Raw genomic sequence first — 121,897 nt, forward strand, 5'->3', positions numbered from 1 at the left:
CTGACTGTCATTTGCAATAGAAAAAGTAGCTCCTGCTTTTCCTTCTCCTTCCACAACACTTGGTCTGTTTAGCAAACAAAATTATGTACAAAACTTGCAACATTGCAGGGAAAGCCAAAACAGCACTTGTGCAGGCTGGCTGTCTCCCATCAGCTTCAGACGTGGAGGATTTTAACCACTGTGTCTCCTCAGTCTATGTGTGATTCAAGCTATTTATCATCTAGACCATTCACAAAACTCCCACTGCTACTTCCTTTTCAGCAGTAGAAAATTCTTCCAAAAACTGAATTCTAAAAATGAGACAGAGTTTTGGTGTTTCTCTCCCTTCATATGGCTTGTGGAATAGCACATCAATACTCATGTTTCTCAGATGGTATAAACTTAACACAACAGTGAGGAGACTTCGGCATTCTACCTTTACAATTCAGCTGCTGCTGAATAATTTCTACACAGAGATTTCAAACAGAATATTTATACCTCGAATCAATGTATATTTTCTTCTACTCATAAATACATGTTTTCTGATTTTGACATGATTACATACATACACTTGCAGAAATCTGTTGACTTACACAGAACTGCACCACACTCCAATCAAAAAAGAATCCTGTGAAAACAAACGGCTATTTAACAATCTTCAAATTGAACTGAGCACTAATTAAATGCAATAATAAATACTTTGTTATGTTCTGCCACTGTGCTCTGCTCAGAAAGATTTTTTCTTTAGTCTGCAGAGTAATGTAACTAAACATGGCTTTCATCTCCAGCTTCTTCCACTCCTCCAACTCCATCTAAGCCTTCTTTGTTTCACAGTGCCTTTGCAGGCACTGGTGAGTTACAAAGCTATTAATCACCATGAGAAAAATACCTTAGATCTCCCCCAGGTGAATGAAAACAGCATGCTCAATGGTTAAGTTTCTGTTTTCCATAGCAGCAAAAATTGGAAATCTGTTGCTTCACACACACAAGAAAGAATATTTCAGTGAGGTTCGTATGTCTGTACAGATTCATGCAGAATTCTTTTGCTTATCATTGGCCTGTCTGGCTGAGCCCCCACTAATCTCCACAGGGCCTGGAGCCAATGTGAAGAAGAGCAGATGCCGCACATTATAGCACAGTCATGCTCTGACCTGTCCAGCCCTTGCAAAGCACATGTTAAAGCAGCTGGTTTGTGGATAGGACAGGACATTCCTATTTCTATAAAGAATTGCTTTTCTCTATTTGCCTTAAAACTTGTAATCAGCAAACTGAGTATCTGAAAAAAACCCACAACAACTCAGACATATATTAAGGCAAAGTGATTGTCTGCTGAGTTCAGTCTATGTGTCAAGGAAAGGAGCTGCCCAGCACTATTGTGGGAAGCACTGGAGCTTTGTTTGATCATCTGGCTAATGCTCTGGATTTGCAAGTGAGCCTTGGAATTTAAACTCTACTTTTGATGAGTAACCCTCCTCCCTTAAATAAATATATAGTGGATAACCCACAGTGCTTGCAGTGGTTGTTGTTGGGATAAGGCAGAAAGAGCATTCCAGCTCCACGCTAGTCCTCGGCAAGGTTGCAAGCACTGGTGTTTCCTCCAGCTGCTTATCTCAAATGGCCCCGTCCCCACTCTGGTGTGCTGCTGGGATCCATCTTCACTTGGCCCTATTTGACTTAGTCCATGTCCAAAGATTTTTAATTTGACCAATATGTATATTTCAACAGGACTTAGGACATCAAGAAAACACAACCAGACTTCATCTTGAATCTCAAAAAGCAGGTGCTGAAACCCTCTTTGTTAGACTATAACCATAGTAGGTACTTCAGTGGATGAAGGCATTATTCTGATTACTAAATTACTGTATTAAATGAAAAAGAGTAAAAAGGGTTAAAATGGGAGAACACTGCTAAAATATTGTCAGGTTGTCAGAAACAATGTATTAAAGCTGCAACCTTTATGAGCTGCTGGAATCATGCAGCATATGCAGCACATTGGAGGGTGAATTGCAGGCTCTCCTTCCTGCTGATGAGCATATGAAGGAGGCTGGCCAGAGCAAGACTGCATCTTCTGTCCTTTGCATTGGTTTATGGTGCCTGTTGGTTACCTGGGGGAAAGCCTCTGATCCTATTTAATCCCCCAGCCTATGTAATCTCAATTTTTCCCCCTAGAAAATTGGGAAAATACTTTGTGGCCTAGACACTAAAATGTTTGAGTTAATTTTGCAAAGAATAATGGATTTTAGTCTTAAGGGGATTGTGCTCATATTAGAAATTCCCGATAGCTTTTATTCACTCCGTGTCATATGGATCATTGCAAACTTAATTATCTTGATAATCCTGAGCTGCACTGAATTTAATGAAACTGTTTTTAGCAAGTAGCAAGGTGCGATGAACAGCAATTAAAGCCCAGTCCAGAAGGCAGAGAATTCTTTTAGAAACTGATGCCTGATTTCCAATTTCTAGCTAGAAATATTTACAGATTTTTGGAATGGTTCACTAGGTACAGTGCAGTCATGAAATTAAAGTCTTAGGTGTGTAATTTAATTTGCCATGACGTCCAAGGGTGAGGCAACAACTCAAAGCAGTGGGATGTGGAGATGAATCCAGAAAAAACAGGATTTAGATGGCAGTGGAATATACATTCTCCAAAGGAAAAGCAAGACTGGCTCCTCCACTCCGTTGTCCCTGAGAATGAATGTCCAAGGGCAGACATAAATCCCAGAACTTGATTTCTAAGCTCTTAGTGATGCCACCACCTTTGGATATCAACTTTCTCCATGCTTTTGGGGGATTCCTTCCACTCTGCTGTTCTATCTCCTATTCTCTCTCACCCTATTTTCTTGCACTAGAAAAATAAAAATCCCTGGCTTCAGGTGAGAAGTTTTAGGTTGTTGCACCTTGAGTAATAACCATGTAGTTTCCATCACATCACAAAGTGGAGTGGGGAAGAGTAGACCATGCAAAAGCTTTCTTCTTACATGTAATTGTCACCTCTCTTTCTCTAGCATTTTTGCTAACCTGTTTCCCTAGAGACATCTGATGCACCACCTTTTTGTTTGGGGTTGAGACACTGCCCTGCACCCTGTACTACCCAACTTGCAAATGCCAGGCTGAAACAACTGCATCACTCACTGATCATGAGGTGCATTTAATTAGAAAGTAACATGACCCCTCATCCATTCAGCAGGCACCAACTGCAGCTGGTGAAATGTGGTTGGCATGCTGATTAGAGTCATGTGCTAAAAATCTTATCAGTCCTGCTGACTATTTTCAACACCTTTTGGGAGTGCTTCATTACCATGCACACAGCAAGAGCTTGTTTGGAATGCCTCATCTGGGATGCAGACATATGTCTTTCATTAAACATGATTTCAGTTGCCAAGAGTATAAGTGACCACTATTAACACACTGCACCTCCTGTTGAAAAGTCTTCTGTGTCATCCATCATCTCTCCTATTTAAAAAGAGAAAAGACTTTTCATCTCCAGTGGCTTAGGATATAAGTGCAGTAGGCACATCAGCTATTAACCAACTGATACTAGTTTTACATCCAAGAGATCCAAATTCAGTGGAGCATTTTCATCATCTCACTGATTTTGGACTATTCTCCAAAAGGCACAGAAATAAAAATACTTAATTATCGTCTAATACTCATTGCTTAAGCAGTCATTATACATTTATTTGCTTTCATTATTTTCTCATTTAATGAAGTTCCCGTTTCTTTTAGAATGTTTTCAAAAAACACTTACTACAAATCAGTAACTGTTTGACAGATGTTTACTCTTTTAAAAGTAATCATACAGCAAAGAGATGGGAAATATGTAATAGTACATATCTGCTGCTAGTCAAATCCAGGATCCATTACAAAATGCCACTGTAAACATCTTGATGGCAAAGAAACAGTTGTAAAACTAGTGTTCCTTTTTATAGCAATTAATTTCCATACCTTGACAAATTAAAAATAACTTTAATGTCTACTTAGAAATAGTATTATCCTCTTTTCTCTCCTTTCTAAATACCATGCATGGTAGTTCTGAACTACATCCTAAATGGTTTACACAAAAAAGCAGAGTGCATTTTCTGTTTATGGTGGTCCATTGTAAAATCCTGCAAGAATTATCTACTTCTGATTATCTCATCCATTTAATTCCTGCAACTTTCACTGATTTTCCTGTGCATGGACATGTTTTTATTTACCACTATGTGATAACACAATATATAGTCAATGGAAATACATTTTTTATTTCACTTGGTTTGGTCTTGCATTTTTAACAGCATTTACCCTGCCTTGAACATTCTTAATTTGTCTGTGCTAGTTACAATCCCCAGGCAGACCTGACATCATCCAAACAATCTTCTGGAATGTTTTGAATATCATTACTTTTTAGTGAATATTTTAGTTAAACTCTTCAAAATTTTGTATTCATGCAAAGGGCTGTGTTTTCTGACAAAACTATGTAGAGTCATGAAGTATCTGACTGCCTCAAAAAACTTCTCATTCCTTTTTGACATGACTGGGAAACATAGCAGAGGAGAGGCTGGTTTGGGTCTTTCACGCTTTTTTAAGCTAAAGGTGGATATTTTAATGTTGATAAGGTCTTTTGTGACCATGAGAATACTGTTTTGGTAAAATGTTCATTAACTTCTCCAGAAATGTTTTAAACATGGCTGAGTTGGTCTAAAAATAAAAAGCAATCTCTTTCTCACCTTTCCCTGCACCAAATTTGCATACTTTGCTGTGATCTGATAGCACTGGCTCTGAGAAAACCGGGTTTTTCGTGTTCTGCCGCTGCTGTTCTTGATAATGCCATTAGAGTCTTTTCAGTAATGCCAACACAACCAAACCTCTTTGTTTTTAACCAAGTAAAAAAGTAACCACTAGTGTACTTTGATGCTAGGTGAGACTTAGCAGTATTCTGCTTGACAAAGTTAAAAAAGAAAAAGACAAAACAAACCTTCCAGAAGCCTGGAAAACACACTTCAGAAAGAAGTAGCTAAGGTGAAACTGATTTCCACCTGAGGACTGGATATAAATACTCTAATTTGCCTTTTATCCTGTTTATTTCAAACTTCCAGAATTTGGTTAACTAAAACGAACTGTCTTGTTATGCACTTTAATTATTTAGTTTTCTGTATATTTTTGTAATGTCTTTTCTTTGGTTATAAAGTATACAAGTAAAAACATGTGCTGTACCTTTATATTAACCCATCATCTTCTCAGTCAATGTAATTTACCACAAGAGAGTGGGATAATATTAGCATCATCCTGCCATTTGTCAGCTGCTTGGAACAAATATTGTTTCTTCTCAGATTCATTACTGGCACAAGCAAGGATGCTCCGGTTTTCTTAGTAGAAAATAACAAATCAGAGTACAGAATAAACCACATTTTCTTCTGCTTGAAAATCAGAAACAGATTTATTATTTCACATAAAATGAAGAAAGACCTATTTTCCTGTTTCTGCGAGGTTTCTGACTACTGGGGAATTTTTTAATCTGTTTTGACAGGACAAATACTGCTAAACAGAGATTGCTTAATGAATCTAGGATGAGATACTCAAAGTAGCCCCACAAAGTATAAAATGACAACAAAATACCTGTCACAACTTCTATTCACCCATATGGCTATTGAATAAATTATTCAATCAATCTACTTTGACTCTTTGAAATTTTATGTATTTGTCCCACTTGTTAGCCATTGGAAGTTGAGATTTTATGTACTTGTCCCACTTGTTAGTCATGGGAAATAGCAAAACTGAGAATATTGTAGATCCGCTGTCTTCCCAGGTAACAAAAATATAATTAGCAACTCAGCTGCAAACAACTGCAAGGGCTTTACTGCCCAAATGTTACTGATAGAGTCACTGAAAGCCATGACAGATGCAAACATGGGATGGCAATCAGGATTTGTTCTGAAAAACTAATAATAGAAATGAGTAGTAAGAAGGAGGAAGAAAGCAACATCAGAAGCAGAATCCACTCAAGAATTCCAAATATTTAAACAATACTAATTCTTCATTTCCAAGACTTATTTTGAATTCATTAACAATATAGTTAAAATAATTAAATAAATTTTCTCTATAATAGGACAGTCACAGAAATACAATGCCCCATTAAGTAATTTTTTCTTTTACCTTTCATGGTGGAATATACTTTACGTAACTTACAGAAAAAGATCTTGTTAGTCCTTTGTTATTCACATGATTAAAATAGATGCCAAGGACATATGAAAAAGCAAACTATGTGATTGCTGAAATGAAAAAGTGTAACAGTGAATCTATACTGTTAAAATGCCATATTTTAGGAGAATAAAAACAACAGTAATTTCTTTTTAACAGTGTAACAAGTTTTGAATGCTGAAGCAACATTCCTATTGGCTAAATTACTCTATTTTGCCACTCCATGGAAGCAAAGGTGTCTTTTTTCATACACACTGCAGACTGGAGAGAACACAGTACATGATGAACAGCTAGCACAATTTCAAGTTTTCATCTCTTCATGGCATCTTCAGTGAGCTCAGCATAGCTGTTAATAAAAGAGCAAAGATGGTATTTTCTTGTATCTTGTATCTTGCTTTTAATTTTCATTTTACCTGATATTTTTAAGGTTTTAAATTTTTTCATTCCTGGAATCTACTTTCTTTAACAGTTCAGACTTGCTATGTGTAAGGTTTTCAATAATATAGCAAAAAATGTGAATTATTTGTTTCTTACTGTTTTTAAATAGGAATAAAAGCTTGTATGGATATTCTGCCTTTGATTTACAGGCTATCATTTTTTATAAGTCAGTGAAAATTAGTCAAATGACAGTTCAAACTAAGCCACAATAAGCTGCTATTTAATCGAGATAAATGGTTTGCCTTTTTTTTATTAAACACTTCCCAAGCAGATACACAGAAAAATGCTTTTCATATCACTGAAAAGCTAAAAAAAATACCTTTTCATATGAAGTCAAAGCTTCCAAGTCAGTGTTTCTTAGTTTGCTCTGTAAATGTTTCTCACTTTCTGTCCCATAAAAGTCTCCTATCCCACCTCCCTTAAAATTATTTAAGCGTGTGATTCCCAAGTTCCTAGAGACTCAATGACAGAATTTAAGCCTGCTATCTTAGCAGTTACATTGCACTAGAAACAGAGGCAGACCTCTTCAAGTGTGATTTGTGTGAGACACGTTAGAGTGGGCCAGTTTTCATGAAGCAGAGTATCCATGGTTTTAAAATCCTGACTATGAAGAATCTTACTTTGGGCATAAAAAAAAAAAAAAATAAGATACAAAAGCCCAAATTACTGGCAGAAGTAAATGTCAACAAGGGATATTTACAGGTCTTCATCAGAGTAGAAAGCACTACTGAAATGTAGTTTTAATTATTATGCATATTAATACATTTTAAAATGGTGAGTTTGCTGGTATTTATTTTATTTTGCTCTGAGTTATCCCCAAAGCTTCAGAGACCATAAGAGATCAACAACAGCACTAGCAACATATTTAATCTTTCATAAAGATGTATACTTCAATTTTCTCTCAGAAAAGGTAGGCAACATAGTGAAATAGATGAAAGTTCATCAGCAATTTTTCAGGTGACTAGTGCAATTAATAAACAACTTTGCTCCTTAAATAAAAAATCTGATTTCATTTAATCATGTTGATAGAAACATTAATTGCGCCTTACTGGAATGCTCTTTAAAAATCTTGACATTTTTACTAAAATTTCTTCTATTCTTTGAAGATGATGTAATGTAGCAACTTCCACCTTTATATGAATAATATCTTCCATGTTTTTAGTGAGGTTTATGTCTTCATATCCAGAATGTGGATTTGTCTTTTTTTTTAATGCTTGCTAATACCACTGATTTTGGAAGGGGCAGATTAGCATCTTCACACACAGGATGCAGGACCGCAAAAACTTAACAGGTCTTGGTGGCTGTTTGTTTTCTCCTCCCTCTTTTTCACATATTGTTCAAATAAGACTCAACATCTCCCCTAAGGTCAACCATATGATCACATTTCCCCAGTCAAATCCCACCTTAAGAGCTATTTCCATTACAAAAAGTGAATCAGCAAAATTTCTTTTATTTAAATACTTCTGAAATAGTCACTCACTTTTCAAGAAATTGTGGCCAAAGGATAAGTTTCTCATCATACTTGCTCTGGAAACTTTAGACAGAAAGAGAAGACAGGGCTGTTATTAGTTGTTCCTTGAAGTTTTTCAAACCCAGCTGTTACAGAAGGGTTTGAGTAAGAACACAAGCTACAGAACCAGAGCTGACCCTCGTAAGACTCCAGGGTGAGCTGATAAAGTGAATCTGCCTCAATCATGGGTGTCTCTAGGCACTGTTTTTGACAGCTCCACCATATGAACTTCTACACATGTATAAACAACTTTCACAAACACTGAAGGTGAAAAGACCACATTTGTTCTAACAGTTCAAAATGGCTCAGAGGGCTTTACAAGGTTCATTCATTCATCCATCCACACAAATGCTTCCTTACTGCCAACGCTAAGATGTTTCTCCAAAGACAGGCTGGAGATGATAATAGAAGATACTACTTTGGATCATCTTCAAAGAAGAATAAAAAATTATTGCCAAGAAATTAGATCTCCAGGGCACGTTCAGCTAAGGTGCACTGATTTTTTTTTTTTTCGTGTGAAAACCCACTGCAAAAAGATTCGTTCGTATCAGGGGCAGATGAAAATGCCCAGGAGCCTGCTGCGAGGGATGTCGGGTTCTGGCGCGGAGCATTCAGCCGAACCATCGTCAAGGTCACGGAGGTTCTGCTGAAGCCCGGGGCCACCGGCCGCCAGCGGGGCCCCGAGCGCCACCTCAGGCACAGCCGCCCGGCCGGCGGCGGCCCCGCGCTCCCGGAGAGGGCTCTGCTGCCGGCCCCGCGGCCCGGCCCGGGGCGCTGCGGCCCGGACCCGCCACGGCCGGGCCGTGACGCCGCTCCGTGCCCACACCCCCGCGGTACCGGGGCGGGATCGCCTACCGAGCGCCCGGGCCGAGCGAGCCGTGCCGTGCCGTGCCGTGCCGTGCCGTGCCGTGCCGCGCCGTCCGGCCGCGCCGCGCTCGGCGCCGGCCCCGAGGGCGCTCACGCCGCGCCGCGGGGAGGCGGCGGGGTCTCGGCGGGGCGGGGGGAGGCGGTGCCAGGCGGGCGGGGCCCGGGCTCGGCGAGGCTGTGGCAGTGGCGGTGGCGGTGGCCGTGGCCGGGACTGGGCGAGTTGGAGCGAGCGGCGGCGCCGGTACGGCTGCGGCGGCAGCATGGCTTCGTCGCAAGGGAAGAACGAGCTGCTCTTCGCCGACTGGATGGCAGCGCTGCCTGGCAGCCTCCACAGCACCCCGCTCACCAACCTGGCCATCCCCGGTGGGTGCTCCCGGCCGCCCGCCCTGCGCCGGGAGGGCGCAGCGCGCCGCGCGGTTCAGCGCTGCGCGCCGCGGGGGAGGCGGCGCGCCCCGGCCGCGCTGCCGCGGGCTGCGCGCCCGTCCCTGACCGCGCTGCCTTGCACTGCCCGTGGCAGTGGGTGGGAGCGAGCGGGCAGGTGCGAGCAGAGGCGGCGGCGGGACGCGTCTCCGGCGTCTCAGCGCTGCGAGCGGCTGTGGGGCGGCGGGCGCGGAGTGCGCGGCTGTACCTGGTGTCGGGGAGGGAAGGGAGCCTGTTCCCGTAACGCCGGACTGGCGTAACAGCCTGAGCAGTAAACCTCGCCTAGCATCTAAATGCCACATACTGCCCCTTTCCCCCTAAACTTGTGCGGCGAGGTCGGTCAGAGCGGGCACGGACGCAGGGTTGCGGCTGCGGGAGGGGTGGCAGGCTGCGGCAGTGTGCGGCTTCATGTCATGTCGCTGTCAGAAAACGCTCGATCTTAACACAGTTTTAAATAAGATGAGGGATGGCAGGTGATGATGTTCAGACTACGAACTCTTTTCTGTCCTGTCTCAGTATTTTCTTTTTTTCTTTTTTTTTTTTTTTTTTTTTTTTTTTTTTTTTGTAAGATATTAAGTATGGTTGTAGACTTAGGCAAAATACATGTTAGAAGGCAAACCTGTAATTGTTTCAGATCACCTCGGGTTTGAGGGAGCACCTCAAGATTTTGCAAGACCTCTTTACCAGCAGCCTTCCACTCTAAGGTGTCTAACTGGAATGAGATTTCAGAGATGGTGAAGCCCTAATGTCTTTTAAGCTTCTTATGAGAAATGTTCACTTCTTGCAAGTTTCTTGTAGTAGGTGCTTGTGTTACACCAGTTTTTATAATGCTAAAGATACTTTAGAACAATGTAATAGCAGCTGATATTTGCAAGAATGTTTTTTCCATAGTTTCATTTAGACACAGGTGTACTCTTCTAAAATTGTCTCTTAGTTTCTTATAGTTTACACAAGCTATACCTAGCATTTTACTTGCTACACTGTGTGTTGCTGTTGGTTGAATATATCCTGTATAAAACTTGTTTTTTTTTTTTTAAAACCAAGGCATAGGAACCCATCATCTGCAATTGTTCCATCAAATTCTGTTGGAGCTGTAAAAATCTTCCAGTGTAATAACTGTTTATTAATCCACAAACTGTGGAATGTTCTTGTGGAATATTGGCATGATGAGAAATTATTCTCTTTTGGATGTGTGGTGGTTTTCAGGTTAAATATATTGTTTTAGAGCCTTTTTCCTGGTTTGAGGAGATATTATGAAACTTAACTTTCTTCCAGATGCAAGAAATTGCCTTTGTTATGCATCACTATTAAGTGACTTCTTTTACCAAAGGGAGCATCACGAGGCTGTTACTGGTACATCTATCTCACCAAGATCTCGCTGTTACTTTCTTATAGTCTCTTTCTAAAAACTCTCCACAGTTTTTCAAAGTGGACATTTCTTAGAGCTTTGGCAGTAATAATCCAAGCTTTCAGACCTTGTTAACATGTTTAAATTAAAAACAAGCAAACAAACCAATTTACAGTGGGCTGTGCTGGTTAATCCCAATATAGCATTTAGCAGTGGGCAAGTTCTGCAGACTGTAAGTGCAAAGACTGAGCCCTTACATTGGCAGAACTATTTTGTTCATATAACATCAATGCACACAGACTTGCTTTTTGTGAAATTAGCAGAAAAACTTGTATGATCTGAGTGCCACAGTGTTAAGACTTTTGAAATTTGTCCTTCTGTTAGTGTGAATTGACACAGACCTCTTATCTGTCTGTCTTACTTTTAAAATGCCAGGTTTGGCAAATAGAGTCTTATGGGGAGGGTGGCAATATAGTTCATTGAATTTGTCAACTAGGGAGCATGGCACACAGACTATAGGTATCAGTGTGGTTTAAGCATTATCTTTATTATTATATTCGACATGCAATGTGGACATGCACAATATTAAGGAAAAGGGCTAACATGGGATTGGTTTCATCCTTTAAGAACAAATAACCTTTAATAAATATTAATAAAATTTATATGAAAGTTTTCTCCCATATGTCTACAGCTGAGCATTAATAATGTGTGCATGATAGCTGTTAGCATGTAACTAGTATTCAAGTAGAATATGCAAGGAATGTATGTAATCCAAACCTTCAGAGTGTCAACTTGTGAATTTTTCACTGTTTTTGAAGTTAGTGCTTAAGTACTAAAGTATTCATAGCATTTTATTTACATTGTCTTTTCCCTAGCAGGATTTAAATTTCCCTTGCACAAAGTGAATACTGATTTTTACCTTATTTCAGCTGGATGAAGTTCAGTTCTGGAGCCAGAGTCCAACAATACTACTGTTGAAGAAAACAAACTATTAGCTTGAAAATCTTAGAATGAATTTTCCATTACAAAGTGTGTTCTAGTGTATTAGGTGGGAAGTGTTTTAGAAATCATTAGTACATTTCTCATTGTCTAGAAGGAGTGCTTGGAACTGAGGTGATACACTCAGTTGTCTTTGCGCAGACATGCTTGGATCATTTTAGCTGTTGCAAAGAGAAGCACAAGCCCCATAACACTCTGTCATGATTGTATTTAAACTATATTGTTGAAGGAATTATCTGTTCATAATATGTTTAAAAATGTTGCTCACACCCTTTTATTTTTCAGTTGCTAAGCATATGCAGGTACAAATTTACACTATTTACCACGCCTTATACTTTTGTAAATAATAAATTTGTGCTGGATTTTTCTAGTATTTCATTAGGTTCTTCTCTTCATTTAATTCTCCACAGTTCAGGCTGGCTCTTTTTGTTTTCCTAACTGCAGGAACCCTCTAGATGAGACAGAATTCTCTAATATAGCATGTGCCAGCTTTGTCTGTCAGAAACTTTTCTATTTTAATTTCTGCCAAATATGATGATGAAGCATTTTCTATGAGGTTTTCATCTTTCTTTGAGCTGACTATGTCTATGTTCTCTTATGCTGCAAGTGGCAGATTTTCCTCAAGTGATAATGGTAGCAGATAACAGTATGCATGCCTTGGAAATAAAATGATCTGTTAGTTTCCAGAAAATGCCACACAGATTTAATCTTCTATTAGAATAATGAAAGGATATATTCTTAGGACTTTGAGTTAACGGTGTATGTCTTCTAGTGCTTGCAGACTGCCTCTTGTGTTAAAGGATCTGCCTGGCTAAACTCTCAACAGTTTGTCTAAGAAAAAGTTGGATGACTGTGGATTGTAGTCTTTGGGGGAAAGATATCTTTCAGTAGTCGATAAAATGTGGCTTTGTCAGTGCCTTTGCCTCTTTGACCAGGATAAGAAATAGGTTTTTGGAGGCACTGCATGTTTATGGGACTGAAATCTTCATGCTCCCAAGCTGAGGCTGAAAAGTGAGGTATGGAGAGCCTGTGTATTCTGCTGTGTCAATGCACCTTCCTTAATCTGAGTTGATCATATCACTTACATGCAGTGCAGTAAATAGACATCAGTAGGCAGCATTTCCTTATGAATTGTTCCACTTACTGATCAATAAACTTTCTCACTGACAGTGTTTAAATATGTCTAGTTTAATATCAGATTCTTTGTATGAATAATTTGTGCAGTCATTGTTGCCTTTTCACCTGGTGCTAATATTCCATGACTCTGAGAAGTCCATGAGAATAATTTATGATGGAAAAGAGTATTTTCTTCCATAAGTAACTCATCCCTCCACCAAAACTGGTACTAGCCCAAGATCTGCCATATGAGCAGTCTTGATGCATTCTAGGTCTATGTCTGTAAAGTGTGGGTAAAATCTTCTGAATTAATTTAAGACCCAGAATATCTCTTGAGTGCATAACTTTCCAGAGCTGTGACTCTTCAGGCTTTTGTTTCATAGGAGAGTTTCTGATTTCCTTGTGCACATGAAACCTCTGACCTCAGCATGTGGTCTTGTTGCACGAAGATGCAATGTGAACAATAGAATTCTTGTGAAAAGTAGTTTCCCAGGATCTCATTGGCTTCTGTGGTTTTTCAGATGGGATTTTTTTTTTTTTTGACATATACATTTTTTGTCCATCAACTGGAAAGCAATTGCTAGACACAGCAGAGCTAGCTTGGCTCACCTCAAATAAGAAGGAAGTTGTCAGGTGGAATTTTTTAATACTACCCATCTTTAGAAAAAGGCTCTGAGGCTTGAAATTTCTATTTCCCACAATCATAATACTTTGCAAAGAACTCATTGGGAGTTATTTAACAAAGAGGAGGATGTGTGGTAATGTCAAATGTCAGAGATGTATTAGGATATTGAAGATGGTATGGGGAGACTTGGGAGAAGAAAATGCAACTGGAATATTTTAGCCTTTTTTGTGAACGATAGCACTGGTACATTAACATAACAGCTCTGTTTCAAATATTTTAGCTTCCATTGTAACAGCTTGCAAATGTTCAAGTGATATTTTGTTTGTTGGACAGACATTCCCCACTCTCCGCCCTCTGGGGAAATTCTTTAATCTTAAAAAAAGGCTAGAAGTTCCTCCTTTTTGTTATATAGACACATAGCATTTTCAATGTTGAAATGGTATTAGGAAGTTCTTGAATTTTGATCTTGAATAGCCGAAGATTTGGATTTGGCTTAAGAGTGAAGGGTGATTGTCTCTGAGATGCAGGATATGTTTCACCCTTTTCTGTCTGCTCCTTGTCAGCAGAATACCTCTGCTTCACTTGCCTGGGTCCAATTCCGTACAAAATTAGCTTTGCCTAGAACTTTAAACTGGTGATGCAGGTAAACTTATAAATAAAACTGTAATGAAAGTTGCCCATTACCTTTTGACATATATATGTACCTAGAAGAGTTCTTTCTTTTCTGCTGTGCCTTGCACTCAATTTTCAGTGGTTTTCTTCCAGAAGCAAGTACCTTATGCTTTCTTTTTTTCTGATCAGAAAATAAGCAAATGTCCTTTTAACTTTTCTTTATAATAGCTCTTTTTTAATTTGATGACGTTCTTTTTACATCAATCACTTTTATCCACAAAACAGTTTCTCACTGGCCTTACATGTGCTAATGTGTCATTTCCAACCCGTTCAGAAATATTTCTGCGTGATACAATTTCCTGTGGTATTCACCATTAATTTCTCCTGCTGTGACATGTTTCTAGCACACACAAAATAAAGCTGTTTGTTTACTCAAACTGCTGTAAAAATCAAACAGTTCAAACTATTTGGTTACTTGCCCATCTGCTGTCCGAGGTAATTCGAAACTTCCTTTGCTTGGTTTCCCAACAGGGGCTGTTTATTAATCCAGCAATCTCTGTCCACTGTGTCTCCTGCAGCTCAGTTCCAGCAGAACTGCCTTCTCCAACCTGCCTTGCATCCTGCCACCGTGGCAGGTGTGGCAGAGGGAACAGCTTTGTTGCCATCTGGAATTATTTCTGTCTTTCCAACTCAATGAACTGCTGGGATTTTTAATCTCTTGTCTGAAAATTTCTTGACTGTTCTGTGTATCCAGACTGCCCTTACCTTCTGACAGTTTTTAACTTTGTGTTTGGTGTGTGTTTTATGTTTGATAATTTCCTATGGTTCTTACTATATTGCAACTTGAACTTTTATCTTTCATGCAAGATGGATCTTGCTTTGAAGATGCTCAGCTGTGACATGCACTTAACTGTGTAAGTAGTTTAAAATGCAGATCCTAGGTAGAAAAAGTTATGCAGACTGTAACTTTATGCCACCTAAGAGTGCTGTGCAATCTCTTCTACTGTTCTGTAAAGAAATAATAATTAAACTGCTCACAACTTTTAGAAATTAATTGTATATAATTTATAAACAGCATTCAGATTTAGTAGACAGATTTGTTTTTAACCATTCTACTCTTCAAAGAGCAGCCAGTTCCAGGTAGAATAACTTTCATGCCCATTTTATCCTTTCTTCAAAGTACATTCAAATTATAGGTGCTTAATTTGTAAATAGATCTCCTTGTGCAATCCCTACAGTATAGCCCTTGGGACACTGCAAGCAATATAATTGAGAAGAAATGTAGTTCAAAATCTGAAGGTTTGGATTTTAATCCAAATGTTTGCAAAGTTGAATGGTTTTTCATTTGATTTATAGTAGCAAGCCTCGGTTTAATCTTTTCCATTATTTTGAATAGCTATATAGTGTCAGCTAATAACCATACATAAAGGCTGAATTATATAATTTCATTTTAGAAAGTCTAGGTTTCTATTTTTTCTGTCTATTTTAACACCATTTCAGTTTTCATCATAATGTAATTGAAAAAAAATTGCTAAAACACTTTTCAGATGCTTTGCTTTCTTTTAAAATGGTGTCTCTCTTTATATGAAGTAAAGTTAGTCATTGGCTCATCCATCTCTTACCTGGTTAGTTCACATGCATCATGCTTAAATAATTAGTGTTTCAGCTATGAAAATAAAATGTTGCAGAATACTGAAAAAAGATGGAGGATGTAAAGAAGAAATGGATTTCCTTTGTTTTGTTTCCAAGCTTTGCTCCCTTCTGTCTATATCACTTAGGATGTTTCAGATGATTGAAGATACATGACATGTGCTGCTGCCACCAAGGCAAAAACCCATCCATGAAGTCTACTGCATTATGAATTTTGCTTGTAATTAAAAAAAAAAAAAAAAGGATAAAGGCCACTGAACTAATCTAGCCTTTAATAAATTCTGTAGCCATTTTTTTTTAACAGAATAAACTCCAGTGAGATGAATAGTATACTTCAACCTTTAGCTTGTTGTCATGCTGTCATCCATAGTAGTTTTGTTGTTTAATAGAATTTTTTAAAATCCTATTAGACGCTTGGCTTTTGTTTATACATTGGCAGCTATGCAGCTTTATTTTATAATTATGAAAGGTTGCTAAACTGGGATTTAAGTGAGAGTAAGAAAAATGTAGAAAAGATGATTTACATGTAGTGCTATGCAATCAAATTAATGCTTTAGAGCCTCAAAGGTTATTAGTTTGTTAGCTTTGCTAAATCTGCTGTTAGATCTTGGACCTTCAAAATACATGTTTCAAAAATACATGCTTCACACTAGTCTGGGTGTTCACACCAAAACCAAATGGCGTGTTTGTACCTCTCCTGAACCAGCACATGACTGCAACTGTCTTCTGGTGTTTTACTTAGATGTCTGCCACTAAAATGTGGAAGAGATATGGAAAAGTTTCACCCATTTTCATTAACTGTGAAGCTGCTTAATGATCTTAAGACAGCTATTAGAAATCTTAAGACACCTGCTAGAAATCTCTGCCATGTTTACTGATTTGTGATCTGGGTCTGGTAATCTGAAGGAGACCAATGATACTGAGGCTGTCTTTGCCCTTAGGAGGAGAGCTGGGTTAGGAAGTCTTCTCAGTGGGTTGTGGAAAATTTCACTGACACCTAGGCTGCACTTTGGAAGAAAAGGTGTTTGTTTTATACTGCAAAGCTCACAAAAAACTTTTGATGGAGTGCTGTTTTCCATCCATTGGGCATGCTACCCAAAAGTGCTTTGTCAATGGGGAAGTTTGAGCAGGTGCTCATTGCTCATTCTAGGTGCTAGTACAGGAATCCCAAGAGATTTGCTATTTTAGGATTAGTCTTCTTTCTTTTTGTTGAAACTCTCAAATTTTGCGTGACTGTTCTTATTGTGTAGATAATGTCCAGGAACACTGTATGAGAAGCCATGCAAGCTGATGTAGTGGTGTTGCTTGTATTTCATGTGTGAGGATGTGTATTCCCATCATGTGATCCAAAAATGGAAGACACTTGGATGGTTTCCCTCAGACTTAAAGTGTCTGCCTCTCCAAAGGGACTCATCTGTGTGTGGTGGGCAGATCAGGAGATTACTTTGAAGCTGTTGCAAGAGGCACCTGCCAGTTGCTTTTTCCATTGCTGGAAATCAATTAAGATTGTGTTGGCATTCTGCATAGCACCATGGTAGGACTAATTCATTCACTGGGATAAACAGGCTGGATGAAGCTGGTTTTGGACAGAAATTCCCTAGTTAACCTAAGCCATGAAAAGGGAGAGGATATTAATTGGAAGAGGCAAAGATCTAGCTTGGACACTTGAGTAGCAGATGCTGTCTTTGTCTGCATTAATCTGATTCCTCATTGCACTTTAAAAAAAATCACTTTTAGGGGGCTGCATCAGCTCTTTTTTTTTTGTGTGTGTTTTTTTTTGTTGTTTTTTTTTGGTTTTTTTTTTTTTTTGTGTTTTTTTGTTTTTTTTTTTTTTTGTATCGACAACCTATATGTTTAAATTCAGGACACTTAGACCATGTGAATCTAAACCTGGAATTGTCTGATTTGGGCCATGTTTGTGTGTTTGTTTGATTTGTTTTGTTTTTAATCCTTTAACTTTTCCTCCACCTTGTATAGTTATCTCACCATTTCCATGGTTGAAGTGAAACTTTGCCAGTGATATGGAAATACTCAGTTTTGATGAACTGTAATCTGCAAAGCATTGCTCAGTTGGAATTCTGCCTTCCTCTGTTTCTAGTGCAAAATTGACAGCCATTCTTCTTTCAAGTAGGAGATATCACCTCAAACCAGGTGCTGTCCAGGATGGAAATGGGGAACACATGTCTAGACACGCCTCAAGGCTTATCTAGGAGTGCAGGCTCTTACTGTGAGCGGGAGCTGGACTCATGCCGTTAGCCAAGTGTTATTTAGTGCATGTGCTGAGTGAGTGTTTTGAGAAACATTTTATAAGTTGACAATACATAAGGAGAAAACAGGCCAGCTTCAGTAATTTTTGGATGTAGCTGCATAATAGGGGAGAGAAGCCAAGGGACACTGTGAAGGACATGAACAGCACATGTACAAAGGAATGCTGTTGCTTCTGGTGTGCATGAGGCAGGATTTCCTTTAGAAATCACAGTGTGGAATATATGGAATATGGAGAAAACTGGGATTTCTAAGACCAGTTTTAATGAACTGGTTAGCAATGCTTTAGTCTCTCTTTGCTGAAAACAGTGATTGAACCAATAAAATCAATGCTGACTTCTTGGAGAGCTTAGGATGATGTGGTGGTGGTGGTGGTGCTGCAAAGAAATGGTTGGTTTTTGTGCCATTATGTATTTGGCCTTGTCACATCCTCTTGCCCTGCAGGGGTCAGAACAAGTCACTGTAAGGTTGGGTGATCTGGTCCATACTGGGATTTCAGTTCCTAGTTGCTTATTATATGCTTTGTATGCCACAGAATTCTTACTGTTTCCTTTGAGGCTTCATCCTTCATAAAATCAAGAGTAATCTCTGCTATTGAGAAGTGACTTTAGTTTTACAGGAGACCCCTATTTTGTGTCTGGATTGAAACAGGGTTAAACGGGGTGAAGGTGGAGGTCTAGGGCCAGGGAGAAGTGCTGTGCTGAAGGGAGATCAAAGGTACAGTAAGTTCAGTGCCTTGGCTTTGGTATCATCTCTGATCTATGTCATGGAAAAGGCTCAAGGACAAGGTGAGAATAAAGGGATGTTCCCCCCTACACTTTTACTCTTCTGGCCTGTGTACTTTTCAGAACTGTATTTTTACCTTTTTTCAGCATGGCTCTCCCAGATATGCTAAGAGAGATAAGGTTTCTTAATCTTCAAGCCATCTATTTTAGGCTGTGAATTGCCTTGAATTTTCCCATGGAGAAATAAGATGATGGTGTTTGATTGTAATTTTTAGGTTTTATTAATTGGTTTTGTATTTCAAAAAGTATTCAGAAGTGCTGATAAACAAATTAAATTCCTTGAAAGCAGCTTCTCCAAGTCAAGTGTGGGAAAATACCTTTTCATTTTGGAAATGCTATTGTCTACAAGAACATGCTGTTCTTGCAACACAGAAGCCAAGAAGCAAAATGAAATCCCTTTTACATCTCACTTTTCATCAGGTGTTACTTCAGCTTTGTCTTAAGGGTGGGATACAGGCCAGAAACAGAGTATGTGTAAAACCAATAGAGATATGGACAAGTATTCTAATTGGAAATGACACTTCAAAGTAAGTGGGGATAAGATAAACATGCCTGTTTTTCTGCCTTCTAGATTAAAACAGTGCTCACAAGTTATTATGTAAGACAAAATAATGTGTTTTAAAAATTCAGACAAACTTACAGGCAAACCAGGAAGGATCCTGGATGAGAGAAGAGAACTACTGTGTTTAAAGTGAACTTTTCTCATAAGTTCTACTTAGTTCATGGTTCATGTGCTCTTTTTTCCTTCGGATTAATTTCCAGCAGTTTATTGGATAACAGGATTCACTCACTGAGAGGTGAAATTTTAACATTAATCTAACTGACTCTGGTTTTTCACTGCCTTATACCATGTGTAAATGCAGATCTACATAAAATGTGTCTAAATCAGAGCAGTAACTGTATTTTTACTTTGTTCACTATGCAGGGTTGAACTGTGTGTGCCTCAGTTAGCCCTTGATGAATAAATTGCTCTGAACAGCTGAAGAAAGCAATGCTGACTACATGATGAATTTAAATATGGCCCTCTAAAATGCCCATTGTAATGCATTTGTCAGAAAGAAAAGTACCAGCTTGTGTTGCTTATAGTCTTTAAGTGGACCATTATTAAATAGCTAAATTAAAGAAAATATAATCTATCTTCAGAGTAAAAAATCACCATATTTACAGTTAAGCTTTGTCAAAAAATTCCATTGTCTTTGCTTATGATCTAAATATAAATCAGGGAACAACAAGAGAAAAGCACGTTTGGGGATTTTACCTATTCTATTGTAAAGTCAGCTGACACATACACTGTGACAACTAATGGTGCTAGATCAAACCCTTATGTACAGAAGAGGAGGAAATAGCATATAGTCTAATTGATTATTTTGAGACTGAAATACCACTAAGTAATATTTTGGGTTTTATCTGTATTGTAATGGTGTTTGAGGTAGCAGGCCTTTCACAGACTTACTCCTTTTTACTGTAGAAAACATGGTGTATTAACATTTATTTGTAATAATGTGCTTTAATATTTAGACCAAGGTATTTCAAAGACAAACTAGCTTATTTTCAAAGTCTCAACATCTCTTTTAAGATGTTGATGCAAGAGTAAGCAAAGTTTGAAATGTCTTTGTTTTTGCATCTCCCAATGCAGATGTAGTAATTTTTCCCCCTGGAATTACTATGGAATTGAGATTGGCATTGAACAAAAAATACTCTTCAAGAAAGTGCTTTAAAATTTGGGTTATTTGAGGCTGTATACAGTTGTTTCATAACAGCAATATTGCTATGTCTTCTGAAGCCCTGGAACACCAAGATTCATCATGCCTCTTTTGAACAACTTCTTCCAAAAGACCAGTCCTCTTCCTTTCGTCTCTGATCTAGTCTGGATTTTCATACTGCATTGCTGTGTGATGGCTTGAAAACAGATAGTTTAAATTATGCTGAGAAGAACAGAAGATTATCTGTCAAAAACACTGCATGGATTTCTGTATTGAATTGAAGATAAGGATTGATTGAGTTTTTAATACCTGGATAGAGCACTGAGAAAAGTAGTAGAGCTGGAGATCCTTGGGACATCACAGAGCAAGTGATCAGACATGGTGATGGTGACTTTGACATTAGTCCTGCCAAGCAGATAGACCTCTATACCAGCGTGTGAAAATACTGGTGGTGAGGCTAGGACACGGCTTCTCACTTCTGGCTTTTGCTGATGCTTGAGCCAAAGACATAGGCTTAAAGCTTGTCTGAAAGAAATGGTTGGAGTATGGAAAGTGTGTGCATGTTTTAGCCATCTCCACAGCCTCCATATTAAACACAAATTATAAAGGATTATTTTCTCTATTATGACAGGATGTTTTGTTGACAGGAAAACTAAATTACTTGATTAAAATAATGGATGCTGAGGCAGGATTAGAAAATGAACCTGTGTCTTATAGATCTTAATTTAGTGACTTGACCTTCAAGCCATGCATTTTCCCAAGCATAGAGGAGAAAGAGGTATACAAAGCTTCTCATGACAGCAGATGTGTCAGGTTTTTGTGTCTTGTACATGAGATTTGTGTGCTTTGCACTATGTCATACTAGCAAGGAAAGGAAACATTTTTCACAGAAAAGCAACACGTGCATAAAATGTGATGGCATACAGAGCACTGCATTACATCACCCATCTCTGAAGTGGTCTCTGAAAAGAAGGCCCAGTCAGAGGTGAAACCAGGCTGCAAGTTGTTTGGCACATCTTCATGGATTAGAGGGTGAGCTGCCGGAGATAAGGTTTCTGGCCTCACTTGAGAATCAAATAAAGGGTTACAGCAGCTCCAAATAAATGGGAGGTTTGCAAGTTCTGCAGAGCAATGGAGATTAGTTAGCAGCACATTCTGACTCTTACATTAGGGGTTGCATGTGCTGTCTAGGAGCACTGCCTCGACACTGCAGTGGACACTAGCAGCATCTGGCAGCACTTCTTCCCCTTTCAGTCTGGGAACCACAGGCAACTGGTTTTATCTGTGTCCTTTAGTCACCTGTGCAAAGAACCAAAGTGAGGGATTTTTCCTGATGCAAAGGTTGTTAAGCATGTTGCATATTGCTGTAATCTTGAATGTATTCTAGTGGGGAGAGAGGCAAGGTGTGAGCACTTGGAAGCCTCATAAACATTGCCTGAAAACATGAAGGCACCATGCTCCCAAAATGATGCAAGAGAGAGAATAAAGTGAAAAAAAAGAGACATAAATATTCTGAAGGCTGTAAGGATGCAGATGAGCCATTTAGGTTGCTACCCTAAATCTTTGCCTGGAGATTAAGGGGTGCCAGATTTAGCTACATCTCTTTGCAAAACATTGCTTCAGAAAGCATCTAAAGCATAGCCCAGGAGTCTTTTGTTGGCTGATTTTGCTTTGAAGACTTCAGCAAAAGTTAAGGAAAATGTGCGCTCAGAAATAAGGGACACAGGTATTAATTACACAGCTGTTGGGGAAAATAAGTGAACTTTACAGTAACAAGGCCAACATTTTATTGTCAAATAACAGGATATACCCAGGCATTTCACCAGCTGCTAAGTTTTTTGTGGGTTCTGAAAAGACTATTTTACTTCTGCTGTTCTTATGTGTGCTTCAAAAATATGCATTACTGCGATACCCCATCTAGTAAATTTTCGTACTCAGCACCCCTGTTTGGAGAGAACTGTGTATATATATTGCAGCTCAGGCCTTACTTTAAAAAAATGTGAATGTGAGAGAATTTGCTATGAAGTTTGAGTCAAGTGAGTGATAAACCATGCAGGTAAAAGGTTCTGCAAGCTCACAGCAGAAGGGGGCTGTGTTCTGACAATTTGGCGCTGTGATCAAGCAATGTTGCAGTATTGAAATACTTTATGAGTGCCAAGCTAGGATGCTTAAAGTCAAAGCTGTTGACAAAATTTTTTTATAGCTTTAATTTCAATCAGAATATCAAATTACTGAAGCCGTAAAAGGGTACTTGCTGTAGGCCTGTGCCTACTGTTACACACTTCCTGCTGCTTTTCTTGGAAGTGAATTCATGACGACTACAGAAAAATAAGCTTCAAGGCATTTCTTTGGGAATGAAGAGCTAGGCTGATTAATGACTTTGTCAAAGCAACAGGTTAAAACTTCTTTACAGTTGTCCTGTTGTGTGTGATACTGCCTAAAAAATCCAAAATAAATCTTGGTAAGTGTTTGCATCCAGACAATCTGAATGGCTTACTGGTGAAAGCAGCACTGAACTGGTAAAACTGCGTACCAGGGCGCTTCTTCATTGCTGCAATGTTTGGGTCCTGTTTAATTTCAATTTTTTTCACTATCTTGCATTTGCAACTTAAGACAGACACATGCTCAGAACTGTGATGGTTCATGAAGAGGAGGTGGGTCTGGTGTGGCTGCAAATAAGATGCAGTATTCACAGAATAAGCTCAGTTGGGAGGGACTAGCAAGGCCCTGCACAGGACCATCTCTAAGAATTACACGTTATGCATGTGGATAATGTCAGATTGTTCCCAGAAGCACTGGTCATCATCTGTTGCAGCTGATGCACCTGTCTGCTGTAGGCTGGCACCATATTTGTAAAGTTTACTCATGAGAGAACTCTCCACAAAACACTTCCAGAAACTTCTTAAGAGATGAAAAGTGTTCATCCATCCTTGTTAATTTTTCTTGAATTGAGATTACTTTCTGGCAGAAAGCATTTAGAAGAAATAGTTTAGAGAATTGCAATTAAGATGCATTTATATTTCTTCATCAGGGACAAGTTTGAAAGGGTATTGTAAATTTAGAGAGTTAATCCAATTTCTTCATCAGGGACAAGTTTGAAAGGGTATTGTAAATTTAGAGAGTTAATCCAGACTATGGGTGATTTACCACAGCTGTTGCTGTATAAACTTGATGCTGCGAATGCCTTGGTAAATGGTTTTCCCATCCATATGAGAAGCCTGGGCAGGCACTAGAAGACTGAATTTTTTTATGTGACATGATTTGTTCCCTGAGCTCTTCTCTGTAGGGGGCATCTTAAGCTCTGTCAGAATGCAGTACTCTTTTGTAGTGAAGTTTTGTGATGAGTAGCTCTGTCTGGTAAAGAGTCAACATCTGTGGCCTTGGAGCCTGTGTCTAGGTTGTTGTGTGTGTGGCAGAATCTGAACCAATTAAATTACAGCCTAATGATTATGCAGAAGTCACTACTTAACAAACAGAAAATTATGGATTCTTTTTCTCTTACCAGATGAACCAGCCTGCTGATAGAACTCTTTATACTATGAGAAGCCTCTTCTTAACTGGAGGATGACAACCTCCAGTTGGGCCTTTATTAGTCATTGGGGCAACTCAGTGACAAGTAAGTTTATATTTTAGTTATTTGCTGGAGTCAAATCACATTTTATCCTAGAAGAAAATGTAAAGCAGGGAAGACGCAGGGACATATATTAACAATTAAAAGTAATGCTATTTTTCAATATGCAGTGATACTTTGAGGTTAGCTGTCTCTGACCCATAGGACATACCTGACCACATACTGTATCAGGCAGTTCCCTAGTTGTTGTCTGTAGCTCACTTCTCATCAGATTTCAGCTAGGCTGGCTCAACTATTATTTTTGGGTACTGCCTACACTGTTGTTATTCTCTGGCAGCATTTCATCCTTAACCTCTGCAAGATCCAGACAGAAAATTTGATCTCTCCATGAGGTTTTCTGAGGTGCTAGTCATGTCTTGTTTTGTAGAATACTTCCATAAGGTGAAGATAAACAAAAGGTCTGGTGATGTGGAAAAATTACTAGTGTCTCCCTCTCAGAAGCTTTTCTTGTGATATGCACTGAAAAAGAATTCCTGTTACTTCAAATTTGCACAGTTTCTGAATATGTGTGTTAAAATGCTGGGGTACCTATTGGGGAGTCCACTTGATACCAAATTATCATCTTCTTTTTTAGGCAGTGATGCTGACTTTCTGAGCTATCCTTGTATCTGCAAATGAAAGAAAGAACCAAGCCAAAACCCCACAATCACCACAGTATTTGTTACGCTGCTCATTCAGCTTGAACAGCCCTTCCACCCTTAATGCAGTCCTCTTTTTACTCTCATGAAGGCATTATGCCTTTCAAATTGTGTTCTAAGTCCAGGTATGTGACAGTGTCATTCTGTATAAAAGTATATTTTTGCCTATGCTGTGCTCCATAATCACTGTTCTCTGGTTGCCTAGGAAGAGGGTGTTGCTGTTTAGTATGTCAAAGCTGAATTCCAAAGCCTCAAGAAGAGCAAATGATGAGCCTTATCCCAACTAAAGGGAAGAGAAGGAAGCTGGCGATACCAGGAGAAGATGCTGAGATCTTTGCCCTGCCTGTTTATTTCATTCTGTGTGTCCTTGGGTGTCAGTTGAAGATGATGTCCCATAAGTTATTCCATGAGTTGTCATTTTACAGCTTTTAATGACACACTTTATTCTGATACTAGAAATTATGAAATGCTGAAGAGACCATTTGCTACATTAAGACCATGAAGAAAGCTGGCATTAGAGACCCTGTGAGAGTCATATTTTTGATGGAGCTGTCTCTTCCTACAGGGTATGAAAATGTTTCTGAGTCTGGTTAATGAATATGAGCAATGATTTTTCAGAATGGCTTTCTGGTAGGATTATAACTATCACAGCATACTCTGGGGGTAGTCAAGAAGTGAAATATAAATGTCATTTTTCTCCATATATATTCAGCTTGAAATTAAACTGACTGTTTTTACTGATGAGACTGCTAGAATAACTGATAGAGAAGAGAAATCTGTTAAAAGTGAGATCAGAGTTCTTTCCAGAAAAAGCACTCCATCTTAGCATGAGGCTTCAGAGTTGCTGTGGAGTCTTTTGAATTGAATTATTCCATGGCTTGAACTGATTTCTTCCATGCAAGGTAACAGTCCAGCATCAATAACCATTCCTTATTGTGGCCTTAGAGGTAAAGCAACCTTGATCTGAAATACCTTTACTGTTGTTGTCCATTTTCCAGTAAATGTTGTACTGTGAGGAAAAGAACTTGGAAGCTAACAAGTGTTTTTCCTCATCTGCAGTTGATGAAAGAGAGCAAAAAAAAAGGAATACTCCATTTGGGATAGATTGTAGGCATTCTCTCATTCAAAAACTAAAAGTTTTACTTCAGTCATTGAAAATGTATTTTTTTTCAGTAATTGCAAGCTGTATCAAACCCAAAGTATTTATTTCAAACTGAAGTGTTATGCTTAAAGTGACATGTAAATAGCAGTACTGCCATCTCCCCATTGTCCTGCTCTCCAGAAGTGACTGTATGCAGAGTTCCAGGAAAAGGCAGGGACAGATCCGCTAGCTGTTTTGTATACTCTTGCAGTTATGCCAGCTACAAAAACTGACATAAACTTTGCTTTTCTTTTACTGAAACACTTCTAAGTATTTTGGTGCTGCTGAATGGAGGGATGCATTCTTTTTCAGGACCAGGAGAAACTTCCATCTATTCTATTCAGAAAGCCTCTCAGGTCAGCCTCTAAGGATTTTTATTCTGTGAGTTTTTCCATGCCTTGAGTGTTTTCTAACTTATGTCTGGGTCATTTTATGAATATTCTATTTATTGTAAAGGATTCATTTGCGGGGAGATGAATGCCCCTGTACAGAATGCTGTACTTTACTGAAACTACACATATTAAAGTTTCTAGTTGAAAGCTTCCCTTTCTGTGATGTCTGAAATGCAGATTTTATTTCTTTTTTCAGTTTTGTTTTTAACTGCTTATGTTACATTTTTCTGGTTTTTGTGAGTATGGGTTTAGATCAGAAACAGGAGTTGTGTGATGGAAACTCCTGGCAAAGAGCCAAGATGTGCTGGGAACACTCAAGAGTTAAAGTATCCAGCCTGTTTTAAAGCAACTTTTGTGGAGTTAGTTGTTGCAATCTATGTTTGTTGAACAGTCTAGTCTACTAAGATTTTGGTGTGAATCTACAGATATTGTCTGTTAATCCCTTGGGTTTTTCTCTTCTGTAAACCAGCCATGTAAATTTTTTATTTTCCTGTAAAATACTACCTTTAGGGACTCTTGAACAATAGAATGTGTAGGTGCAGATTAATAGTTGAACGCACATAAAAAATTAATGCTATTGCTTAGCAAATTAAATAATATAGGAAATATTTTATGAAAGGCCATGTCTTGTTAATTTAGGTCTAGCAAAAGTAAGCCTTTTTCTGTTACCTACGTGTCCTGGAAAGTATGGTAGTCTCACCACTTTGCAGAGATTTCTATTGGAAACCAAACCATTATCACTATTTTGTATTAAATACATAAAATTAAAAAAAAAAATCTTCAAGAGACAGAGGCTACTTCTAGCAAGGTTATGAAAGGATATTTCACTGCAATGCCAATTTTGCTGTCTGCTTCAGGAAGAGTATCACCTGGATGATTAAATAATTGCTTCACCTGTATATGCCCTGAAGCACTGAATAATTTTTTGGCTTTAAGGAGAAGAAATTGGGTTTTTAGGAGCCAGAAGCAGGCAGTGATATCTGAAAATATTCACTAAGACATTATAGAGGATATGTAGGCTGGGACAATATTGCTCTCCAGACTGAACAAAGAACAGTAGCTGTGGAACAGTTAATCAAGGATATTTAATCATGGCTTCAGCAATTTCTTAGAACTATTTTTTTTATCACTTTATTTCTTCCATTCATAGCTATTAGACTTAATTATTTGCTTTACATAACAGATAGTGTAATCACATTGACTTGTAGAATTTTTGTTTTCCTTACTCTCACTGTCTTTTCACCTTTCTTGTGATATTTTTCCTCTTCAATATTTTAAAAATCAAACTTTTATTTTGTAGCATTGCAATTAGGTACTTCTTCTTCTAATCCTTTTTTGGAAGAAAAAAGTAATGTTTGGTAAGGGTTTTTCTTTGGATTTTTACATTCCCTGAAGCAGAGTAAGATGTCAAATGCGGACTCTTTAGAATGAATTTATAAACATAGACCACAGTGGGGTAGATTGTGTGAGACAGAACAAGTTATGGCAATAAGGAAATACATGGTTTTTAGCAATATTTTGTGTTAAGTTTTTCTATCTAAAGTCTAATACTTTTGTCATCAAAAATTGCTTGGGTAGAGCTTTGTTCTCGAGATGTTTTATAGAAGCTTAAATTCTAAATGCTTATCCATATGCTCAAAGCAGGAAAAGTCAGAATGTGAATAGGGTGCAGTGTGGCTGTGACCCTGGTTCAGCAGCTTACAAACCTTTGGGAGCTAGTAAATTAAAATTACAAAAAGGTCCTTCTTGAATGCACTGACCAAGTGAACTTGCTTGAACCATTGCCTAACATACACAAAGCAATTAAGTGTGGGACAACAGTTAGTGAGATTTTACTCACCACTGCTCATAGGAAAATAAATTGATGAATCTGACTGATGAATAGCCTGCAAAGTTCAGACAGTACTATTAGTCCCAGCTGAATTCACTGTATCAAAGCAAACTGTGGACTAAGATACGTAATACGAGCAGAAAATTCTATGCATGGAGTGTGAATATCTGAGTTTTAAAATAATGAATAAAAACATACAAGCCATATGAAGACAGAGAACCTTTGGTAGATGATCAGCAGAAGAGTAAAATTAATGAAAACATTTTTAATTCCTTGTTTATGACTAGCACTGGTGTCAGAAGAAATAAATATCTGTATAAATTGCAAGCTTACACATGTTTAATATCAAGTGAAGATAAATAAAATGCAAATATTTTTCCATGATACTTGATGTATTTAAAAAGTGCTCATTGAGATTTTGGCTGACTTGCTCAGGTAAAATGGATATATGATTTTACTTTCATGGAACTGGTAAAAGTTCAAATTTGAATTTCTAAATTCATCTGGAATTCATGAAACCATGCTCTCAAGAAGTCAGAGGTAGGTCACTGCTGAGGTCCATGTACATGTTGTCCTAAGCTGACCCATCTGAACAATACATGGGGGCTCCCCTGTGGACAGAATTCTTTATGTTTTCAAGACCTTTTAAAAGTCACCCCATTCTGTGACAATGTTCAGGGTGCCTCCCTCTTCGTAATGCAGGGCAGCTACTGTCTGTCTGAATCTGGATGTCTTGCTGATTTCGACATGTGTTCTTGGAAAGGACAGTGAGTAGGATTAGAATGTAACAAATGATTGCAAGGATCATCCCGGCCTTTTGAAGGTGACTGTACATGTTGCAGGGGTACGCTTTAGGCTGACATTCAAAGGAGTCTTGCAAACTTTTAAATTTATATATACAAATGCATATGTATGTAGAAAGATTTTTTTAAATTGTGTGTGTGTGTTTGTGTATATGTATATATATTTACATATGTGTGTGTGTATATGTAATTTATTCATTTGTGGCTTTTTCCAGATGTTGAGTTACTTTTTCACCTATAGTGATCTGCTCTAATAATTATCCTCTGTGTACAGCTTTTTAGGGTAAAGAGGTTAAAACACAGTATGCCTTTTCTTCTCAGAGTTCATCACTACTTAATTGATATATTGGAGCTGGCAGGATTTGGTGTCCTTACCCCATCAGACACCAGCTGTGCCACTGATTTGAGAAGTGGCTATTAAAAGTACCAGAAAGATTAACCTTCTCTTCCTCAAATATTGTAACCAGCTGAACACAGAGCTTTGTAGATAACTTATCTCCTTGAATCTGAGTGAAAGGACTAGTATCAGTCATGCTTGGGCTTCAAGACAGCTCACTCACTTTTACTGCAAAGAGATGCTTCAGTCACTGGGGTTTCTTAATTATAGAAGTTAGCTCTTTGAAAAACATTATTAAAAAGGGACTCACAGGACCAACCTGCCCCTCTGTCCTTGGTGCAAACCTGAGTTTTCTCACTTGGGTGTTCTACTTGAGGGCTTGAAGATCAAAGATTTGCACTGGACTTGGGCACCGGCCTCGTGTGCTGAAAGGAATAGTTATGTGCTGTTTTAAATTTTGTTAAATTTGTGCAGCTGGTTAGAATTGTAGAATCACAGAATGATTTCATTTGGACGGGACATTGAAAGTTGATCTTGTCCAAACCCCTTGCAATAAGCAGGGGCATCTTCATAAGCAAACACTTGCCAGAGATGAGCATGGTCTTACTTCGAGTCAGATCCTCATTAGACATCCCTCCATGTAGGAGAGCTGAGTTCCTCTTCCTGTGCAGGATACAGGAGGCCAAACCAACATTAACATTAACATTAACAGGGATTTGAAATTTCTCTTCATTTTTGACTGCCACCAGTATTTTTCTTCCTCTGCACCTTTTTTTGTCTGTCCATCTCTTCTCCTTGTAGACTAAAATATCAGGAGCAGACATTGCCTGTGGCTTAGCAAAGTTAAGTTCTACACAGGGGTAATTTTACTAAAATTTTCAATTATTTATAAAAACCCCAACAAACGACAAAACAAATCAAAACCACAAAAACTCCACAACACAAACAAACAAACAGAAAAACCCCACTCCAAAATCAAACAGGATAATGAGCCACACTTGGTGTTGGACTGGCTGCTGGGCTTTTTTGGATTGTGTGAGAGAGAGTAGAGATCTCAGGAACTAAAATACTGTTCCTGGGCCAAATCCTGGTTGTTTCAAAATCTGCATTTTTGAAGACAAGAGAAAACCTTTTTCTCCCCAGCAAAGCAGATTTCCCCATTAACTTATAAAGAGTAAGGTTTCACATGATGTGAAGTAATCACTTGGTTAGTAGGTATAATAATTTGGATATGTCTTAATTATTGCATTGACTCCAATACACATTGGATGTATGGGTGTGTTTGCATATGTGCACATATATTCTTCTGTGTTTTTTTCCTTCAGATGACAACTCCTTGTTGAAAGTTTATAAGGGATGAAATTAAAATCCATTTTGCAAGCTGCACATGGAATATGGGACAAATCAAGTGATAGATGAACAAGTTAGAAAAGAAGGACCTATTTAAAAAAATCTACATCTTTGTAGGAAACCCTGAAAAGCTCAACAGTCCTTTTCCAGAGTGAACATTGCCACCATTTTCTGCAGTTCTCTATTCCTCTGTTTTCTGTGTGTGTGGCAGTGCTTACGCCAGGTAATGCAGAAGCAGTTGAGCAGCAAGAACCCATGTGAAATCTCTCAGAGAACATGTGTAAGTTGTGTCTGCTCAGGTACCTTATTCTTGTACTGTTTGCCACATAAAAACAGCATTTGTTGAGGCAAATTATTTACTATGTGTTTAATATCTTGACCTCTTTATCACTTGTAAATGCCAGAGAAGTTAATTTAAACTGCCAGATCACATGATGTCTGGACAACTCTCATTTAAAAGGTACATTATAGTTGTTTCCTTTCTCTCAGTTTATTTTTTTCCCCCAACACCTGTACATGACCTGTCTGATTTGGCTGGAGAAATCTGGTGGGGGGTAAAAAACTAGATATGGGAATTGTGTTTTGCTGTGGGGGGGCTTTAATTCCCCAGAAGTTCTTTATATGAGAGGTACAACCTACTCTCCTGCTGCAGGTGGGTACCAGGCACTTACAGCATCTGTATGCTTTGAATTTATATTTTTGCAAGATTACACTTCAGCTCAGTAACTCTGTCAGAGACACGTTCCCTGTGAATGACTTGGAGTTGATGCTTTGTCTCTTGTGATCACAAAACTGTAGGATTTCGGGCCACAGATCAAATGCCATTTCTCTGCCTCCAAGCCTCCTTAGTAGCTAAAATGACTCTGGGAAAGCACTGTATGGTCAGCAGAGCAGGGTGAGCTCCTTCAGGACTTCTGACCAACATCAGAGGGAACCTTCTATGAAATGCATAGATTTTATCTGTAGAGTAACTTGTGTATTCTGAAACAACATAACTTTTAGCAATTAAATGGGAGATAATTCTGTGCCCTTCTAATTTCTTCAGTTAAATGCTTGTCATCCTCTCCAGCTCTGCTGTGATTGTTTTGTAAGGACATGTGCTAAGGACATTCTCCACTGAATGGAACCTAATAAGGTATTGAAATATTGATGAGTAGAAGGTTAATTTTTAATTCCCCATCATCTGAACTGCTAGAAATTCAGTGTGGTTCTGTCCAAGAGACTTGCTGACATTATATGGTTTAATACATCTGCAAGGTAAATAAGCATGGAGCTACAGGATTTTATTTTGCCAAAGACCAAGGTGCTTTGTGCATTTGGAGAAAAACATAGAATCGTTTCAGCTGGAAAAGACCTCTATAATTATCAAGTCAACCATTAACCTAAAACTACCAGATTCACCACAAAGCCATATCCCTTAATGCCATGTCTGCCCATCTTTTAAATACCTCCAGTAGTGGTGACTCTGCTGCTTCCCTGGGTAGCCAGTTCCAATGCTTGCAATCTCTTAAGTGAAGGAATTCTTCCCAATACCCAATCTAATCCTGCCGTGACACAATTTAAGGCCATTTCTCCTTTTCATTTAATTTGTTACTTGGAGGAAGAGGTGGACCCCCATGTGGCTACACCCTCCTTTCAGGGAGTTGTAGAGTGCAATGTAGTCCCCCTGAGCCTCCTCTACTCCAAGCTAAACCACTCCACTACCTCAACCACTTCTAACAAGACCTATGCTTCACACCCTTCACTTTGTTGCCCTTCTCTGGACGTTCTCCAGGACATCAACGTCTTTCTTACCATGTACTGCTATTCATAGTCATGCCTATGTCCCAAATTCTGCTCTTGCATACCCTTTGATGGTCATCACGTAATGCTGCATCACGTAATGAGCTAAAGCAGCCATAAGGTCTTCAAAAGCTTATGCCAAAAATCATATGTTAATACATGATTATTGAACACACCTGAAGAATAATATAATGTAGGCACAGACACATCAATGGCTTCCAGTCTTGAATACTTGCATTTTTGGTAGTGTCTTGGAAGACCTGAGGCTGCTAGAGTGATGGTAGTGTCTTGGAAGACCTGAGGCTGCTAGAGTGATGGTTGTCTCACTTCGTCCTCATTTGTGTTTTGGCTGTTTTACGGTTTTGCCTGATTCAAATGCATTAATTTTTATTATGCTTGTATTTTGAAATAAATGAAAATGGTCACAAATCCTGATTTTTATTAGTGAGATATAACTTAAGATCATATAATGGAAAAGAAATGTTAATACCTGCTTTTCATGGTCAAATGTTGTCTCATTGAAATGCATGAAACACAGCTAACATATTGGAGACCCTTCATGCTCCAAGATAAAGTAACAGTACAAGAGAAAAGGACAAAGAATTTCAGAATTTTTCCTACTGCCCCAGGAAAATATATTATTCAGTGACCTCTCCTTTGCCTGACTGAGCCAAAACCCATCAGAGAGTGCTCAGGTTGCATTTCTGTTTGAGAGAGCTTGGATTGCATTTGCATGAACCACGGACTCTCGGTAGATTTGACCACAAGGAGAAGTTGCTCAGGGTAGGTCACCAAAATATCTGCTTCACCGGTGACTGTCTAAAAGATTGGTTCCATTTACACATTTGCCATTAAGACATTTATGTGAGGCCATCTCTGGCATTTTAAATTTAGCTTATAAACCTTCACTGCCAGAGACAGACTTGGACTGTTTTCTCTTGCCTCCTTAATTTTTTTTTTTTTTTTTTTTTTTTTTTCCCTGCAAACTGGGGAGATGATTCCTGGTATATGCACAGTAATAAAGCTTGTCAGACACAGACAGTCAGAATTCTTCTGAATTCACATTTAATTTATTCATAGCACAGCACGAAGCAGAGCTGATGGCAAGTTAATGTGCTGCACTTTAATGAGATAACTGTTTCCCTCCCAGGTTTTGAGGTTTATACTAGTTCTATTTGTCAACCTGGCCAAAGCCATACAGAATCACAGCTCTATACTAGAATATTTTATTTGCTTAACTGATGCTTTTGCCAGAGGAGAATATGGTGAAGTAATTAAATAGCACTGCTTTTATTTTAGATCAGGAATGGGTTTTCTTTTTTGAGTTTACAATATGTCCTTGTCAGAGTTCTGGCTCACAAATACTACCTAGATTAAAATATTCTGTTCAAAAATTTCCAGTTTTGGTGGAATTAAATTTACATCTATTTTTGAATTGGTGCCCTCTTCTCTTTTCGTTTAGAAGTATACATTTCTGGGGGGGGGAACTGCAGGATGGAAAGTGTATCTGTATTATCAAATGCAAATGCAGAAGCTTCAGTGTGACAGAGAGCTGCAAAGTCTCCCATTAAACAACAGATTATATGGCTCCACCCAGGTTTTGAAATGTAGTTCATGCCAGTTGGGTTCTTGCGTTAGAGCTTAGTCTTTTAGCAATGGCAGATCCTCCTTGTTGACTAATTATTTCATCTGTAATGAAAAGAAGATGAACCCTAGTCAAGAAAAATGAGGTTATGATGTATCATTAATGAAAGCATTTCTGTGGCACGGGGGGAACACGCAGGGGTTGGGAGGCACCTGGGTGCATCCCCTGCAGGTGCCTGTGGGATGCCAGTCCCTGGCAGGGTGGATGGAGGAGAGCACAGCGTGTGAACACAGTGTCCTGCAGCAGTGCCACAGTCTGCGTCCATCAGTGTCAGTGTCCTCTGACACGCTTGCATTAATTTATCTAAAGCCACTTAAAATGTCATTTAAGTATTGCTTGTGCTTGTGCTTCTCTTTGGTGGGCTTGTTGTCTAACAATGTATGTTGTTGGATTCAATGATTTTGAAAGTATTTTCCAACACAAATGATTCTGTGATTCTACATAGAAACATTGTTTCTGTACACAAAATAGTGCTTAGAAAAGGGGCTTTGAGACAGAGCTAGCATCTTCTGGGTGTATTAACCTTAATGTCTAAAACCTGTCAAAGTGAAGGTCAGATTGACCTTTCAATTCACCATTGTACCTTTGCATTATGTTTTCTGCAAAGATAAAGCCACCTTTTGCAGGAGGAAGGCAGTCAGATTAAGAAACTGTATAGTTATTTGTCCATTTTGTGCACCCTTTGTAGTACAAACCATTGTCTATTTGGCTACAGATGCATAAATAAATAATTAATGGGAAATAGATTTATGGAAAAAATGGCATTACAGGCTTCACTTGAAATACACCTGATGTTGGTTATAATTTCCTCTTGTTTCTTTGCTGGGAACAGAAGGGTGAGAGAATTGTGAGGGATAGGGAGGGACTGTATAGGAGGGGATATGCCACTGAGCATAATCAGTTTTGGGAAGAAGAAAAATCAAATTTTGTCCAGCCCTTTGCTGAGACAGTTCAGAAAAATAAATGCAAGGTCTGTATTTGGAAATACCAAACTGTGTTCAGCATTCGAGTCAGGTAATATAATCCATAGAAATCATAAGATGAGCCGACCTTCTGTGTGTTTCTTCAAGCAAATTGAGAAAATGTTAATTTCCACTGCTGTGCAGGTGGGAAAATGCACACAGATGAAATATCAGCACATTTGCCAATGTGTAATGCTTTTTATTTATAGATGCATTTCTTTTCTGCTGGGCTATGAGCTGCCAGTTGGGCTGTGTCTCCTCAGATGTCGATAGCATATCAAAACAAAAAGTCAGGCATCTTAGTAGGGAGGGCTGGTGGAGGTGACAGGGGGAGAAGGGCTCTACCTCCCAAAAAGTGCCATCACTGTACCCTGACAGTTCACACATCTTCTGTTGTTTCTTTCTCATCTGAAAAATGGAACCTTTGATATCAGATCAGTCTTAGTTCAGAGGTTATGCACTTGGCAGAAGGAAAATGTAAACTTCTAGCACAGACTGCTGGGTGTTGTTACCTGTATTGTTAAAATCTGGCAGTTGTGTTTATTGACCAGGCATTAAAGGGATTAGCTTAATGAAGAACTTACAGTTATCAAATTATTAAAGGTTTAAGAGGTTTGGGTTTTTATCAGTCTCCTTCTATTGAATAAATTTTTTAAAGACTGTTCTAGTTTAGGGAAAATTTGGGGAAAACCCTCTGGAAGGAGCCCCCAGAAAACAAACCCCCACAGCCCCTCGCCACCCACCTGGTTCAGGAAAAAATTTTCTCTGAGAGAAGTGGAAAAGAACCTGTTTATTTAACAAACAAAGCACTCCCCAGCACCAAAAAAATTAACAACACCAGATGACAACAAAACTCTTTCACCATGCTGAAGAGATGAACAAATCCAGAAAGTCTTTTCTGGGAGTGGTCTCCAGGATGCTGTGGGTTTCTCTCCTTCACTGGGGATGGCTGCTGCAGATCACAAAATGCAGGCTCTGGGTGTTCCTCGGTGTTTCCCAGATCCCAGTCCAGAGCAGGTTGGATGGTATTCAGGAAGAGGAAAGGAAAAGAAACAGTCCAGGGAAAGAATTGGACTGCTTAGCTAAACTAACTAGGAAGCAAAGGCAAAAGCAGAAGCAAGCCAAGCAAGCAAGCCAGCCAGCATGAGCCTCTTCTAGACAGCAGACCATGGGGGGAGGTGAGCCAGCTGATAACAAGGCAAAACAAACCTTTACTTTCAGAGTCAGTTCTGAAAGCACAGAACATAATATCAAACAAACAGAACACACGATTGGAGATACAGACACCATAACATCACCCTAGGACATTGACTTAAATTTACGTTTGTGTCCAAGGGTGTTGATTATGACATTGTTACTTCTTGATGCATTTGTAAGGCTTCCAGGTTAATTTGTTGCTGGCAGTGGTGGGTTTTCATCATAATGAGACTTTTTTCCCCTTGGTTTTTGTTTGTTTGTTTGTTTGTTTTTCTTGTTTTGTACCAAATTATTTTGGCAGTGTAATAGGCTTTGCTGTGTAGTGCTTGGTTTTGTTGCATGAATGGTTAAGTGTTTGGAGTACTTTTCTTGTTTCTGTTGTTTCCTGAGTTGAGTTTGCTGAGTGAAACCGATAATTTCTCAATGTTTGAAGTTCTCTACTTAGTTCTATATAGCAGTTGAAAATGAGAAATACTTAGATGTTTAGGAGTATAGGTCTTCTGGGTGTGGTGTGCAAATCTGAGAACTAAGTGGGAATGTGCCTTCATTTTTCTTCATTTTGGGCAATCTCCATTCAGATACCAAATTCAGTATCTTCCCATATTGCAGTAGTTTCCTTATGACTGTGATGGTCCCAGGCGTGTAGAAAAGGTTATAAATTTTGATGACCAGCAGCTATAATTGGAAAAAATTGTATAAACTTTTAGATATCAAAAGCTCTCTCAAGGCCTGAAATAGAAGCAGCAGACTTCAAGCTATATACAAATATACAACCTGACACTAATACTAGTGCCATCTAGGAATATACACAGTCTGAATAGCTCTGTCTGTGAAACCTGAAAGTGTTACAGACTGGATATTGAGTGTATTCCAGCCTGGGTTATGCTGACTATGTTCCAAAAAATGCTTTCCCTCAGTACACCAAGGACTGACTCTCTGGGCACTGTTCTTGTGTCATGGTGGGAGAAATACCAAGTTGGCTTGTGTAATTTTAGTTTGTCAAACAGAAAGGGTTATGGGCGTATGCTCTTTCTCTCAATAGGATTTCTATCTCTCCTGTAGCTTACAGAGAACACTTGGGAGTTGTGCTGGATATCTCTGGGCTGTGTGAAGCCATGTACTTTTGTCCCACCACCATTTAAGTACAGCAAACATGCAGAAGAAGGGTGTATTTCCTTACAGGTCTTTCTGTAGCACCTGTAGCAGCAACTCTGGTCTTGTAGGCTCTCCTTCCTTTTGTCCTTGTGCACACCTCCCTGCCCACAACACCAAACACAGGGTAGGGTGCTCACACCTGGTTTCAGAGCCCAGCTTTCCTCTGCCTATCTGGCAAATCCTGGTAGCTGTGGAGAATTGGTTCTTACCTGCATCCCTTTAGTAATGGCCTCTCCTTTTGAACCTGAGTCAGCATTTCCCACAAAACACCATCATCTTTTATGTTTTAGGCTTCAGTGTGTTACTGTGGTGGAGAAACACTGTTTCAGACTGGGAGTCTTACTCGAGTCTGTCAAGGTTTAACCCCAGGCAGCCTGTACCACGCAGCTGCTCACTCATTGCCTCACTATCAGAATCAGGGAGAGAACTGGAAAAGTAAAAGCTGGAAAACTCAGAGATAAGGACAGTTTGTCAGAGAAAGAAAAACCCACATGTACAAACAAAAATTCATCCACCACTTCCCATGGACAGTCAGGTGTCAGCCAACTCCAGGAATGCAGGGCTCTATCACATGGAATGTTTTCTTTGGAAGACAAATGCCATCACTCCAAATATCTTCCCCACTTTCTCCTTCTTTCCCCTTACCTTATATCCTAAGCATGGTGTCATATGGTCTGGAATATCCCTTTGGTCAGCTGGGGTCATCTGTCCTGCCTGTCCCACCTGTCTCCCCCCGGCTCCCATGTTGGGTCCTTGCTAGCATGGCACTACAAAAAACAAAAGCAGAAAAGCCCTTGTCTCTGCATGAGCCCTTTCCAGCAATAACAAAAGCATCCCTGTGTTATGTCTCTGTAGAAGTTTCTCCAGTTCCTTCCTAAAGCAAAGCAGACGTGCTTCTTGTTGAACACTTCTTCAAGCTGCCCTGTACAGGTGTAACTGCTATAATTGGACCTCAGTGAGATAGAAAAGAGGCAAGACTTTCTATTCATTACCTGCCACCGAGGGGTTTTCAGGGTTACAGTTTTAGACTTTAAATGTCCACATTTAGTGCAGATGGACTTTAAATTCTTTGAAAGTACAACTTTAGAGCCTCTCAGGACCTTAATTTTCCCATTAGTAGCAAAGTGATAATATTTCCTTCCCCTTAAAGACTAATTCGTTAGTAGCAGAGATGTGTTTGCTGGGATACATACATCTCACCTAATTTTAGCTGACTGAAGTGTGCTATTTTTTCCTCATTTGAAGAGAGAGAAAAAGAATCACCTTCACTAATGAAATATCCTAACTTACATTAGTCACAGATAGATATGTGAGCAAGGTAAATAGACACCAGAGGTCTTTCTCTTTCACCTCTGAAGGAACTTAGATAACCGTATCAGTTTAGGCAAGAAGCTTCATTTTTAAGTGGTTGCAACTTGATGAAATAGTTGGTGTGATAAGCATGGGCCAGCTAAGTGAATATGCTACTGTGTGATGAAATTAAATACCCAATAAATTGCTGCTTCTGCACACACAACTTCTTCAGCTGAGGGCAGTTTTAGTGCTATAATTTTGTAGTGATTTCTGAATTCCTAATTTTTAATGGTGAGGATTCAAGTCCATCCTAAAAGTCTCTAGATTTAAATGTTACTGTAGAATTCCAGGGGCAAAGTAATAAAAGCATATCTTTCCTTTGGCTTGGTTTCAAACAGGGTGACATAGTTTTTATCAAACTGCCTCTATTAATGCTTTAATTCAGCAGAGATTGCTAAGTAAGGTTCGTTTTCTAGCCAAAATGTCAATCAGAACTGTATGCTCCACAGAGTACTGTACAAATTAACATTTAAACATTGCTAGTGTAGTAATTATTTTGAGCATCTTTTTTTATGACACTCAGAAGAAAAGGGATGACTTTTTGGTGAGTTTCCAGACTCTAATTTTCTCCCTATATAAGTGTGCTCTGCTGATATGTCTTTCTCCTCTGGCTGTGCAGTGTTTCTCTGTTGCTGACACCCAGCTGGGAGCTCCCTGTCTTAGTTATTGAGCTGCCACAATAGAGGCAGGAAGGATCCAAACAGCCTTTGTGTATGTGGTTTGAATGTTCAGGGGATTTGATGAATAGACAAACATATGATCTGAATGCTAGGGAGATGATTTGATGGCAAACAAAAGGTCACATACCAGCAAAACTGTTAAATGGTGCCATGAGGGTGGGAACTGCTGTTCTGCTCACTGTTCCTTTTCCTCCTACACTGAGGGCCAGATTCTGCCTCCATTGCAGCTGCTCTTGCTGCACAGGATGGGGGAGCCTTTTGGGTGATGTGCCTGTCTACAGCCACTAAAAGGAGCATGCAGCAGGGGTGGATTTCAGCACAGATTGCCTCCTATCCCTCCTTATGGGCTGTTGATGTGTGGCATCATACACAAACCCATGTCTAGCACTTACATTCACACTTGGCTTGTCATCCTTGAATATACCATTAGCTGTCCAGAGAGCAATGCCCTTTTGTGCCTCTCTTCTACTTGGCTGGGGAAAATCAGTCAGTGCCATAAAATCTGGCTCTTTGTATGCAAATACTTGAACTATCTTGTTTCTGGAGTTCTTGAAAGGATGCTGACTTGTGAATGAAGGAAACAATTAGTGTTTAATGTAGATTTGTTCTTTGTCCCAGATGGGTATGGAAGATGAAATACAGAAAAAGGTGGAATGTATCTTCTGCTTTTCTGGGTAGTGAAGAGCAAGTTCCTGTGCTTCAAGTGCACTTCGGCAAATATAGAAGGCATTGTGTTGCCAGTCTCTTCTTAGACAATAGAGTTTGCAATTTGAAAGCCTTTCTTCTCAAGATTTTCTGCTGATTATTCCTTTGGCTTGCAATTACCTGCACCATGTTTGTTTTTTGTTATTAGTGCTTCAGGAAGATTATATTTCACCTAGCAGATCCAGCAAATGAATAAAACTCTGCACTTAAGAACTGAGCTCAAACAAAACTGCCTGGAATAATGCTTGGAAATCAACTGTGGATGTTGAAGAACTGTATGACATCTGATCTTCAGTAACACTAACAGCTTTATCACTATTAAAAAGGGTTGAAATCTTTAATTTCAATTTTAAAATTGTGTTTCCTCAGTAGGAATATTACTGCATGTTTAGTTAAACACCACCAGGCTTAAAACCATCTCATTTAGAAGAGCCTAGATGTCACTGACTCACAGCAATAGACAGAATCCCACAAGTCAGGGTCTTAAAGGTTTTTGGGAACAGAAAGATGGAATGATACACCCAAGAGTTTTTTTTTTTTAAAGAAGAGATGATTAGTCTCTATGTCCTCTTGAAATGTATTTGAGAAAAGTACTAGTCCCTGTAGCAAAGGAGTGTTTTTTTTTTCCTTTTTTCTTGATTGTTTCCAATGAACAGAAATTTTAATGCTTTTAGTTAGTATTTCGTACATGATTTTCAGAAAGCTGAAGTACTTAAGTGGAAGACAGGTATGTCATAATTCATGATGGGAAAAGAGATCTTTTTTTGCATTAGTGAATTCTGTAAGAATAAGGTGACTGCATGTTGTTAAAGATGCACAACTGCTTCATAAAAAATGTGTCAGAATTTTTCTAGACAGTGATTATAATTTGTGAATTAGAGCTAATTAAAGTATGGCAGTAACCTAATGTAAAACATGGCTGATTTTGGAGCTTCCTACAAATTTTAACTTTGATGAATATATTTAGATCTAAAAACACGCACTCTGATAAGAGGCATGTATATTTTGTTTATATGTCAGTGATATTGTTAGTAACAGGAGATTTGCAGATAGGTGCTTTCATAGGTGAGAAACAATTTGCCGTGCAATTACTTTTATACTTTCTTTTTAAAACACTAAACGTTTTAACCATACTCAAGGTTTACTAGCATGAGGACAACACAAAACTGAACTTCAGTGGAAAGGCCTTCTCTGTTGTATGTGGGATCTGTCTGATAGCTCATGATGCTTCCAGGTTGGAAGCAGTGGACAACGTCCTTGCAAAACCATCTGGAGCACTGTGTGCCTGTAAGGGCAGAGAACAGCTCTGCTGCTGCTGTGGTGGCTGGTTTTGGCTGGATGCACTGGCGGCAGTGCTGAGAGCTCCTGGCTGCCCGTGGTGTGCAGGTTTGCAGGCTGAAGGGTGGCAGGGCAGCTGCACTGCTGTGGGCATCGCAGATATTCTTATGGTCTGTGATTGGCATTAGTGAGAATGTTGTGAAGACATTGACTGTCTGTTTGCACCAAACACTGCCCCAGCTCAAAATCCAGCAATACCTGATTCTTAGTGGCACTTCTTATTAGGGCATTACTGTAATGGGGGAGAGTGTATTATTACCTCAGATTTGCAGAAATTACTATTGAGTGATTAAGAGATTTCCACAAAAGCTATGTCCTGAATTTGTCTTTCACACTTCCCTCTGGATCACAGCTGTGGGCTGGAGGAATGAAAGGTCCTGGGAACTTTGGCTTTACATGGCTCACATCTTCAGCGATGTCCCAGCAGGAGGGCAGTTCTATATTCAAGAGAGAGTGGAAAAGCTTTTTACAGTTACATGTGAAGGAAGATCTGGGTCTCTTGCCAGTTGTTCCTCTTTAATGTAATTGCAAGTCATTTGCTGTATTATTATTTTAACCCAGTAGAGCTGATCCTAAAATAAATAAACAGAACTTATTTTTCATAATATATCAGTTGCTCATAATTTTTCAAATTGCTGAATTACTGTATATGTCTGGAGGAAAGCATGGAGATAGAACTAGAGGAAAGGTAGAGAGATTTAAAAAAAGCCACTGATCATGGTGCAACTTCAACAGTCTCCTTGAAAAACAGCACTAGCAGCATTGTGGAACAGCTGCCACTGTGTTTGGCTATGAGGTGTAACTGTTGAACAGAGATGCTGTCTGCCAGTGTCACTTTATTGAGGAATTACTTAATGATTTAAGGAAAAGAGTCTCCTTCCATTCATGCCACTCATACTGTCATGCAACAGGATCAGAAATTAGCAAGTCCTTGCACGTACCTTGAAAATATTCAGGATGACATAGAGCTAAAAAGTGGAGAGAAAAAGGATGTTAATGCAGTTTGATCTGTCATATTCCTGAACAGGTAATAAAGGCAATCTCTATCCAGAAGAAAAATTCAAAGAAAGCATAGAAGAATCTGTGCTGGCATCATCACCACACTGCAAATGCCATCTTTACTAATACCCTCAGCTTTACCAGTATCACCAGCTGTGGAATTACTGCAGATAACGATATTTTGACTCCTAAGCTGTGTGTCACACTGAAGTCAAAACACTCTCAGTCTAGGTGGACTGCAGTCATTGCCATTATGTTCAGAGAAGACATAGTTTCTTTTTTGAGCATATGCAAGACTTAAAAAATTCCATTTTCAGTCTTGAAATGTCCTTACAATGCATTTACTAATTTTAAGTTTTACAGAATTAAAGCTAGCTTTTGAACCCTTGAAAACACCTGAAATTAGACAATGGCAATACTATGCAATTACATGTTAGGAAAATACTATGAAATGATGGTATTTTACTTAGTGTTCATATGAAACAGCTAAACTAATAACTGCTTTTGGAGACACAAGAATATCCAGTGCAAATTAGTTGTATCCTGAGTTTGGAAAAAGGACAGACCATCTGTCTATTTTTTCAGTTAATCAATAGTACCACCTGTGCTTTTTCATTGACTTCTTAATGCTAAAGTCTAATACTAACAGCCAAATCTGCAGCAGTCTAAATTGCTCTAATGGGTCATTAGAGCTATACTGATAAATGCCAACTGGGGATCTGGTGTGGACTGTAGGCTAGAAACTTAGTAAACGAAATAACATCAATACTGTTTTATATCTGATTTCGTTAATTTCTTGTAGCCCTCTCTATTGTGTAGTGGCTTATTTGATTGCTATGTTGAATTGAGCAGGGATAATGTTAGCAGCAAATAATGCAAGAAGAACTGATTGAAGTTGGATTGCTAGGCGTTACAAGGTGTTTGACAGGAGTCTGTTGATTGATCATGCAGACCTTTAAATTGCCTCTTTAGAGATGTTAGAAGACATGTAGAAGGAAGGTATTGACAGTTCAAGTTCTCTCTATTCTGTGTGTCTTTACTTGTCTTAATTCTGTTTGCAAAATGAAATTAAAAGGGATTGTATGTTACTGATGGTGAGGATATAGACCAGGTGATGAGGCAGATAGATACATTTTTTAAATTCTAAATAAGACTCTTTCAAGACTGGCATTTGTAATTCTTTCATGTATCACAGTATGGTGGTTTATTTTGATTGTTTTTTATTTCATCTACAGGCTGAAGTATTATGCAGGTGTGTCCCGTTTCCTGTCTGTTGATTGAGATTGATACCTCTGGTGTTTTCCCATGTTTTCTCTTCTTTTTGGTATATTTTCATGGCTAAAAAAACAGCTCACCTTTGCTTATATTTGCATTTAGCAATGATCAAATAAATAGTTTTATTGAAAGGTGTTCTTGGGGTTCTTCTTTTCCAAATGGGTGCATGTCTCTGCTGTTTCCCTTTATAAAGCCTCTTGGCCCATTATCTTCCAGTTTTGGTGCCACCTCACAGCAGGAGGCTGTTCCTCTGGCATTGATCCTGTGTTTTACAGGTGTTGTAGTTGCTTTTTGTCATTCAGTGCCTAACAAGTCACATTTTTATCTTCCGCACATGCATCTAGAAAGGATAGCCTACAGTGACTAAACATGACTGGAGAACTTCTGTGAGAATGTGAGCAGCAAAGCACGGTGCAAGACAGGACTGGAAGGTGTGAGGGCAGCAGTGTCAGAGGAGGACGTGCTCTGACCCCTGCCAAGGGCTCTGGGTGCCAGCGAGCTCAGAATGTGCCATTGCCTGATGGCATGTGAGGCCTTGCAGCTGATGAATTAGGAGAACCACGACTTGAACGCTCAAGTAAAAAAAAAATCTTTGGCTGAGGATGTGTTTCTTGTTATACTGTTAGATGTAACAGACAAATACTGATTATGTGGAGGAGACAGAGGGGCCTCCTAGAAAGGTTTTTTTCTGTGTAGTTCTTTCTGAGGCGGTCATGTTGTAAAGCAGTGGTGTACATAACAAAGCAGAAGCTGTGCTGTTATTTGAAGACCTCTGGGCTTGAGAAGGCCAATGATGCCACGGTGTGGTAACTTGGCAGAGGCGTTATATTTATGGCCAGCTGAATGATCCCATCTGCTTCCTTGTGATGATACTGCTCCACTTGCCCATTTCTTTGCCCAGTCTCTTGAGTTACTGCAAAATAAACTGACTGTGTGGGAACCCCTTGGCTGCAGGGGTGCTCCATTTGAGCATGTGTAGATGGTGAATTCCTAAAGTTTGGGCTTTAATTGCTTAAGGATGTTTTTCTAGAGTTTGGCAGGAAAAAATGCTTTGGCAGAAGGGACATAGTGTTTTTAAATTGTATCTCAGGGTCCTAGAGAAATTGCTTCAGTACTTTCCTCTAGGACACATGAAGTCGAACATTACAATGTCTTTACTTATAGTTGAGGAGACCTTGCATGAGAGACTTCTTGCAGAGCACCTGGCCTCAGAGGATGAGTCTTGCATTCAACAGATTGGCTTAGGGAGTTACTTTGTTTATGATCTGCCAAGCAGTGCACAAAATAGAACAATATCTACTGCGAGCATTTGAGGCAACCAATTATAAGGAAGTGTGCCTAGCAAGAGAAGTGGCCAAAATAGAAAACTCCTGACAAGCTTCCATCTTAGCTCTTCTTCCTTTGCAGTATTTTATATCCTTTTGTTACCTGTCAGACATGGTGTGGTCAGTCAGCTAGGTCTTTATGCACAAGATTTTAACACAATATTTTAAGAGTGTTTTTTTTGTGAAAGCCTTTGCAAAATGACTCAGAAAAGGGTAAAACATTTCTCCTATCCCAGGGTATAATATTTTGCAGCTTTTCCCTCCAAGCATCAGGTGAACTGCTCAGATTTGCCTCAGTTTTTCAAACTCAGTGACTGAGAAAAAGAAAAGAAAGCTAGCCTGGATTTCTTGTGTGGTAATAGAAAACTTCATCCATATTATCTTTAGGCTGTTCCATTCTAGAGTTCTGGAAAACTGACTGCCAGTACACTCATTACTGTGGAGGAAGAGTCCTTTTTTCTCTGCATTGCAGAGGTTCTTGCTGCACAGTTTGATATTTGTAAATTGAAAAATCTTGCTTTTTGAATTTCTTGTGGTGGTCCATCTCAGATGGCAGTGCTTGTCTTGTAGGGATCTTAAAATAAAGAAGAAAGCTGATTTAAGTGATCATTCTTCTCGCTGGCTTTGCAATGCTGTTTCATTTTATCCAGTTGTCCTTTTGTTGTCCTTTTCCTGGCTTTAAATTATGGGTAAAGATGCAAAAACTACATATACTGTGCAAGTAGTTTCTGTCAGCTGCAAGATCACTAGAACTGTTTAGAAGAGATGCTCAGATTTAGTAGAAAATACTGCACCTTTTTCATTTTGTTGGGTTTTTAAAATTTCTGTTACTGATTTTTAAATAGAAAGAAGAGCTTAATGAAATAAGAACTATACTGAGATTAGTAGATGTGTCAATGCAGTCATGAGTTAGGAAAAGTCTGTACTGTGTATGTCAGATAAAAAAAAATCAAAGAGGGCATAGGTAAGAAGTGAGGGAAAGGCAACACCAAGTATCCAAAACCTTCTGCATTGCCAAAAAGATACAATAGGTGGCAAGAGATATATCAGTGTAATCAGAGGCAGTTATTTTAAGAGAAATTTCTCATGTTTCAGATATTAAATAATGTTTTTCATGAAAGTAAATAAAATAAAAGCTCAAGAAGCAGAAGTTGTCTGATCTAATGCTATTTTAGAGTGTGAACATTGAATTACCTTTTTTTGTGCATGGAGAGGAAGAAATATGAACACTCTCTTTTTTAGGAGCCTTCTCAGATGCATGCTGTCCTTCAAGGCTTTTCTGTCAATGTTAGCATTAGGATTATGAACCAGAATTGGGGTTAGAAGGTGCTCACTGTTGGCAGATGCCATTTCGCAGGCTCAGCAAAACTGCCTCGGATCATCACAGCCTCTCACTAGTCCCAAAGCTATTGGCTCACAATTCTAGTGCTTCTGATTGCCCCAGGAGATATGACTAGGATGCTGATGACATACTCAGACAGACTGAGCTGGTGCTGGAACAAAATATGCCCCAAACTATTCCTGGCACATTAATTTTATGCTTAGAATCAGATACAACTTTTACTATTTTTTCCTTCCTTTTTCTTTTCTTCTTTCACATTCTTGTCTTCTAGTCCCTAAATTAAGACGAAATGCTACTATGGTACTTCTGAGACTAGTGTTTAACTAAGATGTGAAATCTGATAGAGATCTCTGGTGCATCTGAACACACAGCAGTGAGCTTGCAGAGTGAAAAGGTGTAATACTAAATTTGTTTGTCCAGTTCACAGAAAAGCAAAGACTCGAAAGAATTTTCATTTGTGGAGTTTCAGTAATAGACAGTAGCTACAGCTCTGCTCCAATCGATTTTATTTCCAAATCATTAGGTAGTTCATTTGTCTTCAAATTATAGTTGGCCATAAAATACAAGGTTATATGAGTTGCTAATTTATGTGATCTAGAATATTCTATACAATCTTCATAAACACATAAACAAGAAGACCATGGCAGTCTGCATGCCAGGGCACTACATGGCACTACTACTATAGCACTTGACCATGCAAACTGTGGTGTGTCCAGTCTGCTGCTGAATTTATAAATTCTGATGATCTTAAACCGCATTTTTAAGGTGCTTAGTCAATACTGGTGTAACTATTATTTTAAAATAACCTGTTAGTTATTTTTTTACTCTTGCTTTATCAAAAATTAACAGCTGATTTATTAATTTTTGTGGGGTTTTGGGATGAAATTTTTCCATGAATTCTGCTGCATTTTAGCCTGATAGGTGAAGGGAGACTTCTATTACAGAATATATGCTATGTGTCTGCTCACAAAACATTGTGAAATCATGTTTACAGTTTCACTTGACTGAACAAATAAAAATATCTTTTCTAGTGGATTGTTATGGGCATTTTTTTTTTAAGTTTTAAGCTTTTTGCACCTTTTTAAATTTTCAGTGGTGTGCCAAAATATTCACCAGGGCTTTTTTTTTTTTTAATATGGCATACACACAAGTAGTATCACTGCCTTCCTCTTTTACCTTTTCTTCTGTGTATAGATGAGAGGTTTAGACCACATTTGGAAAAAAAAAAAAAAAACAACAGTGGAGAAGACACACTAGCTGAATCTCTCAGTCCTCAGCATGACCCCTTCCACTTTTTTCCACTTTTACATCTGTCATGCAAAAATGTTCCCACACTTCTGTTTGCGTTTGAGTGCCTGCAGGAGTTCTGGTGGCCTGACTCTGGATGAGCAGTGGGCAAGGGCTCTGGGCATGGAGAGCAGTGCCTGCCCTGCTGCCCCACGCCTGCCCCACTGCTCCATCACCACTGGGCAAGGGCTTTGCTGCGCCGGGCAAACAGGAGAAGGAGCCTGCTCCACCCCATGCTGTGTCCTGGCCTTGCTTCCCTTTGTGTGATTTCCAGCTGTGTTAATCTTACATTTGCCTGTGTAATACCTGCTTTGTTTAGAGCCTGCATTTGATTAACTAGTTATTCACTTAAAGGTGAGCTTTTAGGAAATGTAATCTGGGACACTTTGCACCATGCTGCCTTCTGAGCGCTGGGCTGCATGAAGCCTCAAAGGAAATCTGTCAGAAGTTGGTTTGCCTGGGAAAGTGGGATGCTCTCTGCACTTGGCAGTGTCTCAGAAAAAGTTACTTAATCTCATCCTACACAAACAATTACAGGACAGTAAGTAAGGGGGGAAACTCTGAGGAGGGCAGCATGTGCTAAACTTCTGTTACAGAACAGTTTCTTTAAAAAACTGAACTTGTGATGGCCTTGGTTATAAAGGTGCTCATACTGTTTGGAGAGCTAGAAATATAATTACAGCTTGGGTTTTTTTATTTCCTTACTTTTCAGCACAGTATTGAGGATTTGAAAAGTAGAATTGACTGATACAGTGTTCTAAAAGAAACAGGAGATGGTCTTTGTGTTGGCAGGAGGGACCTTTGAGAAATTGCATGTGGGTACTTTTCTATATACCAAACATATTAGTATGAATTGAATAATGAGTAATCTAATCAGATTTGTAGCCAAGCTTGTCTGTCATACTGTGATAATTATTAGCTACCCAGGGCCTTAATACTAAGCAGATCCCTCCCCACCTCCCAACCTGTTTCATTTTTTAGAAGTGAGTTCTTTATAGGAGAGAAGCAGTGCTTAGGCAAGGCACTGATCTTGGCTCAATTCAGTGACCAGAAACACTTCCCAGTGCAGGCACCACTATATTCCATGAGCAGCTTCTTAACAGCTTCAAATGGTAACATCTTTGGCCTGAGTGAGGAGCAGTTCATCATGGTCATGGAATACTGGGAATATCAACAGCAGCAGCCTCCCCGTGGAAGCAATTATAGCCATGTTCAAGAGTACAAACCAAATTGATTCTCAGGAGTGTTTCACAGGTGATAAGGTCATGTAAGAGGAACAAGAGCAAGTAATTATTTAAAATCCTTTCTTGTTGCACGAATATTTTCTTTTTTTATATGGAGGACAAAACAAAGTCATTCCATGTCTGAAAGTTGGTCATTAGATATGGAATGCCATTTCGAGACTGATGACCTACCAGTTCTGTTTCTTCCTGGCTAAGGAGCTGCTTCAGCAAGGTGGTATTTTGGAGAAGTCTTCAATGATCTCTTGTCAAATTTGCATATTTATTTGATTTCACTTGGGAGAAGGGAGGATTGGACCAGATGATCTCAGAGGTCTCTTCCAAACTCACCTGTTCTGTGAATCCCTGAAAATAAACTCTCTGTTCTGTACTGTACTGAACAAGAAGCGGATGCTTTGTGCTGGGTTCTGCATGTTTTGTATGTGCAGTTCTAGGCTGTGTCCTAGATCAGTCCAGTAGCTGGTGAATCTGTTGAAGTTGTGCTCAGACATTTGATGTGGACTAAGGGGCTCCAGCTGAGATGCTTTGGCTGGGAAATGTTGAGTTCCACTCATGGTGGTGGTAGTACCATTAGAGACCCAGACAGAGGTTGCAAAATATAATAGAAAGTAATTCTGCTCACCCTTGCAAGCCAACCATGTTAAAGTGTTTGCATGGTCGTTAGTGCACTCCTGCCTGTTTTTTAGATTGTCCGTTTTGTCTGCAGGACAGTCTCAATAAAGCAGCACAGTCCAAACTCCCAGTGATGTATGCCCAGGCACAGGACTAGGGTTGAAGTTGCCTTGATATGCAGTTCCAGTGGCTGGTCCAGAACTCACCTGGTGCTGAAGAGAATATGCAGGAAGAGTTGGAGGGAGATTCCTTCTGGGAAGCTATGGGGCAAGAAGGAAGCAAACCTTTCCTTTCCTCGCTGTTTCACACATTGTAACCAACATCTTCAAGGCAGAATGAGGTACAAGTACAAGAAGAGTGCAATTTCTTGGAGTACATGAGCATATATATATATATGTCTATGTAGTATGTACATGTACAGGTATGTCAATTTTTAATGTTTTGCAAGTATTCCCATTCTCAGGATTTATTCAGTATCTGGATTTTTGCTTTATGAGAGGTAGTGTGTACCTATCTTCCCACGCCTTTAGATTGTGGACTCCTTAGTGTCAACATGTGACTAAGCCCTGTGACCTTCAGTTTGGGTTAGGGACACACAGCTGGTGATGAATACTGGAAGAGCAACTAGAAAGTGAGGCAGTTACTTGTGGGGACACTTGGACACTGGACAATCTATAATCCCTCTGTTTCTCCCAGTTTTGATTTTGTTTTCCTGTGTTGTGTTTTTATAAAACAAAGCCGATATCACTCAAGCAGTTTGCATGCTAAAGGGAACTAGACTGTTTAGTCTGAATAACATTGCTCTTGGTAGCACATTTTGACTTCCTGAGGTGTGCTGTGGCTTTGATGAAGAGAGCAGCGCACAGCCATCTGAAAAAGAAGGCAAAACACAATATTGAGTTGCATTAACTCTAGTGCTTATGACTAGGCTTTGCTGTTCCTTGAAGTGGCAGCACAACTAGCTGACAATTCATAGGGCTTCTCCCTTGACTGATTGATTTTTAAGGTCAAAAAGACAAGGAGAACAGACCAAATGAGATTGCAAGAACATTTGCATTGAACTCCTGTGTACCCGAGGTCATGGACTTTGTCCTAGCTGTTCTCTACACCATCCAAGAAACATGTTAGTCGGTCACTGCTGTCAGTCACTATAGAGCCTTCATTGATAAGGTCTTTAAAGAAATTATGAGACGCTGCATGTGACATTTCAGCAGTAGTCACAAATGGATGACATCTCCTAAATACAGAAAGACAACAGGTAAAGCTTTTAATGACACCCAAAGCACTAGTAAATCATTCCACTTCCAAAAGCTATTGGATAACTCCTAGCATAGAGACAAGATATCCATGGAAGAAGAGAAGAGAGCAAAACAAGCTAAAACCTGTGAACTGTTGCTTCGACTTGTTTGTGTTTTTTTTCTCATACTTGTGCATCATCAGTGTATGATTGCTGCTGTTGGAAGCATATTGCTCAGTGCTGTTCAATTCTAGGTGCTATTTATAAGGCTGTATTTACCAAGGGATGGCCAGAGATGACAGGGAAGCAAGGAAAGGCATGGCAAAGTTCAGCTACACTTGTTGGCTTTGTGAATGATATATTTAAGCTTAGCCACCAAAAATAGTAGATTTGCCATGCCTCTGTGTAAATCTCCAAGAGACTGAAGAAACAATTCTGAACTAAAATGTATTCTCCCTTAGGGACTTCTTTCAGTACCAAGCACCAATTACTTTTTAAATGAGGGGATTAGCCTTCCAGGGAAGCCGTAAATATGTCCATATGAGCAGTAGTGGGTTAAATATTCCAAATTGCCCTATTACAGGAATCCAGTAAAAAAAACAGCAGGCTGGTCTCCCTAGTAAAAATACTGGCAGGTATTTTCTAGCAATCTAAGTGATACTGCACAATTTATTCTTTAATATCTAGCTTATGAAAATATAGTATCTCAGTTGTTGAAACTGGCCACTTCTGTTCTTTGAGTCATGGCTGGTGTAGACATTTTAATTGCCTCTTGATAATTTCTTGTAGAATAATGGAATTGTTTGAGTTGGAAATAATTTTAAAGATCATTTATTCTAACCCCTTTGCTGAGGACCAGATTACAAATACTATCCAGCACTTGGCCTTGAACACCTTCAGGAGTGGGGTATCCACAAGTTCCTTGGGCAACCTGATCCGGTGCCTCACTGCCTTCTGAGTAACACTGCCCTCGTCTTGACATCTAATCTAAATTTCTCCTCTTTTAGTTTAAAACTGTTCCTTCTTGTCCTATGTCTTTTCAAGTGAAAACTTGCTCTTCCTCTTCTAAAAAAGACCTCTTTAGGTACTGGAAAGATGCTATTCAGCAGCTTTCTGTTCTCCAAGCTTAACAACTTTCTCAGCCCATCGTCAGAGGAGAAGTGCTTCAGCCCTTTCATCATCTTCATGATCAAAGGTGCTGCTCTGGACTCAACCCAGCAAGTCCCTGTCCTCCCTGTGCTGGGAGCCCAGGGCTGGATACAGTTCTCCAGATGGGTCTCAGCAGAGCAGAGCAGAGGGGCAGAATCCCCTCCCTCCCCTGCTGCCCACGGGGCTCTGGATGCAGCCCAGGACACGTTTGGCTCTCTGGGCTGTGAGTGCCATGGCCGGGCCATGTGCAGCCTCTCACCCACAGCTGCCGCGCTCCCGCCCCAGATCCCTGATCTCAGCCCCGGCTAGCTCTCGTCCTGGGGCGAGGGCGGGCGATTGAGGCACCCTCCGCTGGTCCCAGCTGGGCTTTGGAGAGTGCCTTTGTGGGTTCCGGGTAGCGCTGGCACGCCTCATGGTGGTAAATGAAGAGCGGATCCTGTTGGGGGCTAAGTCCAAGTTTATTATAGCCCAACGGGGCCAAATATTCCAGAACGGTGCCTGCCAACAGGAACAAGCACAAGGTGCTTGCACCGGCTTATAAACTGTAAGGGAGGGGAAGACCGGTAACCAATGGGGATAGGGGTAGGGAGTGGCCCCGGGATGGGGTGATACAACGTGGTCTAATGGGGGAAGGATATGAGAGGGGCCCCAGGCCCTCGCCCAATCACCCGGTGCCCAAGGTGGAAGCTTCTGGATGGATGGGAAGGGACACCGAGTGACAGACAAGGCACCAGGGAGGGGTAAAGGGAAGGACTGTGCCTCTTCCAGGGTGATGGATAGATACTGGAAAGGTGGGAAGGGAGGACAAGGCGGGAAAACTGGGGATAAACCAAGTTGTACATGGGGGTACAAAGGAATAAACCAATACATAATACAGGGATAATAAAACATAGAAATAACGCAACTCCACATCTCCTCCTTTTTTGTTTAAAAAGAAAGAGAGGGGAAGAGGGTAAAATAAGTATTTAAACAGGGGCTTCACAGTCTCTGCGCTCATTTTGAAACCAGATGTTTCCTTCTTCTGGAAATTCTTCTTCTTGGAACCCTTCCTTGTTCAAGGGTTCCAGTTCATCACTACACTAAAGCCTATAATAAACACAATGAGTCCCAGCAGCAGCAAAAGTCCTGTTTTTTTAGAAAACAACTGAAATATAAATTAATATTCGAGGTAGGGGAGGTCCAACTCAAAGGGGAACAGAGAATCCCAGGAGCCAGAGAGGGAAGAGGGGGGATCAGGTGAGGGGGACCTTCTCCGCCGTCTGAGGGCGGCATGCCTAACCTGAGGACTGTCCGGTTCTCTCTTCTTGGTCTTAGGGACGTATGGTCTGACGAATTTGGAAGGGACCCATCTCAGGCCTGAGGGCGTGGATACGCAAGCGTACCCCCGTCCCCAGGTGACCAAGTTATAGGGTCCCTCCTGCCGCCAGGTCTCAGGGTCTTTAATGAGAACCGGCGGCTTCTCCCTGACCTTGCTTGGCTCATATGAATTGAAGTGCCTTGCGATGGGGGGGTTGAGGCACTCAAAGGAACAGTTTAGAAAATTTAGTGTAAAAAGGGCCCGCGCCAACTGAACCTGGGGGGACTCATTTTTTGATGACGATTGTTGTTGTTTAAGCATTCTTTTGATGCTTTGATGAGTCCGTTCCACCACGGCTTGACCTGATGGGGAATAGGCGATGCCAGTTTTATGTTCTATTCCCCATTGCTGTAGGAAGCCTGCGAATTCCTTGGATTTGTACCCGGGGGCATTGTCTGTTTTTATCAATTTTGGGACACCCAGCATGGAGAAGGCTTGTATCAGGTGTTTCTCCACGTCCTTGGCCTTCTCCCCCGTGTGGGCAGAGGCAAAAACTGCTCCAGAGAAGGTGTCCACGGAGACATGGACGTACTTCATCCTCCCGAAGGAGGGGACATGAGTAACGTCCATCTGCCACACCTCACAGGACCTCAGACCCCTGGGATTAGCCCCTGCGCTCACCGATGGTAGGGGGAGCGACTTACAGGACGGGCATGTGGCCACAATGGCCTTGGCCTGGTCCCGGGTTAGATGGAACTGCTGGACCAGACCAGGCGCATTCTGGTGGTAAAGCTGGTGGCTTATTTTGGCTTGCTGGAACTTGTCTGGGAGCGGCGCCAGCTGTGCGGGGGCGGCAGCGAGGGAATCAGCACGCCGATTGCCCTCGGCCAAGAACCCCGGTAGGTCGGTGTGTGACCTGATACGCATCACATAAAATGGTTGCTCTCGGTGGGAGACTAGCCTTATCAGCTTTGAGAGCAACCTGTTGAGGGCATCGTTGGAGACACCTTGCAGGATTGCATCCTGTGCTCTAGACACTACACCCGCTACATAGGCCGAATCGGTGACCAAATTGAAAGGTTCAAAGAACCGCTCAAAAGCTCTAACGACTACGGCCAACTCAGCTACTTGAGGGGATCCTTCCACCTCAACAACATCCGCCTCCCACCGCTGAGTTTGAGGATCTTTCCAAGTCACTACTGACTTGTGGGACCCTCCGGACGCGTCCGTAAAAACTGTTAGAGCCTTTAAGGGTTTTTTGCTCTGAATCTGTTTCGTTGACAAAGTGAATTGTATTTCCGAATTGAAAATTTTGTGGGCCGGTCTCAAAACGGAAATTTTTCCGGTGTAGCTGTCTAGTGCAAACTGCAATGATTCGTTTTCTTGCAGCAGGTGTTCCAACATTGCCTTTGTGAATTGGCCTGATTTCAATTTCAAAGGGATGTGGATGTACTCAAAGTCAGACCCCGCCAGCTCCCGAATCCGCGTTCTCGCTTTGCGGATTAGCTCTGCCACCAGCTCTTGTGGCAGTGTCATTCTTTCGGATCATGAATGACTCAGGAATACCCACTCTATGATGGAGAGTGGGTCCCTTTTGTCCTGATCCTTGCCCTTTCCTAGGGGGTCTGCCTATTGAAAGATGACACCGTGGAGGTGTGGCAGTCTGCCCAATATGATGAATCTGAAGGGCAGGCCCGGATCGTACCTGTGGGCCTGCCTGGCAGACATTGCCTCCTGAACCTTCTGCAAAGCAGCCTTGGCCTCTGGGGTGAGTTCCCTGGGAGAACTAGGCTCTTCCCCCCGCTTCAATAAATTGAAAAGAGGGGCTAGGTCTTCGTTGTTAATACCTAACCAGGGTCTCACCCAGTTTAAAGACCCACACAGCTGCTGCACGTCGGCTAGAGTCCTAATTGAATTTTTTATGGCCAGTTTCTGCGGAACAATGGTCCGCTTGTTTATTTCCAAACCCAGGTACTTCCAAGGTGGCATCCTTTGAATCTTGTCTTCTCGCAACTCAAACCCTACAGCAACCAACGCACTGGTTGTCAGTTCAAGCGCGTGAGTAAGTAAATCGCCGTTGGGGGCACAAATAAGAATATCATCCATATAGTGCTGGATGATCACGCCCTCGGTGGCTGCACGCACAGGGGACAGCAATGAAGAGACGTACCACTGGCAGATAATAGGGCTGTTTTTTATGCTTTGGGGGAGACATTTCCAGTGGTATCTCTCCATTGGGGCTTCTCGATTGATGGAAGGAACCGAGAAGGCGAACCGTGGTGCGTCATCAGGGTGTAGGGGAATTTGAAAGAAACAATTCTTGATGTCAATTACAGCCAATTCCCAATTTTCTGGTAACATCGTGGGGGACGGCATCCCTGGCTGGAGAGGACCCATGTCTTCAATTACACTGTTGATGGCACAGAGGTCGTGGAGGAGGCGCCACTCGTCTTTGCCAGGTTTTTTCAAGACAAAGACGGGGGAATTCCAGGGAGATGTTGTTTCCTGGATATTCCCTTTGGCGAGTTGCTCCTTCACGAGCTTTCGAAGCGCTTTTAATTTTTGTTTATTGAGCGGCCACTGCTCTACCCACACTGGTGTGTCTGTAAGCCAATTAAGTTTTCGGGTAGGACGCTCCTCAGTGATCGCTGCCCAAAAAACCTGAGGGGTCGGGATGTCAATTGTGACCCCCCACTGGGCCATCAGGTCTCTCCCCCACAAGGGTTCCGTGTAATCTAATACGAATGGGTGTAAATAGGCCGATTGCCCATTCGGCCCCTCAAATTTTACGATGTGTTTTGATTGTTTAGCCAATTGAGAACCCCCTACGCCTTGAATTTTTCCCGCCACGTTTTGCAATTCCCAGCGTGCCGGCCAATCCCGTGAAGGAATGACTGTCACGTCTGCCCCTGTATCCAGGAGACCGCTTAGGTGTTTGCACTCCCCATCCTTCTGCATGTAGCAGGACAGTTTTGGCCTTTCCTTCCCTATGACCTGGGCCTGGCACACCTGATAACTCTTCTTTGCTGATTTCTTCCATAGATCCTCAGGGTGTGCCGGAGGCCCAGGTACTGGAATAGCTTGGGCGATGACTTGGCCCTTGGGAAGGAAGACCGGAGGATGGGAGCAGTGCAGCCACACCACTAATTGCTCAGTGTTCTTGGATGTCAGGGATGGTGCAATTGTGACTTCGAGAGGCGTGAACTTTGTGTCCCCAAGAACGATGTACTTACTGTGGAGGTTCCTCCAGGTTCCTGGGTTCTCGGTGTCGACGGCGATGGAATGCCAGTCACTGTCCCTTAGATATAGAGCCTCGGTCAGGGCCAACCTATATGGGGAGAAATCAGATACGATGTTAAGTATTGGCTTGGGCTGGTTCGGGTCTTGACCCAGCCAAGCAGTGGATATGAAATCCACGTCCTCCCTCATATAGGCTGGTTCGTCAGCCATAGTCTGATGTGTCCAGTCTGGTGAAATGTCCTCAGGTGGGCATTGCAGGTGTTTGTCCCTCCCCTCCTCTGGTGTTATATAGCCCACCATATTTATGTCCTCGCGCAGGGAGGGACTGCGCTGATGACTCAGTTTTTTTGTTTTCCCCCAGGGTTGGGGGCACTCCTCCCCTGATGTTGCTGCTTAAACTTAAAAAACTCGTCCCTCAGCGGGCATTGGGAAGCCCAATGTCCCTTCTGCCTACACAAATTGCAAGCCTGATGTTGCGGGTTACTCCTCGGGGGTGCTCCTGTGGGGTGGCGGTCCGGAGAAGGGGTGGTTGGTGGTGTCATGGCTGCAGCAAAAGCCACTCTCCTTGTTGGTGGTTTAGGAGTCCTTGGAATGTCCTTAGCAGGAACCGTCACCTTCCTCGCACAGACTTGCAGCATGCTTTGAAGGGTAGGCTCAGGGTCCACGGGCAGACTGAGGATTGCTTGCCGGCACGCGTCGTTGGCGTTCTGCCTCGCCACCGTGGCAAGCATCCCCTCTCTTAGCCTCTCGTCCGGGACCTGAGCCTCCATCGCGTGGTGCAAGCGATCCACGAACGCGACAAAAGGTTCTAGGGGTTCCTGCTTTAGGGACAAGAAGTTAATAGCCGTACCGCTGGGTCTTAACTTAAAAAACCCCTTCTCTGCCGCCCTGGTGCCGACCTGCAGCGCCTCTCGAGGTATTTTTTCTGCCTGCTTGGTCCCCATTTTCCAATCCCCCTCCCCGCACAAGTGGTCTAACGATATTACAGCCCCATCCTCATCCCTAGAGCTATCTGCATTGGCCCAGAGGTCAGGTAACACCTCCCTGATCTCCCGCTTCCATTCGGACTCCCAGATTAAAAATTCTCCATGGGTGATAAGGCAGGAGAAGAGAGTCTGAATGTCCGCAGGGACATATTCGTTGGAGGAGAGGGTTGCCTTCAATAAGCCTCTAAAATATTCGCTTTCCCTACCGAATTCTTTCTGGGCCTTGCAGAGCTCTTTGATGGTCTGCTGGGGGATGGGGGACCACTGTGCAAGGGGCCCACCCGCCTGCCGCAGGGTACAGGTGACAGGTGCGGCCGAAAAGGCAGGTAGGGACTGGGGTGGATCGGGGTTCCCACACTCCCCCCCTCCGGAACCGAAAGCGTGGGAAGTGGAAGTGGGGTCGTGGGAACCAGGGGACGAGGCGTGGTCTGGAGCAGGGGGAGTGGTATGGTGGGGACTCCCCTCCCCGGGGGTGGAGCTGAGGGGTGGGGTGTTGAATAATTCAAGGCAGGAGGAGTCTGCAGGGGGTGGAGGAGGGAGATGGGCGGAGAAGTCGTGGGACTGGAAAGGGTTGGTCTGCCGGAAGGGGTTTTGGGAGGAGGGAGGATAGGGATCATGGGAAGAAGAAGCACAAGTGGCGGGAAAAGCCATGTGGCGTCCACCATCTTGTGTCCTGGGGAAGGGGGAAGAAGGGAAGCCATTTTGTGGGGTTTGGGGATGGTGGATGGGGGATGAGGGATCTTCGGGGGTCTGGAACAATTTAAAACGAACAGAGTTTCCACGGGACGGGGCTGTACAGCACGGGGAAGAAGGGGAACAGGTAGAAGCAGAGACAGTGCCTGCACCGTCCTGCGGGGAGTCAAGGATATTCTCAGAGGGGCCAGAATCTGCCTGCGGGCAACGCCGGGATGCCTGTCTGATAATACCCGACTTCGGGAGAGAGGGAGAGGGAAGCGGAGTAGGGTTATTCGAACTAACAGCCGAACTGGGGATCGGTTTGTTTGCGGCTGGCTGTGGCAGACTTTCGTAATGATTTTTAATAATATCCTGAATTTGGAGAGCCAAATGGGTGAATTTGGAGAGAGAGAGATCCGACTGCTGCAGGATCTCTCTCCCTACCTGGTCCCAAAAGGGCACTTGGTATAATTTAGCTGCCGAAATGTCCGGGAAGGTTTGCGACAGCCACCGGACAAACTGTTTAACTTGTGATTTTTTAACCTTTATACCCCCTGCTAAAAGGATGCCCACAACCTGGGAATAGACGCTCTTCTGCGGCACTGACAGCCTTGCACCCATGCTGTCTGATGTTAAAAGGTGCCGCAAAGTTTACAATTGGGGAAACGAAAACGAAAAACAGAAGACCGCCCCACCTGCTCTTTCCCAAGTCCTTATAGCTTCCCGCCCGGGAAGGGAAGCACCAGAAGCTCGCGAGGGAGCACCGAAAACAGGGATCTTTTCCCCGAATCCCAGGGAGAAAGAAACCCACCAAAAAGGGACAAACCCCCAACCAAAAAGGACAGGGAAAGTGCCAGGGACCCCTATACCAACCGGGGGGTCCGGGAGGGTAGGGAAGAAATGAAAAGCCCAATCATAAAACCTCACCACGAGAGGACCGATTCCGGCGGTGCGTTCTGGAGCTGCCGGTCCTGTCCCCGGGAGCCCCACCCACTAAAACGTGGGTCTGCTCCTGCCGGGGTAGCTGACGGCCAGGAGGACGAGTCTTCGGGTCTGCGCGACCCTAAAAATCCTCAGACGAGGGGTCCAACGCCACGGAAAGGGCCTCTCGTTGGGCGCCAGCTGCCGCGCTCCCACCCCAGATCCCTGATCTCAGCCCTGGCTAGCTCTCGTCCTGGGGCGAGGGCGGGCGATTGAGGCACCCTCCGCTGGTCCCAGCTGGGCTTTGGAGAGTGCCTTTGTGGGTTCCGGGTAGCGCTGGCACGCCTCGTGGTGGTAAATGAAGAGCGGATCCTGTTGGGGGCTAAGTCCAAGTTTATTGTAGCCCAACGGGGCCAAATATTCCAGAACGGTGCCAGCCAACAGGAACGAGCACAAGGTGCTTGCACCGGCTTATAAACTGTAAGGGAGGGGAAGACCGGTAACCAATGGGGATAGGGGTAGGGAGTGGCTCCGGGATGGGGTGATACAAAGTGGTCTAATGGGGGAAGGATATGAGAGGGGCCCCAGGCCCTCGCCCAATCACCCGGTGCCCTGAGTAGAAGCTTCTGGATGGATGGGAAGGGACACCGAGTGACAGACAAGGCACCAGGGAGGGGTAAAGGGAAGGACTGTGCCTCTTCCAGGGTGATGGATAGATACTGGAAAGGCGGGAAGGGAGGACAAGGCGGGAAAACTAGGGATAAACCAAGTTGTACATGGGGGTACAAAGGAATAAACCAATACATAATACAGGGATAATAAAACATACAAATAACACAACTCCACACACAGCACCCCCAAGCCCTTCTGGGCAGGGCTGCTCTGGGTCTGCTCATGCCCAGCCTGGGCTGGTGCCAGGGGTTATTCCTACCTGGGTGCAGCACCAGCACCTGGCCTTGTTAAACCTCTTCAGATTCTCATAGGTTGCTTCACAGACTTGTCCAGGTCTCTCTGAATGGCACCCCATCTTTCAGGTCTCCTGCCCTGTTCTGTAGTGAATCAGCTTTCTCTGTGTTTTCCTTTGTTATTGATATATCAGCAGAAGCTGTCTGTTGCCTTTCTCATCCCTTGCAGATTTCCCTTCCCAGCTGTGCCCTTCCTAACTCCCTCTGTGCATTTGTCGTCTGTACCTCCCTGGCAACCTGTCCTTGCTAAAACCTTCTGTAAAGGCTTTTTAAGTTAGATGCCACTCAGAAGTTACTCCTTCAGCCAAACTTGCCTCATGCCTTACCTCCTTGTTTCTTCACACTCTGTTCATATGCTTCAGAGAAGTTGCTTTCAAAGCTCAGCCCTTTCTGCTGAGTCTCTTGGCATTTAAGGTAATTGAGTTCTTCCAGGCTACCACTTGCCAATTTCCTGGACAAGCCGAGACCATTGCTCTGAAATCCAGGATCTTTATTCTGCTTTTTGGCTTCATTGCTTTCCTGAGTATTTCATATTCTTATTTCTCCTCGTAGTCACTCAGTCTAGGGCTGTCGTCAGCCTTTATGTCCATATCCATTTCTTCCTTAATTCATACAACATCCAGCAGAGCAGCTTCACTACTTAAAGGGCTACCTGCAGAAAAAATAAGTCTCTGATGCTCTCTGAATTTCCTGCACTCTGCTGTTTTTCTCTGCAAATGTCTCAAAATTCCCCCATGAAAACATGTAATTATGAAGTTTCTTCTAGTTGTTTAAAGGCTTCCTCTTCTTGACTGGGCAGTCTATAGTGTGTGCACACCATGTTAACCCCTTGTTTGCTACCCCCATCATGCTGATCCATGAGCCTTCATTCTTGACTTCTTGGATATGGTGGGTTGTTGAAATAGTGGGAAAACAGAGTGCCATATTTTAAGAAAATTTTAGACACAAAGTACTGGTGAGATAATATGTTTGCACACAAGAGGAATATAATTTGTTCCCTGAATGACTTGGGACGAGTAATTTCCTCTCTTTGGTTCTCCAGGTCTCAGACTGTGAAGTCTCTGTGGTACAGACCTATCATAACAGAGACAGATGATGTGCAAGAATTGCCACCTTCCAAAGATTGCAGGCATCATTGCATTTGTTTTCCTAAATGTAACTTGCATCCTCTCTTCATGGAGACTGAAGTTTGGTGATACAGAGAACCTGCAAGAATATTTTCCAGTGAAAATATAGGAGGGGAATGTCCCTATGCACAAAACAAATATTTGGAAGGAAATGTGGTTGCCAAAAGAATATTTGTACAGAATTCCCTCATTACCAGGAATATGGTAATTTTGGGCATGACAGTGGAAAAGGTCATACCCTAAGTTTCTCTGCTAAGTGTAAGGATTTTGAATTTCTGTGAGTTACACAAGTAAGCTGTCTGAGACAACAGGACAGGATTAAGGCAAAAGGAAATGTAGCTAAGTGCATCATGGAAATTAATATTTAATTGACCTGTTCAAAGTATTTATAATATGGAAAGACAAAATATTTGCTGTATTTTTTGTTCAGAAAGAATCTTTACATACGTTTGAACAGCTGACCTCTGCTTTATTTCATGTCAACCAAGTTAAGCCTTATTTTCTTTTTGTATTATGCTATGGGTCTTCCTTCTTTGGGTTACAAAACATGATAATTCTCCGAGCACTGTGCAGTTTTCTTATTATCATCCACATAGGAATACCTATATTTAGGCTCAAATATGTGCACAAAGACTTTGATGAGGAAAAAAATATTTCTCTGACCTCTCTACTTGCAGTGTTAAGGTGTTTCTAACTGTGGTGTTGATACACACACACACACACACACACACACACACACACACACACACTTCTCTGTGTTTTTCATTACCAGTAGTTAAAAACTACCTGTTGACAGGTTGCTCACGTTAGTTTTCTGCTGTGAGAATTGTGCTGCCTTGCTTGACTAAAATAGTTTTAAGAAGTATTTTAAACCAATATGTGCCTACTGGCACTGCTGTAGTCATGTTTAGCTACTACCTTTTCTGCAACTTCAGGTTGCCTGTGTCTGCATATCAGAAGATAAAAGACAAATTATTTTCTTAGTCTTAATACCATTTTAAGCCTACTGCTCTAATCAGTTGACCAGGTAGCTAACCTGGCATAAAACCCTACCAAAATAAAATGGGCTTCAATGGACAAAGCAGGGGTTTGCAAAATCCATCCCTTCCTAATATCAGTAGCTGTGCCTTGTTTTAAACAAGACAAGATTTACTTTGATTTCTAGATTAGTGCAGGTTACACTGAGCAGAACATTTAATGCATCTCATTGATTTTCCCTGTAATACTGTTGATACACAGGTCACTGCTCTAATAATTTGTTTTACCATTAGAATTCTGTATGCAGATCTAGTCCCCAAGGATATCAGTGTGTAACCAGATACTGTGTGATCTAATCAGGTACTGCAAGAAATATATTATTACTTCAGCATCTAGCAGTAGAAAGCTTCATCAAAATGGAAAAGTTGTCTAATATTTACAGCAAAATGAAGTTCAAAGAGATAACCATGAGAAGCAGGTGTGTACAAAATTTAAAGACATTTCTCAGATTAAACAAAGCCAAATCCAATCCAGATTCTAGGATGATTTGTCGTGACTCTATTTGTTATTAAAGAAGAAAATGTTATAGCTGCTGCTTCAGTTTATAGGGTTTATTCCAGTTCAGGTAAAGTAGCATCACTCTCTGATGACTGACTAGCAGAATTTCATTAATGTGATACTTACTTGCTACAGCATGTGTGCTTTGGAAAGAAATCTTGAAAAGCACCTGCAAAAGCATTGGTGACAGACAAGACCAGTGCTCTGAACTCATTTTGATGTAGGATTTGGATCTCTGAGCACCTAATACTGCAGTCCATTTCCAGAATACAAGTCCTGCTTACCTTGAAGGAATTTTGCAAGCATTGTGTCACAGACTGAGCATCAGACTTGTTTGCCACTGCGAGTCTGACTAGAAGCATCTACGGCTGGAATAGCAGAAGTGTGGCTCTGCCAGCAGCTGGACAGTGTTTCTGTGTAAACTGCCAGGTGCAAACACGAGGTGTTCAGCAGGGTAGTGGTTGAGAAGGTGAAAAGCATCTCTTAGAGTCAGCTCATCTCTCCATAAAACTGCTTTCATGTCAATGTCTGAATGCTGAGCATTGTTAATTGTGGCTTTTGTTTTGAGATTGAGGGGTTTCACAAATGGACATACCTTGAGACACAGAATTCTGTATAGCAAAGTGTGTGGAATATGTACATATAGAGTAGAATATGTATTCAAATTTATATTGTAGAAAATGGTAATTCCTATACATAGGCTTGTTAAGTTTTACATCCCATTCCTCTGAAGAGCAGGCAGCAGTTTCTGAATTTTATCAGTGGCTCTATCTCTTGTACTTATTTAGCAAAGGATAGTAAAGAATTTTCAAAGTAAATTTAAGAAGGAAAAAAGCATTCAATAACCTTGTGGATGGCCAGATGAAACTTGAAATTAAGATAGAAAGGTTATGTTCCTTGTCATTTTTCCAACTCTTATTTTATCGGGATATAAAGGTGTGTGTGAAAGGATGTTGGTTTGTTTTGGCTTTTTCCTTCGGTTCTACAAACTAGACATTACATGATTCAGTCTGCAGGGCCAAACTCTCCTTGGATCAAGGGACTTATTATGTGTGACTAGCTTTGCTACCAGAATTGCTTTGATGTTTAGAGACCACTGGGTACATTGAGTCTAATGGCATAAGTAAGAGCTGGAAAAGAGTAACTGAGCATCCAGACAAGCAGTGAAACAGACTTTCTTTCAAGTTCCTACAATGTGTTGTTGGGGCAAATGCTCCAGACAAATGTACTGTTGTTGAGGGAAAGGGTGAGGGAGGTGGTTGGTGGGTGTTGGTACAGGTCAGAAAATTATTTTAATTGAGAAAAACTGACTAAAGGCTTTTAATATATTTTTATAATTTTTCTCTCTTGTGTTTTTAGGGTCTCATGACTCTTTTAGCTTCTACATTGATGAAGCCTCTCCAGTTGGGCCTGAGCAGCCGGAGACGGTCCAGAATTTTGTGTCAGTTTTTGGGACTGTGGCAAAAAAGCTGATGAGGAAGTGGTTGGCTACACAGACCATGAACTTCACCAGCCAGCTGGGGGCAGGTATACGGTATTTTGATCTCAGAATTTCCACCAAGCCCAGAGACCCAGATAATGAACTCTACTTCGCTCATGGTTTATTTAGTGCCAAAGTCAAGGAAGGTCTGGAGGAGATCAATGCATTTCTCATTGAGCATCCAAAAGAAGTGGTCTTCTTGGACTTCAATCATTTCTATGGGATGCAGAAATGCCATCATGAAAAACTTGTCCAGATGCTCAAAGACACATACGGAAACAAAATGTGTCCTGCTATATTTGCCCATGAAGTCAGCCTCCAGTACCTGTGGGAGAAGGAGCACCAAGTGCTAGTGTTCTACCACAGTCCAGTGGCTGTCGAGGTAGCCTTTCTGTGGCCAGGCCAGATGATGCCAGCTCCCTGGGCAAACACAACGGATACGGAAAAGTTGATTCAGTTCCTGCAGGCATCGATCACTGAACGAAGAAAGAAAGGCTCCTTTTTCATATCTCAAGTAGTGCTGACACCAAAGGCTAGTACAGTGGTGAAAGGGGTTGCAAGTGGTCTCAGAGAAACCATCACAGAAAGGTGAGTTTGTTACTTGGTAAGGTGTGCTGACTGTGCTGAATGTGTGTTGGTAGTACTGTTTTTCCAATTCCTTCTAAAGGCATTCTAGCAGATGCATTTCTTCCATGCTACTGTGGGCTAGTCAGAACTTGGCATAATCCTAAAATGTTTAAAGAGTAACACATTGAAGGACAAGCTTTTGCATCTTGAAAGAAAATCTGCCACTGAAGCATAATGAGATATTAGGAGACTGGCTTAACCTTCTTTTTTTTCTGAATGCAGGTTTTGCTAATTTGCTTTGTTTTCCAAATGTTGTTTCTTACCATAAGCATTGAATAGCATGTCTAGGATTTCCTTACTGAAAAATCTTATCTGTATGATCTAGACAAATTTACCTGTATGATCTAGATAATTTAAGTTTTTATTTGTGCATCAGGCTTCAGATATGGGATAAAAAAATTTGTTCTGGCTCATCAGCAAAGCCTGATGCTGCAGGATTTGCCGTTACACAGCTCAAAGATGCATGGTTTCTCTGTCTCTATACCATCACACATGGTATCAAAGACAGCAGGACACATTAGAGAGAATTTGACTCCCTAAAGTCTTTCTTCATTTATCATACAGGAAAGAGATGGCAGACCATCGTATAGCTTCTGTACATGGAATAGCTTGTTGACAGGCCATTAGTTGTTATGTTACAAAAAAAGACACCTATGCAAGACATGCATTATTTATACCATTCTGACTTTGATAAATCACAGCCAGTTTTGAGCTTAAAGGCATATATGTTCTTGACAACTTGGTAGGAAAACTGAAATTTAATGCCTAGACACAAGAGCTATTTTCTTTTTCTCCTTAAAAATAAAGAAGAGTTGCAGAGTGTAAAAAAAATTTACAATGGGGACCAGTGGCCTGCTAATGTTTTGCTCTCTGCATGGATGTGCATGTTACAGGAAGGTCTTTGTCTGCGTAGCTCCCTCTGTGAAATGAAAGATAGAGTGTCTGCAAAGAAAACATGCCTAATATTTGAGAAAGGTTGAGCTGTTTTTACAGCAGCTTTCCAAAGCAGCTCTTAACTTGAAAAATAGGTAAAAATTTTACCTGGCATTGCAAAACACTGACATGGAAGGTTTTATGAGCTGTGGAATATGGTCTAGAAATGCTTGTGCGACTGCACTTGCAGCTATTGGTATAGTCTTCATCTGTGTTTTAGGGTCTCCATTGGTCTGGGGAGTCTCCCTCACTCCTGAGTCTGAAGAGCACTTCTCTATACAGAAACACTCCTTTGTTGGTGGATTTTACTGATAAACATCTTGTTGTTATGGAACTTTTTCCTCTGGCAAACATCTTCCTGAGTGCTCTTTAGAACATGAAGTAGCACAGTAAGGAAACTAACAGGTTGTTCTTAAAGTTTGTTGTAACAATAAAATAGCCATCAAAACCCATTTTATTAATCTTTGGCTTGTAATGTGCTTTTTAGAAGCTATTTGTAAAGCAAAAACTTGAAATAGACGCTGAATATGTTTGAGCTTTAAACTGAACTCTTTGTATGCCTTTCCCAACAGCAAATCTTGAAATTGTAACTTCCTTCAAAAGTCAATAGATCATTGGGCTAAAAAACCTGGAAATGTTGTTTTGCCAGATTTCAAGTGAGATTTTTCACATTATCCCCAAGTGTGTAGTCACGTTTCTACATGAAAAGTTGTTTCCTTTTTTGCATAATTCTTTCAGCCATTATGAGAGAAATAGACCTTCAAAATAATCTCCATGGCCAATATTGAGTCTTCCAAGTATGGCATCTCATTTGAATTTTTATTTTTAATACAAAAATGGACCCTAGGAAGAAACAGGCTTGGAATTGATGAAATGTTGATAGGAACTGAGCCTGTATTTTGAGTTAACTACTCTAAAAGTAAATATCTAATATATTCAGAACTGCTCCTCATTTTATGATTATTCTGTTAAAAATAAATAGGCAAGCAATTAAAAGATATGTACAATTTACACAGTAGATTTTGCACAATTACCTTCAATTCACTGTGTTAATGTTTCAGTAGCATAAAAATATATAATCCATGCAAAAGGTAAAAATATGTACATTCCAGCTGTGCTGTGCTTGCCACTATGAACCATCACTCAGTAAAAATATTATTTTGTCCTTTTCAAAATAAATACCCAGATCAAATCCCATCTTTGTGTCGTAGATAGATTACATGTGCTTTTGTTGCCAGTTACTGCACAGACTTATAAATTATACCATTTTGTCCTTATTAAGAAATGTTGGCAAAAAGCCTTACATTAAGAATCCAGTTATCTTGATTTTGGAAGCAGTTTTGTAACCATACTTGGATGGGGTTCTTCCCTATCATTGAAATTTAAAAGTTCTGAAAGCAAATGAATAAGGTTGAGTTTTTCAAATCATTTTGGTGTGGGGGTTTGTTGTTTGGGTCATGTTGGGTTGGGTTGGGGTTTTTTTCCTAAATTAGGTACTACATTAAATAAATGTTCCTTTTGCATTTTGAATAAAACATAAAGTATTTTCTTTTGTTTTGTTTCTCCACCTCCCTTTTACATATTGGCTTAGTTTTGAAAACAGGGAAAAGTTTAGATCCTCTCAGATGCAATGAAACGTGCCAGGCTTTCATCTCTGAAGTTGTTTTTTTAATAATGAAATTTTTTATTGTTTGAAGAGCAGTGACTGCCTTTGAGGGAGAGAATGGTTTCCCTCAGTCACAGCATTTGATGGACTAGGAAATCTGTGAGCAATCTCCATATAGCAATACCATCCAGACTCCATTCTACTGTTCTGCAGATTTCTTTGGGAAAGAGCACAGTGAAATATTCCCCTGTAGCCAAGATGGTTGGTTTAATGGCTTTTTGTCATGATTACCTGTGGTGGTGGAGGTCCACATGTACACTGCAGTAGAGCAGCCTTCCAAGGCAATATATTTCAGAAGGAGAAGGGCTGTTATTCCTTAATCTGTTCCCTAGAGCACAGATATGCAAGCTGTGAGGCCCAAAATAACCTCAATTTAAAAAATCCCAAAAAACAACAAAACATTTTCTCCTAAGACTCAATCCAGTGAAGATATACCAGGAATTTTCTACTGATAATGTTTGCTCACAGGCTTTGCTGTCATAACAGGTACTGTTCTGTGGTATGGCAATTAGAAAGAAGGAGAAATTAAAAGTTATGAATCTCTCTGTCCTGCACAAATACATAAGGCAAAGCTATTTCTTGTAAGGTCTTCCTAGGACCACAGTTCAGTGTAACAAAACTTTCTGTAACACTTGAATGAGGAGAATCGCTTGCATGTGCGCACATTATCTTGGATTTGATGAAAAACTTTGAGGACTATCAGTGTGTTTCCAGGCTTAACATTCTGTCACACATGCAGTTTAGATGCCAAGAAATGCTCTTTGATTAGCAAACAATATAAGCCAAATACATTACATTTTCTGTGCTCATTGAGTTAACTTCACAGTGAGACAGCTGCCTTTAGTATATCTGAAAGTTGGTTGTGAGACACCCTTTTGATAAGTGTAGAGCTGCTCCTAATAATCTAGTTTGCTTTCTGATTTGCAGTGAAATTACTAATTTTATCTATGACACTTGAGACAAGCGTGATACTCTCTTTGTTGTCTCTGTCATTTATTAATGTTGCAGAAGAATAGATCTCCTTCAGAGGATGCAGAAATCCTGTGGTACTTGTAAAGCTTTCAAAAACTAGAAAGTAAACACACACCCTGCCAATTGTCACTTGATTTCTAAATTAATCTCTAAGGATAATGTTCCCTGTGGCTCACATATGACTAAATCCCTGCCTACCATGCTAAAGCTTCCTCCTTAGCAACCAAACCGAATTTAAAAAAAAATATTCTGCACATGAGAATGAACCTTTTGAAGTGGAGGCAAAGCATCCAATTCAAACTATTAACAAGAAGGAATGGTAAGTAAGCCACAGAAACTGTCAGGAGAAAATCCATCTCTGGGTACAGTCATGAACTAAGTAGAGCCAGATTTAGCTAGAGTATGGATATTGTATGATTAGGTGGATATTGTATGGAACATTATTCCTGAAGTTGCAAGAAGGAGGATTTTTTTGAGTCAGTTACTGATGGTGCCATACCTCTGTCAGCTGAATTTTTGAGTTTCTGTGTCACAGGAAGTGTGGAAATTGATCATATTTTAATCTGCACTCCATATTGACTGATGTAATTCTTAAACTATTTTATATGAAAAAGAAGAACAACAAAAATGGCAACTGTGTTTTCCAAATTTTCTGCATCTTTTCTGATTGTAAACTTGATGTCTGTCTCTATTATAGGCTGCAGGAGAGCAGCAGGCTCCAGTGAGCTGGTTCCAATTTTAGGACTCGAGAAGCTGAAGTGTCAGCTCTTTAGCTGCTGAGAGGTGAGGGGAGACTCAGTCCCTCACTAATGTGTGTTGTACAAGCATGCCTTACCACATATGTTTGCCTTGGGACACAGCTATCTTTTCCTTTATTTTCTTTACTGTTTTTTTTTGGTTATTATTTCCTGACCACAGAAGGAACAAAATGGAATTCTGGTATATTAGTAAATTATTCAAAAGAACTCTAGGCAATCCAGACAAATCCTTAGTATTTATGTTGTTCCTCAAACTATTCTTAATTACTTTTCCAGTCTTTCTCACAACAGGCAATCTCTGTGTTTGCACACAGAACAGCACAGAGAGATTTCATTGGAAGAATCTGTCTACCACATCAACAGGCCTGCACAATGAAACCCCCAATAGGCTGTGTATGTGTAGTGGCATTTCATCACTGGACCATCTGTCTGCATGAGAATTTTAGTATAGCATTCCCACAGGAAGGGCCATGTGGTTGTGTCTGATGGCTCTGGTTGTGAACTTGGAACAGTATTAAATTGTCACAAAATACAGAAGCACAGATTCTTAATAACTTTGCTAAAGTATTTATCTACGTACTCAGCAGTAGCCTGTGGGATTTGGTGGAGGAAAAGGATTGGCGTGGTGATCACCACTGTGGCCTCTCTGATCAATGGCTTGGTTTTTGGGTGTTTGTTTGGGGTAGTTATCCTGATGTTTACTTGTGGCAGGTATGGATGTCTCACAGTTTTTCCCTCTGCTTGGTGTGCTTGCGAATTTTATTATGTTGGGCATCAAAACACCTTCTTACAGTTACTGTGTGTGCTGTGTGACTACTTGTAAATATACTTTATGTTTTCCTGTTGTTGCACCCTGGGCACAGTGTGACCCTGCACATACAGACAGCAGCAAGTGCTTTTCATAACAAAAAAGGTAATGTTCATTCTCTCTGCTCCACTCCTGTAAGCTGTCTCTTACATCTACTTGTCTCAAAGATTTCACACTTCAATCTTTACGGCTGCTGTAGTGAAATTGCAAATGTCTCATTAAGTCGCTTGGGTTTTCTTTGATTTTTCTGCATTACTCAGATCACTAAGGAAACTCAAAAGCTAATAGATGCTAACAAGTGCTGACCCCAGGGAAAATGCATTTGCTAATGTTGGGCCTGGGTCTGTGTAGCTGCTTCTACCTCATTGTGAAGGAAATGACTTGATGGGTTGATCCTTCTGCTCTTTATTTATAATGTACAAAATGAGCTCAGAGTTTTACACAAACAAGCTTTTCCAGATGTATTCACAAGGTGATGTTCAAATTGGTAATAATTTTCTGTAAAGCAAACATGTTTCACATAAACACAAGCAAATACAAACTCAGTAGATATGGCAATGTCCATGTTTCTGTGTTGTATTAGCTCTTGCCTTCTGCAAACCACTGCTGCAAACCATGCTAGTCTACTTATAGGATTATATAAGTAGATATATATGCACATAAGGATGTGCATATAAAATTTAAAGTTTAAAGTTTAATTTCAAAGTTTAAGCAGAGAACTGGACAGTACTGCATGAACTAACATGCTCATTATATATTTGGAAGTTTGAATTTTTAACCTGGGTAGGTCCTAGAGGGGTAGGATGTGAATAGAAATGTCAAAACAAAATCCTGTCAGCTTGTAAAGCCATGTTGAATATGCTGTATAATTTTTGATGGGTTTGAGCAATTCTCAGCTGCCTCTAAAACCTTAGAAGGCTTTCAAATGCTATCTGGAGAGAATGCATCCACACGGTCCCTGGAGAAGTCACCTGCACATCCCCAGCTTTTGCAGTGGGTATCTCCACTTGGCTAGTAGGAAAGATTTAAGACAGGAAGGGGTGTCAAAGTAGCCTTAGTGACAGAAACCCCTTAAATCAAGTTTCAGGAGATACACCAAGCCTGCAATTAATTTAGTTAAATGCTTCCCTGTGCTTACAAACAAGTAGACTTTGTGGGCTGAATGAGCCATTGGCCATGCAAGCTACAGCCAGAGATGCATTGGATAAAGCATGCAGAGGAAGCAGTAGGGATTCTGGCACACCGCTGCCACAACTGTACAAAGAGATCACTGCAACAGGGGGCTGGAGATTGTGAAAGCAGGCAGGCCAAATGCCTTGTTGATTTACCACCTTCTGTATGATACAGAAGTTGCATAACCTGTAAAAATGCCCATGCTTTCCTTCTGTTAAAGCAGAGGTGATACGGTTTTTTCCCTAGGAATTTCATAATGTCTGTGGGTTGCAATGCAATTTTTTCTTAAGGAGTCAGTGTGAAAGATACTGGTTTCATGAATACAAATCCCTCAAATATATAGCCTTCTTTTATTGATCTTTCCTTTACAACTTTACTTTTAGGCAAATTTTTAATAATAATATTTTTCTCCAGGAATGTTTTTTGGTTTTTTTGGAGGGGGAGGAGAGGGCTAGGTCTTATACACAAACTTGATGTAGTCAAAAATTATAATAAGAATTTGACTGTAATTTTATTGATATAATTGTGTGTATTGTCCTGAGTTTTACAGTTGCCCTAGAGAGCACAGTCTATTATATTAAATGTCTTTCAGTATTTATTTCAGACACTAAGAAAAATAATAAAAGACATATCTATAAGATGCTGAATGATCATACAGTGGGATTTGACCTTTGGCGGCAGTAATATTTTAACACTGTAGCTGTTGATCTGAGGGTTTTTGTAGCTAAGCAACTGTCATCCTGAATGTATTATATCATAAAAGAGTATTAAGATATGAAGGAGACTAAGTAGTTAGAGTGAAATAAGAGCCATGGTGAGATGCAGGCACTTTCCTATTGAACAGTCTTGTTTGCAAAGCTATAGCACAAAGGATGAACCTTACCATGATTTGTTACATGGTGGGGTATTGAAACCTGCACCCTGCACACAGTTCTGTGAGCAGACTGTTGTGTAGTAAATCAAGTATGAAATTAGATCTTGGGTAAAGGACACATTAATTTTGCTGCTGGACAGCAAAGAGGGACTACCATGTATTGTTATTCTCTTCTTACTTGGATTTAGAATCAAAGACTCAATAAGCTTGGAAGCGATCTCCAAGATCATTAGTCCAATCGAATACCATCATGCCAAGTAAACTGTACCACAAAGCTCCATGTCCAGTAGTTTCCTGGACACTTCCAGGGATGGTTATTCCAGTACCTTTTTGGGCAGCCAGTTCCAATCCCTAAACACCTTTTCAGAGAAGATGTTCTTCCTGATGTCCAACCTGAACCTCCTCTGGTGCACCTTAGGGCCATTTTCTCATGTCCTGCTGCTGGTTGCCTGGTAGGGCAGGTCAAACCCACCATGCTGCAACCTGCACAGCTTTGTAGAGAGCAAAAATTGACTACTGAGCCTCTTCTTCTGCAGGCAAAACAACCCCACTCATTCAGCCACTCCTCATTTGACTTACTCTCTAGACCCTTTCTCAACTCTGATGCCCTTCTCTGGACTCGCTCCAGCACCTCCATGACTTTTTTGGAATGAGGGGCTCAAAGGTGGGTACAGAATTTGAGGTGTGGCCTCACCAGTGCCCAGCACAGGGGGACAATCCCTGCCTGGTCCTGCTGCCACACCATTGCTGATCCAGGCCAGGATGCCCTTGGCCTTCTTGGCCACCTGGGCACACCCTGGCTCATGTCCAGCTGATGTCACCAGCACCCCCAGGTCCTTTCCAGCCACTCTGCCCCAGCCTGTGGCACTGCCTGGGGCTGTTGTGACCCAAGGGCTGGACCTGGCACTTGGCCTTATTGAACCTCACAGCACTGGCCTCAGCCCATCGATGCAGCCTGTCCAGATCCTCTGCAGAGCCTTCCTGCCCTCCAGCAGATCAACACTCCAGCCCAACTTATTTACGTACTCTGATGTCTGAAACTGGCTTCTTTGCTTTTCCAGTGAGACCTGTTCAAATTACAGCTCTGACGCAAGGCTGTAATCCCAAATGATTCCTGTAGGTATTGTAGTGCACTTCCTGCAGGTATTGTAGTGCAACTTGTGTTGCTTGAGTAATGGGAAAGTGATCATTTTGTCCAGAGTGTTCACTACTGTTTCTCAAGATTTGAGTGGATATTGAAAAGAAACTTGAGCAGGCTTTTTTCTCAGAGGTAAATTAATTATGATTTATCTTTGATTTGAATGTCTTTCTAGAGAAAAGCAACTTCAGGGCCCCCTCTCTGTTCCCTGCTTTTGGCTGAATAAAACACTGAAACAGTGAGGACTTGGCTCCTCACAACTTTTCACACTCTCTCAGCTGACCTCCAGCTGTGTGGGTCTTGTGCCAACCACCTCAGGCACAAGGTGTCAGGAGGAGGATCTGTGTCTGCTAAAGGAGCACTGTTGTCACATCCTTTCCTTAGCCCCTTTATTCACCTCTCTCCTACTACATGCTCTTTTTACTTAGACATGCTTTTTTCCTCTAAGCTATTGCAAGTAGTCATCCCAGCAGTCTTCATTTCTACTTCAGCTGCATGTGAGGTGCTGGTTAGGGTTTGGGTAATTAGGGTGAAAATATAAACCTGAAGCCAGAATGTTACCAGCCATTAAAGATAGTAAAGATTTAGGAAAGGATGTTTCATACCCAGGAATGCTGTTTCAGGCTGCTTTCAAGTGCCAGGCAGGTGGTCCTGAAACTCATTGATGGAATGTCATCAAGCTACTTGTGGGTTGTGCAAGACTGGTGCTGTTTCCGTGAAGAGTAGGAGCATGTTGCATGGGGAGTGTCTGTGGCCAGTTTGTTAAGCGTCTTTCTGCTAAAGGTAAAGGATAGGACTCAGCTGAGAGAGGTGAGCAAGGTCACTGCAGTGGCACTGCAAGCAAGAGCAGTGCCTTGCCTCTTGCCCTGTTTTCACACCATCAACAAGTTCTTCTGAGCCTGTTGCTAATTGCAGCTCAGAACATTTGGCTGATAATGATCTGTCTTGCCAAGTATCATTTGCTCCTGCTTCCTCTCTCCATCAGAAAGTGTTTCACTGCTGTTAGTGTCTGGCTGTGCTGGAACAGGAGACACATAAATCCAGATGAATGGTTTTTCTTGGGGGAAAGCACCCTCATTTGAGCTCTGCAGTCTGAGGAACAACACTTCTGTGGAAGTATTAATCCATATGATGAACACCTTCGTTTGTTTTATTTTTTTCTTCTAAGCTATTTCTCATAAGAAATACAGGTGGGCTGTTTGAAAAATACTTTTCAGCTCTGGAAGGACATTGCTTTATCCTTTAGTAATTGGAAGTATAAGTATCCAGAAGAGAGCTACAGAAATGCTGAAGAGTCTAGAGTAGATACTGTATGAAGGGTGGCTGAGTTCACTTGGCTTGTTCAGCCTGGAGGAATCTCTGAGGAGACCTCATAGCAGACTGGAGCTTCGTCATAAGGGGAAATGGAGACAGGCACTGATCTCTCTGTTCACCAGTGACAGGACTATGGGAATGGCATGAAGCTGTGTCAGGGAGGTTTATGTTAGGTATCAGGACAAGGTTTTTCACCTGGAGGGTGGTCAGGCACTGGAACAGCTCCCCAGGGCAGTAGTCACAGCACCAAATGTGATAGAGTCCAAGAAGAGTTTGGACAATGCTCTCAGGCACATGGTGTGACTCTTGGGATTGTCTTGTGCAGGCTAGGTGTTGGATTTCAATGATCCTTGTAGGTTTCTTCCGAGTCAGGATATTCTATGATTCTATGAAACAATGCATTGGATGGACTGACATTCCTTCTCAGTAACTTTCTGGATTCCTATCCTGCTAACAGCCAGCAGTAACTGTACCAGCTGCTGCCCAGCTCTTCTGAGAAGAGTGTGTATCTCTGGAGACACAGACTCACATCTTGCTGAAGTGGTGTGTGTTTTTTTCCACGAGGGCACGCTTTGTGAACTCATGTTGTCTCTTAAATAACGTCTCTGTGATGCACATTATGCCAGTGCACTGGGTCACACTGACAGAAGTGGTGCTGCCCAGCAGATCTACCCCAGTCTGTGCTGAGGCAGAGGTGTGCTAGGTCTGTCTGCCTGGTCTTTGATGCAAGACAGGTGCTTAGCCAAGACTGACCACCATCAGCCTCTGGTATGAGAGGTTTATTGGAGGAAGAGGACTGCAGCATCTCTGTGATGAATGTGCAGTTTGGGCTGTATTCCACAAGATGAATGTGAGCCACTGCAGGGACTCTCAGGCACCATGTATTCAGCTGAGGTGGCAGGTCTGCTTTTCCTTGTGCTGATGAAGCAGATGACTCAATGCTATGATGATGGAGAAGGGAATGACTTCTCTTGGCAGCCTTTCTTCCCAGGTATCTCGAGTGAATTGGCATTAAAGCAGGGAGGAGAACCTCTAAAAGAGGGAGATCAGATCGTGTCCTTTTCAGGAACTTGGTTGTATGTAAATATATGGGACCTGATGAGACATATCCTAAGGTCCTGAGGGAATTGGCTACTGGAGCTGCCAATCTGCTGTCCATGGTGTTTGAAAATTCATGGCTGTCAGGTTAAGTCCCAGGTAACTGGAAAAAGGGAAATGTTGTATCAATTTTTAAGAAGGGTAGAAGGGAGGACGCTGGGAACTCTGACTCTTGACACCCTTCTGTCTGTGCCGGGGAAGATGATGAAAGAGTTCCTTGTGGAAGTTACACTAAGTCACAGGGAGGACAGGGAGGTTATTCAAGACAGCCATCACAGCTTCACTGAGGGCAAGTATTGCCTGGCTAACCTACCAAGCTTCTGTGATGGAGTGGCCACAACTGTGGGCAGGGGATGTCATCTGTGTGGGCTTGTGTAAAACCTTTGACATGGTCCCCTGCAACATCTTTCTCTTTAAATCAGAGATGGATTTGATGAATAGACTTTGGTGGATGAGGAATGACTTGGATAGATATCCAGAGTGTAGTGGTTAACAGCTCAGAGTCCTCCTGATGGACACCAGTGACAAGTTGTGTCCGTCAGATGACTTTTAAAGATCCATTTCAACCCAAACAGTTCAGTTATTCCATGACCTCTTTGCTAAAATATTTCTCAGCCAAGTACCTCTCTTTTTTTCTCTCCATGGGGATTTTACTTTATTGCTGATGCATCCTCTGTAGTCCCCTGATAAATTTTTACAATATATATAATGTATTTTTTAGTCTACCTTTTCCCTGTGGTTAGTAACCATGGTTCATTGCTGTGGAGTTCTTGTTAAATAAAATATGAGATCAATTCAAAAGTTATCAGTATTACTGGAAACATGAGACTTCTCACAATGTCTGCCTATTTTTAGTGCTGATCAGAACCAGTAGGAGTGCTCCAAGTCATCAAATGACTTTTTGTTTTTGAAGATAATTTGAGATCACGTCAGTGGTATATTGTTTCATATTTTATTTCCTTTGTTAAGATTTTGGTCTACAGTTGTTAGTTTTTTAGATGTGACATCATGTGCATGTTTCTGTGATTTTCTTCAACCCAGAGATTACAAAGCCATTTGTTTTTTTCCCATCAATGTTACTTTTTATTGACAATTACAGGTATTTTAAATTCTATTCTTTTGGGGTTTTTTTTTCCCTCCAGGAATGTTCCTTTCAGTGTTTTCCCCCAGGGAAAAGTCTATTTTAGCAAAATACCGTATGTCAAAACATTTTGATTTTCATTCCTATTAATTCTGTCTTGTCTTTAGATTTATGTTACACTCTTAATTGCAATATTTCATGCTGTTTCTATATTCATAGCTTTTCATTTTTTTATTCAGCAGTAGATCTTGGACTTTATTTTGTGAAAAGGCCAAAATTTATGTTTTGTTTTCTAATATGAAACAAAATCACATTTTGAAATGCTGGAATTTCATGGAACAGCAGTTCTCAGTTTCAGAATCTTGGTTTCACATCTGTTTAGTACTGCAGTGGATGTCTAGCACTGAAGCCTGACCCTTGGTATGACAGTTGATCAAGTGACAGTCTTTATGTCCCATTCTCAATATCTATTTTAACTTTTTTCGTGACTATTAGAACCTACAGTTTTATCTGCTACCTATAAGGTGAATACCACCAGCCAGGAAAGCAGCATTATTGTTATAGTATGCACAATCATAAACACTGTAGAAAGATGGAGTTCTTCATGGACACTCTGTTGTTTAAGTAATACTGTAGCACATTTCAGGATCCTTTACTTTTTGCAAGTGAAATAAATCAGAATCTGTCCTTAATTTTTCCTCTGAGAAAATTCAACTGCTTTATTTTGGATAGAAGTTAAATGACCCAACTACCTTCTCTAAAATCTAAATTTATTAGAACTCAAGGCAGACAGCATATTGGCAGGTGTAGTCTAGAGGTAGTTATTCAGGACTATGCAATGTGGAAGAGTCTGGCTTATGACTGCTCTGAATTTTGCAGTCTGTCATGTTATGATGCCATTGATGGTAGCATCTTGACTTTTGAAAACTGTTGGCTATAAGGCTGAGTTAAAAGAAAAGATGAGTATTATTGTTTGATTTCAAAATATGCCAGTAATGAATGTTACAAAGGGTTTCTCAGAGGTCAGCAGAATTATCTAACAATAAAAAAAGCAGATATTTTCCTCCAGTGTCTCCCCAAAGCCTTCTCTTCTCTAAGCAGAATAGCCCCACCTCTCTCATACTGTATTCATCGAGGTGCTTTAGTTCTGTGATCATCTTTGTGGCCTCCTCTGGATCCACTCTGACAGGTACAAGTCTTTTCTGTGCTGAGGACCTGAGAGCTAGACACAGTGCTCCAGATGAGGTCTCATGAGGGCAGAGGGGCTTAATTACTTCCCTTGACCTGTTTGTCACACCTGGGATGGCCCAGTGTAGCTGGTAAATAATGCATAATGCGGTTGGTAAAGTGTTAAGTAGTGTATTACCGACTGAAATGGAGTTTGGAAATCAGAAATTAAGTTGGACTTGTTAGAAGTATCAGACTGTAGAAATGGTAGCTTTCCTCAAATTCTGCCAGTAAGGACCCTGATTTCTGCTGTAAAGAATAAGAGAGTTTGCTGCTAACACAAAGTAGGAGTCTGCCATTGTAACTGAGGAAAGCTGAGGGGTAACATATAGCAAGTCCTGGATGCCTGCAGAAGAAGTGAGATGAAATTCAGTGGTATAAAATGTAGGGTCATGATGATGGGTGTATGCTCTCATAAGAGCAGGATCTCATCAGCTGGGATTGCCAGGCAAGGTAGCTGCTGTAGTGTCACCCATGGTTGGCTAAATTTTAGCCCTTGGTGGAAACCATATCGAAGAAAGGGTGGTATCCTCATGTTATGCACCTAGACATTTACAGCAGGCACAGAAAGATGCTGATACTACCATCTGAGGTATGATAGGATATCTTTTTGAATGTTAAATGCAATTTTGGTCATCCATGTTCTGAGTAGATAATACTGACACAGCTGCAGAGAGGGATTACTAACTAGGATAATCAGGGAATGAATTGCTGAAGACATCGAGAAAGTTTGTCTTGTTTATCCTGGCACAGTGAATCCTGAGAGGTTCTGTGATTACCTATTCATTGTAAATATCACAGGAATAAATACCAGGGAGAGAAAACAGTTTAGGCTAAGGGCCAGTATTCTTACAAGAGCAACAGGTATACACTGACTAAATAAATTTAAGATGGAAGTGAGAGCAGAGCTCCCTACAGTGAAGTTTTCAAGCTGGAAAAGTGGGAGTGAGAAAACAGACTGCTTCTAAGATGAGCTTCATCAACTTTTGAAAGAGGAACAGAGATCACTAGTTAGCAAGTTCCTCCCAGACACCATTCTACAAGAGAATGTCGTGGCTGCTCATTTGCCTTACCAAAGTGCCTTACCATGGCAATAGCTTTGTCACTGGGGACAGGAAGACAGGATGTCACTGTGTTCTGCTCCCTGCTGGTCTGCTTGTGGGAACCCTGGGAGAACTCTGGTCTTGAGACGTGGGATGGGAGCTCCCATGTGGGGGTGGGGAAACAGGTGCAGTATTTATTCATGTCCCCACTGATTATTTAGAAGTCAGAGAAGTCTGTGTTAGGAGCACAGTTCTCACCTTGGCAGAAAGATAACCTGGTGAGCTTGTCTCCACCAGCTGTATCCAGGACAAACATTTTCTCATTGTAAAAGAGCAGTGACTATTTTATAATATCTCCTGGGTACTGCATTTTGGATAATTATAATTGACATAGTAAAGGGTTTATCATATGAGTGCTTTGGGCTTGTTAATTCTAGGTTGTGAGGAAACTTAAGTAGGAATGAATGAGGAATAGCTCTGGGAAGGCTGCTCCTAGTAAATGATTTGCAGCAATGCCCAGGATGCTATTTAAGAGGATAGTGCCTCTGGGATCCAGCTGATTAACAAAGATGGTTTAGCTGTGGGAGTCCAGAGCTAGAAGCCAGAAGATGTATAAATTATAATAAGTAGTTTGAGCCTTCTCTGTGGTGAGGTGAAGCAGTTTTTGTGGAGGAGTTAATAGGTGTGTGCCTGTGGTCCAGGCACCAGGCTGGGGTTTGGGGGCACCGCAGCACTAGAGGTGGCCATGACTGCAGTGAAATAAGTATCCTTATTATATATGCTGTGAGTCCATTTGGTATGTGCCTTGCAATGGAAATGATAAAGCCAGCCTTGCAGATGAAGGCTTGGTGAAGAAAAAAAAACAGAAACAAGAAAGCAGAAGAAGTAATGCCTCAGGTGTAGAGAGGTACAGCAGAGAGGAGTTTGTGGGCTAAATGAAATATGCTGGGAAAACAGAATTGTGAATGTTGTTGATTCTAGTTGTGAAATGGGGACAAACTTGAAAACCAGTTGTATATGAGAAAAAATATGTAAGAAAACATTTACATGTGATATTTTCAACCTTAGTGTTTTAGAAATATTGAAGTGTTTTGACAGTTTTAAGAGACCAAAGAGTGAGAAAAGAATGTTTAATTGGCTATGCTGAACATGAGCTACACTTTTAATATATTTTTAATTAACTGAAAAACTGTGTGTTCCTATGTCATTTTGTTTCCACCATCTAATTTTCTGACTTGTTCTAATCACAACATCATTCAAATCAGAGCTGTAATTATGCCCAATTTCTGTTACTTGGATGTGCTGCCTGAAACCCTTACTATATTCTTGGCCTCTTGCTGTCCAAATAGCAGTAGGGATGAAAAACTACTATTTCCCTTCTTTGGAGGTAATTATTTCTCTTATAATTTTCCCTTTCAACTTTATTAGGTGGATTACTTCATCATAATCTGTTTGCTGAATGTTTCATGAACAAACTACATTTGCACCTTTATTCTAAACTGTAAGAAATTATTAAACTCCTGGAAACACCATAAGATGCAGCTCTTTACTGTGACTTTCTCTTATTTGAATATGGTTGTTTTCCTTGCATTTTTGAACTTTGCCTTCCATATTAATTATTCTGCGTATGTTTTTATGAATAACATATTGTGGAATATACTGAACAAGTTATCTACAGATTTTTACTTTTTTGTAGTCTCTGTATTCAATAGCAAAGAATTAAAATATTGTTGTGATTCACTTTCATTTAAGGTATCTGCAGGAAGAAGCAGTTTTTCAGGCTACACTATTAGTCTGAAAAAAATTTCACATTTTATCTATTTACTTAAGTAATTTAGATTTGTTTTAGCAATGATGTCAGTGGAACTGCAGTGATGTGCGAAACTGTAACAAGCTGTACAGCAGAGAAAGAGTGCTGGCAGTCAGAAGTTTCTTAAGTAAACCTTGCCCTTCAGCTACCTGCTCTGCTTTCTCTGGTAATGTTACATCCTTTTTACTGACTTCCTGTTACTCAAAAGTGGGATTTGCATGATCACTCTGATAATTAATCTGTGTTTCAAGGTTCTGGGCAGGGCTAACTGCTTGTAAAAATCACCTCTTCTTTGATGTGGGAGATTCTCTTTCATTGTTCCCCACATTAAATTTCAGAGTATTTTCTCCATGCACTACCTTATATTTTTTTTCCCCCTCTAAATCTCTGTCTTTCTTGAATCATTCAAATTTTACATTTTCAAGAATGTGAGTTTTGTAACAAGGAGACGAGGCAGCAGCAGCCAATGAAACTCCAAAATGAGTGGTAGCTGAACAGTTCTACACCTCGAGTACCCAAATAAGTTCCTTAGCAAGAGAGCTCTTTGAAAGAGCCCAGATAACACATGGTGGCAGCTCCTGGAGAAAAGAGCCCTTGGCTGAATCTGGTGGAAGAAAAGCCCTTGGCTATGAATGGTCTGGTACTGGCTACAACATACATCTGTGTCAAAGGAGTTCTAGCTCTGCTGTCAGACTCTAACACCTGATTTGGATACTTTAATACAGGGATTCAAGTGTAATGGTTGTATGAATAAATCATAATTCATTTTTTAAAGAACTAGAAGATAAGGGATGAAAAAAACCCCAAACCTGTAGCTGTTCCATTGACTGGTGACAGACATTTTCTTCTATAAAGCAGAGGTGTTCTGTTTCACAGACAGTGGAATAAGTTCCAGTTCCAGTTTCCATATTCCAGGCATATTGTCATTTATGTGTATTTTTTAGTATTTCTTAAACACTCAGATTTCCATGTGGAGCTGGGAGCAGGACCAGCTGTTTCATGCAGATAAAATATGCCTCATCCAGGTACCTGTGTTAATGAGTGTTCAAGCTTTTTGTTTGTACTACAAGAGGTTGAAAGGGATGAACACCACTCTGACCTCCCTGATCACCACTCTGTGATATCCAAGGGATAACTGATTAACATAAAATCTTAGAATGGTTTGTGTTGTAAGAGGCCTTTTACAGGTCATCCTGTGCCAGCCCTTGCCATGGGCAGGGACACTTTCCACTAGATTTGTTTGCTCAAAGCCCTGTCCAAGCTGGACTTGAATACTTCCAGGTATGGGGCACCTGTGACTTCTCTGTTTCAGTGCTTCACCACCCTCATGGTAAAAAATTACTTCCTAACATCTATTCTAAATCTGCTCTTTTTCCCTTGTGAAGAATCCCTCTTCAGCTTTCCTGTAAGCCTCATTTAGGTACTGGAACATGCTCTCTAGTCTCCCTAAAGCTTTCTCTTCATGCTGAACAATCCCAATTTTTTCAGATTGTGCTCACTGGAGAGGTACTCCAGCCTTCTTCTTCAGGCCATCATCTTCATGGCCTCCTCTGGACTTAGTCCAGCCCAGGTGCAGTTTCACCCCAGTGGAGCTGAGGGGCAGAATCCCCTCTTCCCATCTCCTAGCCACACTGCTCTGAATGCAGCCCAGGTTGTCTTTCTGGGCTGCAAGACAACTTGCAAGACATTGCTGGGTCATGTGGAGTTTCTCATCCACCAACACCCCCAAGTATATCCCTGTTGGATTGCTCTCAACCCCATCAGCCCCCAGCCTGTGCAAAACCTGACCCATGTGCAAAACCTTGCCTTTGACCTTGAACTTTATGAGGTTTGCACAGACCTGCCTCTCAAGTCTGTCAAGGTCCCTCTGGATGCTATCCCTTAGTTGAAAGTAGTACTTTTCCTTTAAATCCTTTGGCTCTTGTGGTAACTACATGTTTTACAAGCCTTTTTCAGTCATAACGTAAAAGCTGAACACCATGGTTTGTATGGCAGCAGCTCAGACGTTTAGCTCAGTCTTTGCCACTTCAGTTTCCTACTGCATTTTCCAAGAAAGTAGCCAAGATACCAGAGTTGTCTCTGTAAAGAGATCTTTTATACTACAGTGTCCACTGGGTCCTTTTCCTCCTTCCTGCATTCCTAACGCTATTAGTTAATGCTCTAGATGCAATGGCTAAAAGCAAGGAATAAAGGAAAAATGGGATGTTGAACATTAATTATCTTCAGATATTAAATATCCCATTGGATTTTTTTACAAGGTGTAGGTTTAACAAATTCAGCTGACATAATACTTTTTGAAGGAAGAGCAGGAATATTCCTTTTGAGCTCATTTCCGTCTCCCTTTATAAATGAAACCCAGAAAGCCAATTTCAGTTCAATCTGAGAAGGAAGACATCTAGGCCTTGGTGTCTCTGCAGAGTATGCTGCTAAAATAATTACACTGATGCATCTGACCCCAACATGCTTGTCTGTGTCATTTGAATAGATGAATTTCCAAATTGTATAAAATAAGTGAGGATGACTAAATTACAGACAAGTTTTTCAGAAGAATAAATTCAAGGTTATTAGATACTAATGTAGGTAGTTATTGCAACATAGCAGCTCACATGCAGTAATGTCCACTCAAGATCCAGGGAAAGAAATTCCCACTCAATGTTGCTCAAATTTTCTGGCTTGAGTCAATCTGACCTTGGTAATACCAATTTTATGACAATGCTACTGCTACCTAAAGAGGATCCAAGAGGTGTGGAAGTACATCTGAGGAGTTCCTTTCCAGCCTTTTGTGCTGAGTTCATGTAAATCTCTGTGCTTCAGTTCATTTGTTCCTTGCTTGTCACATTTCAACAATTAGCAAGGACCTGTTACAAACCAAAACTTGTCAATGAATCAGTGACAGAGGGAGAGCAAAACCACTTGTTCTATTTCTGTTAATTCAGACCATTTCTACATGCTGTGTTAATTTTGCCTCTACAGGTTATTAGCACAACTGAGAGAATTGTAAATTTTGATCAGGGAGTGGAAACAAATGACTAGCTTATAGAAGAGGAGGAACTTTTAAAGTAGTTTTGCTACAGAGAAAATTATGGTAGAATGATGTAGTGTGGAATGATGCTTAAGGCTCATCCTTTCCAGGGAAACTTATTTACAGATGCAGAGTAAATCTGCAGCAAGAGCAGAATGAGAGCATGGTGAACACTCTTGAGCAGCGTGCCACAATGCCGTTATTTCTGGGTACTCCAGGTGAAGCAAATGAGGATGTATAAGGATATATGTATAGGGTTGCTCTAAATACACAGAAAGGCTGTAACATCTCCCTCACTGGGGGCTTGTAAATAGATTAAACCAAACCAGAAGTGGTTTTTATCATTGATCTTTGTGCAGTTGATCCTGCTCAAGGTGAGCTGGATGAACTTGGATGACTTTGCAAAGTTCTTTCCAGTCGTGATTTTCATGCTTCAGTGACAGACAGGAAATCCACTGCTCCCACTGGAGCGATGATTTCTCAGCATCCTTGAAAAGCCCAGGTGAGCATATGCTGAATTACTGCTATGAATTCAGTGTTGTTGCAGACAGTGGTAAAATTGAATGGAGAGCAAGGAAATTAGGGAATTCAGGGACTCTGAATCAGGCTTGTGTAAGCACAGTCTCATGCAAATGGGTGCTGGTTTTGTTCAGTCATAACACCTCTTTGCAAAAGGCTGCAGGGAGCAGGGTGTGTGCTTCACTGGGGAGGGAAGAAATGCTACATGTCACTTTGCCCTGAACTTGGAGACCTGCTGCAGTTCTCACTGGTGTTACTGGGAGCAGGCACTTAGTGCTCGGCAGCATCACACCTTGTGAATGGGACCAATTTCTCACTGTGGATTAGGTTGTACTGACTCCCTGCACTCCAGAAGAAAACATGTTCTCTGCCTTTAGTGATCAAACTCTCATTAAACAGTGAATAGCCATTCTGTTTTGTGTTTGTGAAGTTGGTTTTCCTTCTCCTCTCCTGTGAAAGCTCTGCAGAGAGGAACGGCTGTTCCGCCACGGGAGGTCCTGTCTTACACCACTGCTGTCATTAGTCTTCTGTCACACTGTCAGGCTTTCATGACTCAGGCATTAAAAAAAACAAATAACCAAGCTTCTTTCTGAACAAAAATAGCCTAAGAACAGTTTTTTAAAAGCAAATACAAATAATTAGGTCATATTTTCTTTCTGAAAGATTTTAATGGAACTCATGATTTTACTGCTTGAACTGAAGCAACTTGAATGCTTAATTATTATTTTTGAGCAAAATTCAATGCCATTGAAGTCACTTGAGAGCTTTGATAGATTAAATAAAAAAGGAGAAAGAGGTATTGAATATTCAGTAACTTTAAAAAGGGCTATGCCTGTTTTGTAGTTGAGGACAGTATTTCTCAGCAGATCTCTAATTTATCAGAAAATGGTTCCCGAAAGAGGAGAAAAACTTAAAAATAAATATGTGCACTTTTCTGCTTATATAAGCAAGCAAATATAATAAAATAAGTGTAAAAGCTGAGCCTAGATTTTATTGTGTTGTAAGTGAAAATTGCTGTAGCAATGCCATATTAGAAACTACATGGCTCCTCTATTAAAAAAAAAAAAAAAAAAAAAAGGCTGAGATTGGTGATGTTGGGGCATGGGGCATGCTTGCATGCTTGCAGTCATGGTGTAAACCATACTTGTACACAGGTCATATCCAAGTTATGATTACCTCTGACTAACCTAGTGAGGTGCCACCCGAGATAAAAATGTAGATCTCAGAAGAGAATCAGCCACATCAAGTATCTCTGTGTGACTGAATTATCCAGCAGAGATAGATCCTTACCACCCAGATTTCCTCTACTATCCCCGTTCTCATGAAGTCTTTGGCAGGTGGAAATGCTGTTCTAGTAGGCTGCTGAGCTTCACAGGTGGTGCATCTGTCTGGTTCTGTGGAGGTGCAGTGGTGGTGGCTCCCATGAGGTCCTTTCACATCAGCCAGTCCACATGGCTTTGCTCCCACCATCCTGGCAGTGAGGGGCAGCTGTCTGGCACCTCCTCACTTCCAGCTCATGAAAAGAAATTAAATACTTTACACAGACCTTCAGGCCAGAAAATTTATCACCAAGATTGCTGATCTCAATCCAAATCGAGGTAATATGCTGCTCACCTCCTTCCCTGCCAGTACTCAAGCCCCCCAGCCTTGTGTCTTTGCTCTCCCTAGATGACTGGTTCCATTAACCCTTCTGTTTCCACCAGGGATGTGGAAAAACTAATTGACTTCAGATGCTGGTTTGTGGGGCAGGGCTGCAGTGGCCTGTCAGCATCAGATCTGGCCAACTCCAACCCAGGTCAGAGGGACTGCAGCAGAATGAAAGCAGTGCCCCAGGAAGCGAGGTAAGAGGAGAGGACTCCTCTCTTTTTCCTGGCGCAGGTCTTGTGGAGGATCACACCTACTCTCCTCCCTGGCTCTGTGCAGACAAGCAGCACATGTGTGCAGGTGGCTCTGGGTAACATGCTGGCTTTGGAACCTGTAGGGGTTAGAAATGATTCCTTGTGAGATCAGGGATTGTGGCCATAAGAGCTGGACTGTACCAGCTATGGGAGGCATCCCAAAGATATCCTCCATTGGTGAGCCATGACCTGCCTAACACAGAAGCAGTGATGCCCCTTTGCAGGCTGAGAGGCTTCTGTCTATATGCTCGTGCATAAAATCATTTCTTACCAAACCAGCAAGAGGAATTGGGTTTGCATAATATGGTCTTGGTAGAGGGGGGTGCTACAGGGGTGGCTTCTATGAGAAGCTTCTAGAAGGTTCCCCTATGTCTGACAGAGAACCACGTAAGAATATCTATGAAGACTATGGTATGTAGTGGGCTTTTGTGAGCTCAGTCACAGGTGGTTTGTTCGCCTGAGTAAAACCCTTGGTGACAACAATCACTAGTTTGAGGCACAATTTGGAAATTACAAGGCAGGGTGAACAAGGTTTGTACTGCTACCACAAAGGCACCCCAAGGAATATTAAAGCAGGCTTATTCTAATAATTATTGTGAGCATTTGAGATAAACACTGAAACTGAGCAACATGTGGTTTTTAAGAGTCGTTGGTGTAATCCACTCTCAAGATGGCACACGGGAAAGAGATAATCTGTATGGTTTTTGTATTAAACAAAATAAACAGAGCTACAGAGCCTACATCAAATCTTTAAGGTCAGTGGAATCTTTTCTTCAGCTTCTTTTTTTAAAATAGGATTGTGTTATTTAGCTTTGATATGCAAATAAGCTTTTATTTGATAATGTGATTCATTCCTGACTTATCTTTAAATGCTTTTTAGTCTCATGAACAAAAGATTTCTGTGACTTTATCTAGCAATTTATGTATGAGCAGAGGGTCATGTCTTGTGGATGAAATATCAGTAAAACAAAAATAAACCCTTCAACTAACCAAGCCAACTGTGGATGAAATGGCAAGGCATGCTGACTTTAGGATAAAGCCCTAAATCAAAAGGAAGCATGACTGTTTGGTGGAGTCTGACTTACTAAGAACACATCAAGAAAAGGAAAATAGTATTTTAGTCAATGTGGGTGAGTGTATGGACAGCAAACACTATGATGGGAAGAATGGTATCAGAACCAGCTTCAGAACAAGTGAAAGATGGCAAAAGAAGTTAATTGTGCTTCAAGGGGGAGGAAAAGATCAAAGTTGTCAGGGAGGGAGGGAGAAAGGAAAGGGAGGGGAGGCGGAGGCGGAGGGAGAGGAAGGAAGGAAGGAAGGAAGGAAGGAAGGAAGGAAGGAAGGAAGGAAGGAAGGAGGGAAGGGAAGGGAAGGGAAGGGAAGGGAAGGGAAGGGAAGGGAAGGGAAGGGAAGGGAAGGGAAGGGAAGGGAAGGGAAGGGAAGGGAAGGGAAGGGAAGGGAAGGGAAGGGAAGGGAAGGGAAGGGAAGGGAAGGGAAGGGAAGGGAAGGGAAGGGAAGGGAAGGGAAGGGAAGGGAGGAAAGGCGGAAGGAAGGATTTTTGCCTGCCTACAATGAATCAGTTGACCTTTAAACCTCTAACTCTTTGGTCTTAAATAGGATGGTATTAAATACAAAAGCAACATACTGCCATCTCATATGTTCAACCTTGTATCTTTGTGCAGAGCTTAGCAGTACCTTTTAGATGTGAAGATGCAGTGGAAGTTACAGGTGCTCTGAGCTGCCTTTTGTCACCTTGGTGGTCTATGCTGTTCTGCTGAGATCTGCCCTGGTTCTGATTGCTTGCAGATCTTTTCAAGCAGTCCAGGCATTGCCAGGTATTTAACACCTGACCTTTGCCCTGTTACAGTTCTACAGCTTTCCAGTATTACATAAACTTACATCTAAAAATGCTGGGGGTTCATAAACAGCAGAATGCTTGAGTTTGGTTTTATGAGCTGATGGGCATACGAGTGCTTCAGTCATACTAAATCAATGACTGAAATAAAATGTATTGCTGATATGTGGATCTTGCAGCAGATTCAAGTACATTTTGGTGAAATAAAACCTTGGTATTGTTCTGTGAAATCATAGAGAGGAATAATTTTAGCTGCTTGGGTTTTATTCTGTATTAAATTATTTTTAAAACTGTCTGATTGTAGTATCCACTGACAAGTACAATCTCTGTCTGCTAATAGTTCTCTTTTTTTTAGATCTGTTTTCTTAAAGCTATTGAGAGAATATATTGGTTCAACATGTTCACCTTCATTACTTTCAGATGAAAATTTTCCATGTACCTTGTGTCTGTGAAAAAGGCTGCACAACATGCTGGTTTAGAAGAAATCACAGATTTATAGATCTTAGAGCAAAGTGAGAACACAATGTTCATCTAAACCAACTGCAGCCTTGCCCAGACTTCAGGTTCTTTTATTTAACTCATCAGCTTGAGGTTGACCAAAAGTATAATTCTGGAACTATACCCAGGCTTGATTTAAAGACTGCTGCAGAGTTTGTCACAGTCATTTGGATTTTGTACCAATGGTCAATTACCCTTTCTTTGAAAAATGCCCTTTCTCTGAAAAATACCCTTTCTCTGAAAAATATATACCTTATTTTTTTTGAACTCTGTTAACTTCTTTCTTCTAAAAACTGGATTTTGCTGCTTGGCAGTCTCAGCAGGGCTAAGGAGCCTTTTTTTTTTTCTCACAGATATTTCTTGTGATTATTAGTTTGTATTTGCACAGAAAAATGTCAGAAAAATTTCTTTATACTCAGAAGCAAAGTTAGACAGATATCCTTTAGACCCCAGAATTCCTGTGCTAAGGATCTGACATAATTAAAATCTGCCATCTTAGAAAAGAGTTGATAGGGTGCTTTCTGTTTCAGTTACTAACCACTAGTTCATTATTAAGTCTAATTAATTGATGGCTTGGGTATCAGTACTGGTGAAGAAAGAAGTGCAGGTATATGCTGTACTTATATTGTAGGAATCATGGTTATTTCTGTGTTCCTCAAAATGCTATTTTCAGCAGTTCCTTGAGTGCATCAAAATTTCTTTGCAAATGGCTTGAGTTCTCTGTTACTGGCTTTTCCATAAGCAATTCCCTTGCAGTCATATGGCCAGATGATATCAAAAAGTATCTGGCCCATGGTCCAATTTTGCCTTGTGCCTAGGCAAAATTAATAATTACTCTAAGCCTTCTAAGGAAGGATCTTCCTGCCATTCTTTTTCACTGGAGAAGCTGAAGTGCAATCAACATATTATTTTCTCAGAGAATGAAAATTAAAATGAGTTTTTAAAAAGCTTGAGCAGTGACCTGTGTCCTGTTTCACTGGTTTCTTTCCCTTAGGAACCAAGTAAGATCAATGGGAGACACTGTCAGTAAATACTTCCTTGGTGCATTTGTCTCACTGATTTATGAGTAATTATTGTTCCTCTTTTCTCCTTAGGGCTCTTCCTGCAATGATGGAGTGGGTCCGAACTCAGAAAGCAGGAGAAAGTGGTGTGAATATTATCACTGCAGATTTTGTAGAACTTGGTGACTTTATCAGCACAGTCATAAAACTCAACTATTCTCTGGATGAAGGTGAAGATGACACTACTTGATAGTACTGTGATATGTGTGTTGTTGCATTATTCAGAATTTGAAAAAAAAGGAAGATTGTATTCTAAAAGGATTATATTGTAAAACACTCATCTTCTTGTAACACACTGAGGTGTTTAGGGCTTTAGTGGGTGGGTATAAGGGAAATGTTTTCATCATTTATGATCATTTTTCATATTTGTGTTTAGTGTGAAGAGCAAAACTAAACATGTTTACAGTGTTTGATAAAAGAAGGCCATTTACAGGTTCTCCATGAGGTACCAAATGTGGTTCATGTGTCTTCTGTGGTTATGAACAGTGCCAAGAAATTTGTTGTTTTCAGAGCAAGGGGATGTATATATTGTCCTCTTCCTGCTCACAGCAGAATTCCCAACAGTGTGAGCATTGCACCAGGAGACTGAGGACAGTATATCTGGCACAAAATTTTAAGCTGCTACATTTCATCTGTTAGGTGGTTTAACTGATCATATTTACCAATGAGCTGCAGGTTTAAATGCCTTTGTGACATAAATCCAAAGTTTTGCTTCTAACACATGCATAATCAGTGGACAGTAAACATGACGTGTTATGTACCATAATCAGTGGACAGTAAACATCATGTACCGTGTAGCTTGCACAAAGCACAGATGAAATCCTGCTTACTTTTCATTCTCAAAATGGGGTTTTCCAATGTCTCTGCCTCAGGTCAAGCCAGCAGGTATGTGATACTGGTCTAACTCAGTAATCACAGAATGGCCTGGGTTGGAACCTTAATGATCATCTAGTTCCAACACCCTGGCCATTGGCAGGACACTTTTCACTAGACCAGGTTTCTCTGAGCTCCATCCAGCCTGACTTACACACTTTCAGGCATGGGGCATCCACTGCTTCTCTTGGCAACATGTTGTAGTGCCTCAGCAAAGAATTTTTTCCTAAAATCTAATCTAAACCTACTCTCAGTAGCCATTCCCCCTTGTCTGTCACTACATGCCCTTGTAAAAACTCTCTCTCCACTTTTCTTGTAGACTCCCATTGGGTACTGGACGCCAAAATTAGGTCACCCCAAAGTCATCTCTTCTCCAGATGGAACAATCCCAATTCTCTCAGCCATTCCTCATAGGAGAGGTGCTCAATCCCTCCAGTCAATTTCATGGCCTCTTCTGGACTTGCTCCAACAGGTCTTTGTCCTTTTTATGCTGAGAGCCCAGGGCTGGATGCAGGGCTCCAGGTGGGTCTCAGCAGAGCAGAGCAGAGGGGCAGAATCCCCTCCCTCCCCTGCTGCCCACGGGGCTCTGGATGCAGCCCAGGACACGTTTGGCTCTCTGGGCTGTGAGTGCCATGGCCGGGCCATGTGCAGCCTCTCACCCACAGCACCCCCAAGCCCTTCTGGGCAGGGCTGCTCTGGGTCTGCTCATGCCCAGCCTGCACTGGTACCAGGGGCTACCTGTGCACTTAGTTTTGTTAAATCATATGAATTCTCATGGACACACTTCTCAAGCTTGTCCAGGTTCATCTGGATGGCATCCCGTCCTTCAGGTGTGTTAATAGCACCATTCAGCTTTGTGTTTCCTGAAAATTTGCTGAGGGTGCATTTGATTCCTTCATCTACATCATTAGTGAAGATATTAAATAACACTGGTCACAATATGAACCTCTAAGGGACAGCTGCTGGTCCATATTTTCCCTGTTTCTGTCAGGAATACAGGCCAGCTTTGAGCACCACTTCTTCCAAGGATTAATCTTATAAGGCAGGTAAGAGCCTGATCCCATAACTTGAATATGAAAACGACTGTGTTTAGCATAGATTGAGCATAAGGTGTGTTGTGCATACTGTAACATGTGCAATATTTTGTCCTGTGGTAGAAACCTGATTTCTGCAAGACTGAAACTGCACTTAAAAGTAGGTGCAGTCTAAGCTGTCTTTAAGGCAGCTATGAGCAGAACACTTTTCCATTGATTACAAAAAATCAGTGCCAGTTTCATCAGTGAAAAGTTCCTGTACTAAAGAGTGTAGTAGTTCAATTTTAGCTAATAGCAGTAATCTATAGTCCTTAAATTGTCTGTGGCATATAATACTGCATAACACAAGATTGCAAATCTACTGAATGGCACTGTTCCAGCAACAAAATCAGTGATCATTCTGGCTTTAACGAAACATATATAAAAAATAGAAAAAGGAAAACTTAGTAATTTGAAATGGGAGCATTGCAACTGTATGACACCTCGCTGGATAAAATACAGGCTGTCCTATTTCCTGGATACATTCAATACATGTGTACATAACTTTGGAAATAAAACATCTCATCTGTACAAAACAATAGATGCTATAACATCTTACAAAGAAATGTTCTTTGAAATATTATGAGGATTTATGTGATAGAATTAAGGTCAAATTTCTGTTGATAGTTACTAGAACTTTTGGTTGAGTGAGAAGAGAGAATTGCATGATACAGTCCATTGCTATTTTCTGTCAGATGACAATGACTACTATCTCCCATCAGAGTTTAGAAATTCAGAAATGGCCATATTGAACAGATGGGTAACAAGCATTATGGGGGGTTTGTTTGCTTTAGTTGAGGGAGTGGAATAAGAAGAACACTTCCAGTTGTTTTGTACTGAGAGGGTGCCTTGGGAAAAGTGTATGCACATGTGAGTGTAGAATAAAGAGTAATTTAAGTGTATGTGTAATATAATGACACATATATATGTATGTGTATAACACACACATCCTTTTACACTTGCTTAATGATCTTTGGAGTTCTGGGCAGGACTACTATAAATTTGTTTGAAAAAAACCCATGCAGCTGTTATGAAGTTATGATGGCTCTTTCAGTAGCATTCTCTTCTGTATAGGTTAGGACTGTACAAGTCATTCTCAATGAAATCTGTGATCTAAGCTAGTTAGGTTTTTTATGGCATTTAAACTTCATCCAGACTGCATCAAAAATTTACCTAGAGTCACAAATCATGGTTTTGTTGAACAAGAGGTATGACTTTAATGCTTTCTCCCACAACTAAACAAGATATAGAATGGCTTTATAGACTTTCTTTCTGGTTTCCACAGGCTTTCCAAGTAAAATTTATGTAACAGACATATAAAATGAAACATGAAAATAAATTTTGAACCCACACCTATGTAGGTGTCATACATTAAAAAAAAGAAAAAAAAAGTGAAAATGTTTGCTTATTTATTGGCAGTGTAGTGTAAAGTGCTCTTTTTTCCATTTAGCTGGAGTTAGTTTTTTCCAAACTCCTCCTGTGATTCTTCAGCTGCTCAAATATAGCCAAAAGAGTTAATCTATCATTCTAATAGGGTAAAATGGTCCGAATCCTTTGGTGGAGTAAAAATTAGGGTTTTTTTTGGATTCTGGCTGAAATTCTGTTGGATCTGAGAGCAGCAACACCAGGTTTCTGCTGGTACCCCTGCTCAAACACACCAGACACACCAGGCTTTTCGCTTGCTCAGAGGTGTACTCAAGGCAAATGCTTTGCTATATTTTAAAAAATCTATGTGTGTGTGCCTGCATATGTATTAATAAGTATAGAGCTATCTAGAGTTTGTTAATATTGTTATGAAATGTTTGCTTAGTGTCAGTTTTATTCTAATTCTCATTTGGAAATAAATAGAAAGTAAAAGCAAAGCAAAAAAAATCCTCTGACAAGAAACAATAATAGACAAATTGTATCATTTTTCAATTAATGGGGAAGAATACTAGCAAAATCTTAAATTCTGGTCAGAAAAAAATGAGTTTTCATTTAGCTGTTGATCTTTCTATTGGAGAAGCACAGCACTTTATGTTAGGAACAGGTAAACAAACTTGCCTTAATTACTAAAAGAAACAAGTGCATGTGGGGATATACTATCCATGCTCTTCTGAAGATTTCGTCTGTGAGGGCCTAAAGCTGTACATTTTAGTTTTAAAACTAAGTCTTGATAGAGATGCACTCCCTGTTGACATTGTTTGGGGATCTTGCCAAAAAAGAACAAGCCAGAAAGTACTATGCAGCACAACTGGACCATTCCAGAGCCCAGTTTTGCCACCCATATGCAGCTAAAATTGTCTTTGATTTCAACCAGAAATGTGCTTGCTGGGTTGGGTCAGATGTGTTATTCTGATCCCATGAACTTGGAAGGTTTCTTCATATGTATGAGGAATCTTGCATGGGAAATTAGTTGACTGTATTCAGCCCGTCAAGGAAAAATACCTGTCTACACTATTGATCTGTATAAGCATCTACTTATTCAAACTGTCATGCCATTCACTGCCAAAACATTTTTTTTGCTTCTTCTGATTATTTTTCCCCTCACTATGTTCATCATGTATGCACCAAATGCTTTTATTTTCTGGCAGTTTCATGTGATTACTTGATCCTTTCTTTTCACCCATACTTGAAAAATGGCAACTGTGCTGCACACACTGAATGTCTCAGCTGTGTAAACCCACCTGGCTCCATTTTTCAGATTACACATGCTAAGACATATTTGTTCCATACTGATCTAACCTGCAGAAATCCACTTCAAACAGGAGGTGGTTCCTGGAGTGCAGTTCCTGCCTTTTATGGTGAGGGGTGAATCAGAATCAGACCACAGGAGTGTAGTTTTAGAATTAGTGGATTATTTGCATTCTTTTGCTGTTGGATACTGGTTGCTGTTGATTTCTGATTTTGTAGGTCCTGCTATTTCAAAAAATTCTTTTAAATGTAAGCATGTATGTGTATATATAAATATATATGCATGCATGGCTGAGAGGGAATGAACACTGGGCTCAATCTTTCTGTCATACTGATACAAATCTAGACAGTTTCTACTAACTTCAAAGTAGTTACTAAGCCTTTACCCTGAGGTAAGAGTGAGCAGAAAGTCACTGTGTAGTAATTATAGGCTATGTTGCAAATGAAATTTAAAGTTGTGGAGCTTAATTCCACAAAATAAAATAAAAAAAAAAAAAAAAAAAGAAAGCAGAATGCCCTGAAAACACAGTTCCAGTGCTGTTTATCCTCAATTTAGTATATGAAGCACTACTTATTAGCAACTGATTAGGCCATTTGGTGATTTCAAGAGTTCAGGTAACGCCATTTCAAAGTTCTAAATTCCTTTTCAGTGAAGTAAAAACTAATAGTGTATGATGTATTTGCCATATCTCAGTGGTAGCTTCTGTGTTACATACAGTCAATGTTGTTCTGAAATGTATATGTTTACCCAATGATGAGGTTAAAATATGCTGTATAGTATGTGTAATGTATTGATTAAAGTATTTGGAGTTCAGTGGTCTATTTAGTTTTTACTGTGCTGCTGTTTCGTAGATATGTGTGTAAATGGGATTATGGATTGTCTACAGTGTACAAGGAAATAATAATTAATCCTAAAGGAAAAGGGCAGTTATGTGACCTGCCTTAATGCATTAGGATAATATTGTTAAATCTCGTAATTATCAGTTCTGTTTCAGATGTTACTAAGGGTTGTTGTCCATAGAGCTGACTCACTCACTTTCTGGCACGAAGGAGTAAATCTTGGAGCTCACTTACAGATTTGTAAATACAGAACAGGATGTTTGCCTGATCAACTACCTTGACTGTACAAGGTGGCAAAGACATGGTTTCCAGTGTGTTATAGATCAAATCACTTCTGCACACACACAACTCCTGCTGATGTCAGCAGGAACTGTGATCATGTAATTGAGTGGCCTCAAATTCATCTTCTGGAATATAGTCATGATAGGAGGATGGGGATATCCTGGCTTTAGGGAAGTGCCTGGATGCTATGCAATACTGCTCATGTCCTGTGTTGGAACATAGCTTTAAATTTGCAGGAAGAGCTTTGAACTTTGCTCCAGTGTAGGTTGGACCTATCAAAAAAAAAAAAAAAAATCCTTAGTAAAAATTGTGAATGCCATAGGCTGATCAGTATGGCCTGGCTTGCCCATGTACAGCATTCTGCTTTCAGGAATTGTGGCAGTTTTAAATTAAAAAAAAAAAACAAACTATAATAATTCCCTGTCCCTGCAGGACTTACTTAGGAATCTCAACATTGCCTACAGGTATGACTCGTGTACTATTCCCACAGCCAAGTCTAGCTCTCCCTTCATGGTTTATATTTAAGATGCCTGATGCCAAGAATAATTAGGATGGAGGTGCTAACTAAACACAAGGAGTGTCAACCTTGTGCCTGGCTGGTTGGAGTAGGGTGCCTGCCCTCCAGCAGCACATTTGCTATGAGGTCAGCTTCAGTCAGATCCACCTGAACAGTGACTGAGGGAAGGCACAAGTCTGATTTCAAAGCCTCTTCAGTTGTCCAGTTAAAATGCAGCATCTTCCCACTTCTCTCCTTTGCCTCTGCTCAGTGCTGCTTATCTGGACTTGTGCGTACACATCCCTTTACCTGCCAGGTGAATATTAGATATTTGTCAGCCTCAGCACATCATAGCAGTCCACATGGTTGTATAAGATGTTAAGTGTGTAGGGCTAAAAGCTGGAAGTGGGCCTCATCTAATGTCCCAGGATGGTTTATGAACACACTCCAAGTTATGCACATGCATCCTCTTGAAGAGGCGTCACCTTGGCCAATGAGTATCTCCTCAGAGGGAGGTGCACTTAGGGTTTTTTTGTTTCTGAAGTAAGATTGCATGTACTAATATCTTCCTTCAGCCTTTGATCCTACAAAGGTCAGTTTGGAAGAAATTTCTCAAGTAGCTGCAATTAGTTTTGCTGTGAAGCAGGGATCCTTAAAGCAGAACCCTGGAGTTATGTGTAATTACTATTACTGAAAATAAAAATACATGGTAAAAACCACAATTTTAAAAAGAAAAATTGTATGGGCTTGCCAGGACAGTTAAGTTTTTGACTGCCTCAGTCATCAGTAGTTTAGTATCATCTAGGTGATGATTATTAGCATGTTATTGCCACACTGCCTCCTGACACTGTTCAGGGTCTCTGTACAGAAGCCTTATTATTCCCAGTGAGCATTAATGCATTTGAATGACTTGTCTCAGTTTTGATGGGAAGGAGGATTGTGTAACACTGAGAACATGAAGCTCCCTGTGTGTTGTGCCCGCAAAGGTTCACAGAGCTGCACCTTCTCGTTTTAGGATCTGTTTAATGGTACTTTAATAAATGTTGTGTAAAAAATGCCTACAGTTCTGTATAGCAAATGTGAATTTTTATGACAAGAATGTGTATTTAGAGTAAAAAAAGGAATATAAAATCCAGTTTCTTTGTATCCAGTGAAACATCTAATAAAGCTCTGGTACCTGTATTCTTGTTTCATGGCTTCACTGCCTCATTTAAAGCTTTTCATGTGGGAGGCTTTTTAAGCATAATTTGGGGTTATGGGGTGGAGCCATATATTAGACACAGGCTGTGCTGTTAAGTAAGACGTGTACATGGACTGTCCCATGAGGGCATTGCACTGGGATTGTCCTTTTTACTTGGTTACTATAGGGACCCTTCAATAACATGGGATGCTGTGAGTGTCCATGCTGCCCATGGCATGTCCATGCTGAGTGTCCATGCTGCCAGGGACATGATGGGCTCTTGGCTACCTCTTCTCCCCAGTGGGGCTCTCCAGCCCCAGCCTGCCTCAGGCAGCACAGGAGCAGCCTGCTGGCTCACGCCACTGGTGTCTGGAACGCAGGGGACCACCCTTGTGAAGTGCCAGATTGTCTCATTGTCCCCCGGGCCGTCCCACATCGCTGCCCGCACTCAGCGCGCCCCACCATCGAGGCAAGCCAAGCCCTGCTTGCCTGCAGGTGCACCAGAGCAGACTGACTGCTGCCCCAAGTCTGGCTCTAGGACATGCCAGTGAGGAGGTGAGTCCTGGTGTCTCCTGTGGAGTGCGGGGACTCCGTTCAGAACCGGGCACAGGCAACTTCCCAGCAAGAGTGCTCTGTATGCAGCAGCAGGGCCAGCTTCCAGCCAAAGCTGGGTGTGGTATGTTAGAAGGTTAAAGCCTTTCTGCATGGCAGAAGCTTGAAGTTTAAGGTTTGTGTTACTGTATTTTCCTAACAAGGCCAGAAATTTTGTTTTTCAGGACAGACTTCTGTTGCTCACTTCTCCTACTGTGTCACGGGCAGACCCAGCCCAAATGCAGTGCCCTCCTACTCATTGTGACCCCTCGCTTGGCCCAGGTGAAGGCTGCAGGCTGCAGGGCTGCAGTAGAAGAGGCCATGAAAGATGAACAAGTCTCTCAGTGACTCCCCGCAGAAACCCATGAATTAAATTTGCCTGCTACTAAAAATATCTCCCTACTTCTTCCCAACCCACAGGTATTGCCTTACCAACAGAGCATATTATTGGCCAGTACACAGAATAAATTTTCACCATTGCTAGAGTGGTTTCTAAACACTAAATGTAGTCTTTACTTTAGATCATGATCAATCAACAAAGCTCCTATCTCTTCTTTAAAATGTTGGAAGTGATACCAAATTTTCATATGGTTATTAAAAGCTAACCAGCATGCACACAGAGGAGTAAAAATTGCATCTCTTGGCAGTGCTACTGGACTAGAGCATGTGGGGTTGGCACAAATTGCAGATGGAGCTGGTCAGCTGGAAGGGACATCAAACATGGGGTTGAGTTTAGCATGATGGCTCTTAGTAGTTTTACTCACACATCCAATAGCAAGTGTTCAGTCTGGACAAACTCTACAGGCATCCATGCTGGCAAGGGGCAGGGGGATGTGGGGGTGAGGTTGGCAGAGGAATATGCCCAAAGAAGCTGCCTGCAATCTTGGAAGACCCAGTTGTTCCAGTCTCCAGCAGTATTTCATACCCTTGATGCCCTAAAAGCTGGAAATAAACCCCCATAGACTGATATCTATAGAGCAGGTATTTGTTTATTGCAGCGCTGGTGGTGAGGGGGATTTCTCTTCCTAACTCACCCACCTCTGCAAAGTGCTGTGGTACAGTATTGCTCAGTGTTGCTGTGTCACTACAATATCATCACATACACCCCAGAACTAGTTTATATAGTATGATCTCATGGTTATTAGTCCTTTTGCACTGCACTTGTGCCTCCCCAATCTGGGTGTCATTAGGGGTCTTTGATGAAGACTTCCAAGGTCTTCTTCACATCTGAACTTTTCAACTTTGCCATCAGAACACGTGCAGTTACGCTGATTCTTGGTCTGTCCGGTCTTAACCGGCCTGAATTCTTTGTTTTGTGGCTAATTAGCTTTGCACTTGCCATTTTCTCATTAGTACTATACTTACCTATCTCTAAAGCTATCCACCTAGCGAGTTTTTTTCTTCTTTTCTTTATCTATTCAGCATTAAGAAACTAGTTATCCTTATACTAGCCATTACATTGTATAAAAAAAAATATTTATATCAGGTTAGAGAGGTATAAAAGTTATGGTTCAGGTTATATAGGTATAAAAAGCTATTATTCAGGTTATATTGGTATCAGGTTATATAGAGGTATTAGGTTGTACTGGTATCTTAAAACTCAAGCTATATAAGCACCTTGTAACTTTGATCTAAGTTATATAGGCATCAGTCTTTAGCAGGCCAATGTGCACCAAAGTCATCTCAGCTCCCCCATCTCTGGAATATATTGCTTGTGCAGTCACACAGATAATTCCTCCAGCAATACCCACCCTGATGTTCCCACCTTAGACAAACTACACTGGACATCAGAGACCTTGGAAAGGGAGAGGAGGTTTATTGGAGAGAGGGAGGATGCACTTGAAGACCTGACCCTCTTTTGTTTCTATCACAATCACACAGATTCAGCCTAGCCTGAAAGTATGGCCTGAAAGACCTACCTGAACACCATCATATTTGAGCCAGATGAAGACAAGGAAATAAAGACTTAAACTTAAAGACTGAACAATAATCTGCAGGCAGGTAGGAGTTTGCAGTGCTTCTTGCTAGCCATTTCTCCCTCACAGCATTCTGATTAAAAGGGAAGAAAGATAAAAAAAAACTCCTGCCTGATTTACAGGATACACATGCTCCTTTCTCATTAATGTCACACCATCTATGCAGATACATTTTGTTTCCTTGTTCCTGTACAGTTTCTGGGGTTGCAAACATTCCTCATTGGCCAAACTGTGTTCTGGACAAACCACTTCTTTCCCTGAGCAGCCATCACATTTCTGAAGCTTGTAAAGTTTTTGAGGAAGAATTTGAGGGCATGAGCTGGGGTGTGTTTTGGATATGTCAGGTACCACACTGGTGAAACAGCCAGGATAGATCCTACCTAGGAGTAAAAAAAAAACCAAAACAAAATAAAACACAAACAAACAAACAACAACAACAACCCTGCAGTCTAAATCCTCTGTCTTTGCTTTTCTAGAAAATCAGAAACATTGAACCTGTCTCTCAGTTTGCATTCAAATCCAGGAGGAAGGGGAGTCATATTATTAGGTGGTACCTGAATGAATTCCTTGTTCCCAAATTTCCAAACCCTGCCTGCTCCAGTGCAGATGTGACCTGCTGTGGCCAAGAACACTGACAGCAGTCAGGGTTTGCCACTTTCACCTTTCTCTAGTGCTGTACTCATCAACCTGGCAGTCATCTGACACAAGTCAACAGAGATCTTGTAAAAGGTTTTAGAGTGTTGGTTTCTTAATAAAAAATCACCACATTATTTTCCTGCAATAATGGGAAGATTTGCCCATGTTCATTAAACACTTGACCTAAAATCTGAACAAACTTCTTTTCCATTGTATCACATATCTGCAACTGTATAAATACATATCTGCTTTTCCTCCAATTACAGCACTGAGAAATAGAAAGCATGAAAGCTGTTGGAAAGAAAACATTCTAGGTGTACTTTTACCTTCTTTAGACCTTCTTGCTCATATAGAATTGCTGCATGCTCCCAAAGTGCCCAATACATTTTAATATTTCCATTGGGATTGCTTCAAAAATAAGTGTCTGTTTTTTATATTTTAACTTCAATGAAATATGCAATTAACAGTGAATACAAACAGCAAATGCTGTATTGTATTTTCCAGGCTATTGAGAAATGTGGATTTGTCATCTCTCTGTCTACCTTTCAATCCTCTATTGACCATTAGCATCAGCACTGAAACAAAATGAAGCAATAAATTTCATTTGCTTTGACTTTCAAGAAAGCAAATCACAGTAGGGAACATGGGGAAAGATACAGGAACAAAGTAGAGCACATCATTATGTGTTCATCCAGGCACCATCAATACTAGTGCAGTTTGGTTAGCCAGTATTAAGGAGCATGTGGCAGGCCTAAGAAGGCTCAGTCAGGGCAACAAAGATGAGCAAAGTTACAACAAATTTCCAGCTCATGAAAGATGGAGTCAGGACTCCTTGGACTGGAGATTAGGCTGGTAGGAGGAGGTATCATAGCTGGCTATCAAACCACGAGTGTCATGGCTGCAAGTGGTGTCCCACAAGCAATAGGATGAGACATCACCTGAACCTTTCCAGAGGCATGTCCAGAGCAGACATAAGGGGGGAATTTCAGCTGCTGGGTAGTTGCACCACAACACTTCTTACCATGGGATGCTGGGATGGGTGTTGAATGTTTCATCAGTCTGAAAGAAGATTAGGCAGATTCATGAACAATAAATTTGTTGCAGGTTGCTAATACAGACAGTGGATTTGTCTCACAAAATTCCTATGCTGTGAATAGTTTGGTGGTGGGGAAGTGCTCAGAAGCAGTTTTTTCTAACAGAAAGAAACAAATACAAATTGTGCTAAATAAGGTAATCTTTCACACAAATCAAAATCTGATAGCACTTGTCTAGTGATAAATAGAATAAAAGTTAATTCATAGTTACATGTGAAGATAAACTCTGTTTGGATAGCGCCCCCTTGAGCACCCTTCTGATTTGTTATCATAGGGTCACAGAATACTTCAGCTTCATTTATTTGCATATTTAATCCTTCCTAATACCCTTGGCTAGACAGGATTATCAAATGCTGAAAACACTTCCTGGGAGGAAAAAATTTTGTTGTGTCTTCGTTCATCTATTTGATGTACTGATTTTCATTAGACTGTCTGGATATTTACCCAGTCCACATTTGGGTGACAGTAGTTTTGTGGGCTAAATGTTTGTGCATATAATGTAGACCAGAGTGGAGAGCCAGGAGTACTTCATTAGCTGGAGTCACAGCTTGTCAAACGGCCTGGTATCAAGCACATCCACATGCCTTGTCCCACAGTCCAATCTGACAAGCTATTGTGTCTTTCTGCTCCATGTTCAAGGAAACAAGGACTACGATAGCCTTTTCCAGATCAAAAGCAAGCTACCACACAAAATGCTTCAGGGTAATTGACTCCATAGTTACACAAACTGCTAATCATTTCCACAATTCATGGACTTGCACAAAATAGCAGCACTGCAATTAATCAAACATTTTGCAGATGAGTTTGTTGCCTACTTGAATTACTGCATCACTAAAGCTCTAATATGGTCGGATCAAGTGCTTTTTTTGTAATATGTGGATTATTACTCTGTACATCTGTTTGTGCAGACAACACAGTCTGCAAGAAAATAATGTAATCTATATTCTCCTTACTACAACAGTTAAATGAGCAAGCTAAACCTGGCTGAAACTTTGTACATCTGCATAATTGGCCTGTGTATAGTGGGGAAGGCAGGATGAAGCTTTTTCAAAAATCTTCCTGCAAAATCTGACACTACCACTGGAAGAACTGACCACATAGTCTGAACATTGTCATTTTGAGCCTGCAAGCTCAAAGCAGAGTGGGAGGTACAGGGCAGGGCCATTAGCTGCTCCCTCTTTGGCAAGCAGCAGGGCCAAGCTTGTGTATGTCAAGGCTGCTGAAAGCTAATGGGGGCTGTTACACCACATGTTGCTAGCAAGTGCTGAAGTACACTTGATGTTTCAGCAACGACTATGGCTGGTTACATCCACTGCAGAAGAGGAGCATGAAAAACCCAGCCGGCCATTACAGAGTACTTAAGAAACAAGAAATTTAGGCTTTTGGCTTTTATTGGCAATAAATAAAAGGGCTAGTGCCCTGGGCTACCCATCCACTCTGGACAGAGGAACACAGATCAGGTAGGATCTCAAGTTTCTAAGGATTCAGCTAAATGGTTCTGATTTTTTAAAATTTCGCTGCAGTTTAGCCTGATTAGGAAGAATTGGTGATTTTAAACCAGAAATAGGAGCAGATAAAAGAAAATGCAAATGCATCCTTCCTGGGCTGTTTGCTGGTTGGGGGGCAAACATGGCTGCTGCTGCTCTCAAGTATCTGTCATTTTCTTTCTGCTTTATTTTTAATTAAACCTTGAGTCCTCAATTAGGGCTAAAAGGACTTGACAAAAAGAAATGTAAATCAACAATTTGTGATGAAGCTGCTTTTCAGCTTTCAGTGCTGTTCTTTCTGTATGTTGAAAGCATCAGTTGTGCAAAGGCTGCAGTTAACAAATATGCATGTGTAAAGTGCCTTAATTTGCCAGTAATCATAATGTTTATCAAAGGAGAGCTCTGAGGAGGTTTTCCTCTGATATTCTCTTCTAGCAATGAAGATAAGATTTTGGATTGAATAAATACAACTCTTAAAATAAAAAATAAGCTTAATTTGCAGAGGTTTTTGGGTAAGAAACCAAGTTACTGATACTGAGAACTTGCATACACTTTACTAATTATTCAGTGAACCCCCTGCTCCCCCGCTACTTTTTTTTTAATTGGTCCTTTTCACAGACATTCAAGAGAAATCTCTTGACCTTCAAAAATAAAATAAATAGCTTGGAGCATTATGCTCACAATTTTTGTAATAACTTTTAATTCCATAGCACTGAGTAGAATAATAGAGAATTGGACTGGAATGTCTCACTTTTCATATCAAAGAAAATGCATAGAACTGTTACTGCTGCAAGGCACTGTTTTCTTCTCTTTCTTGGGCCTGATGGACAAAAACTGGACAAAAACCTTATGCTGTTAACCAGTGGTGTGTCATGGCAGTGTTTGGCAGCTCCTATTATGGCATTTTAGCATTGCTTAGATCAGGTGAGTGGAAGAAATTTTTTCAGTGGAATTCCATGGGTGCAAAATATCAGCATTAACTTTTGCTCTGTTTTGTCTGATGGGACCCAGTGCATATTCAGAAATAGTTTATTAATAAATATATAGTATAATAGTATATTAATAAATACAAATGGGATTTATTCACGTTTGTAGAAGTTCTCTCTTACATAAAGGAAAGTGGTAAATACTGTAGCATTAATTATCTGAGTGCCATTTTGATACTTTTGGAATTTATCCAACTGAGTTGCAAGAATTTTGTCCATTTTTTTCTAAAGCCATGTACAAAATGGCTTTGTTGAACCATACTACATTTAGAAAGATTTGTCATTAAGTCCATGTGGTTTTATTTTTTATATATTTTACTGTCTCAGAATAAAAGAAACAGTGATTCTGCCCCATAAGCATCATGCATGCATAAGTGTGAGCACTTTCATACACTTAAAGGAAAGACTGGACCTTCTTCAAAGTGGAATTGTCCTGTGTTTTTGTAATTTACAAGATTATGTATTAATTTGGTGTTGTTTTTTTTTTCCATTTCGAAACTTGTTTCCAGAAACACATGCTTTTTCAGCACAAAGTTGCTAACGTCTTATGTTAGAGAAATACTTTTGTGATGCAAGATCACTGGGCTTTAGCCCCAGGCAGCTCCCCACAAACAGATCTATGTGCCAACTGGTCTGAAGCTCTTCCATTCTCTCCTCCTGGGACTCTTTTATGTTGTGTGGAATACTCAAATACTGATAGACGGGGAAAATAGAATATCTTGATTCTAATCCATACTGTCCTAAAAATTGGACAAGTTGGAAAGGAACAAAATGGTTTGGGGATCTTTGTGTTGTTATTTTGTGATTAAAAAGGGGATGGGTAGCTTCTGAAGAGCAAAAGAGAAGAGAGGACAAAACATATTGGTCTATGATTTTTTCTCATACATCTTTCCTTGAATTGCTGTACAAAACCTCTGAGGCAGATGGTTTAGAGCACACTGACCTTCCAAACAGACGCAGATGCTGATTCTGATATGTATTTGCATACCCTGTTTGAGGGTTATGTGCAATCTTTTAACAGGTAATTGTCTTGTTCTTGCCTCTTACAGCATTTCTGGTGTAGGGTTGTGCCCTGGTTATGCCCTTTTGCCTTGGGTCTTGCCTTATAGGCATTTACACCTCTGCAAAGTGCATAGATAATATTCGTGCTTTAATTTGCAAACACTTTGTATTCACTTGGAAAAAGCATAAAGCCTTGGGAGCTCCCCTGTGGATTTTTCAAACAGCTGGGGACAGCGGTGGTAAAGGCTTGTGGTCCCACACATGCCCAGTTGCCCAAGGGTGAAAAGAAGAAGTCTCCCCATCTGCTGGAGGAGGCTTTGCATCATTTTGGAAAGGTTATTATGTTTTAAAAGTACAATATGACTGTCAGTTTCTACACCTTTGAGCTGTTTTTAAAAGTAGCATTTTCCTTGACTCACTGTTGTATCTAAGCTGTGTTATTTGAGATCCTGTTAATTGCTTATATTTGCTGAAAATGGCTCTTCTATTTCTTCACTGTACCTCAAAGTTTGTCTTCAAAGGGGCAGCTGGCTCTCCTGTCTGGGTAACACCTTTGTGATAGTTCCCAGTCATGTCAGGATATCAGCATGGCTCCACAGCGAGTCCAGGTGCCCCTGTGTTGCTCCTGTGTGTTCAGATGGCAGAAAGCATATTTCCTTTGAAACACTGTCTCCATGCTACACTGATCTTGTTGCTTTGAAGATGATGAAGTGTGCAACTCTGAGCATATTTGTGTGTCACTGAAAGAATTTTCAGTAAATTCAGGAGAAATGTCTGACTCTGTAATCAGCTCGTTCTTCAGACTAAACTGAGGCTTGTGCAAATTTCATCCTTTAAGGACCCACTTTCTAGTAACTATAAAATCCATGAGGTCCTGTTACTATTACTGAAACAGTACATGTATTAGCTTATTGTCTGGGTCTCATCTGTGTTTATGTCTCACGTATGTTTAATCAAACTGAATTCATCCCCTTGGGAACCATCAGTGGTTCAAAATACTCCATGTCAGACTGACCTGCAATTCCCATGAAAAGACTGTTTCACTGGTATTGATAGTTCAGAAATTTTGCAGTGGCTAATTGTGAACTGAGCCATCCTCAGACATCTCTACTGGTTCTTTTATTTTCTGTTTTCTTCTATTTTGCTAAAGTCTAGCATGGACTTTTTTCTTCATGGGAAGGGACAAGAAAACATCTACTTTCAGGACAGTATCCCCTCCTTCTCTGTCCTCTCCCTACCAAAATTCTGCTAGTGAAACCAAAATGCACTGAATTGTGATAGCATTTAGAGGTCTTGGTTGCATCAGTCTATGATAATTCCTTTCTTAGGGTTGCTCAAGGATCAAATAATGTGAAAAAGGGCTTTTGAAAAACAAAGTATGTGTGATGTGAGCATCTGTGAGGCTGTGGGCACAATTTATCTTAGTGCCACCAGCCAGACATTGAAACCTGTTTGTGTGGTACTTTGAACAAACCAAGACTTAAATCAAGATGAGTTTCTGCTTTACAGCAGTCAGCAGCCCTCAAAATCTGACATTAAGAAGCCAAATACAAGACATACTTGTCCTGTCTGAAGTCCATAACTTGCTCTGCAAGTGCTCAATGTATTATTTCCAGTGCCACCCACTGTTAAGGGTGGCATGACTTGTTTTTTATGTTGCTGCTTGATTCAGCAATGTTGTGACCTAAAAATGATATTGCCATGTCCTACAAAGCACAATAATTCTTACACTGATCTGTACAGTCTGACCATATGGTAGCCTTGGGCTTAGCACCAGATACTAAGGCACTAAATAATAGTGTTTGCTTCCCCTTAGGGAATCAGGGAATGCAACTCACACTCCTGAGTGCATATAACAAGGTTCTGCTGTGATTTCTTACAGATCTGTCTTTCATGGTTATCCCCAACAACTTGAAAAAGATTGGTAATTGCTCATATTTGTAAATTCTTAAGTGAATAGTGCAGTGAGACTTCAAGTGACATTTAAGAAACTAAATCAATATTATAGTAACACATCTTCAGCATTCTTGCCTTGTGTTAGGAAGAAAACAGTGAGCCCGGCTATAATAAACCTGCATGCATGCTCAAGGCTGTATTTTTATCAAGTAAGTTGTGATTCCTCTTGGGAGAATATTCAGCACTGTGCTGAATGTGTCTTACAAATGCACCATATATAGTTTTGGTGATATCTTGCTTTATTTAATCTAGTAGTCCTAAAACTCCTTCTGTATTACATCATCTTTCATTTTAGTCAGATTGTGAGGGTTCTAGAAAGGGCAATCTATACACACAGCTACTATGAGGCACCAACTAGTTAATGTTTAAATATATAGCTCATATTTTGGGTAATTTTTCTTTTTGGTAGGCCACAGATTCTTCCTTTTCTCAACTGTTCTAATTCTCCCACCAGGATTTTATGGTCATCAGAACAGTAAAACCAAATTCCTGTCAGTAAAGCTGCATTTCAGCTAGTTCGTTCATAAGGAAAAATGAAGCTGAGTTAATGTGGTGATACAAAACCTTTTAATTTATGCATCTTGTTCAAAAAGAAATAAAATTCCTTCATGAGCTTGGTCACACAGAATGTACTTCTCTTTGGTGTCATAAGCTTCTCTAAACTTACAGCTCCTACTTGCTCTACTAATCCCTCCTCTTCATAGTTGTGGTTTTTTACACTCATTGAGTCTGTCTGACAGAACTAGAGAAGCTTCTCATTTGATTTGCTCTTATTTTCTCAATTAAAAAAAAAAAAAATCCAGCCAGCATTATCACAAAATTCCAAAATAATTTTAAAATGAAGAATCCTTTACTGTTCTTCCCAATGTCTGTTTAGGACCCTTTTGTAAACATGTACAGCAGGTTGACCCTGGATGGGTGCCAGGTGCCCACTCAGTTGCTCTATCGCTCCCTTTCCCCCTGGGACAGGGGACAGATTAAGATGGTGTAAAACCAGCAGTTTTATTACAGCAAAAAGAAAGAAACAAGTGGAGATCTGTGTGTGCAGGAGCTAAAGAGGAAAAAGATCAGTCTCTACTTCCCATCAGCAGCAATGTTTGGACATTTCCTAGGAAGCAGGACTTCAGCATGTATAACAGTATCTCCAGAAAGCAAACACTGAAAACTCACTAATGCCCCTCCCACTTCCTCCTCTCTCCCTTAGTTCAAATATCTATCTGACATCATATGATATGGACTATCCTTTCAGCTAGTTTGGGGCCTGGTTGTGTGCCCTCCCAGGATCTTGCCCACTCCCATCCCCTTTGGTGGGAAAGGGATGTCAGAGGGACAGCAATACTTGGCAGTAGCCAAAACGCTGATCTGTTATCAACACCCATTCAGCTACAATGCAAAGCACAGCACTGTGAGGGCTGTGAACTTTACTTCAGTCAGACCCAATACAGCATGACCTTTCTAATCCTTGTCTGAAGGAACAGCCTGTTTATACCCAGAGATGGAACTGACCTTGGCTGCAGCATTGCAATTTCACTCTGCCTGTGGAAAATTCAGGTCACTAGCCATTTTCTTACCATTGCAGAACAGAATTAACACTACAGTGTCAGCTTGATGTTAATGACTCAAATTGTCTGTAATGAAATGAAAGATATTTTGCATGACCTTGTTGGCTAGGGTGAATAGCAGAAAAAAAGAAGGCAGATCTGTGATATATGTTGCCTCATTTGTTTCTACAGGTTCCCTTGGGCTAAATTACTGCAGTGACACAGTCAGATTTCTTCACCATCATTAGCATTGCTGAAAACCCTCTCATTATGACTATCTTTAAGGGGCAAAAGTGGTGTTGAGCAAGTGTTCATGTAATATACTGTATGGCTGGTAATTGCAATATGCTGATGCTGCAGTAAGTGTTAAGCTTGTTTCAGGTTTTTCATCAAGACTGACTTCAAAAGTTGAAATGGGAGCCTCTATAGCCAAACCCATCAATGCCCTTTCATAGTTAGCATTGATGCCTTAACTTTAGCTTTTATATTTTTCAGATCCTACACTGCATACTCTGAAACTTCATATATAGTGTTAGTAAGATCTCTTCACAGTTTAGTTAGACAAAACAATTCTTTCTCAGATGGGAACCAAGGTCATCATCTCAGCCTCAGGCCCAAAAAAACATAAACAAAAGTGAATTGGGGGAGCAAACTGGGGGAATATGACTTAATTACCTGAAGCTGTAATTGGACAATTAATCCCTGATATACAAATAGACTAAACTTATATTTTTCTAAGAAAACTGATGACTGTTGTCCATCTTGAGTGTAGCCTCTCCAAGGCATCACCATGAGTCCTTTGTGCAGCACGTGGTGCCATGATGGCAGTGTGGAGCAGCCTGTGAAGGAGAAACTATGGCCAGGGCAGCCCAGAGTGGTGCCCAGCCTCTGTGCAGATAGGATTGAGTGACTGCATGGAGGGCTGGCTGGCTGGAGAGAAAGGCACCCATGGAGGACAGTGGCAGCAGGTTATTGCTATGTTACCATCTGGGCAAGGAAAGATGAGTGTTACAGCTGTGCTGGTCACATACTGTGAATGTATAAAGAATCTGAGAGCAGGGCTGTCCATGCCCAAACACTGGGAATAGGTGGATTTAGTGGAGGAGGTGTGGGTGGGAAAGCCAGCTTCAAAATGCCTGCAGTTAGCAATGATGATGCACCAGGGGCCTGAGTGTGCTGTGTTAGTCATGAGACCTCCTTCCTGTGGAGTTAAATCACTAAGGACACTGTATGCTTGAATCTTCACCAGCTTCCTCCATCAGCAGATTTCTTGCATCCTATATCCCTGCGGTTCACAAGCACAGAACAGAAGCCTTCCTGGTATATTCCCCTTTCCTGCAGAGCACTGTCTTCTTTTGTCTCTTTTGTGAGTTCATACAGTTGCAGGCAGTGAAATGGAAAGTCCAGGCTGTTCCTAAATATGTGATGAAAGATAGACCTGGCTGTCAGTGATGTCTTTATCCAAGAAAATTAATAACTTGAAAATCATGTAGGGGACATAGAGATGAACAGACCTTTTTCTAAGTAGGTGAATAAACCCCTGAGTCTAAAAATAGATAAAGAAAAGGGCAAGAAAAGTGAGTGACTTGGCATAATACATAGAAAAGGAGGTATGAGAGTGGCTTTTGTAATTTCTACTTCCTAACCTGGTGTTTGGTTTTCTGGACTACTCTTTCCTCCTCTACCCTATCTTGAATTTCATTAATTTCATTATTTCAATGACAATAGGAGCAAGGCCTTAGATTAGGGTTTTCAGGGACAGTTGAGGGAATCAGAGACTCACTGCTGGCTTCTGGAATTATTTTGCTGGTTTTGAAACCAATTAGAAAAGTCAAGATTTAGTTACTTGTAAATGGTGGTTTTGGAGATTTGAAGTTCCTTTATTTGCCTCTTGCTTCCAAAGTAGGAGGTAAGAAGAATTATATGGACCGTGGTCAAACTGTCAGTTGATTGTTATGTTTTTTGGCACTTGCATATAACCACTGAATGCCTTTATAAATATATACATATGCCACCTGCAATACATTTTTAAGGCAACTAAAAATAAATATAAAACTACAGATCATGTGATGGGTAGACTTAAACAAAATCACAGTGTGACCTACTGGATCCATGTCTTGAACTCCTCAAAATTGGTCAGTACAGGTAAGGCTGAATATCAGAAACTCAAAAAGGACTCACTGAGGATCTACTGACACCTTGGGCAGGGGAAAGGACAGTCTATGACTGCATGAATGTTCACAATGAAGGCCAAAGCAGAAGTTGGTTTTTCCTTTTCATCAGTCTAACTGTATGGGTTTCCACTTATGTCTGCTACAGAGGAAACAGCAGCAGGAGTAGGCATAATATAGATCTGTGGTAAGCACATTTCTCTCCTTCTTAGGATTTTTTATAGAGGTGTACAGAGAGAAATGATAGAGAAAACAATTTCTATTTCTACTCATTGTTTTTCTTATGTGGAATGTGTTTAGAGAATTGTTTACCTGGAGTGAGTACTTGATTAGATTCTGGTGAGGATTGTTTGAGCCTGATGGCCAATCCAATCCACCTGTGTCTGGACTCTCAGGAGAGGGTCATGAGTTGTGTTAGAGGAAGTAGTATGTAGTTTTAGTATCTTTTTATATAGTATATTAATGTATTTTAGCATAGTTATAATAAAGAAATAATTCAGACTTCTGAATTGAGTCAGATATCGTAATTTCTTCCCATTGGGTTCACCTACATTTACAATATAGATCCCCCTCTATTTTCCCGGGTATGAATGCTTTACAGTGCAGTTCAGAGGTGGCCAAGCTGCGGGTCAGTCTGGGGGTCTCACCACTCTGAAGGAACTTGACGGGAAGAGTGAGAAGGTGACTGCCTGAACCATAAAACAGTGTATCACTTTTCCCTCCATCTTCATACAGATGTTCAAGCAGTCAAACATGCAGTTATCTTTGCATACAGAGGCATACACACCAAATTTAAACTGACAACTGCACTCTGCATGCAGGTTGCATGGAGATAAAGGTACATGCAGCAGGTTCTGAATGCAACTCTCCTTCAAACATGCAATGTCAGTGTAAAGCATGAGAATTAGGGACTCACAGCTGAAATCCTTGCCATCAGCATGCAAAGGAGTTCCAGTATCATCAGAGTTCCCTGTGCTTTGTCTTACCATAAATGGATCATGAATAAAACATTCTGAGTCATGGAGAAGAGTGCAGCTACCATAATTGCAGGTGAGTGATGTAAAGGTGGCATGGCAACACCAGCAGCTCCATCCTGCTGTAGAACACTAGAGCAACAGAGAAACAGTAATGCTGGCTCCACAGCAGACCACTTCAAAAGCCCGTCCGCCTGCGCTGAGGCACGTGTGTACCAGCAAACATCCTAGCTCTGCTGGGGCGTCAGACTGGGAATTTAGGTCCATCCCAAGATTTGGCTGAAGAGCTTAGGGAATGCCTTTCTAATGCAATTCCTCCACTGACATTTGTATTTCATTAGGAAGTTCTGTCCAGCATGGAACAGGTTTGCCTCAATGCATTTATTCATCTTTGCAGAACTGCAACTAAAAAGGAGACAAGCTGACTCTGAGAAAAAGAATCCTTTCAGGATTTGTGGAAAGCTGTAGTCATTTACCACTTGCATTGTGCCCATGGCAAAGATGTTACTATCCAGCAGAAACTGTGGTAGTGCTGCTGGGCTGGCCAAATGTGCCAATCCTAGGATTGGCATCAGCTCTAAAGATTTTCTGTAGGAATAGGGACACTAATGGCAGGAGAAAGAGGTCACATTTATGAAAAGGAAAGCAAAGCATCATTTCCGATTTGCCCTTTGCATAGGTTTCACTCTATGAAGAAAAGTCTTCTGCTTCGTCCTCTACTTCTGTTATGGGTGATCTGTAAAACAGGCACACAAATACAGCATGCCTGTCGCTTCAGCTGTAGCTTTCATTACAAAGATCTAACCACATACTTATTCCAGCTACTTTCTAAACCCATCGTGATTAGTATTGTGTCATGTTTCTTGGAAGCAGCTCACTTCAGGTCACAGAGTGTAATTAAAGGCAATTAATGCAATTACTCACAACTGTGCTACTGATAATGCTCCAGATGCCATTATAGCACTGTGTCTCCTGCTACTGGTCCTCACAGGCTCTGCCTTTATGTTCTCCTAGTGTTGTCATTGTGGTTAAACCAGGGGGCTGAAAATGGGAGTACAATTTATTGCTTTTAACTCCCTTCTCTCTGAAAATTTTAACTGTGCTAGGCAGAGCCTGAACTCATTCATTTATTCGCTGACTGATGAAGAGTAAGAAAGAGAGAAAAGGGAAGATTGCCATGGAAAATTACAATAATTGAAAGGTTATAAAGAAAATATATGAAAAAGTATGTTTTACAGTTGTCTGTTCTACAACTAGACATATACTAAATGTGCTGATTTCTTCTAATGAGCTTTATAACTATGGAGTAAATTTTCAATGGAACTATAACTTTAGGCAGTAAAATCTGAAAGACTTTAATTAGCTGTGAGCTTCAAACTTTTCCTTTGCAATCCAGCCCTGCCTTTCCCTTTGTCTCAGACACTGCCAAGTAATTTACAGTTCAAGAAAGGCTAATGGAGCTATAAACACAGCACAGATGCCTCTCACATTTCCTTTATTGGGCTGAGGTATGAAAATAGCCACTGCTTCAAGAGAAGGGCACACATGTAATTATAGAATTATCTCAAGTCTTCTGCTTAGCTGCAGAACAGGTACACCAAAAACCATCTTTCATCTTCAGTGGAGCTTGCTTAGGGGACTAAAACCTACCTGAATTCACTCCCTGCCCCCTGGGTTTATTTTTGTAAATTGAGTGTTGGTTTACTGGGAGGATTGTTAAACTCATTAAATCTCTGAAGAAGGATTGACTACTGTAAGCTCGATTTTAAAAGCTGTCTCAGACAGATAGTGAGATATCTTTGGATCCCCTTGTGAGCCTGTCAATCACTGCAAGCACATTAGAGTTCAACATTTCCCACTTGCACCAGCATGAAACAAAAATATCTCATCTGAGCTGAATGGTGTTGAAACACTTTTATAGCGATGCAGTTGTGACTGAGTTCATTAGCACCAGGTCAGGGCTGCCTCCTGTTCACCTAGGCCTTTCTCAAAATGCAGGCTGAGCAGTGCTGGAGCCTGGGCAAACAGCACTGTCCTGCATCAGCTGTTGTCTAGAAACACAGGCTGTCTCCAGGACCAGATCCTACTGCTGCTGCTACTGGGGGAGGGGCTTGGGGTTGTCCAGGAAAGCCAAATGCTTTGGCAGACAGCTTATCCATTTCCCTTCTTCTGGTGGGGGTGGTTGCAGCAAAGGGGAGCCCTTGGAAAAATGCAGTGGGATCTGCATAATGCTTTGTTTGAAGAAGGCTAACTGTGAACAGATGCTGTAGCTGATGGTCACAATCGCTGCAAACAGGGTGTGTTGGTGTATTGCAGGGGTATTTCAGGACGTGAGTGCAAATGAGCAGAGGTCAGCAGTCTCCATGTGCACCTGGCAGTTCACCCCGCATTTGCTGAAGTGTTTGCTGGCTCTGGGAGTTTGCAGGGCAGGCAGTCCTGTCAGACACAGGCTCTGTGCAAAGCTGAGGCTGATCTTCAGTAGCTAGCAATGCACTACAATGTATAGGCTGGGTCACATATGTACCAGCCAGAGGAATATCTTCCCAGAACAACAGTGTTCATGAGCCCTGATTAGCATTTACACCTCAGCTGACAAGAGCCATGGTTTGATTTTTAGGTCTGCTCAGACCTATCACTGGTCAAATCACAGCAGAGTTGCAAGAGAGACCTTGTGACCCCTCAAAGCTCAGGACTCCTTTCATGCACTCCTGCCTGACACAAAACTTTGTCTGTTTGTTCCACTGAGAGTGTGGCTCAGAAACACTTTGGAGACCAGACCTTTATACAGATGCCATGGCTATAAAGGCAGGTCAGAAATCAGGATTCTAAAACAGGAATTAGTAGTTCTTGTATTGAAAGGGAAACATTGTCTACCAACACAGGGCTTGGTTTAATTTCTGCTTTCTGTAGTCCATACAATGCCCAGAAACCCTCAAGACTTTCACCCTCTGTATGGTTTCTCCTATCCAGCTTTGGAGAGTGTATCAAACATAAATAAGGTATGCAACTACTGTTTTCAGTTTAATTTCCCCTTAGCTGCCCCACTTCTTCCAGTCCCATTTGCCTCAAACCCACAGTGCTTGGGTAGACTAAAGCATCCTCAGAGATGTGCCATCCTGGAATTGGCACATCTGGCCAGCCCAGCAGCACCACAGCACAGAAGCTGTCCCTCAGTACATGATCATGAATGTCACCTTAAGTGTTATTGCAATATACAAGTGAGCAGGAGCTTTTCTACTGAATTCAATTACACCTTCTCGTGATATTTAGAGCACATTCACTACACTGATGTGACTATTGGGAAGGACAAGGTAAGACATAACATGCCACTGATGAAGATGAACCTTAATCCAACTGAAAATGGGCTATCCTGGCAGGTTTGATGAATGAAGGTTAGTTTCCATGAAATAACCACAACAGCTTTCACAGGAGTGGTCAGAGTGCCATCTCCAGTGCATCAGGTTTGTAAAGCTTTGCATCACCCATCTTTTGACAGCTATGGCACAAGAATGTTTGTTTGGAAAACATCCTTCCTGCCATGCCTCAAAACACAAAGGAGATCCTCGCTGAGCAGTGGCTATAAAACAGCCTCCATTTGAATCTCCTCTGTTTTGTGGGAATTGGTCTGAGGTATGGCAGGGCTGTGTTTCAACATCCTGGTTGTTGGGGAAAATGAAGACTAGGAAAACTGGCAACTTGAGTGGTTCCTGAGTCCCTGAATTATCAAGTCTAATCCCATCTTCTAGTGTCAGAAACAGAAGATAAGATTTGAAATATTACCTTAACAATCACTTTGTTTTATGCTTTGACCTCTGTCCACAAAGCCATTTAGTGCCAAAGTTGTGTTGACTTGAGCCTTTGTCTTCATTTCATTGTTGAGAGGCCCCTGAATTCTCTGGTGCAACCTGGCTGATGGAGCACACAGATAAGGCCAGAACAGCCAGAGCACAGCTTGACAGGTCCTTAATGTCACCTCACTCTGCAGAGGTGTTTAGCAATGCTTATATTTTGTGTTCAACTCAGAGAGAAAGAGAGGATAAGGAGAGTTTGTGGTTCCAGCAAGTGGAAGAGGAACTGAAGGTGTACAGGGTGAGCTGTTAGTAAACACCTCTGGTCAGGCAGTTCTGCTGTGTGACCTGGGATTTGAGCTATAGCTCTGAATTTTCTTTATCTACCTCTGAGTCACTGCTAAACACACACAGGCACCTCTGATCTTGATTTGCTACAGAAAAAACAAGCTGTTTGTTTTCTTGGCTCTGTAATGTACTCTGGATTTGACCTAGAAAGTTCATCTCTGGTAGAGAAAGATTCCTTCATTGCCTGGTATTTGTGGGTTTTTTATGATGATAAAGTTACCAATCATACTGAAACTTCAAAAAATATTATCCACGAATTGCAGAGATGAATCAGCAGAGCTCTTAGTAGGTGTCCATTTACAGGACTTGCCTTGTGATCAAATAAACTAAAATCTCTTGCCCCATTAATTCTGATTCATCTAGTTTCTCAGTGGGTAGTTATAAAAAATTGCAATTTAAAATATTTATTGTAGCATTGTTAAATGTATTTTGTAGTTTATAGTCGTAGTTTGATTTCAATACAGAAAAGCTCTAAAAAACTTTGTCTAGTGGTGCTCCCTAGTGGTGAAGTTTGCCTTCAGTAGAGCTGGAGGAATTTCGCTAGTTATTGTGCAATTCCATTAATTGATTCAAGTCACCCAAAAAGCCTCTTTGGAGATGTAAGGTCATTCACACATTACATATTTGCAGGATTGAGCTTTCATGTGGCACAGGGCCTCTATGATGTGAAAAATGTACATTGCAGCAAAGAAAATCCTATTTCCTTCCTAGGCTTTCCTCATTCCTGTCCTTAGTGTTAATGTTCTACTGTCCCAAGTAAGACGAGACACACCATTCTTATTCGGTTTCTCTCTCTGTGTCTGACAGAAATCAGGCACCAATGCAGTATGCTTGGCTGCCCTCCCTTAAGTGTACCAGGCTGGGGACACAGCACTTGTGGAAAGGACTTTGACAAATGCCAAAGTGGCCATGGGCTGAACTTCATAAATCTGAGAAATATCTAGGAGAAGAGGAAACCCCGCAGCATATGTCAACTCTTGCCTGCAAAACAACTGTACAGAGCCATGAACCACAGCTCTGTGCCTCGTGGAAACTGCTGGTAATCCTGGGCAAGGCTGGCTGGTTCAGATTCTGCAGAGAAAAGAAGTTTGTCCCAGAATAGTCCCTGGAGAAAACAGCAGAGTCAGAGAGTCACAACTTCTGCACAGAGTCTGAGCTAGGAATGGGTGCACTGGGATAGGAGCCCAGGTTAGGGGTGCACCCAGTTCCCTTCACCTTTTCCTAATGAGGTGGCTTTCAGATCCTATTTTAATCCAACAATGTGACTTACTTTAATTGATAATTATCAGACTTGTTTGGTAGTAGTTATCATTGTTTATCAAGGATCCTTATTGCTTTGTACTGTTCTTTTTGAAGTTTTTCTGTCCCTTAATTTTTCTGTCAGGCAGGATCGTATATTCCTCATTTTTAGTAACATTACCTCTTTCAGGAAGCTGAGATCTACCAGCAAATGGTCTGAAAGTAAATAGAAATAAGTCTATGGAACCTGTAAAGGAAAATTTCAGTTTCTAGTAGTTGCCTTATATATACACACACATTACTAGACCTTCTGTCCCCATGCAAGAAAGGCCAGCACAGCAGATGGCCCCTGCAGTTGCAAGGTGTATTTCCAGTGGCCTGGAACAGAGCCTTTTCCCCATGCACTTTCCATGACTTGGGTCAGCTTCTGAGAGGTGGTTCCCAGGGAGCATCCAAAGCCTGTAGGTAGGCAGTATGCAGCTTCCTTACTTCTGACAAATGTTGCAGATAATGTTGGGGAAATCAGATGTGGCACAACCTGCTGCCTCCTGCACTCTAGGTATGCTTGCAGGTGCTCATGATACCACCATCTGAATTGAACTCAGTTTGCTGTGTGAAATGGTAGGTGTTTTATCCTGTGTTTTAAATAGAATATCTGTTAAGCTATTGGATACAAGTGCCTCACAGGTCTGTTGTCCCTCCTGTTTGATAGCATTCCAGAAGTGCCATTTCTCACAGAAGAACTAAGCACAGATGGAGTATCCAGCATATCTTGAGGGTGATGCTTCAGGGAATCCAAATATGGTCTTGTTCACTGCCTCAGACCTCATCATCCCTCTCTCACTCCAGTGCTCCAATGCCTATGGGTACCTAGAGAGAGTTAATTTGCTGGGTGGCTTCAACAGTGACAGAAGTAATTTAGGCAGCAACTGCAAATGGGAGACTGTGGTCTTACATTGCCATGTGACAGACACTTTAGGATAGGTTGGTGGTGCCAGCTCATGTGCCATGATACTCATGGTCCAGCCATGAACTGTGGGCCAGGTTGATGAGGCAGAACAAGAGCATGTGGCCAAAATGCTGCCATCCCTCCCCTGCATTCATCCATCTGTGGCCTGTCAGTGGTGGCTGCTGCATGTTCCTTGCTATGGTGGAGGAGGTGCTCTACCGCCGGTATTATGGAGGATGAGTGACTCTCTCCTGGGACAGACCTGCTCAGACTCTTACTCAGATGGTGCTTCCTTCTCCCTTGGAGGCTGGTCTGGAAAGCAGGGTACTGTGGAAAGGGTGGCTGCAAAGGGAGGTGAGGTGTCTGCGTACTGAGTGAGGGATGCCTGTCTGCAGCATTTCTGGTGGGTTTCAGTCCCTTCTGCTGCTAAGGTGCCTTACAAGATGGAACCTGGGATTTAGTTTCTCCAAGATTTTGGTCCTTCACTGTGTGATAGATGAAACCCACTTTCTAAGCATTTCAGGCCCTGGAAGAAGGGGTTTTTTTTTGTTCAGGGGAATGTGTTTATGCTGTAATTGTGTTGGGATAGGCCTGTGGTCATGCATCTGTCTGCCGAAGCCATTGCTGGGCGCTCAATGGGGATAAAATCCAGTATGGCTTCTAAAAGGGAGAAGCTTTAAGTTAATTTCCAGGTATCCTCTGGGCTAAAGAAGTGATGAGACTGTTTTCTGAAACAAAGGAAGGTACTGAGCTGGGTTTCCATCCTTAGCTCCAGGCCAACCATTACCATGGGGTACCAGCAAGAGGGCAGAAACTCAGCAAAATATGTTTGTGCTTGCATCACCTCCTGGTGGTGCAAGCAGTGAATGTGCTTTTCAGACCTGAATACCCTGAACTGGGCCTAATCCAGAGCAAAACATCCTGAACATATTTTCAGAAGTGGTAGCTAGTTCTGCTTCCTGTTGTCCTGAAATTACCTTGATCAGACTCACACCCACACCCACACCCATATCCACACCCATAATCCCCAATATAATGAAGCCCTTAGTCCTACTGCTGATGCTACAAAGACTTCCAGATTATTAATTAAACTCAAGGAAGCAGAAAATTCTGCATAACAGAAAGAATGCCTGACTTTGTTAATTCAACAAAGCAGCTGAAGAGGGAAGCTAATTCTAAACTCTGCCTCATAAAACCTGAATCTCCTTGTCCAATATTTGTACATAAATAGTTTTTCTTCACAGGTGCTACTGTTCCACAGAATCCTCCACACTGATTCAATCCCTCTTCTCTAAGCTTTGACTCTGCTCTTCAATCCTACACCTCCTTCAGCCCTGCAGTGGCAGCCAGGGAGGCAGAGCCATGGGATCCCTGACCCCATGAAGCAGAGCACAAGTGACAGATGCCTGGCTGCATGCAGGGCTGCCTGACACTGCTGTGCCATGCCAGTGGCACTGCCACCCCTGTCCTCAGACAGCCCAGTGAGGAACAGAGTGTTTGGGATGTTCTATGGTTCACTTTTCTTATTGCCACAGGATGTATCAGAACAGCTCAGTATTGAAGTCATTCAAATAGCCTTTGCGCTTAAAGATGTCTCTTTTTTTTTTTTTTTTTTTTTTGGGGGGGGGGGGTGTTTGTTTTTGTTATTTGTTTCAATATCTCTTCTTATGGGGGGCATATATGGAGGAAAAACAACTCTCTGAATTATTAAATTAAGTGAAAGGTGTATTTTCCTCCCACTCCATCCTGATAAATTTTCATCTGCTTTGTAGGGGTGAAAAATTTCTCTTGTGTTTTGTTTTCAGGAAGATTTTGAGAGGAAAAAATGTCTAGTGAATAGTATCACTTTATGCTCTTAAAACTCCAGATTTTGTCAGAACACAGAGAGCTGAAGCTATGTCTGTAAGATCAGTATGAGATGAGGGATGTAGTGCACTAAACTCTTTCTATTCATTATCTGAAGAACTGAAGGTTGGTAATAACAGTCCACAGATACAATTTTTATGGGATGGGATGAGCAGCTTTTCCCATCTCTGTACCTAGAGAATATGGAAACCATCAGGGGATGCCATTGAAGTTGAAGACCTGCTTGATTTGTTTTGCTTACCTCTCAGAAAATGTTGTGGTGTTTGCCCCCTTCCTTTCTTTTCCCTTCTGTTCTTTCCCTTTTACAGCTCTAGACTTTCCCCCTTCAGCAGAGGTTTGCAGTGAGAGCATTGGCTTCTCTAAGAGGGTAGTTAGATGTTGCTTTTGGAGAATAACAGTTTTTCTAGATATGAGGAATTAGATATAGGATTAAATAGATGAGACATGACCTTGTGAAGCCCAGCTAGAAATGCTACAGTGTCAGGCAGAATACTCATTGAATTTCTTTGAGGTAATATTTTCACATTCTTTGAAAAATGATCTTTTATACAGACATTGCAGAAGAGATTAAGAGATGTGTTTGTTTTCCTGGATAAATAGTTATTGTAGAAATAATGAAACTGAGGTCATGAATATGTACATAGATATTTCCAAAGTCTGGGGGCAATAAAATGGCACCTCCACCCTGACCTCTTTGGGTTGCTCTCAGTTTCATTCCAGTGTTAGTGCTTTGTTCTTTAGGGAATACTGCACCAGAACTTGAGACCAGAGACTCAGTAAGATGCAGCAGACATGGGAGTATCTTTCAATGTTGATGCTTTTCTGTGTGAAACTCACTTCTAGAAGTTAACCTGATTTTATGAGCCTTCATTTCCCATATTGCTGACTGAATTTCTAAGTGCTTCTATCTCTAGGTGTCAGGACAGAAGGTGAACAAAAACACTGTTTAAGGTGCCCTTGAACATCCAAAGATGTACTTATGCAAGTGCTAGCCTCCATCCAGGACAGAAGAGCGAGATTGTTTTGAGGATACCCTGTAGACAAAACCTTTGAGAAACAGGTACAAAATGGAGAGCAGTCCTTCAGTGACAGGCAGTGAGCTCCCACACTTGTGAAAAACTCCTTTCTTTAGTCACCTTGGTGACAACATGAGTGCCTACTTTATTGTTCTGGTCCAGACCCTTCAGTGTTCTCATCACCTTGCCTGCTTGCAGATGAGCTGACAGCCTGCTGGGCACCTCAGCAGCTGTATGCAGCTTTGCTAAGATGTGAGTTATCCCAAGCAGCGCTCTTTGCTGTCATGTCCCCTAAGTTTCAGGCAACTGATTTACATGACCTCGCATCTAACATTCAAAATAGATGCAGTTGTGCTGTTCTCAAGCCTTGGCTTTGGTGTGAGGTCTACCAGTGCCCACCTGCACCTAACATTTCTGTTAATGCTAAGCGTGGTGCTTGTCTGTGAGCTTCTTCTCTAATTGCAAATGGCTTTTTTTATAAGACTGCTTTTGTAAAAGGCTGCTTTTACACTATGTGAAGTGTCTTTCCTTTGTAATATTTTAAAATTTAATAACTCTTTAGTAAGTCCTTTTTATTCTGATACAAAGAAATGAAAAAATAGTTTCTCAACTAGAAGGTTTTAGCCATCTGCTTTATGTATTGTGAGCACTGACTTGCAGCTCACAGCTGTGGCTTGTTTCTGCAAGGCTGGGAGAAACCAGGCATCTCCTGGGGTCCCACTGGGGCTGGAGGGGCTGCCCTCAGTGAGCTGTGGGTGCTGAGGTTTAGAAGATGCTCTCTGGAGGGTAGAACATGATATTTTTCACATAACTTTGAAAATCCCACCCAGCAGCAATGATAGAGATAGTGATGACTATTTTGATTTCCTATGACAAGTTTACACAATGTAATAAGGATCTGGCAGAACATCACTTGGCTAATTTTGTGCTCAAGTTTTGTAACAACAATTCTTGGCAAGCTCAGAGTTTTAAAAAAAAATCTGCAAAGGCAACTGGAAAATGAAGATATGCAAGAAACTCTGAGGTTTTTTTTTTTCAAGGATATGGATGACCTTGGATCCCAGCAAATTGGGAAATATGTTTTGAGGACTCTGACATCTTGGCAAATATCTGCAAGTCCAATGGAGTCAAGGGGATCCAGTGCAGGATTGCTCTCTCCATGGAATCCTTGCTGGGTATTTGGGAGGTGAGGGATTCTATTTAATATTGTGATTATTTTTTTAGGGCAAACTACTTCCTTCTTTTGTCCTTGCCATTGCTGGTTTTGTTCTGCATGTGTGTATTCTCTTATTTACCATTTCAATCCCTACCTTGGCACCTCAGTCATGAGGTGGTGCCCATGCTGCAAGACAGAGGC

The 121,897-nt window shown here is 40.9% G+C and overlaps 1 protein-coding gene and 1 long non-coding RNA gene across 2 annotated transcripts; one reads left to right on the top strand and one right to left on the bottom strand.

The window, feature by feature from the left end:
• Positions 1 to 5,365: 5,365 nt before the first annotated feature.
• LOC110482678 (uncharacterized) lies at positions 5,366 to 9,045 on the bottom strand. The gene is made up of 3 exons (XR_013341688.1): positions 8,960 to 9,045; positions 8,075 to 8,128; positions 5,366 to 6,502 (listed from the first exon to the last, which is right to left on the bottom strand). It is a non-coding gene; the product is annotated as an uncharacterized LOC110482678 (long non-coding RNA).
• A 69-nt stretch (positions 9,046 to 9,114) lies between these two features.
• On the top strand, positions 9,115 to 96,922 carry PLCXD3 (phosphatidylinositol specific phospholipase C X domain containing 3). The gene is made up of 3 exons (XM_021551431.2): positions 9,115 to 9,334; positions 64,008 to 64,716; positions 89,537 to 96,922. The coding sequence occupies exons 1-3, from the start codon at positions 9,232 to 9,234 to the stop codon at positions 89,691 to 89,693; spliced, it is 969 nt and encodes a 322-aa protein (XP_021407106.1). The 5' UTR covers positions 9,115 to 9,231; the 3' UTR covers positions 89,694 to 96,922.
• Positions 96,923 to 121,897: the final 24,975 nt, after the last annotated feature.

The sequence above is a fragment of the Lonchura striata genome, chromosome Z (genome assembly GCF_046129695.1).
Source record: "Lonchura striata isolate bLonStr1 chromosome Z, bLonStr1.mat, whole genome shotgun sequence".
Classification (NCBI taxonomy): domain Eukaryota; kingdom Metazoa; phylum Chordata; class Aves; order Passeriformes; family Estrildidae; genus Lonchura; species Lonchura striata.

Bases quoted from the DNA above. Each gene is read 5' to 3' on its own strand.
- PLCXD3 (XM_021551431.2), top strand. From the start codon at position 9,232: ATGGCTTCGTCGCAAGGGAAGAACGAGCTGCTCTTCGCCGACTGGATG. The intron at 9,335-64,007 runs GTGGGTGCTCCC...TTGTGTTTTTAG, and splicing joins CACCAACCTGGCCATCCCCG to GGTCTCATGACTCTTTTAGC. The intron at 64,717-89,536 runs GTGAGTTTGTTA...TTTTCTCCTTAG, and splicing joins AGAGAAACCATCACAGAAAG to GGCTCTTCCTGCAATGATGG.